Here is a 141497-nt window from a genome sequence, read left to right on the forward strand (position 1 = left end):
ACGGTGATTTGTCACAGCAGCAGGAAGGCCACTGAGCAAGGCTCACCCTAAAGCCCCAAATTTGCACGTTGATCCGTTGGTCCTTTGGAAAACTTACTGTATAGTTATACATAGACATGGGTTCAAAGGAATACGTAAAGTAGTTAGCAAGTGGATATGATAGTTACATATGTATTGATCTGTACCCATTCATATTAGTCATTCCAGTATACAGTCAGTGCATCACCCATGAGTTTTGTCGGTGTATGACTGTCTCAGCAGGAGTACGCACCAACTTTGATGGCAGAGTGAGGTACACTCCCCAGTCCTGTTGTGTAGCTCATTGCCCTCGGGCTACAAACCTGTACAACGTGCTCTTGTACAACCTGTACCACATGCTGCTGTACGGACTGCTGTAGGCAGATCCACACACACAGTGGTGTGTGCGCCTCTAAACACAGGAGAGGCTCGGTCAAGTTGAACGTGATGGTGAACAGTGCAAATCATAGTGCTCGGAAGCCGGAACCAGGAAGACTGCAAAACTGGGGCCAGTCTAGGCCATGGAGCAAGGCCCTGTCACAGAGGGAAGGACACTGCACCACCGAAATGCAGTGTGAGCAGGGCAGTGGTGGCGCACGCCTTTAATGCCAGCACTAGGGAAGCAGAGGCAGGCGGGTCTCTGAGTTTGAGGCCTGCTTGGTCTACTGAGTGAGTTCCAGGAAAGCCAGGGCTACTATACAGAGAAACCCTGTCTCAAAAAAAAAAAAAGGAACAAAACAACAATAAACAAACACATAAGTAAATGCAGGGGCTGGAGAAATGGCTCAGTGGTTAAGAGCACTGACGAGTTCAATTTCCACCACCCACATGGCAGCTCACAACTATGTTGTTCCAGTTCCAGGGGATCTGGAACCCTCACACAGACATACAAGCCTGCAAAACACCAATGTACATAAGATCAAAATAAATCATTAAAAAAAACTTAAAATAATAAGAAAGGAGTGTCGTATGAAAGATAAAAATGAGGGCTGGAGAGATGGCTCAGTGGTTGAGAGCACTGACTGCTCTTCCAGAGGTAATGAGTTCAGTTTCCAGCAACTACATGGTGGCTCACAACCACCTACAATGAGATCTGGTGCCCTCTTCTGGCCTACAGGCAGGATACTGTATAAATAAATAAATCTTAAAAAAAAAAAAAGAAAGATAAAAATGGTACAAGTGGTGACCTACACAGGGCGTCTGCCATGAAGGAAGCTGGCCGGACCAGAAATTGCTTTAGGAGTGAGTGAATTTGAAGCCCCGTCTCCCACATTGCTAACAGGCTGCCCCCGTGATTCAGAATGACCTTGAACTCCTGACCTCTTGCCCTACACCTCCGCAATGCTGGGATTATAGACAAATGCTCCATGTGCACCCTTGGTTGTCTATTTTGTTGTTATCATTTTGTTCTTCTTTAGAAAGGGTCTTATTTTATTGTGCAGATTATTCTGGAACTGTGTAGCCCAGGCTGGCCTCCTTGAAGTCTTAAGATATCCCCCTGTCTCAGCCTCCAGAGTGCTAAGATTATGGGTGTATATTACCACGCTCAGGTTTTTTAACTTTGGAGGCACAGCCTTGCTGAATTACTCAGGCTAGCCTTGAACTTGTGATCATCCTAGCTCAGTCTCCAGAGTGACCAGAACTAAGGTCTTCACTAAGGTCCATCATGCCTGTTTCTATCTTCTCTTTTTCCTTTCCTCCCTTTAAATCTTCCGTTAAAATCGTACAGAGGGCTGGGAGCACGGCTCAAGGGCCAAGTGATCACCTACTGCGTTCAGCACCCTGAGTTTGATCCCCGGGACCTCACGAACGGAACAAAACCATGATGCAAATACTATCTCTGCCTCGGTCCCACAGGAACGACATGATCACACAGGACACTGTTGCCTCCTGTGATAAAGCCTTCTAGATCCTTCTGAGCACCTGCCAGAGGCCCTTCCAGAGCAGGGGTCATGCTTCATAAATGCCCCCATGTAGCTTGTTCTTGGTTGCTTTCCTCATCAAAGGTTTGCTGTGAGCAGAGGCTACACTGCAGGCATGCTCTCTGTTGGCGAAAAGCTTCCACGCTTTCAGCTTGAAAAACTGAGTTTCCTGAGGTCCGTAAAGCCTGCTCTGCCCTCTTCTATGCATTTTTTTGTGGGGTTATTCTTTTCTCTTCCGTGGTTTCCTTTTCTCTCACCTCTTCAGCCGTGTGTTTCTCTTCCAGTTACACTAGGGTCTTGGGGGACCCTAGTTGCGCGGACCTAGTTGTCACCGACTGAGGCAGTTCCACTGAGCCCACGGCTGCAACCCTTGCACTGTCTAATTTATCAAAACGACATAATGTGTGGCTGCCTGGCAGGTGACGCAGTTGCAGGTGTTAGTGTCTTCGCCCAATTCTCCCGACGCTTTTCAGCTCACACGTTGTTTTTGTAAGTTGTCTGTAACTGGAGGTTTCTTTCCCACCCACCAGTTCCCGAATAACCACTCTGAGGCTTAATATTAATTGCAAACGGTTTGGCCTATTAGCTCAGGCTTATTATTAACTAGCGCTTACAACTTAAATTAACCCATTTCTATTAGTCTATATTTTATCACGAGGCTCGTGGCTTGTTACTTCACATCTTGCTTCCCTGGCAGCTGCTGGCAGCTCTCGGACTCCACCTTCTTTTTCCCTTTCCCTTTACTTGGATTTCCCACCTGGCTCTATTCTGCTATTTTGGCTATTGGTCAAATCAGCTTTTTTGTTAACCAATGGTGATAAAACACAATCACAGCATACAGAAGGGCATTCCACATCAATTGCCACAATATGTCACATCATATTGTTTGGGCAATGGAGGAGTCACCTAAGTGGAAGTGTTGTCTGGGTCATCATTTAAGTCTTCTCATGCTTTCTCCATTAAAATTATCATCCTAGGTGGTGTGTGTTCTTGGTGAGTAGATAACTGTTTCTTAAAAATACACTGTATATCATTTTGAAACTTTTTTAGATTCTGCTGAACTAATAAAAATGTATTAAAAGTTCCTTTTTGTTTTGTTTTGTTTGTTTGTTTTGAGGCAGGGTATCATGTGTCCAGACTGGTCAAGGATGACTTTGAACTCCCGATCCCCCTGCCTCCACTTCCCAAACACTGGGGTTTCAGGAGTGCATGGCCACAGCAGCCAATACCATCCATCTTCCCTTTAGGTTGTTTTTGGTTTTGATTTTCTCAGACAGGGTCTCTCTGTGTGGTCCTGGATGTCCTGGCACTCACTCTGTAGACCAGGCTGCCTTGAACTCACAGAGATTCACCTGCCTCTGCCTCTTGAGTGCTGGGATTAAAGGAGTGTACCACCACTGCCTAGTATCTTTAAATTTTTTGAGTTGATGTTATTGGCAAATATAAGTTTGGAATTATTTTATCTTTCTGGGAGATTGAACATTGACATAAAGCATTAGTCTTTATCTCCAATAATTTTTTTTTGCCTCAAATAAAACTTTCTGGCTGGGTAGTAGTGGTATACACCTTTAATCCCAACACTTGGGAGGCAGAGGCAGGAGAATCTCTGAGTTTGAGGCCAGTCTGGTCTACAAAGTGAATTCCAGGACAGCCAGGGCTGTACAGAAAAACCCTGTCTTGAAAACAAAATCTGATATTAAGATAGTTATAACGTGGTCTAGAGAGGCAGCTCAGTAGTTAAGAGCATTGACTGCTCTTGCAGAGGACCCAGATTCAATTCCAAGAACCCATACATAGTGACTCACAACCAACACTTAACTTCAGTTACAGAGGATTCAATACCCTCTTCTGACCTCTGAGAGCATAGGCACCAAGGTACCTGGAGCACATACATACATGCAGACAAAGCATTCATACATGAAATAAATAAATCTAAAAAAAAAAAGAGAAAGTTATCACTTTTTTCAGTTTGTATACTTTTCATCCATTCACTACAGAAAGCTATGAAATAGTGCAAAGACTATACACATCCTTCACTCAGATCAACCATTTGTCTTATTATTCCATCTGGCTTTTATATACTTATTTATATTATAGATAAATATGTGGCCATATATTATATAAAACTTTCTGAGCCAATCAAGAGTAAATTATAGATATCAAACTCCATCAATATACCTTGGAGCAGGAAACAAGCCAATATTCTGCACAACCCTCCAAGAGTAGAACCAGGAAGTTCACACTGTTACAGTCATACTACTAATTAACCAGGAAGCCAGCCTCATCATGGTGATAAAATAAGGGACAGAAACACCTTGGAAGAGGAAAGAGCCAATTTGGCTCACACTTTCAGAGGTCCAGACCATAGTCACGTGGTCTCATCGCTGTGGGCCTGAGGCAGAGAGAGTGAGACAGGGTCAGAGATACAAATGCATTTCAGAGAACATCCTCATGGAACCAGTAATACTTCCTCCAACCTCGCCCCAAGTGCATTCAGCTATGAACTGACCAATGGGAGAACCCATTGATGAGGCTAGCATCCCCATGATCCAGTCACTGCTCAGAAGCATCACTATTCAGGGGTCAAGCCTCTAACACAAGAGCCTTTTCACTCATTCTTCTGGAATTTGGGGTTTTCAGCCATTTTGTCCTGACTGCATCTCTGTCTTTGTGACTTAGACCTTCTTCCAGACTCTCCTCTCTGATGGGAAAATCTACCTAAGTCTTGGGTAGTCCTGCATGCCCTTGCTAAGAACGGTAAGTCTTGCCAAGCTAGTCATATGGGCAAATAAGTAGATCAGGGCACCCAGTGTGTGATTGCTGGACCATGGCACATTCCCAGGGAAAAAACTGGTGTGTTCACTAAATGCTGAAAGATAAGCCTTTGCCTCTGAGTTCAGCAAGGATGCACCCACTCTTCCTGTACAGCCTGCATATAGGCCAGCTATATCCCCCACAAGGCTTGAAGAGGGGAAAATGGGCCGTGGAATGTCTTTCCATTAGGAAGGAAGGTTCTCATCTGGGTCACTTAAAGTCCTCTGGAATAGTTGATAATTACGCTACCCGTCGGATCATGTTTCCTGTGCTAGGTTCCTGGATAATGATCAGTGCTCTGCCGAAAGTGGTGGGATGTGTCTGTAATCCTAGCGCCCGGGGGGCTGAAGGAGGAGGACTACCTTGACTCTGAAGCCAGCCTGGACTGCAGTGTAAGAGCCTTAATACAGACTGTAACTTCCACTGGCGGCTGTTGTTTTGTTATTTGCTAGTGTCTCTAGCCCAGGCTGGTCTCAGATTCTAAGCGGAATTCTTCAGCTTTCTGAGCACGGGGACTGCAGGTGCGAGCCACCACGCCTGACTTCATGCCTGACTCTAAGTTTGCCTGATCACAGAAGACCCACTCCAGACTTCTAGACTATCCTTTGCATGATGCCTCTTTTCCCTACCCTTTCAATTCCAGTCTGTTTCTTCACATTCATAGTGGTCTCTTATAGACAAGTCGAACTTGCTACACAGTTGACAGTGACCTTAAGCTCCTGATTCTCTGCCTCCACTTCCTGAGAACTGAGATAGATTACAGGTGTGCACCACCACGCTCAGCTTTGTTCTTGCTTTGCTCCCACCCTCTTCCATTAAGACATCTAGGATTCTCTGGCTTTTATTTGGAATTCATCAGCAGGAGCTGAGTTGATCCAATGGCTGATGATATCCCAGGTAGACAAAGTGCTTGTGTGTAGTAATATGGAGTGGCGGCGGGGCTGCATCCCCAATACCCCAGCCGCCTGCCCGGCTCGGCTAGCTTATGCCCCGAAATAATTACACACAAACTGTATTCATTTAAACACTGCTTGGCCCATTCTCTTCTAGGCTAATTCTCACACCTGGACTAGCCCATTTCTAATCATCTGTGTAGCGCCCCTAGGTGCGCTTACCGGGAAGATTCTAGCCTAAGTCCATCCTGGGTCGGAGCTGGGGCATGGTGTGCGTCGTCCCTGGAGCAGGTAGCATGGCGTCTCTCCTGCGTCTGCTCCCGAGAGGAGAGCTGTGGAGTCTGACCTCACTTCCTCTTCCTCCCAGCCTTCCCTTCTGTTTACTCCACCCACCTAAGGGTGGGCCTATCAAATGGGCCTAGCAGTTTCTTTATTGCTTAAACAATGAAATCAACAGATTGATATATGACACTCCCACATCACTTGTGGATTTTTTTTGTTGTTGTTTTTTCGAGACAGGGTTTCTCTGTGGTTTTGGAGCCTGTCCTGGAACTAGCTCTTGTAGACCAGACTGGTCTCGAACTCACAGAGATCCGCCTGCCTCTGCTTCCCAAGTGCTGGGATTAAAGGCGTGTGCCACCACTGCCTGGCCTTATGGATTTTTTTATTTAAATATTATTATTGCTGGGGGTTGAAGCATGAGCCTTGCTGGGTTATTATGTTCATTTGTTCTTTTTTAAAAAATTTATTTATTTATTATGTCCAGCCCTTCATTTGTTCTTTTATGATGCATATCTACATCCTAGGAATATGACAATCTGGATTTTCTCAGCATTTGGGCAAGTGAGGTACCCTTTGGGCCTTCAAGGGTCATTCATCCAGAGTCACTGCAGGGCCTCTGCTCCAGGCAGGCTCTAGGGGCCTGCGAGAGGATAGAGCAGGGCCTTGGGTCATAAAATGCTACCCCAACTTCCTACTGCAACTCAGCGAGCAAGGTCTACGTGCCCTTCAATGGACACAGTGAATACATTGGTAGAGACAGGTCAGGAAGATAGATATGCCCATGTAGGTAGAAAAGGACTCAGGAGAGCTGGAGAGATGGCTCAGAGGGTAAGAGCATTGCCTGCCCTTCCAAAGGTCCTGAGTTCAATTCCCAGCAACCACATGGTGGCTCACAGCCATCTGTAATGAGGTCTGGTGCCCTCTTCTGGCCTGCAGGCATACATGGAAGGAATGCTGTATACATAATAAATAAATAAATATTTTTTTAAAAAAAAAACAGAAAAGGACTCAGGACAGTAGGTGATGTTCTGATGTAGCCTAGACAGCTGTTAGCAAGTGCTGGGCACCTGATCATACTGTGTCTGCCTGGCCCCTAAGACGTAGTCTTTGAAAAAACAAAACCATGGTCCAATGAATTTGGAAGATGCTGAGTCGAAGTTAAACAGTTGTGGACAAGATGGCATGCGAGGCAGAGGCAGGGGGCTCTCTATGAGTTCCTGGCCATATGAACTCCATGAGTTCATAGCCAAAACTGTGTAGTGAGATTCGGTCTCAAAAACACAAAATGAAACAACAATTAATACATACACAAAAGAAACATGTAACAAAATACACCAATAACAAAAATAAATCTAATAGATATTTCTACCCAAACTAAACCTGTCCCTTTCCTCATAGAGCTTAACGCTAGCTGCCAGGTGTGTCTGGACTCTCCCAAGGGGTGTGTGCAGAGGACAGTGGTCCCCAAACTCATCTCATAGCACAACTGAAAAAAATCAAAAGCAAGGAATATCAACATGTAAAATTCTGTTTTAACAGTGAAATCCACAGCTACTGGGTGTGTGTGTGTGTGTGTGCGCGCGCGCGCGTGTGCACGCAAGCACAGACATGTGGAGGTCAGAGGAAAACCTCAGATGTTTGCCCTTACCCACTGCCTCATTCGAGACGGGAATTTGTTGTGCATCACTGCCTATGCCAGACTAGCTGGCCTCCAGTTCCCAGGGATTCTCATGTCTTCCCCCCATCTTGCTATAGGAGCACTGGAATTACAGATGTGTGTGATCGCATCCAGTTCTACATAGGTTCTGGGAATCCAAACTCAGGCCCTCATGCCTACATGGTAATTGCTGAACCCATTGGGTCTTCTCACTGGCCCAATTAGATGTTCACCTAGACATCCATCTAGGGGAAAATGAGGAGAGGCGAATTATGAGCCATTGTGGACAAGGAGATTAGGCCGAAGTTGTAGTCACCCTGGATAGAAGAGAGTCTTCATGGGCTGTTGGGGGGCTCACAGGGCATTAGAGGGAACCTGGAATATTTGTAAGCTCCCTGGGTTTCTGGCTTAAGTCATATCAAATATTTCTTCAACTAAACTGGTATCCAGCTCTGTGCTGTGAACTGTATTTGGCACTGGAAATAATCCTGTGATGGTTCCCAGAGCGAAATTCCAATAGAGAGTAGTATTGCTGAGTTAAGGGTGAGCAGGGAAGAAGGCAAAGCAATCAACTAAGTCTTCTCTTGAACCAGAGGTGGGGTGAATAGAAAGCAATACAGCAAATGTGATCATTTTCTTATGTGGTAACTAATATATAAGGCTGAGAGCTTAGCTCAGTGTTTGAGCATTCACTTAGCATGTACATACAAGGCTCTGGATGCAATCTCCAGCACTAGAACACACACACACACACACACACACACACACACACACACACACACACTTTTACCTGACTCCAACATCAGAACTTAAGGAACCCAAGTCTCTCCTCCTCACTCCAACCCACACTTTTTTTTTTTTTTATTTTCGAGACAGGGTTTCTCCATAGCTTTTTGGTTCCTGTTCTGGAACTAGCTCTTGTAGACCAGGCTGGCCTCGAACTCACAGAGACCCGCCTGCCTCTGCCTCCCGAGTGCTGGGATTAAAGGCGTGTGCCACCACTGCCCGGCTTCCAACCCACACTTTTCTTCAGTATCTTGGCTCTGTCTCACCCAGTCACTTTCAAAGACTACTTGGCATTATCCGTTGTCTTTGTGGGGTTTTGAAGTCCTATGGAAATTGATCTTTCGGTTTAGTTATAAGCCAGACTAGTGTGTGCTTGAGACACAACTGAAAAATTACATCAAGAATCTAATTGATAGTTAAAACTTGAAAAATCACAGCAAGATTATTTTGGTGGCCATCACACATTTATTTGGAATTTTATTTTGAATCCACATTGGAGAATCCTTAATTGGTCAAAACCTTCACGTAGCATACTGCCCATTGGATCCTTCACACCATAAAGGTTCTCAATCTTCCTAACTCTGAGACCCTTTAATACAAATCCTCATGTTGTAGTAACCCCCAACCATAAAATTACTCTTGTTGCTACTTCATAATCGTAATTTTGCTACTGTTGTGAATCCTAATGTAAATATCTGTTATTCTACCTATGTCTGTGGTTGAAAACCACTGTTTTAATGTCTCTCTCCTGGCAGCCCCTCCAGCAGCCACCCTTTGCCAGCAATCTCCAGTTCCACTGTTGTGCGACCCGACGTAAGGTGTTTAAATTCTTGTACCTCAGTTTCCCTCCTCCGGATTGCCTAAGAGTCTGTCCCGGGTTTGTTCAGCAGCTGTGTCCTCAGGGTCTGGCCGGAGCAAGCGGAAAGCCGGTGATCGAGTGCATCAGAGGGAGGCATCCGCGGGCTGCGCTCCCAGGACAGCGGGGAAGGAGCCTGGCAAGCGAGGAACTGGGAAGTCCGGGCCGTGGCTGCTTCTGGCAACGGAATGTGCCCCACCCTCGCGGCATGGCTGGCATCCGCTTGGCCCCGACGGCCAGAACTACGGGCGCGTGCGGAGACGCATGACTCTGGGTCCTACCACAGCTCCCTGACTCAGGATCATCTCCAACGCTGAACGACCCGCCCTACATGGAACTACACGGCCCAGGGCACAGGTGCCTCCTTCAGAGACCCCGAGGTCTCTGCGCAGAGCCCGGCGTGTGCCTCGCGTGGCAGCTGAATGGGAACCCAGGACGCCCCTGATGGTCTCTCCCAGAACCCATCCTCCCGAAACCCACTTCGGGGTCGCACCCGTTGCTCCCACCACCCAGCGCAGCAGTAGCGGTACAGACACCCAGTGGACCTGGGTCCGTCCTCGGGCCCTCCCCCGAATCCCCATTGGGTTGGTCCAGGCAGGGGCGGGGCCGAGGAAGAGCGCCTAGGTCAAGGCACTTGAAGGCAAGTCGTGCTCCCGACTTTCGCGGGTCAGCGTCCCGGGAGCCCACGTTGCTCTGTCGGTCCTTCAGACTCAGCGATCGCCTGCCGAGCGCGTGGTGCTCAGTCATTGCGGAGCTGCCAGCGATAGCTGCGAACTCAGAGGATCCTCTGCGCCATCCGGTCCCCGCCGTCGGGGCGTCTCTGGATGCGAGTCCCCTGAGATGGCTTCGCGCAGCGGGCTCCTCTGGCTGCTGTGCATGGCTCTGTGTGCTTTGGGCGGCTGTCACGGCCCGCGTCCCCCATACGTCTTTCCCCAGCGTCGCCTGGGAGAACATGAGCGCCGAGATCTGCAGCGAGAGATCCTGGCGGTGCTTGGGCTGCCTGAGCCGCCCCGACCCCGTGCGCCACCCGCCGCCTCCCGACAGCCAGGGTCCGCGCCGCTTTTCATGTTGGACCTGTATCACGCCGTGGCTGGTGGCGATGACGACCGTGTGCCCCCGCAGCCCCACCTGGGGCGCTCCAACCTCGTCATGAGCTTCGTCAATATGGGTGAGTGAGAGAGAGGAGGGCCCGGGTGGCTGCAGTCTCCACGTGGAGAGCGCATGGCCACCTGTCTGGGGATAATGTTCCTAGTCACCTGTGTGGTCCTCCAGGAGTGTGAGGCCCTTGAAGCAGGGAAACACGGTGCAGCAGAAACGACCAAGGGGAAAGCAGGGACGACAGGGGTCAGGACTGGAAGGTCTGAGGGCTATCGCGGATTCCCCGGGCCTTTGCCCACCAAGGCGCTCAGGAGTGGGAATCTGGTGATGTCCAGGTCCCCCTAGGCCCAGGTCCTGGAAAACAGTTGGTTCTGGTAAGACTGATGAGTAAACAGAGGGCTATGGTACTGTCCCTGTGATAAACGCAGCCCTCAAGAGAGGGACAAAGTTCAGTGTGGAAACCTGTGGTCATATCATCAAAGTGACCAGGGCTGATCCTCACGCCCTGACAGCAGGTTCTTTCCGTGTAGCAGGAAGTGGGTGGATGAAGTGCACTGTCAGGAGGTGGAGTGGACAGACTCAGACCATGACTTGTCTTGTGGCCTTGGGCCCCACAGCTGGCTCTGGACTTGGCAGAGAGTGAATGTCCAGGCCAATGAATGACCCAAGGGGAGGCTGTGACACTCTTCAATCTCCCAAAGTGTGGCTCCTTTCTCTAGGTATCTCTTAACCTTAGGACCACTTTCTCCTACTAGTCTTCGTGGCATTTTTCCCCAAAGCCTTTTATCTGTAATCACAAGTATTTACTTTTGGTCAGGTCCTGTCTCCCCCTCCCACCCCCACCCCCACCCGTCCTCCCTGTTTCCCCCTCCACCCCGGTTTGCTTCTGTCTGTGACAGGCAGCCTGGGCTGCAGCAGACACTAGGTTGGGAGGCTGGGACTGGTCCCAGGCCTTGACCTTGCCACGAGTCCCTTGCACCCACTCATCCTTCAGGGGCACATGGAACAGGCAAGAGCAGGGAGACCCTGGGAGTCTGGAAACCACCTGAGAGAGGCCCAGGCTACATGGCTGTGCATCCAGTTGTCAGGTTTTGACATACTTTCCAGGGCGAGAAGAACTTTGTCAGCGGGGTGTAAGGGGCAGCAGCAGGCTTATGGTGCCATCAGCTCCTTGTTTCCTACCCGGAGGTAGGAAAAGGGGACACAGTCAAGTAGAGACTCTCCCGTCCATGGTTGCTGGTGGCTAAAGTCGGGGTGAGCACAACGAAGGACAAGACAGTCCTTAGCCAGCTCTGAAAGCCCACAGCCAGGAGAGCACTGCATCCTTCCTGCTTCAAGACCGGGCTTGGGTACTTAAGCCCGACCACGTGTGGCTCTCCAGCCTCAGGAAGGCTGACCGAGGGTGCAGGAATAGTCAAACTGACGAGAGAGTTGTTCAAGAATGTCCCCCCAGGGGAACCTCTGATCAAAATGAGTCACCACCCAGCCCATGCTCTTCTCCCCTCCCCCTCTGGGTCGGCATGAAGAGCCCGGGTGGGAACTGCTGCTGTGAACGGAGCAATAGCCATTACTGCAGTGCTCGCTTCCCCCTGGGTCCCCTAGTAAATCCCTAGAGATGGCAAATGGATGAACAGAGAGCCAGGGGAGGCTGGACCAGGGCCAGTGCCTGCTGATCCTCATCGCTGATCCTCATCCCCGCTACTTGCATCTCAGTTTCGCACAAACAACAGCAAAATTCTCAAGTGAGCTAGGCATGGTGACTTGGGCTTGTAATCCCAGCACTCGGGAGACTGAGACAGGAGGATTGCTACAGCTTCAAGGCCAGTCTGGGCACCGGAGTGAGTCAAAACACGTGTATAAACATAGAAAGAGGGCTTAAGGTAGGCATTTCCATATGTCTGTGTCTTCTGCACATTTAAACCTAGGAATGGATTCTAAAAGCCAAGCCAAAGCTGTGTGTCCTGTGTTTAGGATTTTTTTTCCAGTCCGAAAGATCTTTGGCCTTTTGCATATTCTTCCATCCGTTATTGGCCACTAGCAATAACACATGAACTGTGTGGGAATCCCTGCTTTATGGACTCGGGTTAAATGGCTAGCTCAGGCCCACGCAACGTGTCGAGGCCACATCCATAGTTATGGATTTTGAATTGTGTTTCCTACCATGTCACATTTCCCCCCATGATTGCCCGAGTGTCCCAGTAGGATCTGGATGCAGCAGCATCCCAGGGTGGCAATGGTTGTGACCCTGTGGGGCAGCGTGACAGCAGACTCCTGTCCCTGGTGTTCCTGTGCTCGGAGAAGGGAGAGCCCCAAGCTAAGTTGGTACTCTCAGCACCGGACCCCACCTTGTCCCCTCCCGATCCACCCTCAGCCCCTGCAGGTCTCTGCCATGCATCCTCCCTTCTGTGGGCCTCTGTTTCTGTCCGCTTCTGCTGTGATAACATCAGAAAAACAAGGTGCCTCCCAGCCCTCATCCTTGCTTCTGTTTCTTTTGCACCTGCTAGCCTTACAGCTTCGTTCCTGGGCGGGGTAGCCTCAGGCTCCTGTCCTTCCCAAGGGTGAAAGGTGGCAGGAAGGACGACAGCCCTGCCTGCTCCTGTCTGTGAACAGGCTGGCAGCTCTGTTCTGGATGGGGAAACTGAGGCACAACCATCACCCGCAGGCAGAGCCCAGCAGGACCACATGGAGCCATCTGCACATGCATCAGCCTCTTTCCCAGCCCAGGAGTTTTTCTTCCCAGGGCCTCAGATAGCTGAAGGCAGGGGCAGCAATGAGCTATGGGGACCAGATCTGAGGGCACGAGAGACCGACCTTGGTCCCGCTCTGTCCCTACCAGCCGTGTGACCTTGAGGGTGATACTTCCTCACCACTGACCTCGGGGTCACTTCCTTTGGTCCTTTGCCAGGGAATTCCTTCATTTCTTCACTCCCTCGCTCATTCATTCATCCATCCCTCCTACAAGTAATCGTGCAGTACCTACTATGTGCCAGACTTGGCTCCTGGTTCCAGTTGCTGGGGAAGTCACACTGAACAGGCACTGCCTGTGTCCTTTCAGAGATGACCTTCCAGTGGGGGAGACGATACATGTGTCATGAAGGTGGTTGTCGGGGATGCCGTATACCCGCCACACTCTCAATTTGGAAACAAGAGGACCTGAAAAGGGCTGGGTTGAGGGGCTTCCAACCTGGGACTCACACAGAGAATTCCTATCTTGACGCCACGCCTACTCCCACCGTGATCTGGCCTTTCCTGGCTTCCCTCTCTGAGCCTCAGTTTCCCCTTCTGTGAAATAGAGTTGCTCATCTTTAAGGGGCTTCCGGGGCCGAGTGAGAGGACAGCAGCACCGACCACTTGGCCAGACCGCCACATCTGTCCCTGCATTTGCATGCACAGTGCTGGCTCAGGAGAGCGAGGCTCAGAGAAGGCTGGTGACATTCCCAAGGCCACACAGCAGTTCGTCTGCACCCTGCGCTGATGCCCTCAATGTAGGCTCTATGCCTCCCATCCTTAGCCGGGGGTCTGTCCTGTCCCTAGGCGCTGTAAGAGCTATTGTATTAGTCTAAATGTGAGTTATGCTGTAAGCTGCACTCCTGTTTGTAAAGTGTTCCTGAGTTCACAGAAGTGTCACGTGCTCATCATATAAAATACAAGCCGCTCGAAATCAGGGGCTTCTATGGGATCCCCAGTTTTACTAGCCAGTCCCCCAGTGCTCTGTAATTCCTATTGGCAAAGATTTATTTGACCTGTTTTACTTAAAACATTTTAAAATTGTGTATGCACTGCATGTGTGTGTGCATACACATTCATGTGTAGAGCGTATGTGTGCACACAGGTGCACACGCTTACGGGGGGCAAAGCTGATATTTGGGGCTTTCCTCAATTGCCCTCACTTTATCTATTGAGATAGGCTCTGTCTCAGAGCCCCAAGTACACCGCTTTTACAGAGTTTAGCTGGCCAGCTTGCCCTGCAGATCCCGCCTCTGCTGCCCGAGTGCTGCGATCACAGGCAGCCACCTTGCCTGCCCGGCTCTTCACCTGGGTGTGGGGATCTGAACTTCCATCCTCACGGTTCCACGGCAAATCCTTTACCACCGAGCACATCCCCAGTCTTTGTTTCTGGTCTTATTTTTTGACTTGAATGCTACTGAATGAATTAACCCATAATGTATTCATATTAATTTATTATTAATAGCTATTTGGCTTTTTCTGCCTGTTGGATTTGGGGCCACAGTCAGCCTACATCTTCCCTGGCACTAGAGAAACTGAACAATATAAAAAAGGCCAAATTCGATTCTCCGTGGCTCTCACTGGTCAGGTGCTCAGGGAAGACTGGCAAAGGGGAGGGAGACAGTCCAATGGAGTCAGGGGGCACTAAGAGCTGCGTCAGGCATGACACCAGCCATGCTCCTGACAGCCTGTGTTCCATGGGACCCAGCATGAGGAAGGTGGCTTTAGCTGGCATTCTAGGGTTCTTAGGGACAGGAGATGCTGAAAGTCACCTACACCTCACTAGGCCAGATGTTAAACTTCCAGGTCGACTCATTTTCATGGCTGTAAGTCTGAAAGTCCATGTCAATGGACCTTGAGTTCATGTGAGACTTTGGCATAGAACCCTTTCTCCGCCTCAGTTTCCCCTCTCTGAACCTCAACTCTGAAGACCTCAATTCTGACCCAAACTGTGCTCACCCTACTGATGGGAATTCCTCTAGGGATGAGTCATGGGGTGGAGGGCACACTCAGCCACCCTCTCCCAGAAGCCACCTCCCCTCCCCCCAGGCAAGAAGGGATGTGTCATCAAGGACCACATTCTTACGTTTCTTCTGGAGGAATCGCACACCCTTGCTCACATCTCCTGGGATGTGGTGGCCTGTGGGGGTGTTGTCTTTTAATTTGGGGTCTGGACCAGTAATTATGTGTGCAGAGCTGTTTACGAAAACAGCCTGTGAAGAAAGTCAGTGCAGAGACTCAGCTGAAAATACCCCAGGAGTGAGCCTGGGCCTTGCCACAGTGCTGAGGCTCCTGGTGGGAGAAATTTCCTCAGGTGCAGAATGCACAAGTCACTAACCCCAGGCCCCACCCTCCTCTGAGGTCCTGCAGGAGCCCAGGAGCCCAGGAGCCCAGGAGCCCAGGGTCTTCTAAGTCTGGTGTGGGCCCCTCAGCCTTTGGTACCAACCGCATAGGGCAGTCATGTCCAGCCCCTCCTCCTCGGGGCCTGGAAACCTGTCCCCACCCTTAAAGGTCCCACTAGGAAAGGAAGAAAATCTCACAGCAAGTGCAGACATCAGTGACCTCTGCTGGAAGCTCCCTGTGACATGGTTGTCACTCAGACCAGCGGCAGACCCCGGCCCCAGGAGCTGTGAGTGATGGGCACTGAGCCAGTGTCCTGGGGAAGAACAGAAGTCTGCTCTCTCTGTCCCCTGAACAGGCTGCCATCCATCCACCAGCCATGTGCAGCTCCTGCCCTAAAGAGCTCACTATCTAGAGGGGACACAACCCGCTGGCACAAGGGCAGGGGACAGACCCAGAGCCTGGTCACACTCCATCACTGAGGGAAGTCAGTGAAGCAAATCAAGCAAGGAGGAACCTGTAGCCAGGAACCGCAGTGGAGATCGCAGAGGAGCGCTGCTCACTGGCTTGCTCAGCTTGCTTGCTTTCACAGCTCGGGACTACCCGCCAAGGGGCGGCACCACCCACAGTGGGTTGGCTCCTTCCATATCAATCATTGATCAATACAATACCCTACTGGCTTTCCTACAGCCTGTCTCAGTTGTGGTTCCCTCTTCTCAGATAACTGCAACTTGTATCAAAGTGACGTAAAACTAGCCAGCACAGGGACCCGTGGAACCAAGTATAGCTTTCTGTGTGCCAGGGGCATTGCTTTTTGCAATGTCTTCCCACGGTTTTGCCAAGCATGTGTGGGATTCTTGCACAGAATGGTCAATTCGCTCAGCTTCACAAAATGCTGTGTAGATAGCATTGCTATCTGTACTGCAGGTCCTGTCTGACCTTACCTGTTAGGTTCTCAAAGGTTGTACTGACCCTATGGAAAGCATCCAATCATTCTTAAACCCATGACCCCTTCAATTTCTTAATAACACCTACAAACAAAGGATATTCCCTAATTGGCCTTGGCTTTTTTTTTTTGGTACGGTGGGTAATGATGTGAGATCAAATCCTGCACCTCCCACATTTACAAGGTTTTTTTTTTTATCATCTCATTGTATCTCTCCTCCTCTTCTTCTTGAGACAGGGTCTCACTATGTAGCCCTGGCTGTCCTGAAATTCACTCTGTAGATCAGGCTGACTCGAACTCACAGAGATCCACCTGCCTCTGCTTCCCGAGTGCTGCGATTAGAGGAGTGTGCCACCATCTGGTCCTCTCTTGTTTGTCAAACCTCACTAGGGCTGAGTTTAACTGTCTTGTTCACTTAGATGTTCCCGCCACCTATGGCAGCTGTGCAGAAATGAGCAGAGAACTACATCTGTCAGAGAAAGACACCAAACAAACCTAGCTCTGATTGTAAAACTTCAGAGACACGCTGAGGTGTTGTGGGACTCTATCTTTCCCACCCTGGTCTGGGGCTGCATGCATAGAGGTAAACCTGTCACCCAGCCCACCCCAGCCCTGCTGTGTGTCAGCCACTGCAGGCTTGGGTCCTCACAGAAAGACAGGAAGTTGTCCTCAGATTTGCTCTGATAGTTCAACCTGGTGCTTTGTAGAACCTGGTTTGCGGTCAGCAAGCCTGTGGGTCACAGAGTTAATGACTTGGAAATGCATAATTAAAATCTGTTAGGTTTGGGTAATACTCTGGGCTGCTTCAACCCCTGCTTACTGGAAACACAGGTTTTTGGCATTTGGCAGTGAAAGGAGGGGCCAGATGGTGGCACACTTTTTCAATCCCAGCACTTGGGAGGCAGAGGCAGGTGGATCTCTGTGAGTTCTAGGCCAGCCTGGTCTACAGAGGGAGTTCCAGTATAGAAAGGGTTACACGGAGAAACCCTATCCTGAAAAACAAGAGAAAGAAAGAAAGAAAAAAAGAAAGAAAGAAAGGAAGGAAGAAAGAAAGGAGGAAGGAAGGAAGAAAGAAAGAGAAAAAAGGAAGGGAGAAAGAAAGAAAGGGAGGGAGGGAGGGAGGGAGAGAGGGAGGGAGGGAGGGAGGGAGGGAGGAAGGAAGGAAGGAAGGAAGAAAGGAAGGATGTGAAAGGAGACTCCCCTGAATATTCTTCCCTGGGCATCTCTGTGCTGCTGGGCAAATGTGGTATATGTTCTTCAGATTTGGTCTCTGCCCTGTTGGCTGTACCCACCCTGGACCTCACCTCAACTGTCACCCCCATCCTATCCTCCCCTCGCATTCGTGGGGACTTGTAGTTGGTCTCAGACTATGTGGCTCCCACTGGTCAGACACCAGAATTGTTCCTAGCCCCGAGTTCCAGCTTACTGCAGACGTGCCCTGCTTAACTCGTGGCTTCACTCCACAATAAATCTGCGGGCAGTAGCCCCTCCCCAGTGCGCCCCATTTCTCCTCTGCGCCACCTGTTTCCCATCCTCTGAGGCCTGTTTATAGCTCAGGCCTTCCAAGAAGCCTGTTGAGATCTCAAAACGCAGTGGGGCAGACGTCTCCAGCAGTCGAGGGCCTGTCCAGGAGTTTCTCATCCTATTTTTGATTTTTATTACTTTCTACTTCTCTTCTTCCACTTTCCTTCTGTACCCTAGAAGGGACGTGGGTCCTTTGTCCCCTAGTTGCTGGCACTGGGTGTCCCTCCCTTTCCTAAGGTCCTTCTGCTGATGACCTTGTAATGTGGCGTGCACTCTGCACATCCCTCTCCCAGGACACCCAGGAAATTCAAACACAGAACTAACAGCTCAGCTCAGCTGTCAGATCTGAGCTCCCCCATCCCACCTTCTCCTCAAGGGCAGGCGCTGGGAGTCCTCTGTCCCACTGAAATTCAGCCAATTATGTCCCTGTAGACAAAGTTTTCCCCTGGAACTGTGCTAATTTTCTGCCTTGGGACCAATGTCCATCTCGCTGTTGGCCTAGCAGCTCTAAAAGGAGGCATCGTGATTCATCAATGGGACCAGGACCCTGCTGAACACTTGCTGAGTTTCCCACTACACCACCTCCTGGGGCCAGGTGTGTTCCCAGAGGAGACCACAAGCTGTGTGTATAGCAGCAGCGGGCCCCCAACCCCAGGCACCACAGGGAGCCCTACGCTGAGCACAAGCCATCCTGGCTCCCAATAATGACCCCACTCCCACTTTCTCTTCCAGTGGAGCGCGACCGTACCCTGGACTACCAGGAGCCACACTGGAAGGAATTCCGCTTTGACCTAACCCAGATCCCTGCTGGGGAGGTCGTCACAGCTGCTGAGTTCCGGATATATAAAGAGCCCAGCACCCACCCGCTCAACACAACCCTCCATGTCAGTATGTTCGAGGTGGTCCAGGAGCACTCCAACAGGTATCTTCCCTCTGCCCAGGTACCCACCCCACTCATGGTCTCATGGTCTAGGCTCTGGCAGGGCCTGACCGAGGATGCATTTCCCAAAAAGGAAAGGGGAGCCTCCTGGGAGAGGCACCTCAGATGCGAGAAAGGGGCTTGGCCTGGAACCTTCTGCGCTGCCACGATGACTGTGGAGCCCTAATAGGCCATAGCGGAGCCAGTGTCCCATCAGCACATGGAGACAGTAAAATGTCCAGGGTTGGCCGGGCTGTGGTGGCACATGCCTTTAATCCCAGCAATCGGGAGGCAGAGGCGGGCGGATCTCCGTGAGTTCGAGACCAGCCTGGTCTACAAGAGCTAGTTCCAGGACAGGCTCAAAAACCACAGAGAAACCCTGTCTCGAAAAACAAAAACAAAAAAACAAAAAAAAAATGTCCAGGGTTGGTTATCAGCGAATTGTGGTACCAGAGGAGGCCAGTTCATTGCCGAGCGGGGAAGAGGCTCTGAAAGTGGTCCCCCAGGCAGGCACAAGATACAGGCAGGCGTGCGACCTCGGCCCTTGGTTAATTGTTCTTTCATGTCCACAGGGAGTCTGACTTGTTCTTTTTGGATCTTCAGACGCTCCGATCTGGGGACGAGGGCTGGCTGGTGCTGGACATCACGGCAGCCAGTGACCGCTGGTTGCTGAACCACAAGAAGGACCTGGGACTCCGCCTCTATGTGGAAACCGAGGATGGTGAGGCTCCCAGGCTTAGCAGGGAGCTGCCCTGGGGGTCCTGGGAGGGGGTTCCAGCCCAGGCTGCCAGCCTAATATACAGAGCCCTCTCACTGGGCCACACTTGGCCTTTCTTGAGGACTCAGTGGGTAGTGGTGAGGTCCTGGACACAGGGAGGCCCCAGCCAGGGGGCATCCAATGGGCGGGTACTTCTTCATGGGCAGCAGACCTCCACTCTGAGAGGTTATGTACTAGGAAGGAGGGGTGGGGGACCCGCACCCCAGGTTTTTAGTGCAGAGCCTGGGTTATCCCTGCTCTGCAGTGTTGTAGCTCAGTACCCGAGCCTCAGTTTCCCCGTCTACACAGGTTTACAGCCGCTGCTTCACTCTCAGGGTTTTCATGCCCTTTATGTGGGGCAGTGAGGCAGAAAGGACAGCAGGGCAGGAGGCTGGCCTGTCTGGGGTCCAGCAAAAGGCTGGAGGGATAGCTTGGAAGGAGAGGGGCAGAGCGGTGGCAGGGGTCACTCTGAGTTAGGGAAAGCTGGCAAGGTCCTTGGAAAGTTTCTAGCAGCTTAACAGCAGCGGGGGGGACAGATGTGATTGTGGCTTTAAAAGACCCAGCTAACTTCAGCCCCTCGAGGAATCCTAACCCCGCCCCCAGGTGAGCTTTCCAGGGTAGGGGGGGGGGTGGCGGCGGACTGGACCCAGCACTGGCAGTCAGTTGTCAACAGCATTATTTCGAGTGTCTATCCAAGATGTCGTGAGACAGGTCAGGCGACAGGGATGGCCAAGGGTGTTCTCAGGCAAAGTGTGACCATGGAGATCCCAGTGAGTGTCCTCCCTGCTTTGTGACGCAGCACGGAGGTGGCATGGGGCAGCTCACAGGCCTTTCCCGCTCTGTCCGGGTCTTGGGAGCCTCGTGGCCTGTGGGCGATGGCGGCACTGAGGCTTTTGGCGTGGGCACTCCCGCGCGGGGTCTCCATCTGCCGCCCACCGCCCGCGCTGCCCCACCGCCTTGTCCTCCGCTTTGCTAGCGACCGCTACGGACGGGTCCACTTCTACACGGACCCTGTGAAGGCGGTGGAGGGCGTCAAGGATGGGTCGACCGTCATGCTAGGAGGCTTCGGACTCTGTGGCATCCCCGAGAACCTGATCGGCGCGCTGAAGACAAAGGGCGTGAAGGACCTGAAGATCGTCAGCAGCAACGTGGGCGTGGAGGACTTCGGCCTGGGCATCTTGCTGGCCTCCAAGCAGGTCAGGCGCGTGGTGTGTTCGTACCTGGGGGAGAACGCACTGTGCGAGAAGTTGTACCTGGCAGGCGAGCTGGACCTGGAGATGACGCCGCAGGGCACCCTGGCCGAGCGCATCCGCGCAGGAGGCGCGGGCGTGCCCGCTTTCTACACGCCTACGGGCTACGGTACGCTGGTGCAGGAAGGGGGCGCCCCGATCCGGTACGCGCCAGATGGCCACCTGGTCACCCTGAGCCAGCCGCGGGAGGTGCGCGAGTTCAATGGACGCCACTACCTGCTGGAGCATGCCATCCGCGCCGACTTCGCCCTGGTCAAGGGCTGGAAAGCCGACCGTTCTGGCAACGTGATCTTCCGGGGCAGCGCGCGTAACTTCAACGTGCCCATGTGCAAGGCCGCGGACATCTCTGTGGTGGAGGTGGAGGAGATCGTGGACGTGGGCACTTTCCGCCCAGAGGACATCCACATCCCCAACATCTACGTGGACCGTGTGATCAAGGGACCGAAGTACGAGAAGCGCATCGAGCGTGTGATCACGCGCGACAGCCAGCCCGCAGCCCCGAGCAAGCAACAGGACTCCATCAGGACACGCATTATCAAGCGCGCGGCTCTCGAGTTCGAGGATGGCATGTATGCCAATCTGGGCATCGGGATCCCTGTCTTGGCCAGCAACTTCATCAGCCCCAAGATGAAAGTCTACCTTCATAGTGAAAACGGGATCCTGGGCTTGGGCCAGTATCCCTTGAAAAATGAAGTGGATGCCGACATCATCAACGCGGGCAAGCAGACGGTGACCGTGATCCCCGAGGGCTGTTTCTTCGCCAGCGATGACTCTTTTGCCATGATCCGCGGAGGACACATCCAACTGACCATGCTCGGTGCCATGCAGGTTTCCAAATACGGTGACCTGGCCAACTGGATGGTGCCAGGCAAGAAAGTGAAGGGCATGGGCGGAGCCATGGACTTGGTGTCAGGTAACACCAAAGTGGTGGTCACCATGGAACACTGCACCAAGACAAAGGAACCCAAGATCTTGGACAAATGCACCATGCCGCTGACGGGCAAACGCTGCGTGGACCTCATCATCACCGAGAAGGCCGTGTTTAAGGTGGACCCAAAGAAGGGGCTGACACTGGTGGAGCTGTGGGAGGGCACGTCAATGGATGACCTCAAGGCCACCACAGCCTGCTCCTTTAAGGTGTGCCCCAACCTCAAGCCCATGCAGCAGATCAAACCTGATGCTTGAGGAGCCCTGACCCCTCCCTCCAGGGCTGGTTTGCGAAGGAGTTAGCGTCCACGGGGACATCTGACCTGTGTGCCACTGGCTCCTCAGTCTTCCTGCTGCCAGATGGTATCTTCTCAAGAGCCGAGTGATTTTAATTAAAACTCCTAAGCTGAGCCTGTGTGTCCGGTGCCTTACTAAAGCCCTTCGCCAAAAACATCGAGGAGACTGGTCCGCCTCTCCCAGTTTCTGTGACTTTCGCATACAAGGCTCCAGAGCATCCCCCGACAGGTCTCAAGACCAGTGCTGCTCCTCATAACTGAATCATGAACCGCAGAGAAAGCAAAGGGCGGGAAGGAATCCAGAGTTCACCTGGTGCCACGAAATGCCGAACTAGGGGTCTGTGAGCAGGAGGAGCTCTGGCTTCTCTTCCTGGGCCCTTGTTTCTACTCCTAATTTTGTTACCCCGAATATGGCCTTCAACCTCCTTCCTCCTGGGAGCAGCTTATGTGTCCCTAGAAGGGAGGCAGGCCTGTAGCCTGTGGCCTGTGGGATGAGACAGAGGGAAGCTGGTTGGTGCTGTTTCTCCGCCTGCAAAACCCACTGTGCATAAACAGTGTTCCGCACGTCTCCGAAGAGGCCCAAGCTCAGCACATGGATGAATTCTTACCTAGTGAACTGCAGTGTCTCCTGTTGCCCCTACCACACTGACATTCTGTCCGGGAAGTCCTCTGGCCTCCCTTCCTAACTCCAATATGGCATCTTGGGGTCTGTCATTCTGAATCTGTAATCTCACAGTGAAAGTGAAAAAAGTTACATAGGTGTGTTTGTGTGTGTGTGTGTGTGTGTGTGTGTGCGTGCGCGCGCGCGCTCTGAGAAAGCATCCCCCCACCTGGATTCCTTTCTGTCCAGAGCTGGGAAGCCTGGTGGCCTTTGACCAGATAGAGTTCTGTCTGATGATGGGGATCGAGGAGCAAAGCTGATAGGGAAGGTGCTCTCCGATTCGGGCGAGAAACACCTTCTCTGTGCACATCAAATACAGAACTCTGAAAAGAGCAGCAGCAGTTCCTGTGGGCTTCTGCCCTGCCTCACTCGGTCTGTGCCTTGTGCTGGGCGGGGTAGGAGTTGCTTGGCTCTGCAGCTGCTTGCTCCAGGCCTTGAAGAGTTGATGCCCTCTCTGGGTCTTAGTTTGTGTGCCTCTAAAATGGGAACCTTGGCTTAGCTGCATCCATGGGCTCCCAGTACAGCTAACCTTGCCTTGGGAGCCCCCAGAGGTCCCCAGCACCCATCCAAGCTAGCTTTGAGGAGTTCAGCCAAAGTCTGCTCTGTGTCCAGCAGAGCCTAGAAAACCAGTTACGTAAGAGAAAAGCAAACGTGGCTGAGTCTGGAACATTGATGGCCTCTGAGTTCCGTAGAAACCAGGCCTCAGGGACTCCACAGTAAGAAGCAGGGACACAGACCCTGTCCTGGGCCCAAGCCTGCCCTTTCTGTCATTCACAGGGCCTGACACTGTGGGTCCTTCCAGCTCCCAGCTGCTCTGCCGTCCCCATGTGTGGCCCCGGGGCCCTGGCTATCTTTCCGTCTGCCTGAGGCTCTGCCTTCTCACACCACCTGCTTCCCACCAGCCTCACTCTAGACCCCATTCCTCCTGCCTGACCTCACCTGAGTCTCTTCCGGGCCATGCCTGCAGCCCACGCCCCTTGTCCCCTTGTCCCATAGCCCTCAGTCATGGTCCTGCGATGGAGTCTCAGGCCTCGCACTTTTGTTAGTAGCAGGTGAAGTCATAGGTCAAAGGTTGCATTGATGAGCTTTCCTTCAAGTGGCAGGTGGACATCTGGAGTCCGGTCAGGATGTGGAGTGTGGAGTCCAGCTTTCTGAAGGGCTGACCTTTGAGTGGACTGTCCACCACAGTGGACAGTGGCCTTGACTCAGTGTGTGACGAAGAGCCTGGTAGAGTGCAAACGGAGCACACAGACCTGAGTGTGCATGCATGTATGAGTGTGTTCTGTTTCGTTACAGTTTGTGTTGGGATTATACCTAAGGTTTCATGCTTACCAGACAAGGCTGCACTCCTGAGCTGTGGCCTCAGCCCTTTGGGCTCTTTTACCTTCTTCCAGGGTTGGGGTAGAACCCAGGACCCTGCGTACACTAAGTGAGAACACTGAGTCACATTAGTGTCTGTAAATATACATGCATGTACATGTGTGCATCAGTGCTTGTGACTTGTCAACTGAACAATGGAGCTGTGTTTAGTGATGGATAACATGAGCATTGTCGGGCTTTGGTGTAGGAATCTCACAGGGCACCAAAGGGAATGGTTCTGAGCCCTGTCATGGCACCAGAAGTGATCCCGACTGACTGCTGCTGGGAGGTGAACCCACCCGAGCTGCTGCGTGGGGGCCATTACTACTGTGCAGAATGATTGTTGGTTGTTATACTGTTAGAGTTATTGATTGGCTTCTCAGGACTTTCTATCATTCTTGTTTTGTTTTTGAAGATTATTTTATTTTATGGGAATGGGCATTTTGCCTGCATTCACAGATACGTGCATCCCATACATGCCTGGTGCGATGGACCCCCTGGAACCAGATCCATCTGCACAGTTGCGAGCTGCCTGCCATGTGGGTGCTGGGAATTGAACCCAAGTCCTCTAGATGAGCAGCCAGTGCTCTTAACCACTGAGCCGTCTCTCCAACCCTTTGTAATTTATTCTTTGAAAAGTTCATACATGTATACAATTTGTTTTGATCATATCCTCCCATCACGACCTACTTTTTGGTTTTTCAAGACAGGGTTTCTCTCTATAACAGCTCTATCATGGAACTCGCTTTGTCGACCAGGCTGGCCTCTAAGTCACAGAGATCCACCTGCCTCTGTCTACCAAGTGCTGGATTAAAGGTGTGCACCTTTACCCAGCCACTATCTAGTTCTAATTTCTCGAGTGCCTCCCTGTCTGTTCCCCAACCTCATGGTCTCCTCTTTCTGTTGCTATGGACAACCCAGGTTCTGTTGCTGCTGCCCACTCACCCATGGGTGTGGGGCCATCCTCTGCAGTGCAGGCAGCCTACCAGGAGTCACGGCTGTTTGGTTTTTTGTTTTGAAAAACAGGCTTTCATGTAGCCCACGCTGGCCGCCAGCTCAGTGTATGACAGAGGATAACCTTGGACCCCTCTGCTTCCTGCCTCTCCCTTCTAAGGGTTCACAGACTTCACCATGCCAGCTTACTAGAGTGCTTCTGCAGTTAAAAAGGACAGGGTCACTGTCGGGACCACCTGCAAAGTCTGAGCTGGTGCTGGCGGCTTTGCTCTCCTGGGTTGACTGTACTGTGGAGGCATCTGCAGTCCTTAGTGGCTCAGAGGACCCCCCCCCCATAGGCTCCACTCTTCCCGTGGACAAGCTCCGGTCTGGCTCCCTCAATCCCCCGCTTTCTTTGAAGCCGTCGGCTGGCCTGGTGAACACAACACCAGCACTGGATTGAGCCTGATGTGAACTGGACCCAGGACTTTGTGATTGTTCTGACCTCTGGCCCTGCTTAGTCTGGGATCAGGGTCGTGGGCATCAGGGCAGTGACTGTCCTGCCCTTGGATGATCAAGCGTGCCGGGCTGGGAGGATAAGCCCTAGCAATGTCCTTGCGGAGGCAGCCATGAGCTGGTGGGTCATGAACCCCACGTTCTAGTTCCCAGAAAGTGCAGGATGAAGATGGGACCGGGTGTTAGATCACCGGACCAAGGGAGTCCAGGTCCTGAGCATCACCAGCAGAGGACTCTGCTCATCTCTGAGCGACTGTGACTTGGGGTACAGTGATGACCACCTGAGAAAATGTTTCTCGTCTATATCAGGTTATGTCTGTGGCTGCTGAGGTCCCTGTCCCTGCCACCTGCTGGCCCAAGTGCTTGGGTTGGACTCCAGATGAGAAAATAGGTTCATAGATGCCACACCACCATCCACAAGTCAGTCTCTCTCTCTCTCTCTCTCTCTCTCTCTCTCTCTCTCTCTCTCTCTCTCTCTCCCTCCCTCCCTCCTCTCTCTCATCTCTGTCTCCATCTCCCAGGGCACAGCATGGATCCTGGCCTGGCAGGTCTGCTGGGACAACAGGCACCACGCTCCAGACAGCCTTTTATGGTTGGTTTCTTCAGAGCCAGCCAGAGCCCTGTGCGGACCCCTCGGGTAGTGAGGCCACAGAGGAAGAAGAGGCAGCTAAATAAAACCATCCAGATGCAGCACTTGAATAAACACCTAGGAGTCTTTGGTGAGGACCAGGCTGGGATCTGATTGAAGCTTCCTTTACAGGCTAAGTCCTTCCAGTCTGTCAACTATGTCTTATTAGACTCCCTTGACCTTTGTGGGGTGCCAGGCAGGGAGGGTGGGCTGTGTCAGGCATGGTATAGACTTGGTACCGTTTTGTCCCTGCAGATGATGGCCACGGCTCCCAAGGCAGAGATGTTTGCCGTAGGCATGAGCTCTACGTCAGCTTCCGGGACCTCGGCTGGCTGGTAATGTCTGCTTCTCCTCCCTGAAAGCCACCTGAAGAGCCTGGTGTCTCCAGGGAGGGGTGGAGCTACTGTGCCTTTAACTGTGAAGACGGAGGCCACCTGAGCCCTCTGCCCAGTAAACTGTCAGCGCTAGAATGGGGAAACTGAGGCTGGGTGGGCGGGTCCTTTGCGCTCTTCCTGCCACAGCTGCTGCAGGAGGCATTGGGGCAGTCGTGGGGGACACAGCAGAGGAGGGTGAGGCTGGAGGACAGAGCTGGGGTCGCACCCTGCCTGCTGAGGGGACAAGGGTTCACAGCCTCAGGTCACCCTGCGACAGAAATTGCGCCAGTGGTCTTGGAAGGACACGCTGATGTGACTCAGCTTTCCCCTTCCCACAGGACTGGGTCATCGCCCCCCAAGGCTACTCAGCCTATTACTGCGAGGGGGAGTGTAATTACCCACTGGGCCACCGAATGAACTCCACCAACCACGCCACCATGCAGGCCCTGGTCAGTATCACAGTGACCTTCTTGGGGCCCAAGGGACTGGGACAGGCCTGGGGGAGGGAACTTTCTCTGCAGTCTTCACCATGCAGTTTGGTTTCTGGCCTTCAGTAAATGTTGCTCACATGGGTGTTTCTGGACAGACACCTGAGCACACATGCACTGCCCATGCCTGGGCGGGAACCTGTGGACTGTGTGGGGCCCAGACTAACAGCCTCTGAAGTCAGACTGAGGCATGCACACACACATGGGTGCCCCTGGGGGCCGCCTTGCCCCAAGTGTCCTGCATATCCTGGTAGATCTGATGTTCTGTGGGCTCAACCATCCTGCCTGACGGGGTGACTCACGAACCCTCGGCTCTTTCGGGACTTGGCTCCTCCTGGACCAGCTTCCCACTTCTTTCCTGGCTGTTCTGGGCCATTCAGTGATGGAAGAAGTTGCTAGCAGGAAGGCAGTAACAACTGCCGTCTATTTGTGCTTGTGGAGACTGGTGTTAAGACTTCCTTCCGGAACATTTGTCTAGAATCCTAGCACCCAGTGACCCTGGCCTTGCTTACCTAATAGACAATTGTGGCAAATGATGCTCTGGAGCAGTGGTTCTCAACCTGTGGGTCACACAACCCCTTTAGGGTTAAACATCAGATATCCGGCACACCAGATATTCACAATTCCTAACAGTAAGAAAATTACAGTCACAAAGAGGCAATGAAGTAACTTGTTGGCTGGGGGTTACAAGATTAGGAACTGTATTAAAAGGACCACAAGGGTGAGAACCACTGCTCTGGAGTGGACATCACGGTTAGGAGCCGCTTTGAGCCATTATTAAGGTGTCCGTTCACAAAGGGTCCTGGTATTTGCTGGATGCCTGGAGCCACTGTCCTGAGAGATGCTCAGCCTGGTGGAGAAATGTGTGCCCGTTTCAAGCTCAGTGCCACCATCAGACAGCCATACAGCCTGTTTAACACCTGCAAAGACAGCCTTGCCTCTGAAGTTGAGGTTGAGCTACAGCAAGCAGGGGAAAGAGTCTTTGAACTTACCCATTTGTACCAGCAATGCTTCTAGTTCAGGCTGCAAACGGAGGCTGCCCCTTCCATAGCCGACACCACCCTGGTGGAGATGTAGTAAAGCAGAGAGCTATTCGGAGCAGTGAGGCCCCAGAAGGTGACCCATGGCACCCAGTACTGGGGACCAGTAAGCCTGAGTATCGGCAGAAGTGGAGGTGACAGTGGACCAGGGGCTGAGAGTGCCAAAGGGCTCATGTATCCGTCCTCCAAGACAGGTGCCTGGCTGTCTGGAGGAGAGTGGGCAGGGCAGTGCAGGGAGGGACCCCTCTAGCTGCAGGGGAACATGACCTTGGACTGTAGTGGGTGGGAGCTGGGACCACCAGGCTCACGTTCCTATCTGCATCCCCTCCCTACCAGATACACCTGATGAAGCCAGAAGTCGTCCCCAAGGTGTGCTGTGTTCCCACCAAGCTGAGTGCCATTTCTGTGCTCTACTATGACAGAAGCAATAACGTCATCCTGCGCAAGGAGCACAACATGGTGGTCCAGGCCTGCGGCTGCCACTGAGTCTGCAGCCTGCTGCCATCACCCTGTTTATCTGGTTAGCCCCTCTGACCAGGAAATGAAATGAATAGATCCTGTCAGATCCAAGGCCAAGGTGGAAGGTGGGGGCTTTCAACTCAGGTCCATGTTCGGCCCTCTCCTGGCCCCTTTGTTCCCTTCCTCTGCCCGAGGGTGGGAAGATGGTCCTGGTTATAATCCTGGTGACCTACCTGAGTCCACAAGCAACAGCCCGTCTCCGCCCCTCCCTCAGGAGCATCTATTAAGTGTCCTTTGGGATTGGCACAGAAGTCTAATTTACCCACCTATTCATGATGACTACTGACTCAGCCTGATTTGAATACAGAGCACTAAATGGACCTCGGGCTCTTTAGTATCCACCAGAGGCCTTAGGTGTGTGCAGACATGAACAACTCCCTCCATTACTCCATAGCCTGTGCCCTGGAGGTATAAAACCAGATTTCTGTAGAAGGGTTATTAAAAAAACATGGGAAAGGCAAGGATAGTGATATACGTTTAGTACTTGGGAGACTGGGGCAGAATTACTATGAGTTCAAGGGCAGCCTAAAATATATTTCAAGATCTTTCAAAAAAACAAAGACAGCAACCAAGCAAAACCCTAGTGTATTTATGGATGTCAGTAACTAAACCTCTGGCCACAGACAGGCATAGGAGACCAGCTGATGAAGAATCTGTTGTAGATTTGACATCTGAATTCAACCATTGCCATTAAAGGAAATGCCAGCAGTTTCCTGATCCATAGTCCTCATTTCTGCCTTTGTGCAGTCATCACAGGCAGGCACACAACTCGGCAATAGCCAGAAAAATAAAACTGTGCTGTCTTGGAGCTGGAGCAGAAGTGTCATAGGCAAGATTACCCCAGAAGAGAAGCCAGGGAGCCTCAAGGAAAGAGGCCCCTTCAGGTGCTCAGGGTCCACGCAGCGGCGGGCGGCAGGGCAGGGGTTGCATGGTGAGGATGGGAAACAGCACAGCTATGCTGCGGGGCGATCTCACCCAGGCCCCAGAGCCACACTGAACTCCTGCCTGGCAGAGGACCATGATTTCAGCCCCAGCTATCCTTCCAGAGCTGTCTTCCCTGAAAACCCCAGCTCGCTGAGGCTTGGTACGCTACTGCCGACAGCCAAGGCAAGACAAGCTCCATTCCGACTTCCGTTTTGCCAGTTGGATGATCTTTGGCAGAGGTTTGGTTTATCTGTGCAGGGTTTCTGACAGCTAATCTTAGTTGTCAAGTTGACACCTGGGAAGAGGGACCCTCCAATGAGGAATTTCCTCCATCAGACTGGCACATGGGCACACCCGTGGGACATTTTCTTTCTTTTTTTTTTAAATATTTATTTATTTATTATGTATACAATATTCTGTCTGTATGCCTGAAGGCCAGAAGAGGGTGTCAGACCTCTTTACAGATGGTTGTGAGCCACCATGTGGTTGCTGGGAATTGAACTCAGGACCTTTGGAAGAACAGGCAATGCTCTTAACCACTGAGCCATCTCTCCAGCCCCGTGGGACATTTTCTTAATGGAGGAAAGCCCAAACCAATGTGGGCAGTACCATTCCTGAGCAGGTTGTATAAGAAAACTGTGTTCCTCCATGGTTTCTGTTTCAGTTTCTGCCCTGACTTCCCTCAATGATAAACTATTTGATGTAGAAGTATAAGCCAAATAGGGGCTGGAGAGATGGCTCAGTGGTTAAGAGCACTGGCTGCCTTTCCAGAGGACCTGGGTTCAATTCCCAGTACCCACATGGCAGCTCACACCTGCCTGTAACTCAGTTTCAGGGAATCTGACACGCTTACACCAATGCACATAAAAAAAAAAATGAAGTATAAGCCAAATAAGCAAAACCTTTCCTCAAGGGTTCCAGTATGTCTCTGTCCTCAGCTGCCTCCAGGCCTCAACTCTCCCGGCTATCAGTGAAAAAGGTCACTGTGACAGCAACTCCCCATCTCTTGGCATTCTTTGCTAAGCTCTTTACACATGGCTGCTCCTGGTTCTAGAACAAGTCCTAAGTACTGTTGTTTCCTCACTTCAAATGCCTATCCTAAGATGGTTCCTGCTCACTGAGGCTGACCTCTGACTGGAGAACACAGCAGGGTCAATTACAGCCTGGGCCAAGTCTAGCTGTTCCTGTGCAGGTATGTTCCAGGTAGATTAGTATTTAGTTCACTGGATCAGGTTAGCGCCCTGGGAGGAAAAGACTAATGTCCTCGAGGAACTCTGCACTCAGGCTACCCAAAGACTTGGAGTGTGAGCATTGCTTTTCTCATGGGCCTCCAGTCCACTGCCTGCTGTGCACACATGACCTGCTACTCCTCATAAACACGAGCCAATTCCCTAGTCAGTGCCGGTGTGTTCACACACATACATGTGTGTATATCCACCCCCATCCACCCCAAGAACACACAAATACATGGTAAGGCACCAACTATTTGGTTCCAGTGCTGTAATGAGAAAGAAGTCACAGGCCGTGCTCGCACAACAATAAAATCTCATTCACAGAAACAGACAGCAGGCTGCCCAAGGCCCAGGTAGTATGCCAACCTCCTGTCTCCTGACAAGAAGCCCAGTATCTGGCAGAGTTGGCTTTTGAGTCATAAGATACCATTTTAAACACCTGAGAATGCAACATAATGTTGGACACTGGAGTCACTAAGGCTGGCACCAGGCAGGCAGCATGAGTTCGGGGCACAGGCAACAGAGACAAGCAGCTCTGATTCCTGAGAGGATCTGACAAGGACATCTGGCATAAAGATACATTCCTGGCATGTAAGGGAATTAGCCCCAGGAAGGCTACAAACACCACAGGAAGGCATTACACCTCACAAACTTGCCGTCCCATCCAGGGCACAGTTCAGCTATGGAGAACTCCGAGCGAGGAACTTGCAAGAGGCAACAGTACAAAAAATAGTTTATTTTAGCAAATAAAATGGCTCTAGTCAGCCCAGGACACACTGGTCGCGCACTGTCTAGGCCCCGGCGGCCTGGCAGCCCCGTCCCTGTGTGCAGAGTGGGGACGCGCAAGCGCAGGCCGCCCCGTCCCTGGGTGCAGAGTGGGGATGCGCAAGCGCAGGCCGCCCCGTCCCTGTGTGCAGAGTGGGGACGTGCAAGCGCAGGCCGCCCCGTCCCTGTGTGCAGAGTGGGGACGCGCAAGCGCAGGCCGCCCCGTCCCTGCGTGCAGAGTGGGGACGCGCAAGCGCAGCGTCACATGTACTCTCCGCAGTCAGCGATGATCACCTTCTGCTTCGGCTTCCCGTCCTTGCTGCCCTGAGCCTTTGTGAGCACAACAGAGAAATCACGAGAAGCACAGGGCTGAGAGCTATGCAGGGATTACCCTCTCCCCCAATAGGGACCTCTTCCAAGTGCCCCCTTCCACAGCCATTGAGAACTCCTCCAGCTCTCCCACGGTCCCGGCAGGCAGCCATTTCCAACCACTCACCTCAATCTGCCGTAAGACATCCAGGCCTTCAGTGATCTCCCCGAATACCACATGCTTGCCATCCAGCCAATCTGTCTTATCACAGGTCAGGAAGAACTGGGAGCCATTGGTGTTTGGGCCAGAATTGGCCATGGAGAGAAGGCCTGGGAAAAAATAGACTTCTCAGCTCCCCCCACACTGCTCCGAGCCCACGGCATAAGCCTGTGCAGACCGTGACAGTGCTTCCGCATACGGGCTCAGGCTCCAGGACAGGGACCCTGAGATGTGGCACCTGTCTTTCCTCACCACAGAAAAAGGACAAATGGGCTGTTTTAATTTTGTTCATGTTCATTTGTCTTTTCATTTATAACAATGACTTGCTGTTATTGCTGTAACCAGGCCCATTAAATCCTGGAACACTGACAGCAGAACATTCATTTCAAATGGAACTGTACGGTCTGGGAGATGGTTCTGCAGATAGCCGCCTGACAGTCTGGGTTTCATCCCCACAACCTGCAGGCTGCCCTCTGATCGCTACACAAAAACTGTACTACATGTACCGGCACTCCAACACATGCATCACACAACTCACACAAATGATAAATACACACATCTTAAAGAATATTGTGCTATGACAACTAAGACACAGGGGAAGGAAGGAAGCTGGGCCAGGAGAGGAGCTGGAGAACATTTATGGATGATGGGAGATAAACCCTAGATGGATCTCTCTCTCTCTCTCTCTCTCTCTCTCTCTCTCTCTCTCTCTCTCTCTCTCTCTCCCTCCCTCCCTCCCTCCCTCCCTCCCTCCCTCCCTCCCGCCCTCTCCCTCCGCCCCCCCTCTTGTATTTTTGAGACATGGTTTCTCTGTAGCTTTGGTGCCTGTCCTGGAACTAGCTCTTATAGACCAGGTTGGGCTCGAATTCACAAAGATCCTCCTGCCTTTGCCTCCCGAGTGCTGGGATTAAAGGGGTGCACCACCACCACCTGGCTCTCTCTCTCTCTCTTTTGGTTTTTTGAGACAGGGTTGCTCGGTAGTTTTGGAGACTGTCCTGGAACTCTTTTGTAGACCAAGCTGGCCTTGAAGTCACAGAGATCTGCATGTCTCTGCCTCCCAGTGCTGGATTAATGGCGTGCATCACCACTGCCCAATTAAAGGTATACACCACCATTTCTTTGTGTGTGTGTGTGTGTGTTTTAAATTATGTCTGTGTGTTTGCCTGCATGTTTGTCTATGGCCCACATGCCTGCCTGGTACCCAGAGGAGGTCATAAGAAGCTCCCTGAGACTGGAGTTAGACAGTTATGAGCTACCATGCAGGTGCTAGGAACTGAACCTAGGTCCTCAGGAAAACCAGCCAGTGCTCTTAACCACTGAGTCATCTCTCTAGTCCCTTAAGAACTAAGTCTATTATATTACAGAAACCCCAAGTTTTAAGGGCTTTCCCCAACAATGGAATCTTCTAGGGAGTTCGATGTGGCAGTACATGTCTATAAACCTAGCACTCAAGAGGATCCAGAGGTCAGTGCTAGTTTGAGCTACATACTAAGTAAGACCCTATCTCAACAAAAATCAAACCAGGCACAGTGGTTGTGTGCCTTTAATCCCAGGACTTGGGAGCCTGACGCAGGTGGATCTCTGTGATTTCCAGGCCAACCTGGTCTAGATGGCATATTCCACGTCAGCCAGGGCTACACAGTATGAGAAACAACCCAGGAATTACAACTACAATATAAATCAAAGGGTCTCATTCATCACTTCACAAAATAGAGTTGGCACCAGCAATACTGTCTGCGGTGTTCGGATTGCCAGTAGATACATCTCTCTACTTCTAACTGCTGCATCTGAGTGTGACACACAGCGGAAGAACTTTTGTGTCTTCTGGTGTACCTGTACCTATTAGGACATTCTTACTTTTAAAATAATGTAGGCAGGAAGAATTTATTGTCCATGCACTTCCTTCTAGCACAAACTTTCAGGAAGAAAACAAAGGCACAGGGAAGAGGTTTCTATGGAGAAAGCACTGATCTCTGAGCCACCGTCGTGTTTAGGAATCAAGGAGGGGGAAGCACGGGATAAAAAGGTAGCGAAGCAGGCAAAGCAACTGGAAGATGGAGGAGTGGCCACCGGAGCAAGGCGAGAAAGAGGAGCACAGGGCCAACAGTACGGGATGCTGCTGGGGTGGAACAGGGGGAGGCAGATAACTGGCTACAGGCAGGAAAGATAGTTGGCATTCTTAGCAAGAGAAGTCTGAGTGGCCATCTGGGGCTAAAAGTCTAGATAGAAGGACTTAGAAGAAAAGGGCAGTGAGTCTATAAATTTTTTTTCCAAAAGTTTTGCTAAAAAGTAGAGTCAAGATGACAGCTGGTGAGAAGAACAAGAGTCCAAAGATAATTTTTTTTTTAAAAGATTGAGATTATATACCTGGACACGGATGAACCAAACTGGCTAAGCAAGGGAAACACATTCTATAGGTCAAAGGGAGCCAGCAGAAGATGCCAACTTCCTAAGAAGAACAGAGGGACAGACTTCCTCATAGGGAGGGGTGGCCTCTATAACAGGAGGGAAGTCAGAGCATGCATCTGTGGTTGGCAGAAGACAAGACCTCAGATCAATATGGAGGTCTCTGGAAGAAAAGCAGGCATGGACTGTGATCTTTGATTGGGACTGAGGGGACACAGGGAGGCTGAAGGCACAAGGGCGCTTGCAAGGATAAACACACACTTTAGCTAGCAGGGAACACTGACTGGTGGACTGAAAGAGGGATGTGAAGAGTACAATACTGGAGGCCAGCAGCTCACCCCAGCATGCCTTTCTTCAGTGGCTGGCCAACCACAGCCCGTCCTGGCCGTCACAGCCCGTCCTGGCCCCGCCTTCCCTCACCACACCAGAATTTGCACTTACCTGGTCCTGTGTGTTTGAGAATGAAGTTTTCATCATCAAACTTCTTTCCATAGATGGACTTGCCTCCTGTGCCATTGTGGTTTGTGAAATCACCACCCTGGCACATGAACTGGGGGATGATGCGGTGGAAGCTGCTTCCCTTGAAGCCAAAGCCCTTTTCATGGGTGCAAAGGCAACGGAAATTCTCTGATATTGAGAAAGGAAAAGGTGCTGAGGTTGAAGACAGCCCCGCTTCCTGACCAAGATTAACCCAGCAAGGTGAGTGGGTATGAAAAGGGGAGGGGAATAAAACATGTTTTACTTGTTTACTCTCGTATAGCTGCTCCTGGGCATCTATATGGAGATGGTTCCCAGGACTCTCCTGGATCCTCTATCTTTTCTACCATCTCTATATCATGTATGATACATAATACAATAGAAACACTCCATAAATGGTTGCTATACTATATTATCTAGGGTGTATAATACGGGAAAATACAAGCATTCTTCGTAGAGATGCAGGGCTCCCCTCAAATATATTTAAATTTTTTATTACATTTATTTATTGCACATGTGTGTATATGTGTACATGTGTGTATAAGTCTGAGGACAACTTGCAGGGTTTGGTTCTCTCCTTCTATCAAGTGGGTCCTGGGCTTGAACTCAGGTTCTAGACTTGGCAGCAGGTACTTTAACCTGCTGAGCCATCTGACTGGCTCATCACATATTTCTGCTGTGGTTGGTTAAATTCAGATATTTTTCCCATGGATGGAGAGGGTTAACTGTATTCTCATTTTATTCCTTAGACGCCATTATGACACTGACTACCAAACAGCCACATGCTACCCCAATAAGCAGGACAGAATATATGCATTCTATCTCTGCTGTATCCCCAAACCACACAAAAAAAAGTGATAATGAAGTGATTTTTTTCAATAATTTATTTGTATTTTATGTACATTTATGTTTTGCCTGTATGTATGTCTGTGTGAGGGTGTTAAATCCCCTGGGACAGGAGTTACAGACAGATGTGTGCTGCCATGTGGGTGCTGGGAATCGAACTCAGGTCCTCTGGAAGAGCAACCAATGCTCTTAACCACTGAGCCATCTCTCCAGTCTGATTTTTTTTTAAAGATTTATTTATTTTATGTATATGGTGCTCTATCTGCATATAGACCTGCTTGGTAGAAGAGGGCACCACATCTCATTATAGATAGTCGCAAACCACCATGTGGTTGCTGGGAATTATTAGGACCTCTGGAAGAGCTATCAATTCTCTCTAACTGTTAAGCCACCTCTCCAGCCCCATTAAGTGATTTTTTTTGTTGTTGTTTTAAAAAAGAAAAGGATGGGGCCAGGCAGTGCTGGCGCATGCCTTTAATCCCAGCACTCGGGAGGCAGAGGCAGGCGGATCTTTGTGAGTTCGAGGCAGCCTGGTCTACAAGAGCTAGTCCCAGGACAGGCTCCAAAGCTACAGAGAAACCCTGTCTCAAAAAACCAAACCAAATAAAACAAAGTAAAATAAAAGGATGGGGAGAAAAAATAAAGATGTTCCAAAGGAAGTGAAATAGTCTATCCGACAAGCTCCTTGTCAACTCAGGAAGTAAATAACTCAATAGCATCAAGAAGTCCCCAAACTGACCGGATTCAATAGGATCCTTTCTTCTCTAAGCAGAAAGGACCAGTGGGAGACACTGTCAGACAACTGGAGTGCCCTGCTGTCACCTCACACCCATCAAACTGTCTGAAGCTGTGCAGTTAGCCCCAGGTTCCCAGCTCTCACGAGTCATTATGGGCCTTTGGCGATGCGCTGACTTTGGGTCAATTTCTGCTCCTCTAGCTACCTACCTACTTTACTCCCATAAGGAACCACAATAAAGTCGTGGGCTCAGCATGATGAACTTTACGGTGTTTTCCCTCTGTTGTGTTCAGCTCCCTGTCTGGAGTGAGCAGATATTTGTTCATGTCTCTCCTGGAACTGTAAACACTTCTTCTAACTGCCACATGTGTCATGCTCATGCATGTACACACACACAACACAGGTCTCACTATGTAGCTCTGGCTATTTTGAAACTCTATGTAGACCAGGCTAGCCTGGAACTCAGGAGATCTGCCTGCCTCTGCCTCGCAAATGCTGGGAATAAAGCGGTGTGCCACTTTTTTTCTAATATTTTTTTTTTTTTAAATCATATTCATGTAATGTGCCTGTATGGTAACATGTGCAAGTCAAAGTCGTTCCCAGAAGAGGCATCAGATTCCTTGGAGCTAGAGTTACAGGTAACAGGTACCTATGAGCTGCCTGACCAAAATTACAGCAACTACCCAGATAGATAAGGAGGTGTAAAAGGAGGAAAATGCTAATTCCTTTTCAGAGTCAGTTAATCAAAAGATAACGCCTAAACTAAAAACATATATAATATATATTATATATATAATATGTATTCAGAAAGGGAAGGGTGAATATATAGCTATTATTTTCCAATATGGAAGTCAAAACCAAAATAATTAGCTAAGAGATGAAACTGGCTGCCTCTGAGGAATAGCAATGGTGCTAATGGCAGGGTAGTGAATGGGGTTTGTTGGTCCCTATTATTACAAAGGGACTAGTGATTTTTCAAACCAACTTTTGTGATAACTCCTTAAATTATATGTGTAAAAGAAAAATTTACATTAAAAAATAAGTCAATATTTTAATAAACTAGAAATAGTACTAGTTACCTCTAGAGTACAGAGCTGAATGTAATATTGTTAGTATATGTGAATATTTCTTTCAAACAATGAATACATTATTCACAACGTATTCATAATAATATATTACTCGTGCTATGAAAAAAACCTCTCTATTATTAAAAAATAGTGAACTAGCACTTATGAAGCTTCAATGTCTGTTCTGATCTGTTACTAGGTCCTAGGACCTTAGATGCCATGAAACAACGCTAAGGGTATAAGAGCTGAGGCAGTGAGAACCTTGGGAAGAATGCTCAGCCACCAGCTTCCTGCCAATCTGACCATAGGGGTCTGCTTACCTGCTGTCATGGGAACAACGTCAGAACGTAGGAGCATTTGGATTCGGCCGGCTGGCTTGTTTCCAATCTTGATGTCCATGTAAACCTGAGGATTTGACCGCGCTTTTTTTGTAGCGGGTTCTCCCTAGGTGCAGGAAAAAAAAATACTAATCAGAAATGCTAGTGGAGGGTGGTGGTGGCACATGTCTTTAATCCCAGCACCCAGGAGGCAGAGTTAGGTGGATCTCTGTGAGTTCAAGGTTAGCCTGCTCTACAGAGTGAGTTCTACAGAGAAACCTTGTCTCAGAAAAAAAAAAAAGAAAAAGAAAAAGAAAGAAAAAAGAAAAAAGAAAGAAAAAAGAAAAGAAATGCTAGTGCCAGTGTTCCTTAAGTAGATACACAAGTAATCTCTGGAACACAGCACCACAACTGCAGTGCACAGCCCGAACACAGCACCACAACTGCAGTGCACAGCCTGAACACAGAACCACAACTGCAGTGCACAGCCTGAACACAGCACCACAACTGCAGTGCACAGCTGGAACATAGCACCACAACTGCAGTGCACAGCCGGAACACAGCACCACAACTGCAGTGCACAGCTGGAACACAGAACCACAACTGCAGTGCACAGCTGGAACACAGAACCACAACTGCAGTGCACAGCCTGAACACAGAACCACAACTGCAGTGCACAGCCGGAACACAGAACCACAACTGCAGTGCACAGCCGGAACACAGAACCACAACTGCAGTACACAGCTGGAACACAGCACCACAACTGCAGTGCACAGCCCGAACACAGCACCACAACTGCAGTGCACAGCTGGAACACAGCACCACAACTGCAGTGCACAGCTGGAACACAGCACCACAACTGCAGTGCACAGCCTGAACACAGCACCACAACTGCAGTGCACAGCCTGAACACAGAACCACAACTGCAGTGCACAGCCGGAACACAGAACCACAACTGCAGTGCACAGCCTGAACACAGAACCACAACTGCAGTACACAGCTGGAACACAGCACCACAACTGCAGTGCACAGCTGGAACACAGCACCACAACTGCAGTGCACAGCTGGAACACAGCACCACAACTGCAGTGCACAGCTGGAACACAGCACCACAACTGCAGTGCACAGCTGGAACACAGCACCACAACTGCAGTACACAGCTGGAACACAGCACCACAACTGCAGTGCACAGCCCGAACACAGCACCACAACTGCAGTGCACAGCTGGAACACAGCACCACAACTGCAGTGCACAGCTGGAACACAGCACCACAACTGCAGTGCACAGCCTGAACACAGCACCACAACTGCAGTGCACAGCCGGAACACAGCACCACAACTGCAGTGCACAGCCTGAACACAGCACCACAACTGCAGTGCACAGCTGGAACACAGAACCACAACTGCAGTGCACAGCTGGAACACAGAACCACAACTGCAGTGCACAGCTGGAACACAGCACCACAACTGCAGTACACAGCTGGAACACAGCACCACAACTGCAGTGCACAGCTGGAACACAGCACCACAACTGCAGTGCACAGCTGGAACACAGCACCACAACTGCAGTACACAGCTGGAACACAGCACCACAACTGCAGTGCACAGCCTGAACACAGCACCACAACTGCAGTGCACAGCCGGAACACAGCACCACAACTGCAGTGCACAGCCCGAACACAGGTGCTGACAGGGAAGGTCTTGGGCACTAATAGGGCTGTAGGAGGCAGGAACTACGGCCACAGCACCTAACTGGACATCCAGTGACAGGAACCCTCACTCAGCATTATAAAATGGGGCTGCTACCTGTAGGCATATCTCCCCATGCTCACTCTTAGACATGCCAGCTCACCTCTCCTTGTCCTGCAGCTAACTGGGTCAGAACACTCAACCCTCCTCAGTGCCTTAGTCAAGTCACATACCTTACTATAGTAGTGAACACTCATACACTGACACTTCTTTCCGCCATGCCCAATCATCACTGTCAAATTCACCCTGGATGCACTTCTGACTGGAATGCTCAAAGGACAAGAGGCTGAGGCTTGCTTTGTACTGAAGTAGGGGAGACTACGCAGAGGAGATTACATTTGTTTTGGTTCAGCTGATCAAGCACATGCCAAGGCACCATGCAGATGCAGAGGCTCTGGCTACTGCTGGCTACACTGGTGCAAGCAATACCACAGCAGCAATACAGCACTTGCTGTATAATTTGCACCAAGTCACAAAGTAGTAAGTGATGAGTAGGAACTGAGAAATAAGCCACCTTCTTCCCTCAAGTCCAGGCTCTCAGTCCGGTGTTCCACCCCACAGTACAAGGCTCATCAACTGCACAGCCTAGAAAAGGCAGCCAGCACAGGCACAGCCTGTGCGAAAGCAAACACGTGCATAGAAACTCTATTTACTAAGTATCAGGCAGGGACTGTACCACAGAGAAGCAGAGAATGACACCTGCAAGATGGGCAGGATGGAGACCTGCAAGCCCGTGCCCTGAGACAGATGACGGAAGTGAAAAGTTCCGAGTCTGAGAGAAATGACAGGATCTGTGCTCTGTAAAGATTAGTCTAGCTTCCGTGGGAAAGCATGGAGGAGAGCAAGACTGTAATCAGAAACAACGGCAATTTCCAAGCCAGAGACTTGAGGTTAGTCAGGGACCGTAGCACAAAGGAAGTACAAAGCAAGGGAGGTTTCAGAGAGACGCCTGAGGAGGGCAATGATGTACTGTTCTGTTATAAAGAAGGGGCTAGGATGTCCTAGGGGACCCCTCTGTGACTGCTACTTTAAGTGTTTGCCTTGCATACAAATTTCTGGCTTAGGCAGATGTGTGTTAGACATTCACCCAGATTAAGAGCACAGAGGACAAGATAAGGGAAAGCGTCCATCTCAGGCGATAGGAGCCCCTATGAGATTGGAGTTGGAGAAACAGAGACCATCAAAGTCGACAGTGCAGCACAGGAGGGCTGCAGACAGCCAAGAGTGATGCTACCGTTTCAGCTGAAAAGGACAGAAAAGCCATGTGCCATGAACACAGCACAGAAGAATGCCAACCTTACAGGGAGCATTGAGGAAGTAAAGTCCTACAGCACTGGTCACAGGGATATGCTGAGAACCAGGAAATGTGCCAGGGCAGAATTGCCTTAGCACACCCAGAAACCACGCACGAGCTAAAGGGAAAACACTACCTGTCCTGTCACCTTGTATGAGGCCAAGGACCTGAGCACAGAAGGGCTGCCCAGCAGGGTGTGGAGCAGCACGAACGCGATCCCCAAAGCCGTGCCCTTTCATTCCTCAGCACCGCCTTCACCAAGGTCTAAGTTCACCACCCCCCTGCATTTTGTGAACACATGCGTCTGAGTCCCCATAAAGACGGAAAGCTCAGCCTGTCTTCTTGGGGAGGCACCACCTTCCTTCTCACCTCCTGGGTTTCTGCTTTGGGAGGCTCGGGTCCTTCTTCTTCTTTATTCTCTTCAAGAGTCTTCCCAGAAAACTTCTTTAACCAGTCATCATCTGACCAAACTAGAAGGAAAAGACACACAGGTGAAGAAATCAGACTGTCCCTTAACTGCCAGGTAGATGCTTTGGTCATCTCTGTGGTCCTCTTGGCCAGGAAGTCCCCTTTGACAATGCTCAAGACTAAGCTCTCCCTGGGACTCCCCAGAGGTCCAGCACTTAGTAGGACTAAGGAGAAAAGCTACGCCAAAGGCAAAGAGAGGCTTTGCTGGCTTTCCTTTCCCAGGAATGGGATACCAAGAAAACTGGGAGGTGAGAGATCAGGCTGGGTCCTCTCAAGAGGAACAATGACTTTGGCTTTGCTGCTGTTCACCAATAAAGGTAATGCACTCCCTTGGCCGGTGTGAACCACTCGCTTGTCCCCACTCCACTCCTGTCCACCACAAGCACTGAGCACCCATGTGAAGGAGACCAAACCCTAGGACCTGACAAGCACTCCATGAGATGCCCACTCACCTGGTCTGGAAGAGCCCTCTTTAATTCTCATGGGTTTGGCCAAATTGACACGGATTGTCCGTCCAAAGAGCTCAGATTCATTCTGAAAGATTGTAAATCCAGCTACTTAAATTTTCAGATTATGCACTGATTTATAAAGAAACTTATAAACAGAGATGATTAGTTTTAAAGACTTTTTCCAACAAAATTCTAGCAACAGGATATGATCCTTTGCATTTCATATCTGACATAAAGTGACACATTAGTGTCTTGTGCCAGCCACAGAGCTGAGCGTCGTCATTTCCAAGCACTTTTCCAGGCTGTGTGAATCTGCATCAGTAGCACAGCCTTCAGCTATTCTTACCGGATTTCTCTTCTCAGTTGCTAACTGATCTAACATATCATGACGCCCTCCCCCTTGTGCAAATACACAGTTTCAGTGGGCAGTCAGTGGGCAATGGGTTTGCTATTCACCATCACGTGCGGTGGCCAATGAGAGGTCAGTTGAGAAGGTCGGGCAGGAAGCACACTATTAAAGTGGAGAGGTGTCTGAGCAGGAACCGACTCTACCAGCGATCAGTTCACAATGATGAACTTTTTTACTTGATGGCAAATTTACCTCCCCACCCAATCATGACACTTCAGAGATTCAGAATGCCAACATTTGAACAAGGGCTGTATACCAGCAAAAGGCAACTTCAGTTAGAATGAGGATCCCAGCCGTACCATGTTGTCGATAGCTGCTGCAGCATCCTGCCAAGGAAATGCAAGATCCAAGTTTAGGCTTGTATCTGAGTGCTTTTTGTGTGTCTAAATACACACTTGGTAACAAAACAAACAGGAAAAAGTCTTTTAAAAGTTGTTAGTGTGACTAACATCATTTCGTGGGCAATTCTCTAGTTTGTAGGGCCATGATCTGCTTCTAGCTGAAGGCACAAGAGATGAGCGCCAGCACTGCCAGGCAAGAATGCTCAGTGAACAGTTGTAAGCGCTCTACACAGCATGACGGCCAGGGTCTGACAGGCCGAGCTGTTACCCACAGAACAGTCTGACAGGACGCTCTCCTTCATACAGCACTTCCAAAAGCACCAGCCTAAGACCCAAAACCCAAGTAAGCGGAAACAGCTTCCTCCACAGCAGTGCTTCTCAACCACCATGTAACTGCGACCCTTGATGCAGTTCCTCATGTTGTAGTGACCCCAACTATAAAATTATTTCATTGCTACTTCATAAGGTAATTCTGCTACTGTTATGAACAGTAATGTAAATATCTGATACGTGACCCCAAAGGGGCGAGAACCATTGCTCTAGAGGAAGCACAGACTAAACAAGGGTAGTAGTACAGAAGACTCACCTCTGCCAACTCAAATTCAACAAAAGCAAATCCTCGGTGCTTTTCTGCAAAAAGGAAAAACACAGTATAAGTAATTACCATGTGAGGCAATGGAAGAAAAGAACAGTCACAAATCGGTCACAAGACACAACCAGACACCAGAAATCCCACTCACTCACTACTTAGAAAGTGAGAATTCCACTCTGTGATCCCTTTTACATAATTTAAGGCAATTAATAAACATTTTCTATGGATAAAGCTAAGTAATTTAAAATTTTTATGTGTATGGGTGTTTTTCCTGCAGGCATGTCTACAGACCATGTGTATACAGTACCAGAGGAGGCCAGAAGAGGACACTGGATTCCCCACTGGACTAGAATTACAGATGGTTGGGAGCTACAATGTGGGTGCTGGGAATTTAATCTTGAATCTGGGTCTTCTGGGAAGAACAGCCAGTGCTCTTACCACTGAACCATCCCTCCAGCCCTGAACTGATCCTTCCTTCCTTCCTTTCCTTCATTTTGACACAGGGTTTCTCTATGTAACCTTTGCTGTTCTGGAGCTCACTTTGTAGAGGATGGCCCTGAACTCTTAGAGAGTCAGCTGCCCCTGCCTCTTGCGTGCTGAGATTAAAGGTGTGCGCCAACACAGCCTGGTTCTAAAGTTTGTTTGTAAACTTTAGAATGAGCACTGAGGACAGGTGAGATGACTCAGTGGGTAATGGAGCTTGCCATCAAGCCTGACGACCTGAGTTCAATCCCAGGAGCCACATGGTAGAAGGACCAATTCCTGCAAACTGTCCTCTGACTGCCACACCACACAGAAATGAATAAAGAAAAAGCATTTTTTAAAGGGCATTCCATTCATCTATGAAAGTTAAGCATACAACTTAACCTTTCATGCAGTACAACAAGCAAGGTAGGTTATTTAGTTTATCAACTGTTTATCCAAATATACAACTTGAATCCATAGTATGTACCTCGGGTACCAATTACTTGGGAAGGTAAAGCAAAAGGATCACAGTTAAAAGTCCAGCCTGGACAAAACTGTGAGATTGTTTTAAAACAGGCAAAAAGCCACCAACCAAATATACAGTTTGATCATCAACTACACATAAAGCATAAATTCTAAAATCTGGAAAGCCCACACAATAATGTCAACTTAGTTATACAATCCATTAGGAAGTCAGCCAGTGGTGGTGGCGCATGCCTATAAACCCAGCACTCAGGAGGCAGAGGCAGGCAGATCTCTGTGAGTTCAAGTCTAGCCTGGTCTACGGAGTGAGTTCCAGAACAGTGAGGGCTACACAGAAAAACCCTATCTCAACCGCCACCCCAAAAATCAATAGAACTGGTTTTTTTGCATGTATTTTTGTAGACAGTGTCCCACCATGCAGACTGTCCTTAAACTCTATCCTCCTGCCTCAGCCTCTGAAATACTGGGATTACAGGCATGTGCCACCATGCCTAGCAACTACTGGCAAAAAAGATTCCCTAGGCTCAGAGAGTTTAAGGATCTTGCTATTTTTTCTTCTCTCTCTCTCTCTCTCTCTCTCTGTGTGTGTGTGTATGTGGTTAGTGCTGGGAATAAAGTCCATGGCCTCACATGCTCACATATTGGGCAAGAATTCTGAGCTATACCTCCAGTCTAAGAATGTAACTTTTGAGTTGAAATGTGACTTTTTTCATTTGTTTATTTGCTTGTTTTGGTGGTTTTTCGAGGAGATGTTTCTCTATGTAACTCTGGCTATTTTGGAACTCACAGAGATCCAATTGCCTCTGCCTCCTGAGTGCTGGGATCTAAGGTGTGGGCCACCACGGCCCATGTGACTTTAATCTTTCAAAATTCTTTTCCTACAGGAGGGTAATGAACACTAGAGACGCCCAAAGGACCCACCTGTTTCATAGTCCAGAGGAATCTGAATATCTGTGATGTCTCCAAACGGGATGAAAGCAGCATGAAGAACCTTGTCGTCCACCTCTTCTGCCAGCCCACCTGCAAACAAGCCAAGGGCATTCTGCACTCTGAGCCTCTGTTCTCCGCACTCAGAGGCCGCCACAGCCCATTGACATGCTAGGGAAGGGGAGGGAACTCCACCCAGGCCTTCATCAACACAAACACCGCTCTTCTCCTGCCCACCCACGTTAGCTTCCTTTCGCCAACCTTTTTTCAAACAGATCCGAATCAATCTCCAAGATTCCACAACAGCTTCCTATGTGACCTCCCTGCCTCCATTCCCTGTGTCAACCGCCCCCAACCCAGTAGGAATGTTTTTGTGAGCATGGAAACGCATCCATCAGTTATCTTAGACTTCAGAGTCTTAAACGTCACCGACCTCAAGGTAACGGAGAGCTCTGTAAATAGCAGAGCACACAGGGCTATCACCCGAGCCTCACTTCCACTTTGCTTCCTCAGTTTCCCCGGTTTCGCGAAAAATGACCACGTGTTCCCAGGGGTCAGACTACTTTACATCTTTGAGCTTCGGCTCCAGTACAGCTAACAGTTTTGCCTCTACTCTGACTTGCCCCATGCCCAACTCCTGCTCAACTCCTGCGTCCCGGCAACAGAAAGCTGGCACTCACCAAGTTCCTGCCATCACTGTTCGTCCTTACTACCGCGCTTAACCAAGTTTGGTGTTTAGGTTAATCCCCACTTTCTTCTGCCTAGTCTGGTAACTCCTTCCATAAAGGCAGAGACCCAGACATTCCCACATTGAATGTTTGTAAAAACTAATGGGCGGGAGGATTTGAAAGCCCATAATTCCTGTCACTATTTCCTGTCACTGGTTGGGGGTTCCTGTGCGTTTAGCGGACTAGGAAGGTCGCCGGAACGGTTCCTCCCATCTCGGCTCACACCCTCACGTCCAGCAAGCCCCTCGACAGAGCCGGCTGCTGATCGCCTTCCTCACATTCCCCAGACTCCGCCTAGCACCCGCGCCTGCTCACCCACGTACAACACACGCTTGGTGGTAGCCATCTTCCTCACTCTCGTTTCCGCCGGAAGTCGCCGCTAGATACGGCCCCTTTCCGTCGCCCTTTCCCCTTAGGTCGGCCTCTGGGCGTCGCGGCTGCAGGCTCCGCCCCTTCCCGCCCACTGCGGCGATCCGCGCGCTCAGGTGCTGGTGGTGCTGGAGGAAGGAAACAAGCCTTGGTCCAATCTACCGGGGGAATTATCCACAGTTATGACCCACTGCTAACACACTACCGTCCGGGATGCCCAGCCACTTGTTTTTGGCCAATTCGGAAGCTAAGAATGGTTTTCACATTTTGAAGGGGCGGGGAGGAGCAAGACAATATTTCATAACATGGAAATTCTATGAAATTAAAATTTCAATATCAAGAAGTGTTATTAGGTACAGAAACAATTGTTCCTGTTACAAAGGAAAGAGACCTGTTTCTCCTAAAGCCTATGATATTTTACTATCTGACCCCTTGGGAATTCTTGTTCTAAATTAAAACATATTTAAATTATAGGTTCTCATTAGCAGCAGAAAATAGTAAGATCACGTTTGTTTACTTGTTAGAGTATCTCACTTTCGGTCATGCGGCACCAAACTACCTCAAACAGAAATTTAACTAGTTTAATCTTGTTTGTTTGTTTATGTAGACAGGATCTCCCTATATACTTACATGCCTATGGCTGTCCTGGCACTCACTGTGTAGACCTGGCTAGCTTGAACAGAGATCTGCCTGCCTCTGCCTCCCAAGTGCTGGGACTAGCGAGTGAGCCCCCACACCAGGCTTTCTTTTTTTTTTTTTAAATATTTATTTATTATGTATACAATATTTTGTCTGTCTGTATGCCTGCAGGCCAGCAGAGGGCACCAGACCTCATCACAGATGGTTGTGAGCCACCATGTGGTTGCTGGGAATTGAACTCAGTACCTTTGGAAGAGCAGGCAATGCTCTTAACCTCTGAGCCATCTCTCCAGCCCCCCCAGGCTTTCTTTATTATGATGCTGGAAGTCAAACCCAGAGCCAAGGCCCATTGCTAGGCAAATGCTCTACCACTGGTCCACCCTCGTCTGTTTTAGACAGAGCACTTAGACTTTCCTGCGGTAACTTTTGCATCTGTATGTCTGTGAACACCCAGACATGGGGGGGGGTGACCATTTGGCACTGGGGACAACCCACTGTTGCGCTCTACCCTGAGGAAGAACATCTCTCCTGCTTCCAGCTCTACTCAGTTGCATGTAATTCTTTGTGTAGGATTAAGGCCTTGTGGGCTTTTTCCTGTGCGTTGTGGTGTGTTCATTGGTGTTCTTGCTCGGCTCACGTCTGGGTGGTCGTGTTGCTGGGACTTTATGTGTATAGCGTCTGAGGTTCTTAGGAGACAATCTAGAGCAAAATCCCTGATCCTAGGCCTCGTACAACCTTTCCACCCCCACTTCTGCCATGTTTCCTGGGCCAAAGGTATGGGAGCATTTTGTAGATGTATCCACTGGGACTGGACTCCCCAACTCTGCCTACTGATTGGTTGTGGTTTCGGTAATGGTCTCCGTGTGTTGCAAATAGAAGTTTCCCTGATGAGGGATGAAGACTACACTTATTTGTGGATATATATATTAGATTTTTTTGCATGTATGAATGTTTTGCCTGCATGCATGTATATGCACCATGTGCATACCCAGTGCCCACAGAGGTCAGAAGAGAATGTCACATCCCCTGTAACTGATGGCTGTGAGCCACCATCTGGGTGCTGGGACTTGAACCTGGGTCCTTTGCAAGAGCAGCAAATGATCTTACCCACTTAAACACCTCTCCAGCTGCGACCCCTCCCCATCTACATTTTAAAACAGTACCTTGAATGCTATGTCTAGACTGGATTGAGTGGAGCTCGGGAGCACAAGACGTTAATGCAGCAGACAGGGAGAGCCGCGAGTAGTGACTTTCTCCCTCCAGCCCATCTACTTGCTATCTCTGGAGAGATCGTCCTTGGAAATAAACCTAAACCATCCCATGCTCCCTGCTCACATCCCTGATGCCAACAACGCATCCCCTGACAAGGGAGCTGTGCCTGCTCCATGTTAGGCCTGATCTCTACGCCAGCCCTTCACCCCCTTAGCACACACCATTTTCCTTGTCTCTTCCTTTGTTTATCGGGTTGTCTCTTTACCTGTGGAGGCACACGCCAGTTCTTGTAGGAGGTTTTGTGTACTCTGCATTCACCTGTGACCCCACAGAGTCCATGGAAGTTGATTGGCAGCCTCCTGTAACTGTAGTTAGAGGTGTGCCTGTCTTCCATGAGATCCAGGTCTTTGACACCAAGGCCCACTGTGTTCCTAGAGCTAAGCACATTCTCGACCTCACCTGTCCATGCCTCGCTAAAACATCATGCTTATAGGAATAAGACACTGGAGTCTGGTTAGGAGAGTGCTTTGTGTACTCAGCAGTTGCTCGGGAGAATTTATTCAGGTGTTCTTTATATGGGTTTGGTGTACTAACAATATATATGTATAGTTGGTCTTTGCCTAAAGCTTCTACAGAGCTCTTAAAAACCCTAGAATTTTTCCAAATAACGTGGCTGAGTCTTGCTATTCATGATTAGTCCATTTTGATCATATCTGAGTTTATGCTCAGAAGTTGTCTCATGGTGGGGTCCTTCATAGTTTCCAGATGGAAACTGGTTACCATGGGGATCAACATCTTCAGCAGAAACTGAATTTTTTTTAATTTTATTGAGCTCTACATTTTTCTCTGCTCCCCTCCCTGCCTCTCCCCTCCCCTTCAACCCTCCCTCAAGGTCCCCATGCTCCCAATTGACTCACGAGATCTTGTCTTTTTCTACTTCCCATGTAGATTAGATCTATGTAAGTCTCTCTTAATGTCCTCATCATTGTCTGAGTTCTCTGGGATTGTGGTTTGTAGACTGGTTTGCTTTGCTTTATGTTTAAAAACCACCTATGAGTGAGTACATGTGATAATTGTCATTCTGGGTCTGGGTTACCTCACTCAAAATAATGTTTTCTAGCTCCATCCATTTTCCTGCAAAATTCAAGATGTCGTTATTGTTTTCTGCTGTGTAGTACTCCATTGTGTAAATGTACCACATTTTCCTTATCCATTCTTCAGTCGAGGGGCATTTAGGTTGTTTCCAGGTTCTGGCTATGACAAACAAAGCTGTTATGAACATAGTTGAGCACATATCCTTGTGGCACGATTGAGCATCCTTTGGATATATACCCAAAAGTGGTATTACTGGGACTTAAGGAAGGTTGTTTCCTAATTTTCTGAGAAATCACCACACTGACATCCAAAGGGGCTGTACCAGTTTGCATTCTCACCAGCAATGCAGAAGTGTTCCCTTTCCCCCACAACTTCTCCAGCATAAGTTGTCATCACTGTTTTTGATCTTGGCCATTCTTTCAGGTGTAAGATGGAATCTCAGAGTTGTTTTGATTTGCATTTCTCTGATGACTAAGGATATTGAACATTTCCTTAAGTGTCTTCCAGCCATTTTAGATTCTTCTGTTGAGAGCTCTCTGTTTAGGTCTGTACTCCATTTTTTTATTAGATTATGTGATCTTTTGGTGTCCAATTTCTTGAGTTCTTTGTATATTTTGGAGATCAGACCTCTGTCTGATGTGGGGTTGGTGAAGATCTTTTCCCATTCTGTAGGCTGTCGTTTTGTCTTGTTGACCATGTCCTTTGCTTTACAGAAGCTTTTCAGTTTCAGGAAATCCCATTTACTAATTGTTTCTCTCACTGTCTGTGCTACTGGGGTTAAATTTAGGAGTGGTCTCCTGTGCCAATGTGTTCAAGTGTACTTCCCACTTTCTCTTCTATAAGGTTCAGTGTGGCTGGCTTTATGTTAATGTCTTTGATCCATTTGGACTTGAGTTTTGTGCATGGTGATAGATATGGATCTATTTTCATTCTTCTACATGTTGATATCCAGTTATGCCAGCACCATTTGTTAAATATCATGAGTTACTCTCCTGTCTTCCCTTGATGATGAACTGTAGTGTGGATGTGTAAGCCAAATAAACCCTTTCTTCCCTAACTTGCTTTTGATCATGGTGTTTCATTGCAGCAATAGACACCCTAAGGTAGACCATGCTGTCCCCTTTAGAAGGAGTCCCAGAAGTGGCTGGGCCAGAGGGTTTAAACACCAGAAGAGGAAATGCTGTGACAAGCCATACCTGTCTCTCTCATTGAATGCTCTGGAAACATCAGCCTGTGATGTCAGTGACAACTCAAGTGAGGACTATCTCTTCAGATGGCATTAAGTTGTGAGATGAGCCATCTACGGTGCTCTGTGTCAGGGCAGTGAGCAGAGGAGTGGGAAGCATCCTTTTCTAGATTACCAAGGGGAGGTTACATATCACAATCACATTTGGTACAAATTGTATTGTGTTCATTCTCTACATCCTTGTCTCTCCTGCCAAAGAAAGTGCACTCTGGCTGCAAGGAGCTTGTCAGGTTGCTCACCACTGCATCCTCAGCCCGCTGCATCCTCAGCCCGCTGCATCCTAATTCTTTGGCATTTAGTCGAGTTTTAATATCTGATGAATGAAGCCAAGAAAAGTGTCTTTTCTATAAAGTTGAAATGGAAAATTCTATTCTTAGTGCATTGGGTGTCTGGGTCTCTGCCACAGAGGCTGAGTCACAGGCCGTGGGTTGCCAACATTGGGGGTGTTTTCATGCAGAGCAGCAGCCCTAGGAGGGGCAGCAAACATGAACGCGGTGGGTCAGGTGCTAAGAGCCACGTGACTGCAGGCTCCCAGAGAATGAACCTGAGGCTGGGTATGTAGCTCCATTGTTGAACGTTTGCTTAGCATGTGCAAGGCCATGGGCTCCATCTTCAGCACTGGAGAGGAAAAAAGAAAGAACAAACCAAACCAAAGCTCACGGCTCTTGGCAACCACGGTCACCAGGCATCCTTTGACTGAATCAGTATTTGTAGCCTGGAGACTGTTGGAGGGACTAGAAGTTAAAACAGCCTATCTGTGAGCCAGGAACACACTCCTGTGTGAGCAGGAGGAAGAAATGTTCAAGTCTGCAATATTCCAGAGCTGGTGGCCACTTTCCTGCCTTACACACTCATCTCCCTGCCCCGGGTTCACCGATACCCTAGGCTTCTATCAGCATATGCAGAAGATTCCGTATCCCCAGACATCAGTGCTAAACCCGAGCGTGCAACAGTTTGTTCAGACTGCTGAGCTCTATTCCCAAAGTGGATCTTATGAAATCAAGAAAGCTCATATCTAACCAAGGTCCCAGGAGTGCAAGCTGTTGGTTTAGAGATATGGTTTCCCCAAGGAGATTCATAATGTATGAAGAGAATGGAGAGAGAAATAGGGTTCATCTGGATGCAAAAGGGGGCGGCACGAATAGAGGCCCGAGGGATCAATCAGCTACGAAGAGCTCTTGCTGCTCTTTGAGAAGGCCTAGGCTTCGTTCCCAGCATCAATATGGCAGCTTATGACAGTCTGTAACTTCAGTTCCAGGGATCCAACGCCTCTTCTGACCTCCCGTTGGCACCAAGCACCCACATGATGCACATGCGCACATTCAGGCAAAGCACTCATACACATGCAACAAAAATAATTCAATATTTTAAAATATGGGATGTTTATAGACAATCTTATTGCATTTTAATTTTTAAATTTATTTATAGATTTAACCAGAGTTATGTATGGTTGTGAGTCATGATGTAGATGCTAGGAATCCTCTGGAATGCCAGGTCCTCTGAAAGAGCAGTAAGTGCTTTTAACCACTGTGCCATCTATCCGGAAACCTTAAAGTTTCTTTTATTTCATTTTATTTTATTGGTGCTGAGGACTGAACCCAGGACCTCTGTCTTATTTATTGTTTATTGCTGTGACAAGACACTATGACCAAAGGAACTTGGAAAAGACAGCATTTACCTGGGCTTACTGTTTCAGAAGAGTCCATCATGGCGGAGCAAACGCACTACAGCAGGAAGAGCCAAGAATTCATGTGTTGATCCTCAAGGAGGAGGCAGAGAGAGCACACTGGAAACAGCATCATTCTTTTAAAACCTCAAAGTCCACCTGAGGAACACACCTTCAACAAGGCCATACCTCCTCATCTTTCCCAAACAGTTCTACATGTTGGGGACTGATTCCAACAACCATGGCCTCATTCACATCGGCATATACCGTTACTGTTCCAGTCCATGAGATATTAAATTTTAAAAATGCCCATGGAGGACCTGGAGAAATGGCTCAGAGCTTAAGAGAACTTAAGCTTTTATAGAAAGCCAGGTTCTAAACGCCAGGCGGTGGTGGCGCATGCCTTTAATCCCAGCACTCAGGAGGCAGAGGCAGGAGAATCTCTGTGAGTTCAAGGCCAGCCTGGTCTACAAGAGCTAGTTCCAGTACAGCTAGAACTGCTACACAGAGAAACCCTGTCTCAAAAAACCAAAAAGAAAAAAAAAGAAAGAAAGAAAGAAAAAAATAAAGAAAAGGAAAGAAAGAAAGAAAGCCAGGTTCTAGTGGTGGTGGTGCACACCTTTAATCAAGTGGTAGAGGCAGATCAGGTGAGTTCAAGGCCAGCCTGGTCTACGGAGCTAGTTCAAGGACAGGCTCCAAAGCTACAGAGAAACCCTGCCTCGAAAAAGAAAGAAAGAAAGAAAGAAAGAAAGAAAGAAAGAAAGAAAGAAAGAAAGAAAGAAAGAAAGCAAGCCAGGTTCATTCCCAGTACTCATATTGGGTGGCTAACAACTGCCTACAACTCCATTCCCAGGGGCTCTGATGCCTTCTTCTGGCCTTCTCTGGCAGGTGCACACACATAATCAGGCACATATACATAAATTAGATAAATTAATAGCATTTTTAAATGCCCATGGAGACCTCGGCAGGTAAAAGGTGCCCTTCCTCCAAGCCAGATGACTTGAGTTCAATTCTTGGGTCCCATATGATAGAAAGAGTCAACTCCCGGAAGTCGTCTCTACCCTCCACGTTTGAACTGTGGCATGTGTGTGCACCCCCCTCCCATATACACATTCACACACTGAATAAATCAATTGATCAATAAAATGTAATCTAAAAATTTTTGAATTGGTAATGATTTCCTATCTAAAATATCAAAAGCACAAAAATAAATAAATTAGATTTGATCAAGATTAAAAACCATTATACACCAATGAACCCTACCAAGAGACAACCTATGCAAAGGCAGAGAACACTTGTAAATAATATCCAATGAGAGTCTACTATCCAAAATATGTAAAGAACTCTTAAAGCTCAATGACAAGAGTTAATCAAATCTAAAAATAATTCAATAAGACATTTTTCTTAGAAGAAGATAGATAGATTGGTCATGATCAACATTATTCACTAGAAAAATATAAATGAAAACCACAGTCAGGTGTGGTGGCGCACTCCTTTAGTTCCAGTGCATGGGAGGTAGAGGTGTGCTAACTCTGTGAGTTTAAAGTCAGCCTGACCTACATAGCCAAGGCTACATAGTGTGAGACCCTGTTCCAAAGAGCCAAATAATAATACTAACAATAAGTACATAAATAAACGCCACTTTGTGCCCTTTGTAAAGGCTGTACCCTACAATGGGCAGTGCCAGGCACTGGTCACTGCTAAGGATGTGAAGAGGTTGGACTCCTTATACATCACTAGCGGGAACTTGAAACCGTGAGTCTCAATGGAAGATAATTTGGTTCTTCTTCACAAAAGTAAGTGTAGACTGACCACATGACCAAGAATTTTCACTCTGGGTTTTTATCTTAAAATATTAAATACAGATGTCTCAGCTTTCACCCATATGTTCATGAATAGTACTCCGATTCATCATAGCTAGATGAAACAAATAAATGGATTTCTAGCATGGTGTGTCCAGGTAATGCCATGGTTCTCAAGCTGTGGGCTGTGACCCCCTTGGAAGCCCTCTATCTCCAAAAATATTTTATATTACAATTCATAACAGTAGCAAAAATTACAGTTATGAAGTAACAACAAAAAGTAATTTTATGGGTAGGGGTCACCACAACATGAGAAACTGTATTGAGGGGCTGCAGCTTTAGGAAGGTTGAGAACCACTGAGATGAGGAATATCATTCTGTCCCCAAAGGATTAAAACACTCATACATATTAAAACATAACAAACTGGGGCTAGAGAGATGGCTCAGTGGTTAAGAGCACCTGCTTTTCTTCTAGAGGACCTGGGTTCAGTCCACAGCACCCATATGGTGGCTCACTATCTTTAATTCTCGTCCCAGGGGATCCAATGCTGTCTTCTAATCTCGAAGGGTACTAGGCACACATTGCTGCACATAAATGCATTCAAGGCAAAGTACGTAGACACAAAAATAAATCTTAAAAACCAGTGCATGATGAACTTTGACAATATTATATGAAACTAAAGAAGACAGATACCAAACACCACACACTTCTATCACAGAAAACATTCCAGATGGGCAAATCTACAGTGAGAAAGAAGTGTAGTGGCCGCCAGGTCTGGGAAGGAGGGGATGGGACTTGACTGTTTATTGAATACAGAATTTTCTTTTAAAGACATGAAGACCTTCTGAAATTACATAGTGATGGTGGATGCAGAATTCTGTGAATATGCCTAATAAGTATAATAAATATACCTAATGGCTCTTTAGAGTTTTTAACAAATTATTATTTTATAGGTATAGGTGTTTTCCCTACTTGTATATCTATACACCATATGTGTGCAGTGCCCTTGGAGGCAAGAAGAGGGCACTAGAACCTGGGACCGGAGTTACAGATGGTTGTGAGTAGCCATGTAGGTGCTAGGAATAGAACTAAGGTTCTCTGAAACCTTAACCACACTGAGCCATCATCTCGCCAGCCCCTGAATCACACACTTTAAAAATGGTTAAAAAATGCGCCAGGTGGTGGTAGCACCTTTAATCCCAGCACTTGGGAGGCAGAAGCAGGCGGATCTCAGTGAGTCTGAGGCCAGCCTGGTCTACAAAGCAAGTACCAGGACAGCCAGGACTGTTACACAGAGAAATGAAGGTATAGGAGCTGGGCATGGTGGCAGATGCCTTTAATTCCAGTATTTGGGAGGCAGAGGCAGGTGGATCTCTGTGAGTTCGAGGCCAGCCTTGTCTACAAAGTAAGTTTCGGAACAACCAGGTTTATACAGAGAAACCTTGTCTTGGAAAAAACAAAAACAAGAAAGAAAGAAAGAAAGAAAGAAAGAAAGAAAGAAAGAAAGAAAGAAGAAAGAAAGGAAGGAAGAAAGAAAAAAGGAAGAAAGGAAGGAAGGAAAAGGTATAGAAGAAAATACAGGTATAGAAGAACAAAATTACTTCATTTTAACCAGCTTGACATCTGTTTTTAATTTAAATTGGGCTGTTCTGTGTTTAACAACCCACCATTTAAGTGATGATCTGGAAAAGTGGCTACAAGCCCTCTTTGTTGGATGCAGCTGGATGGAAGCTCTGGGATAGAAAATGTGTAAGACTGGTAGTTAATCGCCATAAAAATTAAAATATAAATTTTTACACACCTCCCCCCACACCCACACAAAGTCAGGATGGCAGGATGGCTCAGTGGGTAGGGACAATTACCACCTAGCCTGACAACATGAGTTTGATCCCTGGTACCCACAATCATGGCAAAAGAAGAGAACCAACTCCCAAAAGGTGTCCTCTGACTTCCGCATGTTTTCTCCGGGGTTTCTGAATTGTGCAGGGACAGTGCTGTCTCCTTCGCATTCTTTTGTTTTGTCTTTTGAGACAGGGTCTCATCCTGTAGCTCTGGCTGTCCTGGACCTCACTCTGTAGTCCAGGCTGGCCTTGAACTCTACCTAACAAGTGCTGGGATTAAAGGATGTGTGGCCACATCTGGCCCCTCCCTTCCGTTTTGAAGTTGCCATCAATTAAAAAAAATTATTTATTTTATGAGTGTAAGTTTGTTTGCCAGATTGTACGTAATCACACTGTGTGCAAGCAGTGCCCACGGAAGCCAGAAGTGGGCGCCAAACCTGGAGTTACAGGTGGCTGTAAGCTACCACATCGGTGCTGTGACTAACCCTCTGCAAGAGAAGCAAATACGCTTAACCATTGAGCCAGTTCTCCAGTCCCTGCTAACAAGAAAAAAAAATCCATGTTTATTTTTTAATGCTATTTCTGTATCTTTGAAAAACTCATGTCGTTTTTTCCCCTTCACCATTTAACTGGCATCCAGAGTGCCAAATTTCCGATTTCCAAACATTAAATTGTCCATTTGCGAATAAAGGGAAAATTAAATCAATCTGGGACCCATGCAAGCCGAACGGCACTGGCCTTGGCCTCCAGCTCCACCGTTTCCTTGGAAACGGCGGAGTGAAGATAAATGGGGGGTATTGTGTACGCAGCCTTTGTTGTGTGGGTTTGGAGGTGTCGCTGGTGGGCGTGCAGACCATCTGCTCATACAACAGTAACTGTAGGAAACAGCGAGAAAGGCAGGCTAACACCGTGACCAGAGTGATCCCCCCATGCCTCGCTTTCCACAGCAGCTGTGTGGTCCCTGTGGGTGAGTGACAGCAGGACTTGGGTGTTGGTTAGCTGCTGGGCCTCTCGTGAGGTGGAGGTGCACCGTCTCCCATGTCTCATGGGGCCTTGGTCAACTTGAAGCTGTAATCACACTGTCGTGCAGCACATCCATTCCAACTATCAGGATGTGTGTGTGCCCGTGTGGGAGTATTTGCGTATTTGTCTGTGGACACATGATTTGTGTGCACGTGTATGTAGGTGTAAATGCACACGTGTGCATGTGCATGTGGAAGCCAGAGGTTGATGCCAGGTCTGTCACTGAATCTGGAGCTGGCTGACTCAGCTGGGCTAGCAGGCCAGTGAGCTCCAGGGATCCTCCATTCACACCTCCATCAGCTTTGTAGGTGCACAAGGCCACTGCCCCAGGTCTTTACATGGGTGCTGGGAATCCAAACAAAGGTCCTCACACTTGTGTGGCAAGCACTTTATCCACTGAGCCATTTCCCCGGGCCCCAAAGTGTACTGATCTTATACAGTACCAGATTCTATTTTCTGGTGTTTATTGTAGTAGTTCTGCCAATATATTCACAGTTGAACTTGGATTGAATTTTCTTTCTCATACTGTCCCAGATCAGTTTGGGATTGGTTGTGTAGGTCCAAAATCCTTATTTGTAGTTCTAAAATTAAAATTTTATTTTGAAAACTAGAAGTAGATACATTTCTTTGTTTTTGTTTTTTTTTTGGGTTTTGTTTGTTTGTTTGTTTATTGGAGGTAGGAAAAAATTTGAATCAAAACATATCGGGGGCTTCTGGAACACCCTTTAACTTCTATTTATCTTACTTAATACATTTCGTCACTGGGGTATTTGTCTGTGTGAAGTTAGTCCAGCTGTACTAGGATGTTATAAAGTTCAACAAACACACCTTCTAAACTCCCAAACTCATAGGTTTAAGATTTATAACATATGTACACATGTGTGTTTGTATTCGAGCGTGAGTATGAGCATATACGTGCACATACACATGGGTTCAGGTGTCCTTGGAGGTCAGAGGATCCCCTGGAACTGGAGTTACAGGTAGTTGTGAGTCACCAAACATGAGTGCTGAGAACTGAACTTGGATTCTCTGCAAGAGTAGTCTGTGCTCTTAGCTACTGAGCCATCTCTCCATCCTCCCAAACTCATATAAGTTTAAGATAAATGATTGTAGACCTATTTTTAAGACTAATAAGATGAATTGGGTCACATTCTCTTGGCTTTTTGTTTGTTTGTTTGTTTAGTAGGCTCTTTGTTGTAGTTTGCATAATGCAGAGGTAGCTTGTTTCTTTAAAGCATGGTTGTTGCTATTGCTGGTGGGTAAATTTTCATGGGACTTGGTTCTTTGGGGGCCCTTCTGCCTTCTTGTACACACACTGTCCAGTTTAATCACAAGCATGTGTTTGTGCATGTGTGTGTGTATGACCCCCCTTGTGTGTATGTGTGTATGTAAACATGGGTTGTATGATTGGAAGTCAGAAGACAACCTCCGGCATTGAGTTGTTATTCAGCCCGATCTACCCCATTTTGAGAAAGGCTCTCTCCCTGATCTGGAGCTTACCAAACAGGCTAGGCTGGCTGTCCTAGAAGTTCCAGGGATCTGCTTGTCTCTTCCCACTCCTAAACTAGGATTACCACCATACCACTTTTGTTGTGCTGTTTGGTTTTTTTGAGACAGGATTTCTCTGTGTAGCCCTGGATATCCTGGAACGGCCTCTGTTGACCAGGCTGGCCTCGAACTCGGAGATCAGCCAGCCTCTGCCTTTCAATTGCTGGCATTAAAGGCACACACCACCACTGCCCAGCTATAAGATTTGTGTGGGATTATGTTTTTGCATGTTTTTGAGACAGGGTCTTTCTATGTAGCCCTGGCTATCCTGTAACTTGCTGTGTAGAACAGGTTGGCCTCAAACTCACAGAGACTCACCTGCCCCTGTCTGCTAAGTGCTGGGATTAAAGGTTGTGCCGCCATTATCTGGCCCCAAGCACACCTGTTTTTTGTTCGTTGGTTTTAGTTTTGTTTTTTTTGAGACAGGGTTTCTCTGTGTAGCCCTGGCTGTCCTGGAAGTCACTCTGTAGACCAGGCTGGCCTCAAACTCAGAGATCCACCTGTCCCTCTCTTGAGTGCTGGAATTAAAGGTACACCTGTGTTTTGTTTTGTTTTGTGTGTTTGTTTGTTTTAAAGCATGGTTTCTAGGGAGTGCACTCAATCCTTGTGCTTTCGGGACCTGACCCATCTGTACAGCCCTCTGACATTTCTTAGTCCCTATGAAGAAGCATGGATTTGCAATTCAAAGCATTCCAAGTCACTGGTGACTAATTATCAACAGGCTGTTCCTCTTGCAGAGACTACAGGCGTTGGGCAAAGCTGGCCAGTTCTGAGGTTATATTTAATGTAGTTACGGTGGCAGCATTTAAATTTTACCTCTAGGGGGCAGTCATAGACCATAGTTAATGTCATATATATATATATATATATATAAAATTGTCTTGCATGGATATCAGGTGAATAAATAGTCTAACAAAAGCTGAGTGATCTACTTGGTTGATGTAATTTTTAAGAAGTAAAAGGCAATTCTGAGATATTAACCAAGATCTATTTGCCACCAAAGTCCATTGTTGTCTTAACAAGATGCAAATCTCTCCTTTCTCTTTCCCCCTCTCTCCCTTTTTTCCTCCTTTTCTTCGTCCTTTCTTCCTTCCCTATAGAAGCAGGATGCTGCAATGTTAATGCATTGCCTCTGGAACAACCTGCTTGACTAAGGCTTGGTCCATACAGGTACCTGCCAGGGAAGATTGCAAACAGGAAATTGAATCAAATGAAGAATGAGATTACTTATTATGCCTATTAAAGTCTGACTATTGCCAGCTATGCAACCAAAGGAAGGTGACTTAATTGCTCTGTGGGCCAGGTTCTTCATCTGTCTCAATGAAATGATAGAAGTGTTGGCTAAGCCTTGAGCATAGGCAGACAGATATAATTACCCACTGCATGACTTTGAGCCTGGGTAGGAGATAAAATGCAGGCAAGAAAAGGATATCATAGTATCTAGGAAACAGTGATTCCAGGAGCACCCAGTCACCCCTTGGAATGGGAGAACCAAGGGAAAATGTGTAAGTTATCAAAACTCGGCACACGCCTTTAATCCTAGCACATGGGAGGCAGAGGCAAGAGGACCTCCATGAGTTCAAGGCCAGCCTGGCCTACAAAGCTAGTTCCAGAAGAGCCAGGACTGTTACACAGAGAAACCCTGTCTTGAAAATACAAAAACAACAAAACAAAACAAAAAAGCCAAGAAAAACCCTGAACCTTAGCTGAGGGGCCCTGCATAGTTAAGGAGTGTTGTTGCTCAGCCAACCGTTACTATAGCTTTTTTTTAAAAAAAAATATTTGTTTATTTATTTATTTATTATGTATACAATATTCTGTCTGTGTGTATGCTTACAGGCCAGAAGAGGGCACCAGACCTCATTACAGATGGTTGTGAGCCAACATGTGGTTGCTGGGAATTGAACTCAGGACCTTTGGAAGAGCAGGCAATGCTTTTAACCTCTGAGCCATCTCTCCAGCCCCTGTTACTATAGCTTTAAGTGAAGCAGGATGGGGTGGGTGGGGTTGGTCTGCAGGAATGGGATAGCAGCTACCTGTCTTCAGACAGCCCACAGGAAGCAACTGCTGTGGTCAGGGTGAAGAAAGATTGCTGGATGATGTTCACAAACTCAGAAAACCCAAAGGAAAGAGACAGTACCCTCCTACCCACTCGCTAACGGGAACCCGCTTTGACAAAACAAAAGTGTGGCTTGCAGAATCCCTTCCTCAGCAGAGTGGAAAAGGGTGGTTTGAAGCCACTAGGTGACAGCTAATAACTATGAACACGGCCCATTGCTTTGGATGCTCGCACTTCTCTTCACATTGTGTTGCTGCTGTTGTTTTGTTTTGGTTTTTTGAGACAGGGTTTCTCTGTAGCTTTGGAGCCTGTCCTGGAACTAGCTCTTGTAGACCAGGCTGGCCTCGAACTCACAGAGATCCGCCTGTCTCTGCCTCCCTCCTGAGTGCTGGGATTAAAGGCATGCGCCACCACTGCCTGGCTGGCCTCTTCACATATTTAAGTTCTAAAAGTCAATAAAAACCAATGCTGCCCAGTTTCTTGAGTTCTTTGTATATTTTGGAGATCAGACCTCTGTCCAATGGGGCGGGGAGGGGGGTTAGTGAAGATCTTTTCCCATTCTGTAGGCTGCCTTTTTGTGTTATTGACCATGTCCTTTGCTTTACAGAAGTTTCTCAGTTTCAGGAGGTCCTGTTTATTAATTGTTGCTCTCAGTGTCTGTGCTACTGGGGTTATATTTAGGAAGTGGTCTCCTGTGCCAATGCGTTCAAGTGTACTTCCCACTTTCTCTTCTATGAGGTTCAGTGTGGTTGGTTTTATGTTGATGTCTTTGATCCGTTTGAACTTGAGTTTTGTGCGTGGAGATAGATATGGATCTATTTTCATTCTCCTACGTGTTGATATCCAGTTATGCCAGTGTTCTTTTCCATTTTATATTTTTTGCTTCTTTGTTAAAAGCCAGGTGTTCATAGGTGTGTGGATTGATATCTGGGTCTTCGATTCAAAGAAACTGATCATCAAAGAACAAATAATCCAATAAAAACACGGGGTACAGACTTAAACAGAGAACTCTCAACAGATAAATCTAGAATGGCTGAAAGACACTTAAGGGAAATGCTCAACATCCTTAGCCATCAAAGAAATGCAAATCAAAACATCTCTGAAATTCCATCTTACACGTGTCAGAATGACTAAGATCAAAAACACTGATGACATTTTATGCTGGAGAGGATGTGGGGTAAAGGGAACAGTCCTCAGTATGGTGATTTCTCAGAAAATTAGGAAACAACCTACCTCAAGACTCAGCAATACCACTGTTGGGTATATACTCAAAGGATGCTCAATCATACCACAAGGACATGTGCTCAACTATGTTTATAGCAGCATTATTTGTAATAGCTAGAACCTAGAAACAACCTAAATGCCCCTCGACTGAAGAATGGATAGAGAAAATGTGGTACATTTACACAATGGAGTACTACACAGAGGTTAAAAAAATGACATCTTGAGTTTTGCAGGCAAATGGATGGATCTAGAAAACATCATATTGAATGAGGTAACTCAGACCCAGAAAGTCAAATATAGTATGTACTCATTCATAAGTGGCTTTTTAGACATAAAGCAAAGAAAAAACAACCTACAATTCACAACCCCAGAGAATCTAGACAACAAATAGGACCCTAAAAGAGACATACATAGATCTAATCTACATGGGAAGTAGAAAAAGACAAGAGCTGCTGAGTAAATTGGGAGTGGTCATAGGAGAGGGTGGGGGGGGGGAGAAAGGGAAGGGAGTGGAAAAATTATATAGCTCAATAAAAACAATAATAAAAAAAGAAAAAATAATGTTGCAACTTGTCATTTGTCCCCCTAGATAAAGCTCCAAATTTAATTCTTTTTTTTTTTTTGAGACAGGGTTTCTCTACGTAGCCCTGGCTGTCCTGGAGCTCACTATGTAGAACAGGCTGGCCTCAAACTCACAGGGATTTGCCTACCTGTGCCTACCAAGTGCTGGGAGTAAAGGTGTGTGCACAACCCCAGGCTGAAATTCAATTCATTATAATAAAATTTTAGTAGGATTGTCTAGTTAAGAGCACTGGCTACTCCTCTAGAGAACCCAGGTTCAGTTCCCAGCACCCACATGGCAGCTCAAAAACCATCCATAACTCTGGTTCTGATGGATCTGATGCCCTCTCTGGCCTCTGCAGGCATTACATGCATATAGTGCATAGACAAACATGCATGCAGAACACCCATATACATAAAATAAAAATAAAAGTGAATTTAAAAAAACTAAACTTACTAAGGTTTAATACGCAACTCATAGAATCAAAAATTCATAAAAATAGTAAAGACATTGTCCAAGAATATTCAAGATGATTCTGAAAAAAAAAAAGACTAAAGTATCAGTTACAAAAAGTAAAACACAGTGGTAGTTTGTGGCATTCTCTTCTGGGGCTGCTTTTTCTGCTTCTGTTTCTTTAGAGAACGCTAATATGCCCACCTAGATGGCAACCCACCCTAGAGCTTGGCTTTCCCGTGCAAACAAGCTAAACAAAGCAGTGCCTCTCATCCTAACCACCAGCTCTATTCTGCTCCAAGGGGGAGGATTTTCTACCTGCCCTAGTCATGATAGACCAAATTCCAGACACCTAAGGAGAGCGCCAGTACCCCAAACCAACCAAACTCAAGGCTGCTAACTCTGCCTTGCTCGGTTCTTCTAGGGGAAGGCACAACCAAGCGTCAGGCCCATGTTTACCCGGCTCTCCTCTGTCCCCAGCTGATCTCCGTGTGTCTCCACGTCCTCCCATCCCTGCTTTGCAATGTCACGCCTCTCATTTTCGGGCACCCGTGAGACACTTCTCTCTTCCTCACGATTGTTTCTGTGTTTCCCCAGCACCCCTAGTTTAAACAGTCCCACGCAGGATCTTCCATTGACAGAGCCTAAGGTCAGTTAGCAGAGCACAAAGTGGCTTCCAGAGCCCAACCCTAGCCTCACAAAGCAGATTATGGGGGAGGGGGCGGGATGGAGCAGAAGGATAGCAGCTTAATCACCCGCAGAGTGGGCAAGTTAGATGAGGCCCAAACTAGTAAGGAGCTTACAGTGCAGGGCAAACTGTTTATGGCTGAAATGTAGCAGAACAGAAAAAGCATCTCTGAGGCATTGCCACACTTGGGAGCATCATGTGTAGAGGAAGGCTAGCAGACACAACAGGCAAGGAGGAGGGAAGCTAGAGGAGGTTGGCCATGGATGGGGCTGTTAGAGAGAGCTGCCATGCAACTGCGTGAGTGTCTTACAGCTACATGGGTATCAGGGGGCAGAACCTTAGGCTAGGGAAGGGTAAGTAGAAATACCCCGAGATAAGACTTGTATCAACCCTCAAGAATGACCAAGAGACTGGGTGATGCTGATTTTATTAACAATAAATAGCCCGGCTATGGTGCTTAGTTGTTTGGGCAAACGAGAATCTAGCTGTTGTTTTTGTATTACTTGGGATCTGATCAGTATTTAAAGCAGCGAACTTCAGTAAACTTTGAGTAAAGCACATTGACCTCCATACCACAGTTGATGACCCCGAGGAAGGAAGAATTCTACCCCCAGACCCCAGTTTAGAAATCGCCCTTGTCTGCTCAAGAAGGTGGAAGGACAGAGAGGAAGAGAAAGGAAACAGACATCTTGATTGAGGGAGCCATTCAGGGGCTAGTGAGAAACCTGGCCCTAAGAAAAATCCAGGAAACTACAAAAATGTTCCCAGCTAAGACTCCTAGCAATAGTGGACAGATAGCCCAAACTGGCCTTCTCCTGTAATCAGATCGATGACCACCGTAATTGTCATCAAAGAACCTTCATCTAGTAACTGATGGAAGCAGATACAGAGATCCATAGCTAAGCCCTGGGCCCAGCTTCCGGAGACCAGTCCAAGAGAGGGAGGAACGATAACATGGGCAAAGGGGTCAAGACCATGATGGTGACACCCACAGAAACAGCTGGCCTGAGCTAGTGGGAGCTCAGACTCTGGACTGATAGCGGGGGAACCTGCATAGGACCCAACTAGGCCCACGGAGTGTGGGGAACAGTTGTGAGGCTTGGGCAGTCTGTGGAGCCACTGGTAATGGGACCAGAATTTATCCCTAGTGCTTGATCTGGCATCTTGGAGCACATTCTCTTTGGAGGGATCCCTCCTACGCTCCGCCTAGATACAGGGCTGAGGGCCTTGGTCCTGCCTCAGAGTGATGGGCCAGATGTTGTTGACTCCCCGTGAGGAAGACTTACCCTTGCTGTGGAGCAGATGGGGTGTTGGGCTGGGGGGGAAGTTTGAGTGGGAGGAGAGGAGGAAGTGGGAGCGGGATAGTTACATAACATAAGAAAAGATTGTATTAAAAATAAATAAATAAAATGATTAATAGAAATAAAAATCAAAAAAGAATTGTCCTTGTCTCTCCAGCCTTCTCACTCCACAAGAAAGCAAACCAACTCCTGCTGAACCACCAGCCAGCCTGTTTCACAGACTGTCCTGACTCCGGATCACATGAGCCAGGTCCCCTAAGGCTGTGCCTCCATGCGCCTCACACGTCCCATTGGTTCCGTTTCTCTGGAGTACATTAAATACAGGCCTGCGATATATATGAAATGGGCCCAGGCAAAGGAGGAGGGAAGGCTTCGAGGACAGGTTTTGCTTTTGAAAGATCAATGTCTGTTTAGAGAACAATTCGACTGTAGGGATGGAGAGATGTCTCAGAGGTTAAGAGCACAGTCTGCTCTTCTAGAGGTCCCGAGTTCAAGTCTCAGCAACCACACACAAGCACAGTCTGCTCTTCTAGAGGTCCTGAGTTCAATTCCTAGCAACCACATGGTGAGTCACAACCAATCTGGTGCCCTCTTCTGTCATACAGTCTGTCTTCAGGCATACATGAAGGCAGAACACTGTATAATAAATAAATAAGTAGAAATAAATAAAAAAGCAGATAAAAATTAAACTATAGGTAAAGGAAGGTAAACCACTTCCAAGGCTGTTCTGGCTCCCCAGGCAAGTGTCAGCAGCTGTCCCCAGAGATGTGAAAGCTGGACCCCCTCTCCACCTCTCTCTCTGAGACAGGCTCTCACTATGTAGCCTTAGCTGGTCTGGACCTCACTGTGTAGGTCAGGTTGGCTTTGAACACATGGAGATGTGCTTGCCTCTGCCTCCTGAGTGCTAGGATTAAAGGGGTGCCCTACCATAGCCAACTCTTTCCTTTTAGGTTTTATTTTTCTGAAGATGGATGCTTGTGTGTGTATTTGTGACCCATCTGAATGCCTGTCACCAGCAGAGACCTTCTGGCCTCTGGTAACAGTGTTGAGCCACCATGTGGGTACTGTAAATTGAACCCTTAGGTCCTTAGGAAGAGCAGCCAGAGCTCTTAACCACTGAGCCATCTCTCCAGCCCCAGCTGCTGTCTTCTTACCCCAGGCCATTTGTCTTGAGGTTCTGGGTCTTTTAAGAGAAGCATCTCTCTACACACCACAAATATTACGCTGCGCAAGCAATGGAGCTAACTCGGGCACGGAGGACTCGTTACAGCCCCGTTTCAGCATGCTCCACAAACGGTTCTTCCTAAATAAGAGAGACTAGAAAGCCAAAGCGAAGCCTGGCTGGTTAGGGCTCTAGCAAGTGAGTAATTTGGGATAAAGATAAACCGACGATGTCTCTGCAGCAATGAGCAATGCGCTGCGCGCTGTCAGCTGCGACGTGGGCGAGGCTGCAGAGGCTGCTGATGTTTCTCAGGGGTGGCTATTTTGGGAGGCTCATTTATCAATGGTCACGATGGTGCCCTAACGAGTTTATAACTTGTAAAGAGTTTGCTTGCTCTTCACCGCAGTGTCTGTATGCACTGGCCAGGGAGCGCGTCAGTGGTTGGATGCTTCCTCGCTCCCACACGCTTCCAGCCCTGCTTTGCACGGTGCCTGTCACTGTGGGGTTACGGCGGAGCTTGTCAGAACCGGGATTTTTCTTTTCTTGCTTTAAAATTCGTATTACATTTACTCATTTCTCTGTGTGTATGCGCCACAGAATACATGCGGAGGCCAGAGAACAGCTTGAAGGAGTCGGTTCGCTCCTTCTGCCGTGAGGTCAGGAACTTGGGGCCACCAGGTTTGGTGACAGTAGCCTTTCTGTTGAGCCATGTCACCAAGCCCACACTGACAGGTTTCTCCTTGCCTGCAAATTCTCCTTTCAGAATGCAAGTTTAACTGACTTTTAAAAATGTTTTATTTATTATTATTAGTGGATATTTTTGTTTGGTTTGGTGCTTGTTCGTTTGACACAAAGAGTCACTTGTAGCCCTGACTGTCCTTGGAGTTGCTTTGTAGACCAAGTGTCCTCTAACTCCCAGGGATCTGTCTGCCTCTGCCCCAGAAGTCCTGGGACCCGGCCTTTTTAGTGTAGCTTTTGTTTGTTTGGTTTTGTTTTAGATTTACTTTTTCTATCATATGTATGAGTATTTTGCCTGTATGTATGTATGTGTATCACATGCCTGTCTGGTGCCCTGGAGACCAAAAGAGGGGGGTCAAGATTCCCTGGAACTGGAGTTACAGATGACTGTGAGCCACTTGTTATGGATTCTAGTCTTGGTTACTTTTCTGTTGCTGTGACAGAATACGGTGACCGAGGCAACTTACTAAAGAAAACTCTTCATTGGACGTATGGTTTCAGAGGGAGAGAGTCTACGATGGCAGAGCAAAGGCGTGATGACAGGGACAGCTGAGGGCTCACATCTTGACCCACAGTCTAGGGGTCTTGATTGGGTTTGTTTTCTCTGCCATTTAAAGAATGAAAAGGCAAGAAAAAACTAAACTAAATTAAATTAAAAAAATAAAAAGCCTCCAATGCAGCAGGTAGCAGGGGAGAAGCCTCGGACACCACAGACAGCAGCCGACACAACCAACAGCTGAAGGCGTTTACTGGGGGTGAGGAGACACACGCGCAGCTGACACTCAGAGAAAAACACCTTCTGCAAAGCAGAGGGGGGTTTAGGTAGCAAAACATATCCAGTCTCTACTCAAGGGCTGGGATTTTCTTTAAGTCTCTAAAGAATTTTCCTCCCCTAACTTACGGCTGGTCAGTTTAAAAACAGGATGGTTGGTTGGCCAACAACTGGGGCTACAACGTCCTGATCTGGAACTTGAACCAGTTCATCAGCCAGCAGCTTGATGGTGGGAGACAAAAACATTCAAGACCTTTGTTTTAAGCTGTCAGGCTTTGGTGTCAAGTCAGGAAAGCGAGGAAGAAGTCGGCCATCTTGGAAATTTGCCACCTTTATTACCTCGGCATGGCCCCCTTCGCTAGCTGTCTGCCTCCCAGGGAAGTCTCTCTATTGGTTAGTCTCTCAGTGGGAGGCACAGTCTGAACAACGTAGGTCTTTTGAAACCTCAGAGCCCTAATAACACACCTCCTCCAAGGCTACACCTCCTAGCCCTTACCAAACTCCACCAACTGGGGACCAGGCGTTCAAACACCCAGCCAAAGGAGGCAATTCTCATTCAAACCACCACACCGCACTCTCTAGTCCCCACAGGCTTTTATTTTTATTTTTATTAAAGATTTATTTATTTATTATGTATACAACTTTCTGCCTCCATGTATACCCACACGCCAGAGGAGGGCGCCAGATCTCATTACAGATGGTTGTGAGCCACCATGTGGTTGTTGGGAATTGAACTCAGGACCTCTGAAAGAACAGCCAGTGCTCTTAACCTCTGAGCCATCTCTCCAGCCCCTCTCTTTTCTTTTCTCTCTCTTTCTCTTTTTTTTTCATTTAATTTACTTAATCATTCTTTAATCTTTTTTGTTGGTAGTGGAGACAGGTCTCATTATGAAGTATAAACTTGTTTCAGATTTGTAATCCTCCTGCCTCACTCTCCAAATGCTACAATTACAGGAATGTACTCCCACACTTGCATCATGAATTAAACTTGTAACTAAGAAACACAGAAAGAAATCTGGACATTGTGTCTCATGCTTATAATCCCAGCATTCAGAAGACTGAGTTTGGAGTCAGTGTGGAATAAATCATGTGTGTTCTAGAATAGCCTAGAGTAGGGGCCCTCTCTCAAAAACAAAAGAAAGGGCTGGAGAGATGTTCAAGAGCACATGCTGTTTTTGCAGAGATCCGGGCATCAGTTTCCAGACCCCAAACGGAGCTCACAACAATCTGTAATTCCAATTCCAGGGAATTTGACGCCCCCTTCTGACGTCTCTGGGCATTACATGCATGTAGTGCACACACATTGGTGCAAAACACTCAAACACAAATACATAAATCTCTTTAAAAGACAGAAAAAGAAAGGACTGACCTATAAAATTTTAATAAACATTTACATTTTTAAAAAATTGATGGGATGATGGTGGCAAACACTTTTAATCCCAGCACTTAGCAAGCAGAGGCAGGCAGATCTCTGTGAGTTCAAGGCCAGTCTGCTCTACAGAGTAAGTTCCAGGACAGCCAGAGCTATACAGAGAAACCCTGCACCCAAAAATCCAATAAATAACAAATAAATATAAAATTACTAAGCTGGGGGTCGCGAGGATGGTTTAGGAGTAGCTAAAGAGCTTGCTGAGCAAACATGAGGGCCTGAGTTTGGGTCCCCAGACCAGGTAAAATACCAGGTTTATAGTTCTGTGCCTGTAATCTCAGCACTGAGAGGCATGACAAGAGGAACCCTTGGGTGATGGGATGCTCCCTGGTTGGACAGCCTAGCCAATTCATGAGCTCCAGGTCCAGGGAAAGACCTTGAAGAGAGATCAAGGAAGACACTTGGTTTGACTTCTGACCTCTACATATCTATGTATGGGCATGCTCACATGCACACTGTACAGTCATGTACACACACACACTGTACAGGCATGCACACACGCACACTCACCCCAAAATACTAAACTATAATAAAACTGTTGTGAGACCTGGAGCCTCGGAGGCTTTGGAGAGCAATTTGGTGTCTTCTATTCCTAGGAATTGACTAGAGGGCAGGGGAAGCTGGAACTTGTCCAGGGGAGCAAATATGTCACTCTTTACCCCTTCTTGAATACTGAATTTTAACCATGAGGATATATTTCATAGAAATATTTTATATTTCTAGACTTTGTCCTGGTGGTAAATCATAGACACTAGTCATAAGGAATATAAAGAACTTCACACCATGATTTATAATACTGGAAAGCTGTAAGCAGTATTTCAATATCTAACAAGAGCAAACTGCCCAAATGAACTATGGTGCACAGAAGATGAAGGTAGGAGGGGATGGCTCTGTCAGCAAGGTGCCTTCTGCGCAAGCCTGAAGAGCTAAGCCGGGTCCCCAGATAGTGGTGCAGGACTGGAGCCATAGCGCGGGGGGAGTGGAGAGCAGAGTCCTGGCACTCATGAACCACCAAGCCTAGCGGAATCAGTTAGTTCCGGGTTGAGTATGAGATCTTGATTCAAAAACTAAGGTTTGAGGAGGCAGAGGTAGGCAAATCTCTGTGAGTTTGAGGCCAACCTGGTCGACATAGAGAGTTCCAGGACAGCCTGGGCTACATAGTGAGACCCCGTTTCAAAAAACAAAACAGACAAATAACCAAGGCAGAGATCAACTGAGGAGTACACCAACCACCCATCATCTGAGGAGTACACCCATCACTATCAACTGAGGAGTACACCCATCACCATCAACTGAGGAGTACACCCACCACCCATCAACTGAGGAGTACACCCACCACCATCAACTGAGTACACCTATCACCATCAACTGAGGCGTACACCCATCACCATCAACTGAGGCGTACACCCATCACCATCAACTGAGGAGTACACCATCACCATCAACTGAGGAGTACACCCATCACCATCAACTGAGGAGTACATCCATCACCATCAACTGAGGAGTACACCCATCACCATCAACTGAGGAGTACACCCATCACCATCAACTGAGGAGTACACCCATCACCATCAACTGAGGAGTACACCCATCACCATCAACTGAGGAGTACACCCATCACCATCAACTGAGGAGTACACCCATCACCATCAACTGAGGAGTACACCAATCACCATCAACTGAGGAGTACACCATCACCATCAACTGAGTACACCAATCACCCATCAACTGAGGAGTACACCCATCACCATCAACTGAGGAGTACACCAATCACCATCAACTGAGGAGTACACCATCACCATCAACTGAGTACACCAATCACCCATCAACTGAGGAGTACACCCATCACCATCAACTGAGGAGTACACCAATCACCATCAACTGAGGAGTACACCATCACCATCAACTGAGTACACCAATCACCCATCAACTGAGGAGTACACCATCACCATCAACTGAGGAGTACACCATCACCATCAACTGAGGAGTACACCCATCACCATCAACTGAGGCGTACACCAATCACCATCAACTGAGGAGTACACCATCACCATCAACTGAGGAGTACACCCATCACCATCAACTGAGGAGTACACCAATCACCATCAACTGAGGAGTACACCCATCACCATCAACTGAGGAGTACACCCATCACCATCAACTGAGGAGTACACCCATCACCATCAACTGAGGAGTACACCCATCACCATCAACTGAGGCGTACACCAGTTACCCAGCAACTGAGGAGTACACCCATCACCATCAACTGAGGAGTACACCTATCACTCATCAACTGAGTACACCAATCACCATCAACTGACAAGTACACCCATCACCATCAACTGAGGAGTACACCAGTTACCCAGCAACTGAGGAGTACACCTATCACCATCAACTGAGGAGTACACCCATCACCATCAACTGAGGAGTACACCAGTTACCTAGCAACTGAGGAGTACACACAATCAGCCAATATCTACCTGTAGCCTCTGAACGTATGCACACATACACAAACACCTGCACCCCCAATTACAACCCCCCACATGAACACACACAGAATAGGAATATTGGGATTTAAAAGGACTGTAGAAAAATGAGTACTCTTTTGAAAAATTGTCAAAATACGTAAGAAGATAAAATTTAAAATATATAACAGGATCAGTGAGATGGCTCAGCAGGGAAAAGCACTTGCCTTTAAGACCGGTGACTCAGGACCCACCTATTAAAGGGAGTGAACTGACTTCCACACAAACATTGTGGCATTCATGAATCCACTCCCTACAACCAAATAAACAAATGTACTAATAAAAAGGTGTGTGTGTGTGTGTAATGTACAACCAGCACACCAAGATGGTAGCGCAGACTTGTAATCTCAACACTAGGAGACTGAGGCAGGAGGATCATTAGTTTGAGGCTAGCCTGGACTGCTGAACGAGTTCAGTGGTGGATTACTGCCTCCAAAAAGAGAAAAAAACTATCAACTCTCGATTTGTCTATGAGCTTCTAACATTATTGACTTAAGACATCACATTACTCTCCAAAGTCTTGCAATAAGTTTGCTACAGTTTAGTTTTTTTACACGTTTAAACTTTGATTGAAATTTTAAAAATTAATGCCGCTTTTTAAAAATTGTCCTCCTCTCCCTTCTTCATTCTTTGTCTTTTAATTGCAATAACAATTCATGAGCTATGTATTTTTCTAGTTACAGTTTTGTTCCATGTTATTATATATTTTCTATATGTACACGTATATGCATGCACTAGTGCCATGGTGCCTACATGAATACCAGTACACGACTTGTTCTCTCCTTCCGTTCTCTGTCCATTCTCCCCTTCCACCAACTGTGGGACTGACCCAGGGATTGAACTCAGGTCCTCAAGCTTGACAGCAAACATCTTTACCCCACTGAGCTGTGTGCAGTTTTAGATAGGCAGGCAGATAAACAGACAGATACACAATCTAAGGCAATAGATACCAAGAGCCCCAGGGAACATAGAACTTGTTAAAACAATAAAGAATTTCAAAATGGCAACAGCCCAACACTGAATCAAAGATGGGTTCCTGTGTGGCCATAATCTACATTTCCAAAGCCCTGTCCAGGGGTCTGACTGGACTGTGAACAGCTGTTGGAAATCTCAGCTCTGGTCCAGTCTGATCGGAAAGAACGAAGCTGACAGCTGAAATCTGAGCCCCACCCGGTGTCCCGTGGACCAAATCTCCATCTTGACAGTTGAAGGAATCCTACCTGCAGTCATACAGAGCTAATAGTGGTGAGCGGTGTGACAGCGACTGTTTGTTGACTGTTGATGATGTGTCAAGTTTTAACCATTTTGTGTGGTTAATGCTTTGAAGATGCAGAGGCAGGCAGAACTCTGAGTTCGAGACCAGCTTGGTCTACAGAGTTCCAGGACAGCCAGGGATACATAACAAGACTTACCTAGGATATGTGAGGCCCTGGGTTCCAGCCCCACAAAAGGAGAAAGAAAAGTGTATTGTCAAATATATGCTGGACAATATTCTCGGCAGTACTTAAGATGCATTGTTACTTTCGATCCTTGCAGTGTTCTCTACAGGAGGTTGTCATCATAAATAAACAACATAGAAGGTGAGATGACTTGCCCAAAGAAGGTCACACGGTGGGAGGGGTCAGTGATGTAGCTGTGAGGGGATTTATCTCTCTGTGTGCCTTCCCTGCCCTTGCTGGCCTTGCTGGGATATAATACCGCAAGGGAGAATCTTCTTGTCCCCGCCTGGCTCTTCTACCCACCTTTCCTTTTAAAGCCCTTTAGGGTCACTCAGAACCCTTCAAAGTGAACCCACAGTCCCCTCTGCTGGCAGCTGCTTTTCACTGCAGGCCTTCTCTGACCTTGAATGACCTCTATTAGTTGAGATGCCTCTGGCTACAAGCCCTAACAACCAGCTCCGGTTATCAGGTTGGGGAAAGGGTGGAGGCTAAAGGACGAAGACTGGGGAGGGGAGGTGGGGTCAGCCAGGGATGACAGCTTAGAAGGGTGATGTGGTACCTCAGGGTCACTGAGAAAGGGTTGAACAACCGAGAAATTGTCACAGAAGGGAAGGGTGGGTCCCAGTCCCCACAGCTAGAGTTCGTGTGACTATCTTCATACCACGTCCTTATCCAGGTGACCCACCTGGATCCCCGTGTCTCTCCATTCACAGTTCCAGACTACCAGGACACAGCAGTTAACTGAGCTAGCTTGAGCCAGACTGGGCCCCATGTATCTGGCCGTGGACTCCCAGAGGGCCATGGAAGCATCTGAGACCAAGGATGCTGTTCCCAACACTGAACTGCCAGAATGGCACTGGCAAGAACCCATCAGAAGTCATTGACCAATCTCTAAACAGTGTGCTAACAGTTCTATTCTGTGCCGAGCTGGAGGGAAGGGGAAATAGAGACGCCAGGAGATAGCTTACGTGACATCTTGTAGGAAGTGGCTCCACACGTACCAAGGGGTACTGAAGTGCTTCTGTGTGCCGACCATCAGTGTGGCTGTTCTGATGTGGATTCAGCCTCTCTGCCCTATGCTCACCTAATTTGCCATCTCTATTCTCAGAGCCACCAGGGAAGCCCTGGGTGAGGGATACCATCCTAAGCCATTCTCTCAGGTATTGCTGGTCTGTGAAACACAGCTACATTGTTTGTAGAGGACCAGTTAGCAGCGTGACGTGATTCTTAGCAAGGGTCCCAGTAAGCTCATTACTCTTCATCTTTAGTCTGTACCCCTAGACTTAAAGTTCCATTTATTGAAAGATTGATTGATTGTGCGTGCGTGCGTGCGTGCGTGTGTGTGTGTGTGTGTGTGTACAGGTCAGAGGACCATGTATGGAAGTAGGTTATCTCCCACCTCAGGGTTCTAGGGATGGAAGTCAGGTTATTAGGCTTGGTGGGAGGGTTCCTTACCCATGGAATCATCTCACAAGCCTAAATTCCATTTTTTGTTTTGTTTTTTGAGACAGGATTTCTCTGTGTGTATCCCTGGCTGTCCTGGAATTCTGTAGACCAAGCTGGCCTCAAACTCAGAGTTCCTCCTGCCTCTGCGTCTCAAGTGCTAGGATTAAAGGCATGTGCCATCACCACTGGCTAACAAGCCTAAAATTAAGGTTTATAAACATGCTGTCCAACCTACTGACAGTGGCTTATATAAGACTAATCAAATTTAAATTAAATGGAGTTTAAAATTCAGTTGCTTTCTGGGGATGGTGGTGCACACCTTTAGCTCAGTACTTAGGAGGCAGAGGCAGGTGGGTTCAAGCTAGCCTGATCTGCAATTTATGTGCCAGGGTGTTCAGGGCTGTTACACAGAGGAACTCTGTCTCAAAAATCCATAAATAAATAAATAAGATTCAGTCACTTTTGCACTAGCCATAGTTCAAGCACTCACTAATCACTCACGCCCTGTGATTACCTTTCTGGGTGGGGTGGGCATAGACTATTTCAGTGCTTGGGCTACAGAGTCTATCTTCTGTAACTCTCAGGAATTGACTGCATTAATTCTTGTTCTCCTTGCTATGACAAAATACTCAACAAAAATCAAGATTTATTCTATCTAGCTCATACTTCAAGGGTACTGCCTGTCGCAATGAGGACAACACCATAGTAGGGGCACAAGGGTGCTGGTTCCCATTCCCTCTGCAGTCAGGAAGCAGAGACAGATGCTGCAGCTCAGCCTCCCTTGTCCTTTGTGCTCAGTGGTCCAGGATCCCAGACCATGAAATGATGCCACTCACATTCAGGGTGAGTCTTCCCTGCCCAATTAAACCTTTCTGGAAACATCCTTGTTGAAGAACCTAGATGTGTGTTTCCATGGTGATTCCAGGGGCCAACATTCACATTAGAACAGCCACATTGCTTGTTAAGACGCTAAAGACTTCTGGACCTACTAGGTAAGTCACTGCTTCCCCCAGGCTCCTCCACAAGGACAGGGGTGGGGTGCGGTATGAAGAAGAGTTGGAGACAAAAGATGATAGTGTAAGTATCAACTAGAGAGAGGATAAAGGCTGTGTCCTTGAATGGCCCGTGTGATGGGTACTCCGGATTGTCAATATGTCTGGATTTAGAATCGCCGTGGCAAATCCACACACCCTGTGGGGTCAGCTGACATACAACTGGGAAGGGAGTTACTCTGCTCTTTTTGAAGATAGGTCAAAACATCATGAGCTAATCCATTGATGTCTCTCATTTTAGACTTTTCCCTGCTCTGATGAATATCTGAGAGAAACCACTAAAGGAAAGATTTATTTTGCATCATGATCTCAAAGGTCCATGATTGCCTGAACCCACCGCTTTGACCCTAAGGCCAGGCAGAACATTACGACAGTAGAAGCACGTGATAGAGGCTGCTCACCTTATGGTGACCAAGAAGCAGATGGTAGCCTGTGTTAGCTAGTTTCTTCCTTTCTCCCCTTTTATTCCATCCAGACCTCCAGCCTGATAGATGACAGTTTCACACTCAACACAGGTTTTCCCCCTTAAATGGATGGAGCCTTTATCTTCTGATTTAGATTATAGTAATGGGCGGTGCTGGTAGGCTCTGGATGGCAGGAGAGGTACTCCTTTATTTCTTTGCACAGCGACGGAAGGAGAAACAGCCACCACAGCGTCAAAAACATCAAGGCAGACACAGGCTACTCCAGCTCTTCCAGCTGTGAGGGGGACCTCAGGCACACCAGGAGCCTCAGCAGCAAGGCATTCTTGGACTCCAGCTCTAGCTGCAACAGAAGCCTTCAGACATCTCTGCTGCAACCTCAGCGAGAGTGTGAACTCCTGGGTTCCTGCGGGGCAGTAGCGATGCTGCTCCTAAGGGTGGCAGTAGCCAGAGCTACTCTTGCTCTGGAGAACATTGTTTCATTGTTGGTTGGTTTTGTTTCTGTTTTTGCCCTCCCAGCCTTGGAGTGGTGGCAGCTTCCTGTACTTAGACATCTTTGGGTAACCTCATGATCTGTGTTTCTTCCCCCAGCTCTTCCAACACTTGTATCCAGTCCCTAGTACTGCGTTCCTCCTCCGAAATTCTAGAATGGATTTTGTTTTCCTTGGAATGAGAGCGGAAGGGATGGTGCCGCTTCCCGGCAAAGCCTTTACAGAGGTATGCTTATTCCACTCTGTTTTCACGGACGACAGAGCAGTGTTCAACCTGTGGGTGGTGACCCCTTTGGGGGTCAAATGACCCTTTCACAGGGGTCGCATATCAGATATTTACATTACGATTCATAACAGTAGCAACGAAAATAATTTCATGGTTGGGAGAGCACCACAACAAGAGGAACGCTATTAGAGGGTCACAGAGCTGGGAAGGCTGAGAATCGCTGCCCTAGGGAACAGTCCAACTACAAGAGCACAAGATTCAAGGTCTGTAAATCTCCCCAAAGGGTGGGGAGCCATTTATCAACCTGGTACGGACCGTAGACTGCACACAAATCAGAATTAACGATAACCTACTGCCTCTGAGTCACACTGACGGTGGCTCTGTTTGTTACAGCAGCTCAGCCTCTGCTGGATGACAGCCAGGATTAATACAGCATGGGAATGTAGCGCTTACTGACGGCAGGCACTCTGCTAGGCACTCCGTCCTCGCTGGATCTTCACTCCCAAGTGCTTCCTGTTATCCCCGTATAGGCGAGGACACCCAGTTGCAGAGAGATTAAGTACATTGTCCAAGGTTTGTCTGGTTTGAAAGCATGGGTGCTTAGAGATGGTTTCTGTTTGTCTCCTCCTGATTTCCTCTGCTCTGCAGGAAGCTGTCTGGGTTGCATTACTCTGGCTTTTCCTTAGGGTTGACCAGTGGGAGACACAAGTAGGAGACAGGTACACGGAACAGAGGAGACAGAGGTTTTGTTCCACCCACTCTGAGCTCTCTCCCAGACTACCTGACAGAACCGGCTGTGTTCCTTTGCCAAAGGCCACAGCTCCAGTCGGAAAACCATCCGGGTCGTGGGAGATCACTGGTAGTGGCTCTCCACTGTCTTAGTTCTAGGGGTGCTTGACAGCATTTTGTTAGTTTCTCTCAACCCAATGCTCCTGTGTAGAGTACCCCCACTGACTTATCTTCAATTGGTGATAAATGTGATCGGTGATGAGAAGTGACGAGCCCTGTGATGGCCAGTGTTAACTATCAGCTTGACAGGGTCTACACCAGTGCTTCTCAACCTATGGGTCACGACCCCCTTGGGAGCTTAAGTGACCCTTTCACGGGGGTTGCCTAAGACCATCGGAAAACTCAGATATTTACATTATGATTCATAGCAGGAGCAAAATTACAGTTATGAAGTAGTAACAAAAATAATTTTATGTGGGGGTCACCACAACATGAGGAACTGTATTAAAGAGTCTCAGCATCAGGAAGGTGGAGAGTCACTGTTCTAGGGTTACCTAGGAGACCAGTCTCCGGGCACACCTAGGCCTGGACTATTAAGATCAGGTTAGCCTTTGGGCACGTCTGTGGAAGTTTATCTTGATTAAACTAATTGAGGTGGGGTAGCGCCATTCCCTGGGCAGAGGTCCTGGACTACAGCAAGGCTAGCTGAGCACAATCTGCATCACTGTCTGCTCTCCGCCTCCATGTGCAATGTGACCGATGCTCCGAGCCCCAGCCATCCCCTGCCACGTACTGTGGACCACAATAAGCCTTTTCTCTTTTCATTTATTTTTATTTTATTTTATTTATATTATTTAGTCTCTTGGAACTAGAGTTATAGATAGTTGTGAGCTGCCATGTGGGTGCTGGGAATTGAACCCAAGTCCTCTGGAAAAGCAGTCAGTGCTCTTAATCTCTGGGCCATCTCTCCATTCCTGCCCTCTCTCCCTCTCTCTCTCTCTCTCTCTCTCTCTCTCTCTCTCTCTCTCTCTCTCTCTCTCTCTCGGTTTTTTGAGACAAGGTTTCTCTGTGTAGCCCTGGCTGTCCTGGAACTCGCTCTATAGACCACACTGGCCTTGAACTCACCAAGATCCACCTGTCTCTGCTTCCTGAGTGCTGGAATTAAAGGCATGCTCCCGGTTTTGCCTTTTCTCTTTTAAGTTGTCCCCCCCACCCCCGCCAGGGTGTTAAATCACAGCAGTGTGACAAGCCACTAGCGGGATAGCTTTGAGTGCTGTCTGCAGTCAGCACCCGGACTGCCCAGCACACCTGCAGCTTTAGAGCCCGCAGTCAGCACCAGGACTGCACAGCACACCTGCAGCTTTAGAGACAGCAGTCAGCACCAGGACTGCACAGCACACCTGCAGCTTTAGAGACAGCAGTCAGCACCCGGACTGCCCAGCACACCTGCAGCTTTAGAGACTTCAGACACCCAGACTGCACAGCACACCTGCAGCTTTAGAGACTTCAGACACCCAGACTGCACAGCACACCTGCAGCTTTAGAGACCGCAGTCAGCACCTGGACTGCACAGCACACCTGCAGCTTTAGAGACCGCAGTCAGCACCCGGACTGCACAGCACACCTGCAGCTTTAGAGACTTCAGACACCCAGACTGCACAGCACACCTGCAGCTTTAGAGACTTCAGACACCCGGACTGCACAGCACACCTGCAGCTTTAGAGACAGCAGTCAGCACCAGGACTGCACCGCATACTGCACCTGGGCTGCACTCCCTTCCTCCTTGGAAAGAGCACCTTTCTGACTCGGGATGCCTGCTGTGGGAAGCATTGGCTTTGCTTCAGGTTGTAGATTATGCAAGTGCTTCAGCCTGGCCAATCAGAGGGATGCATCCACGGCCTTCAGTGATGGACTGGGAGATTAGCATGGGTTATAGTCAGGATGCTGGTGACAACACCAGGAAAGAGAAGCACTCTTGCTTTCTGTAGAACTCCAGCCTGAGATGCTGGAGGAGATTGTATCCTTATGTTGATTTAAAGAAAGAAGGCAAAACTAAGGAGACAAGACTGGGTCCCAGTTAAATATTATCCATATTGAGTAAGCCCCTAGGTCCAGCTATCCCTAAAGTCCAGTCTATTAGATTTTTCTCTCCCTGAGCTATTGCTTTCTCTTTTCTACCTAACCCACTATGCTCTGGTTTTTCTGCCACTTGCAATCAAACATGATAACAGACAGAGAAATATTTAAAAGTCATACATGTCCTGTGCAAGAAAACAGCAACCACCTCTATCTAAGAAATGGAAAGAAAAAGAAATGTTTTTGCAAGTGATGTGCATTAGCCTTAAAGGGCAGGCTTGGGAAAGGACATGTGCCACACACAGTGGCTCCTGGGGATTGAGATAACAAGAACGAATAGACAATGGCATTACGGCATTTGCTCTGGAATAGGCCAATACTAACGAACTGCCTCCCAGAGATGCTTTGCTCAAGATTCACGTTAGCATGGACGCAGGGAGGAATGAAGCTGGCAGAGAGGGGTGGGGCCACAGTGAGGGAGGAACAGAGACCCAAAAATGATTGATTTGCACTTGAGAAACTAAAAACAAAGTCATGCTTAGAAAATATGGGGGAAGGAAGGAACTGGGCTCTAGTGACCTCATTCTCTCCCAGACACGAAGAGACAGTGAAATATCTAGGGCCCAAGGGAATTCCAGCTGTCACCAGGTTGCACTCGCCACAGTGGAGAAAAGCCAGGGAATCGGAGAGGTATTATCCATCACATGGGCACTGTTCAGGACCCAGAGGGAGAAGAAGGATAGCTTTTTAGGGGAGCAGATTGAAGTGGCTCGTGCTCTCACCTCCCCGGAACCTTATGGGGCACCACAGCCCATTGAAGGGCTTTCTATACAGCCGGTCACACTGTCCTTCCACGCAGCTTTTTCTGCCCCCCCCCATTCTCCACAGAATAGGTATTTGCCAAAGTGCAAGGCTAAGAACAGCAGACAAAAGCCCAGAGTTTTTGACTGTGTGTGTGTAGTGTGAGTGTTTATGTGGATTCTTGTTTGTGTATGTGTACAGGCGTGTATACACATGTAAGCTTTTGCATGTGGAGGCCCAAAGTGCTGGATGCCTTCTCCAGATAATCTCGACCATATTTTTTAAAAGATTTTATATCATTATTGTTGCTGTTGTTATCATTGACAGGGTCTCATGATCCAGCTCTAGCTGGCTTAGAACTTGCTGTGTAGACCAGGCTAGCAATGAACTCACAGAGATGGTCTGCCCTGTTTCCTGAGTGCTAGGATTGCAGATGTGCTCTACCAAACTCGGCAATTTTTATTATAATTAGGTATGGGGATGTGTGTAAGTATGTGCCCAGAAGTGCAGGTTCCTGCAGAGCAAGGATCTAGGATTACAGGCAATTGTGAGCCCCCTGACATGGACACTGGGACTCTAACGCAGGTCCTTTAGATGAGAATGAGCAAGCTCTTAATCGCTGAGCTATCTCTCTGTCCCCACCATCATCATCATCGTCAAAAACAACATCATCACTGAAATAGTGTCTCTCCCTGGCCTAGCGCTAGCCAAGTAGGCTAGACTAACTGGCTAGTGACCTTCAGGGAGCCATTGTCTCTGCCTCCCCAGTACTGAGACTAGACACCTGCCGCCCATCTGGGTTTTTGCGGTTTACTGGCTGGTGCATCTTCCCAGTCCTAAGTTCCAGAATTTAAATCAAAATACTCTCTGGTTTGTCTGCTGCTGCTTCACAGAAGACCCCAACCCAGCAGAAGACTTCACTCCTTCTAGGTACACAGGATGGGCAAGTGAGGAATCTGAACTGAAACCAAGGTTGGAATCCAAATGTTGTTGCTGCTGACCTCTGTGATAAGGGACCTTTGGGCCTCTATTCACTGCCGAGAAGTCATGATACCCAGCTGAAACTCTGTTGCCTGTGCACCAGTATGGCTTAAGTGGTTCTGGAAAGCATCAAGAGACTTCCAAACCAAATGGTAAAAAGACAACCATAGCCTCGGACTGCCCATCACTTTTACACTACCCTGTCCCCACCTTATCCAAGAAGTTAGTTCTTGGCTGAACAGAGATGAGACTTTCATCTAACCCTACACCCAGCATCCACCGCTGCTGGCTGTCTTAGGGTTTTTATTGCTGTGATAAGACTAGTCATGGTTATTGGTTATGGTTAACGGTAAACAAATGCTCTTGCCTACTAGTTCAGGGCCTAGAGCATGGAAGGTGCCTGGGAAGTCACCCATCATGAGTCACCAACCAAAGGAGCCAGGGATGTCTCCTATCTGGCACTGTAGAGCCTCCAGCCCTTTGCTACAGCCCCAGAGAGGAGGCATACCCAGTTGCTAGGGGAACAGGACAGAGCAACTGGATTAAGAGAAAATGGGACGGTTCATATGGAAGACAAGAGGTCCCACTGGTTTTCCCCCAGGGTGCTTGGTTTGGGGATTTATAAGACCAGTCCCCAAAGCAGGGCCTTTGCTGGTGGCAGGCCTGTCCCCATCTCTTAGCATACTACCCATCTCTATATTTGCTGCTTGGTCAGAAACCCTGCCTCTTTGCCGTGGCTCTCCAGCATCTGCAATCCTATTTAACCAATCCCCACGCGTCCCGCCCCCAGTTTTGATAGATCCCTTGAAGTCCCTCCTCCGCACGTGGCCCAGCCCAGGGATCTCTGCTCCCCTTTCGCCCTGAGTTTGGCATTAAAGAGCTTCTTACCACCACCTTGGGTTGTGAACTCTCAGACACCAGTACATCCCTGGCGGCGGGGCAAGTTGTGGGGAGACCCTCAAGCACGGGAAAGAGGCGTTTCGCTGCCCTGAAACCTTCCAGACCCGCTCAGTGTAAACCGCCTCCGGTTTGTGTCAACATCCGAGGCCGGAGACTGGCGGCGGCTGGGAACCGGCTCCATCTAAGCAACGGGAATGCGGGAGGGTGGGGAATGGAGCAGTTCCTGGGGGTACGTAGAAGGGTCCTTCTGCAGAAGAACTAAAGAGTCCGTTTGGGGGTTCTCGAGAAGTATGGATAGAGCTTAAGAATGGATCTGAATTAAGGTTGTAGGGGTGACTGGCGGGAGCCCACGCCCTCATGTGTCTAGGTAGAGGGTACTACCTCATCCACCCAGCTCTTGCTGTACCCACCCTCCCCTCTGCTTCATGGATTGAGGGGGGACACTGGTGCAAAGACCCGAGGTCCTGACCACCCTATCTCCTCTCCCCTCCACCCTGCCACTCTGTAGCTCCTCATTGATTCCCTCCAGGTTGGGGCAGGACATGGGATGGGGTCGCACCTTGTGAATCACCCCCTCTCCTATCCCCACCCCCGCTGGGGCCCAGGAAGAGAAGGCTTAGAGATTCAACTGTGGTTCTTCTGTTACCATAGCAACGGTGCGGTTGTTTTTGCGAATCCACTTTAATCATCTGTACTTTTCGCTCCAAACTGTGACCCAGGCTCTGTGCCTCAGGGTTGAGGGACAGATGGGGGTACAGTCCTCTACAATCCTGGCGACTCGGGGAAGGTCAGCGCGGGCGGGAGGGCGGGGCGCTCTCCTGTGGCCCAGACTCACAGGCCACCCCATCCCCACCTGAAACTCCGGCTGTCACTCGGTGCCAGCTGAGCCTATCGATGTCCAAGGTTCTTGAGAGGGGGCGGGCCTTATGCAAATCGTGTCGTCTTCGAGAAGCACATAGTGATACAAGAGCTGGGGAGGCGGCTCCGATGCGGACCTTACAGAGCACGGCGTCCGCCTGCTAGCCAGCCTTGTCCCAGCGGCCGCCCAGGCTCGGAGCCATCCGACGAGTCAGCGAGCAGCCTCAGGTAATGCGGGTGGGGCCGGGACCTCGGAGTAACCCCACGGGGCGGAGGCCCTGAGCCCCTCCTCCTCCGCGTTCCCCTCCCATCCTCAGCTGCTCAGATCCATCTTCCTGACCCTGGGTCTATCCATAGGTGGACAGCCATCTGGAGGGCCCGCCTTGGGCAAGGGACCTCCACTTCAAGCCGGGTCCCCAGTTCGAGGAAGGCGTACAGCTGCCTTCTTAACCCCAGCTCAGGTAAGAACAACCATTCCTCAGGCCCCAGTGCAAACACACACACACACACACACACACACACACACACACACACGGGGGTGTGGTGTCGCTGGTGCTGGAGGAGGCTTCAGTCACTCTATCTCCTGTTGCCTCTAGAGATGGTGGTTTGCCAGCCCCAGGGAAACCTCTACCTGGAGGTAGCCCACACCCACACCAACAGTTCACTGTCGTTTGCACCTCAGGGTCCTGTTCCCAAAGATACCTCCATAGCAAACTCATTCTCTGAGCACTTTACCTCTGCCCCTGATGCTGACAGCTCACAGGGTACCCAAGGGAAGGATGAAGATCCCCCATCCCCAGTGTCCTACCCCAGGCACACTCAGCAGCTCCCCACTAGTCGCCCCCAGGCTAGACAGAGATCTCTGCCTCTTTTGTCCTGTATGGAGCATGAAGCAGGGGTGCTCCTTCCAGGAGACCCCCCCCCATAGCTCCAGTCTGCACACCTCGCACCTCTCCTCTCTTTGTAATCCGTTCTTCTCTGCCCTTCCTTGCGCCTAGTTGCTCGCTTTCCACTTCCTGTTGTTTGTGGAGATGGAGCTCTGCTTCCTCCCTGCTTTCTCCTTTGAGCCTGATTGTGGAAGCAGTGCAGTCTGCTGTGACCCTCGCCTTCGCCTTGCTGCTGCTTGACTTCAGCCAAGTCTTTTCCCTCTCAGACTTCGTGCGATGGGGGAGAGAGCGGGGCAGAGGACGATTAGATGAGGTGGTCTTGAACAGCCTTCCAACTCTGATAAACTCTGGTTCCACAGCTGATTATAGGAAAACAAAGCATAAACCATTAGGATATTGCTCAGAGGAGACCCGAGAGGCCCCAGTCCTCCCTGTACGGATATCCTTTTTCCTTAGGCCTTCTATACATCCTGCAGGGCCATTCTCTTAGGGGTCTTTCCAGACCACCCAGGCATGAAAACTCCAAATTGGAGGTGGTCAACCCAGCTCATCTAGCAGGTGTCACTTTGGCCTCTTATTATGAAGGGGGAAGAACCTGGCTGTTACTGCTATTGCTGTTGCTTGGAGAAGAGCAAAGGGAAGAGAGGGAAAGAGAAAATCTCCTGACCAGGGAGCTGTCGTCACCATGGCAACTGCCTCAGCACCAGCTCCTCTGAAGCTAGGCGAGGATGTGGGATTATTGCCTCCTTCAGTCCCTCCCTACCTTCACCGCCACCTCTCCACTTAAACCTTCTAACCCTGAGCCTTCTAGAAGGAACCTCTGAGCACAGAGGGTCAGGTTTAGAGCGAGAGGTGCCTCCTCAACTGGAGGACAGTCCTCCAGAAGCCACCACTCCACAGAATATACCCCCAACTAGGCTCTGGTCTTTGTTTTGCAGCTGATGGGCTCCAGCTAGTTGACCTTGGGTGAACCTTTCCTTTTCCTGACTCTGGGTTCCATTGTCTCTGATGGTAGGAGATCCCAGATAAACAATGTGACATAGTACCAAGGAAGGGAGGACATGTTGCTCTTCTCTCATAATCTAAGTGCCATTCACTGAACATGACTGCATCCTAGGCTTTGCTTTCAAGCTTCTCCAGGGTGCTCTCGTGCAGACACAGAGGGAAAGCAGGAAGACAGACAGGAACAATAGAAAAAAAGGCACCTTTCCCCCTACCCAAGATTCTCAGAAAGAGTCAAAGTTCTGTTGGAAGGGGAAAAACTTATTGTTGGTTAGAAAGACCTGGGGACTTCCCTTGTTTCAGGCAATTCAAAGGCTTCCCTTAGAATCCTGGATTATTAGATAAGTCAGGAGGTGGTATATGTGTGAGGATTCCACCCCATAGCTTCTGCCTGTGCCCAGAGGGCTGAGCCTACGCTGTTGCCTGACCACTGCCCGGCTTGGAAAGGGTTGATTGCAAGGAAGAAGGTGGCAGTGAAGAGGTGAAGGCAGCTTGTGTCTGCCCAGAGAAGAAAGGGTTAAGGGAGAGACACTATTTACGCACATTGATAAGGTGGGTTCTGGCTTCAAGATACCTGAGTCAGGGAGAGTGTGTGGTTATGGGGAGAGCAGTGGAGGGTGAAGATCAACAGGTGAGCAGTTTGAGACAAGATTCTAGATGATTCTGGAGTTTCAGAGGGTCTGGTGGTGTGTGTGTGTGTGCCTACCCTAACCTTGAGATGAGATTCTAGAAGATTCTGGCACATACTGTAACTAGGAGAGATCATGTCTTGGAACAGATGTGCCAGAAGGAAGGCCCTTCTGTGGGGCAGGTAAGCCCTGTTGACCATGGGCTTGACTTGGCAAAGAGCTTGGCTGGTCTTCAGCACTGTGAGCTCACGGACATAGCAAATGTTCCAGGAACATTTCAAAAGGAAAAAACACAAGACCTAATGGCAAGCAGGACCTGGAGAAAGGGGAATATCAGAAAAGTCCATAGGATCTGTTTTTTTCTCCTTATACTGCACACCCAGAGGTGGCGGAGAGAGAAGGGAGGAAGGGAAGGAGAGAGGGAGGAAGAGAGAGAGAGAGAGAAAGAGAGAGAGAGAGGGAGAGAGAGGGAGAGGGAGAGAGAGAGAGAGAGAGAGAGAGAGAGAGAGAAGGAGGTGGGGCACGGAAGAAATTCGAGTTGAGGCTGAACCTGGCTGCGGCTGCATTGGCTCAAGATTGCTTGTGGGCATCCACTAGGATGGACAGGTAGTTTCTCCTATCAGAGACTGTGGGCTGCAGCTCAGGCAAAATGGTCTCTCGCAGACCACAGATTAGAGCTATTTTTCCAAGAAGGCAGGAAGGGGTAGAGAAGGTTTGTGCTGAGAAGGAACAGTCATGATGTAGAGAGGAAAATCAGACAGGTGGTAAGGACTCAGCCTGGATGCTCAGCGGACTCCTCCACTGACTGCCACTCCCGTCTAAGCCACTGCCCTCTCTCAATTTTGTCTTTCACTAAAACAAGGGGATGATATCAAATGGTGCTACCTACTTTAGCTTTCTGACAATCTAAAAGAGATGAGGGGTGCTTTCTGGTCCTCACTGGGTCTAGGGCCAAGGAGGGGCAGGGCACAGGTAAGGACCCCGAAGGCGGAAGGGTGGGAAGGTAGCACAGGAGAGAGAAGAAAGGGAGCAGAAGGTGAGGACCACACAGACACCATGACGCATAGAGACGTGCGCGCTCTGACAGATTTGCAGCCTCATGCGTTGACATCCTCCTACACATAGACCCAGCCCCTCATGCAGACACTCAGGCACATCCTACAAGAGCCCCGGGAGAGGTTCTGCCTCCCCCACCAGACACCTTTGCTTCCGGGGTTTCCAACTTCCTTATGCCTTGAGCTTACACAATTTTTGGGGGAGGATGCAGCTGAGATGGTCCCTCACTTTTGCCCACGGGAGGTCTAGAGGCACCCTTGAATCTGGCCCTGATGCAGTTCTAAACTCCTGAAGACAGCATGAGTCCCCCTCCTTGGCTTCTCCTGTGGAATTTATCTTCTGGTGATGGTAGGCTAGTAGCTAGAGAAGGATCTGCTCCTTGATCTCATGACCCAGAGGAGGATCCTGAGATCCGGAGATAGACTGTAAGGAGCTTGGGAACCATTTGCCTTGTTTTCTATGTTCATCTCACTCCTTAATCCAGTCAGCAAGGGCTACCAGTGCCCCCTTTCAGCACCTTTCAGTCTGTCCACATCTCTCCATTTGAACTGTATGCCCAGCCCTTCCTTGTACAGCACATCACTCTCCACCTCAAGCCGTCTTGTACTCGAGATCTGTTTTCATTATTTTCAATGATGCGTAGGCATGTGTTTGTGGGTATGTGCACAAGAGTTCAGGTGCCCTCGGAAACCAGAGGTGGCAGTTGCCCTGGATCTGGTATTACAGCCGGTTGTGAGCCACTTGACATACCCAGGGTGCTGGGAACCAAACTTAGATCGTCTGGAAGAGCAGCAAGTGCCCTTAGCCACTAAGGCATCTTTTCAGCTCGACCCTCAAATCATCTTGCACATTGCAGCCAAAAGAAATTTCCTCCCAAAATGCCTGGATTTCCAGGACATAGACCAGGACCTGGCATATTGTGAGCATCCTATGCTGTGGGATGAATGTTGGCTTCCAAACTCTTGCTTTAAAATGTTCAGGTTGGAGGCTGGAGAGATGGCTCAGAGGTTAAGAGCACTGATTGCTCTTCCAGAGGTCCTGAGTTCAATTCCCCACAACCACATGGTGGCTCACAGCCATCTGTAATGAGATCTGGTGCCCTCTTCTGGCCAGCGAGCGTACAGACAGACAGAATACTGTCTTCATAATAAATAAATAAATCTAAGGGGAAAAAAAAGTCTAGGTTGGCATGGATTGAAGGCTCTTTGTCGTCTATCTCTGGAAACATTGTATGAGCTGCTGAAGGCTGGCTCATCTTAGTTTTATCCTCATACTGAGTCCAGGCCTCCAACAAATGCTCAGGGAGTGAATGGGTTAATGAAAAACAAACTGTAATCAGGGCCATCCCTGCTCCAGGCGAGGATTTCTCCTTATACACAGGAAGGAAGAAGAGATGCTTCCTGTGTGGGGTCCCCAGGAAGGCCTGGAGGAAGAACTTGGGAAATGGTTCCTGAGGGACACTGGGAGACGAGGAGTCTACCCAGGAGGGAGGGTGCGGAATGCAGACAGTCCTTGCTAGCAGGGAAATTAGTTGAGGCTTTAACGCTAGGGACCTAGGGAATGATGGGTAATGGGAGAGGTGGGGATGAAGATTGTACCACAAGTCACTGAGGGGGTCATTTGTCCTCAGGAAAGGCTGGAAATGTCCTTCCAGGAGGGGTCTGCTCTGGGGTGCAGGGTGTTTTGAGGGGAGAGGGGTCCTGCTCTGGGAAGAGGGAGACCCAGTGAAAATAGGCTTCCTATGAGAAGGGGGTGAGTGAAGGCTGAGTATGTTGAGGAAGGTGGGGCTTGCTGAAGTGGGTGGCCAGGGAAAGGGGCGGGGGGGGGGGGGGCTGTTGTGGAAAGAGGAATATTGACTTTAGGAAAAGGGCCCCCTTGTGGACGGGCGAAGAAAGGTCCAAGTTGGGCGAGGGTGGAGAATCACTTTGCAGAGGTGAGGTTCTAGCCTGGGCCGTGTTGAGGGAGCTCTCTGCCCTGCAGGCACACCATGGGGAAGAACAACAGCAAGCTGGCCCCCGAGGTGCTGGAAGACCTGGTGCAGAACACAGAGTTCAGCGAGCAGGAGCTAAAGCAGTGGTATAAGGGGTTTCTGAAGGACTGTCCCAGCGGCATCCTCAACCTGGAGGAGTTTCAGCAACTCTACATCAAGGTGCAGGGTGGGGCGTGGCATGGCGGGGTGGGCGAGTACTGGGGACCTGAAAGCTGGCGGAACTCGAAAGGATGGGGTAGACAGGGAGGGTGGGACTGTCGCTGCGCCCCAATAACGCGTACCCCTCCCTCAGTTCTTCCCTTACGGAGACGCCTCCAAGTTTGCACAGCATGCTTTCCGCACATTCGACAAGAACGGCGACGGCACCATAGACTTCCGGGAGTTCATCTGCGCCCTTTCTGTCACCTCCCGTGGAAGCTTCGAGCAGAAGCTCAACTGGGCCTTTGAGATGTACGACCTGGACGGCGACGGGCGCATCACGCGCCTGGAGATGCTGGAGATCATCGAGGTGCGGGGGCCAGGGTGGGCGTTTAGTGTCCTTGATCCTCAGGAGTCTCCTAGCTGCTCCCCAGCATTCTCCCACCACAGTTCTGCAGGCCCCTTGTTCAGTGCTTAACCCCTGGGGTGGGTGGTACCAGGTACCTGTATATTCCCAGATGAACAAAAGGCAGCATGTGGCAGCCATCCGTGAATCAAATCTAGGGAAGCCAAGTGGTTAGCCATTTGGTTTTTCAAGAAGTCAGTATTGAGGTCTGAAGAGACCGCTCAGCATGTAAAGGTACTTGCTACCAGGTCTAACTACCTAAGTTTGTGCCTGGGACCCCACGTGGTAGGAGAGAACCAATTCCCACACATTTGGCTTCTGACCTTAGATAGGCTGCACTCTTGCTGACTCTCTATCTCCCTTCCTCCCTCCCCACCCCTCTCTTTTTTTTTTAAGTTTTGTCTCTTTTTTAAAAAAATATTGTGTCTGCCATGTGTTTTCATAGGAGACTCCTTCTAGTAAATCAGTAAGTAAATTTGGGTCTTGCCAGGCAAAAATGGTATGAAAAAAAAATAAGCAAAGCAAGGGAGAGTGATGGAGGAAGATCAGAGGGTGCTGATGCTGACGTCTGCAGAGTGAACCACCCGCGTCGGTGAAGCTGTGTTTGCACGGCTCGAAGTGTGTTAGTTGGAGGTGTGAGTTGGGGGAGAGGGGCACGGAGAATGACAGGAAGATGGACCCACAGGGAGCCAGGAGTCCCATCAGTGGCTCTGGCTAGAGTAGAAGCTTTAAGCATATCCTGAGTGTGGGGAGCAGATGACAGAGGAGACTGGGAGCTGCAGAGGCAGGGAGACCAGTTAGGAGAAACTCAGTCAGGAGCTAGGGGAGGCTGCCTTCATGCATGAGCTGTGGAAATGGTGGCGAGAAGCTGCCATAGGGCCCATGACAGAATTAGAATTGGCGTGTTTTGCTGAAGGAGTGGACGTGTGTGTGTAGAGGAGGGGAGAGAAGATGACATGAAAACTAAGCATGGTGTCCCACCTCTGTCATCCCAGCACTCAGGAGGCTGAGGCCGAAGGGTGGTGAGTTCAAGACTAGACTGAGCACGTAATGAGTTCGAAACCAACATGGGCTACAGGGGAAGCATTGTCTCAACTTGAGGGTTTTTTTGTTTTTGTTTTTGTTGTTTTAAATCTGGCAGAATGAAGTCGATACTTGTTGAGACAGAGAATTCTAGAGGCCCAACAGGTGAGACGTGGGTTAAAGAGTTGTTAAGACAGTGATTCGTTTAAGGTGCTCATCAGGGAGACAGTCTTTTTGTCTTTTTAATTGATTGGGTGTGTTGGAGCACGCCTTTAATCCCAGAACTCAGTAGGCAGAGGGAGATGAGTCTCTGTGAATTCAAAGCCAGCCTTGTCTACATAGCAAGCTCCAGGTCATTCAGAATTCCATAATGATTAAAGAAACGTGTGTGTGTGTGTGTGTGTGTGTGTGTGTGTGTGTGTGTGTGTGTGTGCACTATGGAGAGGGGTGTATTACCACAGTGTCTGTGTGAGGTCAGAGAACAACTTTGTGGGGTTAGTTCTTTCCTTCCACATTTATGTGGGTTCAGGTCATCAAGCTTGTGCTGCCAGCTCCTTACCAGCCGAGCCACCTAGCCAGCCCTACAGAGCCAGTCTTAACAAGCATGTGTCTCTTTCTAGTGCTTTCTCCTCCCCTAGTGTCCCCTCAGTCCACCCTCAGATCCCTTCATCCTCAGTCCTCCCTGCCGGTCAGGTGTTCACACCTCCGTCTCTGCTCCATCAGGCTATCTATAAGATGGTCGGCACCGTGATCATGATGCGCATGAACCAGGATGGGCTCACACCCCAGCAGCGCGTGGACAAGATCTTCAAGAAGATGGACCAGGATAAGGACGACCAGATTACACTGGAGGAGTTCAAGGAGGCAGCCAAGAGCGACCCATCCATTGTGTTGCTGTTGCAGTGTGACATGCAGAAGTAGAGACTGGTGAGGGGCGGGGTCCCTGGCCAGGACAGGCATGGCACCACCCAACCTGATATCCTCTCTGCTGGCCCATTCCCAGGGGGAGGGGCCTTCCAGCCTCACTCTCTCTCGGTCACCCACTCCTCTGCCCAAGCCTTTCTCTTCTCAGTCAGGTTCCATGAGGGACCACCTCATCCTGCAAAAGAGACGGGTCCTCTCAAGTAGCCTGTCCTCAGATAGTCTGTCACTAGCTCCACCTCTAGCCTTGGCCTAGGACCAACATCCTTTGGGCTTAGGGGAGTTGGCTTTTGACCCAAGAGGCGAGGTTAAGGAGGGGGCTGAGGGCAATCCTGTTGTTCCCAGGATTCGGCTCTAAATAAGCAGTGTGGTCCCACAGGCCCCCAGTCAAAGGACCAAACTAGGTCTATCCTTTGCAGATTCCTTGAGAGGTGGTCTCTGCCCCGCCCCCCTTGACTCTACCTGGCCCCTCTGGCCCCACCCTTGGGAATGTTCATTGAGTCCTTTTCTTCAGCTAATGCTTGTTGAGTCCTTGTTCAATGCCAGGCACCTGAAGGTGCTAAGAATACGGTTGTTTACAAAAACACATTCCATGCCCTCTGAAAGCTCACAGGGTAATGAGACTACTTCCAAGGGTTGAGGCCTTAGTGGGACACAGCGGAGATGAGGGTGTAAGGCAGCTGGCAAGTTGTTGGAACAAGTGTGCCCTCCAGCTGCGCCACCCAGGGCTGCAGAAAGACCAGATGAAAAGCCTGTGGGAGTTTAGCTGCCACGTGGGTAGAAATTTTAAGAAAAATAAAAATTTATGTAATATTTATTTTTTTAGGGCCCTTTCAAAGAGCTAAAATCATTTTACTAGACTATTAAGATATACTCTATATTACTTGGTTTCTTATAAAAAATTACTTAAATGGATATAAAAATGCTAATTTTCAAGGGGGGAAGTGTTTAGGCAAAAGGGGTGGGGGCACCAGCAGACTTTGAGAACCTGCACTCGCCCATCAGCAGACCCTGCTGCTTCTGCTACTTCCTTTTCTCGCCCCTTTTCAATTCCACAAGTGACTTTCTGTCGCACGGTTTGGGTGCTGGCGTCAGAGGTAGAGATGAGGTTTGCCTTGAGCCAGAGCAGTTCATGTCCCACATCTCAGCGGCTTGTTTCTGAGTTGGGCTGGTTTCAGGGACTGGCTTGTTCCTTCACAGCCTCAGCTAGAAGGAGCCGGAAGAAAAGGATCATCTGGCCACTGTTCGGGCTTCTGGGTGGCATGTATGGACCAAATGCCTAAAAAATATGCTGGGCGTACTCCATGAGAAAGGCTTTTTCTGACCCCTCCACCCTATATCTGCCAGGAGAACAAATCCGTCACCTTCCAGACTCAACAGCTGGGCTTTCTGAACTTTGGGGTCTAGGAGCTAACTATTGTGTTGCATGCTTTCCAGAGAAACCTATCTTGCTTCTTCCAGTCCTTCACGTTCATCTCGCCTGTGCTTGTGATCAGGAGTTAGCTTTGACGTGCAGTGACAGTTGACTTCCTCCTGAACTGCTGGGAAAACTGCCTCATGCTCTCAGTCAGGGTGGGAGTAGAGAAAGCCTGTGAAGCTGGGGCGTGCTGTGGTGGAGATTGCCCTGCAGGAAGGATGCTGTTTGCCTCTCTCTCTCTCCTGAGTGCTCACCTCCCTGCTGCTAGAAACTTTTGGAGATGCTGACCCATGGTCCAAAACTCTGTCAGACCTTCCTTGTGGCATTTGGAGGTAGCAAGCCACCTTCTTCCTGTCCTGCCTATCCAGGCTATGTGGTGAGGCTGAGGAATTCATAGCCTCAAATGATGCTAGCAGGTGTTTATCTGGTGATGCTTCTTGGGGCTGTTCTATAGCATTCATGAGCTGCCTGTTAAGTACATCTGTGCTGTTGTCAGCACCGCTGACAGCCTGGCTCAGCTGGGACCTGAGTTTCCTAGTGACAAGCTTTTCCTTCCCCCCAAGTGTCTCACGGTGACCAGAATTCCTCGGCTTTCAGAGGCTCATATCTACTTGCATCTCATTTTGTCCAGAGAGATGGCGGGTTTCGGGACCTTTAGCCAGGCTTGGAAGCTAAGGTTAAGGGTTGAAGGTGGGGATGTCTCTTGTGTGAGAGCAATCAGTCAGGAGATGACACAATGCTGAGACTTGAGCAAAAGGTTCTCTAAGAGACTTTTCTCTGCCCCGTTCATTTCTGTATCTGTTTGTTCAGATGTTGACTGCAGGACAAATTGACTTTTGTCTTTTGGAAACTTCCTGCCAAGAAGTTTCTGAGGCTATAGTCTTCCAAAAAAAAAAAAAAAAAAAAAGAGGAGGAACTTGAAGTCTCTCCATTTTCAAGCATCTTCTTTTCTGCTTCTGGGCGGCCTTGCATAGACCAATGCAATTCTTGGAGGCTGCTAACCAAATTCCAGAAGCATCTTACATTGTCTTCCCCACTCTCTTCCTCCCTGAGAGAATCGCTCTTGTTTTTCCAAGCTAGTAGGCAAGTTCTTCCCATGTGACTGATCACTCCAGACTTCAGGCTGCCTATTCATGGGCAGTATTTGTTACTGCCAAGGGTTTCAAGACAGCTCAGCAGGCCCAAAACTGTCCCTGCCTTCCTGCTGACGGGAGGAGCCACAGGCAGGTTAGACCTTGCTCCCACACTCTCTTGGGTGTCTAGAGCACTGCGTGCCCAGGACACCATATGGTAGAGCACCCGTCCCTGTCTTGAGAAGAGCGATAGGTCCCCCATCTCTGCTCCAGCTTAAGAAGAAGCACTTAGCACGAAGCACAAGGTTAGCAGAGATCTAGGCGTGACTTGCACAGACATGAAAACACACAGGCAGTCAAAGCGTTGATAGACCCAAGTTCTCCTTTGAGGTTCTGTATCCTCTTCCGGGATTCTGTGAATCGCGTTGGTTCCAGATTCAGCCTCCTCATACCTGCTATCCTCATTCATCCTCTCTGGCTAAGCGATGAGTCCCTTATTTCTCATCTCGAAGACTCATCCGCGTAGGCTGCTTAGCTCAGGTGCCACTCCAACCCGGGCAGCTGCGTAATTACCGACTTCCTTTTAAGAAGAAGAAAACAAAAACAAGCCCCGTTAGCAAAGGCACTAATTCTTCTCTGCCCTGGCAATGGCGGAAGCTCAGCAGCAGAAATTCATTTCACATGGGAGGTCGTGGGAGCAAGGAAAGAGAGGAAAGAGAGCCAGTCCTCCCAGGCAGGGCAGGAGTAAGCTAACACTGTTGATATTTTTACACAAAAGCTTAGGCAAGCAAAAGTCATCTCCTGAGGATCCACCCAGGATCTTTGAGGAAAGATCAGTGAGGCTTTGTGTTGACTTTGGAAATCACCGTAGGGTTACGAATACATTTCTTACATAGCTCCTTCATTGTTCTTAGCAAAAGAAATAATTCATGTGCTCAATTTGAAAGTCTTAGAAAGATATGGACTTTTTTTTTCTAGACTTTCCATGGTTTTCTCTTCTTAGCTTTGTCAGAGTGTGGGGTCAGGGCAGGGCCTCCCAGGATGCGTGAGTCTCTCTGCTTAGTGGAGGCTGACCAGGTCCAGGGCCTTCCAGTAACAGCAGGGAGGAAGCAGACCCCCGCTAACCTCCAGATGTGCTGCTTCTAGCTGTGCCCACAGCAACCATCTTCACTGACTAATCCTGTGCCGTGTGGTGTGTGTTTTCCCCACTGACAATGAATAAAAGGCGTGACTGTGTAATGTCTCCTCTTCTTTCCTTAACTGGCTGGGCAGGGCTAGGGTGGGGCCACGGGAAAGAGGCCCACGGAGTTCACAGAGCACCTTGGAGCCTCCTCAAGGTCAAGCTAGATCTTTGGTCTGGTGGGGAATCTAGTCATATAGCACGGCGACCCACTTCAGCTACTTCAAAGGAAAAGGGACACAGATCGCAAAGGATCCCAATGGCAGGCAATTCAGGACACGGGGACCAGGCTGGGGATGTAGCTCAGTTAGTAGACTCAGCACACACAAAGCCATGGGTTCAATCCTCCGCACTGCTTAAAATGGGTATGGTGGTACATGTCTGTAATCTCCGCATTTGAGAGGTGGGAACAAGAGGATTCAGAGCTTAATGTCATCCTAGGCTATTTTGCTGAGTTCAAGCCCAGCCTGGGATACATAAGTTCTTGTCTAAGAAGCAAAAATGAAAAAATCTGGGCTTAGAACGGGGAGAGATGACTCAGTGATTGAGCACTGGCTGCTCTTCCAGAGGTCCTGGGTTTAATTCCCAGCAACCACACGGTGGCTCACAATCATCTATAGTGTGGTATCTGTTGCCCTCTTCTGTCTGATGTCCTCCTCTGTCATGCAAACATACATGCAAAAGATCACTCATATACATAAAATACATAAAAAAACGGTTTAAGCTTCCAAACTAGAACTGGCAAATGTGGCAACTGGGCCTCTCCCTTTCCAACTTTGGGCTTTGAGTCTCTGGGTAATGGTTACTTTGTATTTTGTTTGTTTAAAACAGGGTCTACTACTTAGTAGCTCAACCTGGCCTTATGCTCCTAATCCTCCTTTAGCCTTCTGAGCCCTGGGATTGTAGGAGTGTTCCACCATTCCTGGGAGGGTGTTAATGGCAGGAGACGTTGGTAGAAGGCATCCCAAGAATCCAAACGAGTGGATAGTAACTGATGGCTAAGAGCCAGATGATGGCTGTATGCTGCCTTTGTGTGAATGGAGAAGAGACACTCTTCTGAGTGGAAGGAAGTGTGTAACTGAGCAGCGAACAGCACCTTTGGATTCCTTAGAAACATATGGCCAGGCACAGGGATGCATGCCTTTAATCCCAGTACTTGGGAAGCAGCGGTAGGTGGATCTCTGTGAGTTCCTGGACAGTCAAGGCTACACAGGGGAACCCAGTCTCAAAAGGAAGAAGGAGGGCTGGAGAGATGGCTCAGCGGTTGGGAGCATTGCCTGCTCTTCCAGAGGTCCTGAGTTCAATTCCCAGCAACCACATGGTGGCTCATAACCACCTGTAGTGAGATCTGGCGCCCTCTTCAGGCCTGCAAGGACACATGCAAGCAGAACACTATACATATAAAAAATGAAATCTTAGAAAAAAAAAAAAAAGGAAGAAGGAAGGAAGGAGGGAGGGAGGGAGGGAGGGAGGGAAGGAGGGAGGGAGGGAGGGAGGGAGGAAGGGAGGAAGGGAGGAAGGGAGGAAGGGAGGAAGGAAAAGACAGAGACAGAGAGAGAAGCAAAAGCCAGCCTAGTTTACATAGTGAGCTCACACAGTGAGACCCAAGAGAGAAAGCCTAATTCCCCTTTTGCACAAATGTCATCCCAGTGTTCTCAGTTTAACAAGCAGAATGTGTGATGAATTTCAGCCCTCACCTGCCCTGCTTGCAGAATCACTGTCGTACAAACCTGTCCCACCATCCTCAGGAACTCAGTCTAACCCTGGAGAGTTCCTACACTGACCCAGCGTGGAAGGAAGCGGTGAAATGCTCTTTTCAGAATACCCCCTCGACAGCCAGAGGGGTTTAGGGGCAGTGGCAGGGTGGAGGGACCAGCTTCTTTCTGAGCCGCTCCATTGCTTTTACAAGGGTTGCATCAAGGACACCTGGAGAAGGCAGCTTTCTTGGCAGGAAGCAATTAGGACAGAGGAAGGCGGCTAACCTGCCTCGGGGTAACCATGAGCCAGCGGAGGCAGCTCCGGAGCCTGACTCAGAAGCTGGAAAACCTAGAGTTGACGCAGGACAGGAAGTCCAGTCCTGCCTCCCTGGAGATGCACAGGTCCCTGGTTGCCTTCTTGGCAAATCACTCAATCTCTCACCAGGCAGGTGGATTTACCTCCTACTTTCCTTCCTGCCTTCCACCTCGCCTCCAAGCCAGGACAGCATTTTTAAAGCGCACCTCCTATTAAGTCATCTTTTCAAGGGCCCCTCCCCTGCATTACGATCGGTTCCTTAAATATTCCTCAAGGCCCTGCATGATCTGCCACCTTCTGACCTCATAATCCTTGAGGTTTTCCTCCTGCTCCCTGTGTTGGAGCCACCCAGGGTCCCTTCCCTGGGGCATTGTAGGTCTATGTACTCCCATAAGCCATTGCTCCTTTCTGGGCCACTGGCCCTCCCCCCAATCTTCATAAAGCCTTGCAGTCCTCCAATAAGAGCCCCTCATGTTTACAGGGTCCATTGCAGTCAGAAGACCTTCCTGCGTGGTTCCCAGGTAGCCAGGCTGAGCACATTTAAGTCACTCATGGTTTGGATATGAAGTAGGAACCTAGTTGGAGAACGTAGGCCACTAGGTGTGGATCCTTGTGTATATAGTGCCCCCAGTCACCTTCCCTGCCCCTCTGGTCCACATGAGGAGTGTCCCACTGCCAGGACACTCTGCCAGAAGCAACAGGTGCTTGCTCCAACTTTGCTAGATTGAACCCTCTAAAACTACAAACCAAAGTAAACTCTTAAGTCCTTTAACTTGTTTCCACCAGGTAGTTTGTCACAGCCACACCAAAGTGGCAAATATGATCTGCCTCAAAAAAAATATGATTTTCCTCAAAAGATGGAGCTGCAGGCTCACAGAGTTGCTGTTCGGCCTCGGGGGCTTGAACTCAAATATGCTGACATTGAGGCCACTGATTTCTCAGTTATGGGAGTAAACCCAATCCAGACTATGAATGGGGCTGGCAAGCCAAGGGTCTTGCCTGGTGAAGATAGTAAGAGGTAAAGAGCCAAGCGGAGCGATGGTTACGTGAAGATGTGGTACATGCCATGGGCCTCACTAAATACCAGCCATTGGTACCAGGCCTTCTGAGGCAGGATGCCCTTGGAAACAGCTCAGGTATGTTGACGTCCTAGGACCTAGAGGGTCTGTTCACGGTTTATCATCTGAAGAGGTGCTAAGCATCAAGAGAAATTGTTAGCAGGAATGCAGGAAGGCAAAGCCAGGGAATCCCTACAGCAGCCAGCTCTCAGGGAGGACCATGCAAGCCAAGAGGACAGCCAGAAACCAGAGGGTCAAAAGAACAGTTGAAGGTTAATTCGCTAACCCTTCATACAGGGTCTAGGCAAAGCTCTGCCATCTGTCATGGCAGCATCCTTTGATGGCAAGGAACAGACACCTAGTCCTGTCAGCATAAGGAGGCACAGGCTAGGCTGGGCTCTTGTTTACAGGTGGACACAAGCTCAGGACACGAGTAGGTACCCTACAGTTTCCGTCCTCGGGAGACCGAGGCAGAGGATTGTCTTGAGTTTGAGGCTAGCTTTGGTTACATAGTGAGTTCTAGGACAGCTTCAGCTATGATGTAAGACTCTGTCTAAAAACAAACAACAGAAGCAAAACATGAGCAAAATTATAAGCTAAACAAGCTCAAGCAAACGGGGCTTCTTGACTCACACAATTAGAAGCTCAGGTCCCACCGGATCCGGAAGCTCAACGTTCCACCCATTCCCACTGCCTGCTCCCTCTCTCCCCACTCCTCCCCGCTCCCTTCTCTCTTCAACGTCACTGACCTAGACTGGATTCTCTGTATCCTTTCATCTGCTCAGTTATTCCCAATCAAAACCCCAATGAGATAACCCAGCATGGTGTCGCACGCCTTTAATCCCAGCACTTAGAAGGCAGAGGCAGGAGAATGTCTGTGAGTTTGAGGCCAGCCTCGTGTACGTAGGGACTTCCAGAACAGTCAGGACTACATAAGCAGATGCTATCTCAAAAACAAGTAAACAAACAAAAACCACCAACAACAAAAAACCAACAAAACCCAAGGAGATTAAAAACAAACAACAACAGCAAAAACCAACAGTCTCAGAACATCCCTATGACTGCCCAGAAGAGGGCAACACAGCCACTCCTATATCAGTCAGTAAGTTCAGCAAATGGTCAACCCAGTCTCAGAACGTGCTGGTCCCTGAGTATTGGGGAGAGACGGGCAGCTTGTTTCTCTCATGGGGTCCTCTGTCTGTCTTTGCCCATATCCGCCCACAGAGACTTCTCTGACCACATACGCTCTGTTTTAGAAGGACTCTAACACTCTGCAGAGGCTCGTCCAGGCCTTTTGGGTGATGCTGGAGGCTGACCACCTAACTCCACATTCTAAAGAAAAAGAAATTTGACTGGCCCAGGTCATCTTTTCAAGCCAATCACATAAATCAGAATTGCTGGGGATGGATTACTTTTATGTAAATAAAACACTCATCCCCATCCATTCCAGTCTGAAAAAGGATACATCAGAAACTACTTCCCCAAATTTACTTTTATTTTTTAATTTCCCCTCTCCTCTCACCCAAATCTATGTTACTGTTTTTCTAGAGAGATATCTCTATTCACTCCAGATACAAGGCAACACCCAAAGTGATGTAATCCAAGTCCAGCCTACGGGTGAGCTCACTGGGGTTACATACAGGTGTGTGGGTGACGGTTCTTTAAAGAATCTGGGCAACTGGGGGAAACAGCCTCACCAAAAAAACTCAGCACAATGATGACTCAGAAAAGCTATAAGGTTGGGGTTCCCATTCAGCTTGCAGGCTGCTACACCACCAAAGGTGCTCACCTCTTCTGGTTTACTTTGCCCTTTATATCATTGGGAGGGAACCTCAAATCTTTAAAACCTCCCGGGCTTCCTGATCCTTGTAAGTTTCTTGGGCCTCTGAACCTCCCAGGAAGGAATGTTTCGGCAGGAGGAAGCAGCTACAGAACAAGATTTACGTGGTTCCTCCCAGGGCACGGCGGAAGCTAGACACTGCTCCACTCGTTCCCAGGTCCCAGGCAAAGGATGCCCCCAGTTAGGCCAATATTTTTCAGGGTATCCTATTCACTTCTGAGAGATGGCTGTGTCCTGGACCCGATAACACAAGGCTCTTTGCCAGCGTGGACAATACCCTGATCTTCTAAAATGCTAAGCTATAATTCTTTGGGTCCCAGACCCCATTCCTCCCTTCCCTTCCTCCAACCACCGCACAACTATCACTAACCACTCAAGTTCAGCACCCGGGACCTGGAAATTCACGCCCTCTGCTGGTGTACAGGGGAGCCGACATGAATCCGGTTTCAGAGTCCCTTGGAATCTTAACAGCGCCCTGGATTCAAGAGCCCCTTCGCCTGTGTGTGGAAGTCCCACACTTACCTCCACCTGCAATAAGGCACCCTGTTCATAAACGGAGTTGTCTGCCCACCACTTCCCTGGGTCCAAGCATGGGCCGGGGTTTGAGAAAAGGCGGCCGATTGAGCAGGGTCCCAGGACACTGGCATCCAAGGGACAAGGGGCCTGTTAGCTTAGAGGAGTTCTTACCTATTTATTTTCTGCTTTGGGAATCACTGTGTTAGGGAGAAGTTGTTAGGCTTCCTCCTTTCTCGATGCCCTTGAACTTTCATCCCTACAACCCTGAATCCGCAGCACCCTACAAGTCCGGCTCCAACTGGCCTTCTCCAGAAAGCAGGCGGCACCTGCCCCGACTTGCTTCAGACACGGGTCAGCCGAAGAACCAGAGCTCAGCGGTCCCCTAAACGCCAGCGGCTCCTTGAACCCACTTGTCCCCCCCCACCACAACCCGCGGCGGGCGGGCGGGCGGGCGGGCGGGCGGGGCGGGCTCACTCGCACTCCCTCCTGGCCCTGCCCGCCTGCTTCTCCTGCCCGGGACGCGCCTCCCTCCCGCAATCCAGTTCTGTGAGCTCCGTGTCTCTGCCGCCACCTGCTCCCGCCTGGCCGGATCGGATCCGAGCCGAACGATGGAACCTGGACAACCCCGGGAGGTCCGTGAACCCGGACCAGGGGCAGAAACCTCTGCGGCGCCGCGCTGGGAGGAGGCCAAGACTTTCTATGACAATCTCTCGCCCAAGAAGAAACCCAAATCGGTAAAACACGGGGCTTGGGTTTGGGGGGGACACTGGACGAGCAACTTCCAAGGAGGGGTCTCAAGCCCTCTGGAAAGGGACTCGTGGAGCCCCTCCCGGAGGGGACACAGCTCCTTCGCCCCAGAATGTGCCCGGCAGTTGGCTCGGGCTCCAGTTTATTTTGGGAGCTCTGCTCTGGTGGCGGTGGTTTATTCCCCCATCCCGGGCTCAGGTTCCACGCCAGAACCCCCCTCCCCCATGCTGTCATCAGGGACCTGTCCCCTCCCCAGCAGCGCTGGCAGCCTCTGAAGCGCTCGCGGACTGCACTTGTTGACAGAGCTGGTCAGCAACCCCGGCAGCAGCACCCGGGCTCAGTGGGAAGTGGAAGCCCCGCTGCTCGCAGTGTTTTCGGGTCTCCAGCTTCTGTGGAGTCAGCTGGGCTTCCCAACTCAAGCCTCGGCGCTTGGGCTCTAACTGGAGACCCATGCCCTAGGGAATCGGAGGGATCGCTTTCCCTGCATTTTAAAGAAACTGTTACTTGCTCCAGGCTCAGGGCCTCGTTCCCAGGCTCTGAGTTCCCAACGCTAGGCCTTGCATCCTAGACAATGCTTCTGATTCGTGGTGGGCATTTATAATACAGAAATCACAATGGTCGCATCAGCCCTTTGCAACTTCACGCAGAGGCAAGAATTCCTCTTCCTCTATTGGACAAGCTCGTGATACATTGGTCTTGTTCACGCCACTACCTTAGATCCAGTAACTGATCTTAAAGCATCCCACCGCTTCACTCCAGTGACTTTACCCAGAAGGCCACGCTATCCACCGTCACCTCAGGGGGGCCTTCACTCACCCTTTCTCAGGATGTTAAGCTGCCTGTCTCAGGAGTTTGCAGTGTGCCCACGGAGGCAACAGAGATGGTGGATGTTCAGGTATAGATCTCACAGTACTGTGGAATCATAGGGGAGGGGGCCACTGCCACCGGGAAGGCTTTGATCTTCAGTGGGTGTAGCCTCCTGGACCGAGGGGAACAGAATGGTTGAAAAGCAAGGAGCTGTCTCTGGAGCCAAGGGCCTTGTTCAGAATCTGTACTGTGTGGGATTGTTGGGAGAAGTCTTACAAGAACCCAAAAAGGCTCCCAGCCCAGGGACAGCCCTGACGGATGGATCTTATTTAGTGGGTTGAGGCTTTCCTACTGGGTTCTGTGGAATCCCCTGTCTCAGGCAGTCTTCAGACCCGTGAATCCAATTTATCTTCTTTAAAAAAAATACTTTAAGTAACTGCAAAAAGCAGCTCTTCCCATTTTAAAGTGTTTAGTGGTGTGACTCAGGGCTTTCTTGGGGCTGTGCAGAAACATAAGAATAAATGGCTGGAAACCAAAGTTTAAGTCTATGGCAGTGCCCTGACTCCTGCTTTCAAATGCATTGTTACCCAAAAGTTGTATCCATTGGTTAGTTTTGTAACAAATACATTCATGTAGATAGGTTGGTAGGTAGGTAGCTATCACATCTAAGGTCTAAGATAGAACTAAAGCAATTATATTGTTGGCTCATATTACATATTGAGGTTCTGCCTAAGGATTCACTTGACTATAAAGAAAAGGTCATTCTACCTTTTAAAAGTATGAAAATCATAATGGGACCGCTGCAGGATCTTGCTTATTTTTTTAAGCAGAGATTAACTTGGTTCCACTTTTGTTTTATTTTTTTTTTTTTTTTTTTTTTTTTTTTTTTTTTTTTTTTTTTTGGTTTTTCGAGACAGGGTTTCTCTGTAGCTTTGGTGCCTGTCCTGGAACTAGCTCTTGTAGACCAGGCTGGCCTCGAACTCCCAGAGATCCGCCTGCCTCTGCCTCCCGAGTGCTGGGATTAAACCACTTTTGTTTTATAAAGACAACACTGGCCTGTTATTCGGGTGGATTGCGGTTGGGTCTGGTGGCAGTCGGGCCAGTGAGATGCAAACCTGGGCCAATGTCCTGGCCTGAGGGATGGGGAGGGAAGAACGCTGGAAAACAGGAATGAGTCCTCAGTGTTCCAAAACCCATTTCTGAGAACCAGGCCTTCCTCTGCCCTTGAACCCTCGTCTGATTAGGTGGCGTTCTCAGCTCCTGTTCCTTCCTGTCATAGCCCCTCTTCCCACAGGCTATTTTGGGGGTTGCAAGCCTCATGGGTCCCATCAGGGCCTTGTCTGGGCTCATTTTAATTCCCAGGAGTTTGAGTGAAATATTTAACCTAGTGAAGGCCACCAGAGGCCTTCACCCAGAGCTGTCCTGTTCTCCCGAGCATCCCTCCTATGTCCTTCCAGAAATAGCGGTTTGCTTGGCTATGTTCCTATCTCGAGTGCAAGAGACAGATTGCTGGTCTAAGTGGAAGCTCCTTGGACAGGCCAGTGGCACTGGGCTACCCACTGTTAATTCTTCACCTTCACCCCGAAGCCACAGCGATCAGCTGAGTCTCAGAGCTGACAAGATCATGGCTCCCTAAAGCTCAGCCCAGGCTGAGCCCCTAGGTTGTTCTGACCCAGTTCCTAGCCTGAAGTGGATGTTCAGATTTTGGCATACATCACAACATATGGCTTGGGTGTTAAGTGACCTGGTCAGGCATAAAAGAGTCAGTCTACAGGGGCTCAGCTTTTCCGGGCTCTGCACAGACCCTGTCACCTGTTCCTTCAGACCCACTTGGAGGCTGGACAATCTATAGCACTTGGATTCCCACACTCGCTTATGCTGTATCAGAGACCACTTGTTCTTCAGGAGAAGAGTACCACACCATGAAACGTCCCAGGATGAGTACACGAAGCTTCTCATCATTCCTCCAAAATATGGGAAGGGAAGCTGGGTTGTGTCCAGGGAAGTTGCTAAAAGAAGGGAATGACAGTTCTGTCTCTAAGACTCCCAAGTGCTGATGACGTTGAGAAATTCCCAACCCCATATGGACAAACGGACACACAGATGGTCAGAAACTGGCAAGATTGGGTTGAACCTCAGAGGGGAGGGGCACCTTTGCACTATTGTCTTTCATCGGCCCCGCTGGCCACCTACACCATCTTGGCAGAAGTTAAGAAGTTCAACACAAGCTGTAGTCAGCTACATGACGTTGCAGAAATCTTTGGGTTTTCCATTCCTATTTTGAGGCTCTGAGGCTTCACTGGCCATTAATGTAAGCAGCTTAAATTCATTAAAAATTAAGTGAATTTAGGACCGAGAATATGGGTCAGTCGGTAAAGTGCCTGGCGCACAATCACAAGGAGCCTGAGTTTGGATCTCCAGCAGGTCCATGTGTGATTATGAGTCAGCGAGTGGAGAGAGATCCCTGGAGCGCAGGGCTCACTGACCAGTCAGTGTAGCCAGTCAGTGAGCTCCAGCCTTAGTGAGGGAGCGATCCTGTCTCAAAACATTCAGTGGCGAGCAATAGAGGAAGACACTGCTTCTGGGCTCCGCACGCACATATACACTGTATGTGTGTGTGTGTGTGTGTGTGTGTGTGTGTGTTTGTTTATAAAGTAAGCGATGTTAGATTTCAAATCTTCAGCATCACCTGTCGCTTTTGAAGTCACTGCACAGCCACACAGCACAGTTTATAGAGCATTTCCATAAAGGCCCAGCTTCTAGAGCTGCCCAGATCACAGAAAAGTGGCGTCCTACAGTTCCCACACACCTACAGTCTGTTTCTGCAGCCGCTGTCCATGGTGGCAGCCTCCTCGCCCCATCTTCTAAAAGAATCTCTGCATGGAGAATGGGTCAGAAGCTCCTTGGGAACAGAGACCACACCTGTCTTGCCTCCTGATATGGCCCCAGCCTAGCATCACTCAATGCTGCCAATCATTTTGGAGCCTACCAGTGGGTGGAATACATCATCCCCAAGATTATCATAAACGAGCTATGTCTTCTCAACTGTAAAGGATCATGACCCTAGGACTGTCACAGAGCAGTGGTGTCCATGAGCTTCCTACATGCTCATGTTCTGGTCTTCTCCACAAATCAGTCAGGGTCCAGCTGCTGTCCATGGTGACATTCCCCTCACCCCATTCTACCCAAGTCAGATGTCTTGGTCCTTTTGGGTTACTGTATCAAAGTGACACAGACTGAATGACTTACACTGTAAACAATAGAAATTTCTCTCTTGCAGTTTTGGAGGCTGGGTGTCCAAAATTAAGGAACCAGAAGACTGGGGTTCTTTTTCTCGTTTAAAGATGCTAACTTCTAGCTACATCCACACATGGTGGAATAGTCAAGGCAAACTCTGGTGACTTTTTTTCTAAGAAAAGTTCTAACCACTCTCTAAAGCTCTACCCCTTAATATGACCACATTCAGGATTATAGTTCAACGTGAGATTTGGGGGATTCATTCAGATACAGCATTTGGGAAGGAGTGCTGAGACCCACTTGTGAGGAGGCCCCTATGAAATCCGGCCCCCACCTATCCTTCTGGACGTGTTTCCACTCTCCTTCATCCTGGCCTCTGCTCACTTTTGTGAAGGCTGTGTCTGTGCTCACCAATTCTTGCGGCCTCTTCCTTCAGGGTCTTCCTCAAAGGCCTCCAACCCCCCAATGACTTCCCTGAAGCCATCATCGAGACCTTGCTTCCCCCGTTTGTTATACACTCCCATCCCATTGCCTCCGGATTCTGTCCTCCTGTCCCCCACCCCCAGACGCCATAGAGGAATCAACTGAAGAGGAGCTCCAGAGCAAGGGCACAAGTCAACTAGACAGAGGATGCAGGGAATAGTGTATTCACCACAGTGAACAATAGTGAAGATAGTGAGCAAGGGAACACCAGGTTCAAGGGTCAGTGGACAAGGGGAAGGTGCACGGAGACACGAGAAAGGTGAGGTTGAGCAAAGATGGATAAGGGGAAGCTGAGAGCAGAAAGGAAGTAGAGGTCTCTGGCAAAGGACTTCTTGCTCTGTGGGAAAGGCTGTCTGCTTGACTTTGTAACCGCTGACTAGGTGTGACCAGGTGAGCTGTGATTATCTCTGCACTTTAGACAGACCCTCTGAAAATGTGGGAAGGGGAGAGGTGATGGTGGCCTGGGCTATGGGTGACTTGGACACTTAATCAACGCAGAAAGGAGTGGGGAAAGGCGGGGTGAAGGCTTACTTCCTGGCTTCGGTTGTCTGTTCGTCAAGTGGTCATCTGGATGAGTACATGGGGCGTTGAGCACAAGATGCAACAAAGGGGGGATTTGGGTTTGGCTTTGGGGGTAAGGGTGGGGAACTCAGCCTCAGGAGCTGTAAATTGGGGTGTCTGTGGGTCTGTTGGTTGACTGGGGGCAGTTAGATACATGAATCTGCAGCTCAGGAAACAGATTTCTCAGGAAATAGATCCAAGCTGAGATTTTAAAAATTCTTATATTATTACTGTGTTCCTGGGCACTAATTTCTTCCTGGCGACATGCTGCCCTTCTTTCATGATGGAAACCGTTTGGGAGTCATCTCAGTGTGGCCTGACTTTGTCTATAGCATTGTACTCATTGTCCGTGGTGTCCAGATGGCCGGCAGTATTACACGTTCCCTAAGGGCCTGCCCTCCTTCTTGTCACACCCGTAATAAGGAGCCGGTCTCCAGCAGGGTCCAACCCAGAGTGACCTCTGCCCAAGACTGACTTGCTCTGGAGCAGAGCCTTGGCCTTCTCCACGTCCCCGGATCCAGGAACGGCTTGCAGTACACCTGCCTCAGAGTGAGTCTGAGTAACAGCCTGTCCCACTGTCTCTCTCGTAGCCAAAGCCTCAGAATGCGGTCACCATCGCCGTGTCCTCCAGGGCCTTGTTTCGCATGGACGAGGAGCAGAGGATCTACACGGAGCAGGGGGTGGAGGAGTACGTGAGGTACCAGCTGGAACACGAGAATGAGCCCTTCAGCCCCGGGCCAGCCTTCCCCTTTGTGAAGGTGAGGGGCCGGTTCCTGAAGCAGCCCACAGGAGGCAAACCCCACAGCTAGAGGACTGAGACTTGGTGGGAAGAGGAGGCCACCATCCTTGGGACTGATGGAGCTCCAGAATGGGTAACCAGATTGAGGATGGATCCCCCTTCATCTGCCTTTAGTGAATTGCCTCTGAGCAGCTGAGTAGTGAACAACCCCCACAATGGTGGAATTGTGGCATTAAAGGGTGGTGGTGTGCACAGATCTCATTCGAAATCATGCCTGTCCCTGGCCTCCCCTCTCCTTCCTCAATGGATCCCTAGCCGCCAACTCTACTCAATCCCTGGGACTCTAACCTGGTCTTTGCTCTCTCCCTCCCAGGCCCTGGAGGCTGTGAACAAGCGGCTTCGGGAGCTGTATCCCGATAGCGAAGATGTTTTTGACATTGTCCTCATGACCAACAACCATGCTCAAGTGGGAGTCCGTCTCATCAACAGTATCAACCACTATGGTAGGCATGGGGGCTGACCATGGGATGCCCCTACCACACACGCCCCCTAGGGGAAGGCCACACCTCTGCAGGGTCAGGCTGGGTTAGACTTTACAGACTACCTTCCTAAGCCCAGGGATGGCCTACTAACATGGCATCATATTGTATTTTTAACCTGGTCTTTTAAAACATGTAAGGCTGAGGCTGCGATCCAGCTGGTAGGGTATTTGCTTAGCAGGCAGAAAGTCCTGGGCTCAATCTCTGACACTGCTTAAAAGCTAGGTATAGCAACGCACGCATCTAATGCCATCACTCAGGAGGTGGGGGCAGGAATTCCAAGTCTCCCTTGGCTACGTGGTGAGTTCAAGGCCAGTCTGGAATACATGAGACCCTGTTTTAAAACAAACAACAAACAAGGAGCTGGGGATGTGGCTTAATTGTGTTTGCCGGGCATGTGTGAAGTCCTTGGTTAGACCCCCCCCCCCAATACCACACTAAAAAGCAAACAACTAAGACATGGTGGCATATGAAGCGGTAACCCCAGCAGCTGTGCAGTCAGTGAAACGGAGGCAGAAGAAGGAGTAGCGCATTTTCAGATACACAGTGAGGCCAGCCTAGGCTACACGTGACCCTGCCTCAAAAAAATTAAAAAAAAAATAATAAGACTGTAATGCTGTGTACAGTGGCACACACCATTAATCCCAGTTCCTGGGAGGAAGAGGTAGGTTGATCTCTGAGATGAAAGCCAGCCTGATCTATAGAGGTAGATCAGGACAGCCAACAGCTACAGGGAGAAAAACCTTGTTTAGAAAAACAAACACTGGTGAAAACCTGTAAAGATAAACAAAACTGATTTGAAAATGCTGACCGCCTACAGGATGTTGTCCATGGCCGATTTCTGGCTACCCATGGTTGATCAACATAACTGGCTCATAAAATCCCTGGATATTTAATAGCTGAGTCTTGCAAGCTGGCACAAGCCAGTTACAGCCCACACGAGACAGGCCCTGCTCCTGACGGTGTTTACTGCCTCTGTGCCTCGGTTTCTCGAGCTGGAGGAGACTAGCAAGCCTCATGAGACTGATGGGAGATCAGGGGCTGTTCAGGATGAAAGGGTGCGTCTTCTTTTGCTACAGTTTTGATTGAAAGTTCTCAGTTTCTTGGAGCAAGCTTCCAGCGAAGGGGACCATTGTCGGTTCCAGGATGACTCAGAACCACAGATCAGAAAGGAAAAATGGACCCAGAGAGGCCAGAATCCAAGTCTTGGCGATCTCTCTTGGGCTTGTATTCTCTCCGGGCCAAATGGACCCTTGTGCTTATTTAGCAAGCTTATTCCTTAGTTTTCATCTGTAGCTACAGTTCCAGGAAATCTGCATACTTCCAGCCCCTCTTCTGGCCTCCACAGGCAAACAGGCACGCACAGGGTCCATACACACACATGCAGGCGAAACACCCAAACACATGACGTTTTTTAAAACAGGGTCTGGAGAGATGGCTCAGTGGTTAAGAGTACTGGCTCCTCTTCCAGAAGACCCAGGTTCAGATTACATGGCAGCTCACAGCTGTCTGTAACTCCAGTTTGGGGAGATCCAACACTCTCACACAGACACACATGCAGGCAAAACACCAATGCACATAAAATAAAACATAAAGAAATCATAAAGAAAAAAACACCAACACTAACTCATCCATATTTATAGCTTTACAAGCTCTTGTTTCAAGCAGCCAACAACCCAGTTAGGTGTTCATTTTATTTTAACTTACTTAATTTTGATACAGGATCTTACTGTGTATTCCAGGCTGGCCTTAGACTTGAGAGTCTCTTGTCTTAACCTTCCTAGTACTGGAATTTCAGACATTGTAGACATGTGCCACCATTTCCTTTCTTCCTTCCTTCCTTCCTTCCTTCCTTCCTTCCTTCCTTCCTTCCTTTCTTTTTTGATAGGGCATTTCCGACTCTAGCTGTCCTAGAACTTGTGGAGTTCTGTCTGTCTTTGCCTCCTGAGTACTGGGATTAAAAACATGTGCTTTACTACCTTTGTAAAACAAAGCAAAACAAAAAAACTTTTATGTATGTGTCTGTTAGTGAATGCCATACCACCTGTGTGAGGGGCCTTTGAAGGTCAGAAGAGGCATCAGGAGCCTTGGAGCTGGAGTTATAGACAGTTGTGAACTGATACATGGATGCTGGGAACTGAACTCGGGTCCTCTGGAAGAACAGCCAGGGCTCTTAACCACCAAGTCATCTATCTCTCCAGCCCCATTCACTTCTTCAAACTGTAGTTTTGTATTTTCTATTTTGGGTGCTGGAGAATGAAACTGGGCCTCTGTGTGTGTTCAGTCATTAAACCACACCTTTAGTCTCCAGCTGGCATTTTATAATACTGATTTCAAATTTCTGAGTGTGAGGGCGAAGTTAGCGCTATTTAACCACAGGTGCTGAGCAGTCAAAATCGGCAGCACTCCGTGCTTGCGTAGGGCCCTGGGGGAACCTCTGTGGGGTGGTATTAACCTTGCCTGTTGTGGGCTGTGAGGAAGACAGCAGTCCTCGGGTAGTGGCTGAGGCTAGCGGCCACTCGTCAGTCAGCTACTACACAGCTTTTGCCACCATGGGAGCAAGCTCCCCAGGTTGGACTCTGATCGGCTCGGCTGGGTCCAGACTCTGCCAATTAGTACAATCAGCTGTGACCAGGAAGCCCGGGTCTGAGCAGGAGGGAGGCTGTAAACCAGGAGCTTTCTCCAGATGTGTGACCATTCTGTTTCCTCGATGAAAGATGCAGGGGGAATGCCAGGCGGAAATAGAGAGGCACTCTGCTGACCACGCCCCCTCTCAGATCCCAGGCAGCTCACACTAGGCAGAGAGAGACCATTCTGGGGCCTCACCTGGGCTCTCTCTACCTCCACAGACCTGTTCATTGAGCGATTCTGCATGACAGGTGGGAACAGCCCCATCTGCTACCTCAAGGCCTATCACACCAACCTCTACCTGTCAGCTGATGCGGAAAAAGTGCGAGAAGCCATTGATGAGGGTAAGTCAGAACGGGAAGGGAGACTATGGGGACTCTTGCGCATACATAAAGGGGTCCCAGTGGGGAGAAGCCTGGTCCTGAAGCTCTGAACAAGCGCTGGGGTTGTCAAGGTAACTGCAAGGGGAACTGTGCATACGTCCCATGATCTGTCTTGTAAAGTGAAAACAAAGCCCTCCCTAATCCTCCTTCCCTTCTCCTGCTCTACTGTGTACATCCATCAACATCACCTAGCCTTCTGTTTCCATAGAAACTTTCCTTACAGCCCAGAAAGCTACTGCTTCCTAAGATTCCTCAGGACTGATGGGAGTTCTGATTCCTGTGTGATCAGGAAGCTTCCATCTATCACTGGGCCAGTGAAAAAGAGGGAAGATTCATATTTAACCTGGCCTGAGTGATTGGCTTTCATCTCCCACAGCTGAACTGTCTCATGTTGAGTGAGATTAGGGGACTCAGCTACAAGTATTGATAATGAGAAGCTCATTCCCTGTGCCCCTTTCAAGGGGTGATAGGCATGGTCTCAGTCCTCCCAACAGGAGCCCGCGGAGGAGGAAAGACTGATTGCCCATCTGCCCGGATGCGTACTCAGGCTGGTTTCTTTGTCAACTGCTCCCTTCCGTACTGGCCTTTCTTTGGTGAGGCTTTCTTTAGCCAGGACCCATAGGCATTTCCCTAGGTACGTCACACCTTTTGTTTGGGGTCTGGGAACTAACCTGTATGTGTGTCTCTGTGCATGTGGAATTTGGCTTTTAGTCTAGGGGGTGTGGTTAGATAAATTTCCTGCTCAGAGTAGGGGGGTTCTGGGCCATCTTGGCATTTGACTGACAGAGCTGAGAAGGTAGGTAGCCTGATACTCAGGACCTTGTCTTACCCTGGGCATCTTTAGGCTAATGAAGCCGCTGTGAGACCTGTACTGCTAGCTTTTGCCAGAGCTCTGCGGAAGCCTACCTCCATGACCCTAGATTCCCAAGGGGTAGGGTAGAAGGGGCCTTTAGAGAGATGACAACCATGGGAGGAGGATTCAGTTGATTCAAACCTGGAGCCTTGGTCTCTGACAGGCCTCCTTGCACCCAGAGGAGCCCTGGTTGCAGGAAGTCTCTATACACGATCACAAGGAGTTTACGCTGCTTCCCAGGACCAAGCACATTATTCCACAGTCTGAACCAAAGTGACGTCAGTATACCTGGGTGCTTGGCGGCTGTAGACAGGGTGTCCACACCCACCCATCTCTCCTGCAGCCTGAGAGCTCAGCCTCAAATGGACCTGAAAGAACCTGAATTTTATCTTGGTCCAAAGAAAGTATGTAACTTGGCATCACTAGTGAAGGAGTGTCTGCACCCCCCAAGGCATGCTTCCCTGTCTGCTGGAGGTTCATATAGGGTATAGAATTCCAAACAGAACAGGGAGGTAGGAGTCCTGTGCTCCCAGCCAAGACTGGTATTTGACTAGTCCACACCAGCCTGATCTTCCTCAGTGTTAAAGTATTCGAATTTCTTCAAGCTGGCTGATAAATAGCTCTTCAGTGCCCTCCTGCCCAAGGTCACCTCTGGAGCTCTCCCCGCAGATAGTATTAATGAGGCAGCCTCTAGACCTTGGTGGGGACCCTCAGAGTGACAACTCTACACTGCAGCTGCTGCATACTCATAGTCAGGATCTGCAGACTCCCAAATTAAACTGTTTTTAATAGGAGTCCCTGTTACACTTGCCTTTAGTTCTGGGGAAGCTGGTGGAACAAGGACAGCGTGAGACACCCTCTCCTGTGCCCAGGCAGACAACACTTACCTCTCTCTGTGCAGGGATTGCCGCTGCCACCATCTTCAGCCCCAGCAGGGATGTGGTTGTGTCCCAGAGTCAGCTCCGCGTGGCCTTCGATGGGGATGCTGTGCTCTTTTCTGACGAGTCAGAGCGCATTGTCAAGGCCCATGGACTGGACAGATTCTTCGAGCATGAGAAGGCCCATGAGAACAAACCTTTGGCGCAGGTGCTCCACACTCCCAGGACCCCCGAATAGCCCCTTATTCCCCAGAACCCAGCCTGGCCTGGACTCCCAGCTCAGGGCCAAACCCAGGCTAAGCCCACATCCCCACCAGGTTCTCTTACCAAGACTCAAGACTCCTCTCTCTCTCTCTCTCTCTCTCTCTCTCTCTCTCTCTCTCTCTCTCTCTCTCCCTCTCTCTCCCTCTCTCTCCCTCTCTCTGTGTGTCTCTTTCTGTCTGTGTCTCTCTCCCTCCCTCTCTGTCTCTATCTCTGTCTCTCTCTGTCTGTCTCTCTCTTTCTCTCTCATTTCTCAAGGCAGGGTTTCTCTGTGTATATCTGCCTGCCTCTGTCTCCCAAGTTCTAACCCTCTCTCACACTTGGCCCCTGGCTCCCTTCAGTGAGACTCCACCCCTTCCCTGAGTCCCACCTCCTCACTCAAGTCCCATCCCCCACCTCTTGGGGCCTCTAGCATCTCTCTGAAGACGCCTTTGCCTCCCTGCTTTGTTCCTCCAAACCCCTTTCTAAGGTCTCCGTCTCCTCTGAGAAGCACCCACCCCCATTCTGAGTCTTCAATCCTTCTCTGAAGTCCCCAGCCCTCCATAAAATCTGAGCCACCCCCCCCCCACAATCCACTGGCCTTACCCTGTAAACCTCAACTCCCCTTTTTAAATCCCCTTCTGAGTAAGCAGCTACCCCTCCAGAAGCCCCTGCTCCCATCACCAGGAGACAGGAAGAACTCTATTGCCCTAGTGTGGGTAGCTGAGGCTGTGGTGACCTGGGACCACCTCTTACTGTTCCCTTGATTAATTGACACAGAGAGCCTCACCTTCCCTCACTCTTCTCAATGGCTCTCTGAGAACAGAAAGTGTCTTGGAGCTTGTTAGAAATTCCCTAGGGGTGGAGCAATGGGATTCTCCAGCCTTGCTGGGAGCTTCAACTTAAGCTTTTATAGAAATCTAGGTGCCCAGGGCAGGACACTTTCCCCACTAAGTGGTTGACAGAGACCCAGAAGAACACTACTTACCCCAGATTACCAAGCTAGGGAAATCCCCAGAACTAGCAGCCCACCTTCCTTGGCTCCAACGGGCAACATTCTACACCAGTTGGTTCTTTATTCATAGACCTGCGGTAGCTTTGTTGCTGTGGTCATATCCCCTGACCCCAAAGAGCTTGAGACCAACACCCTGAGCCACACGTGTGTCTGTCCACAGACAGGCTCATAGTCGGTAGCTACACACTGAGCCATCTGGCGCAGATGTTCAGATAGAGAGTCCACTCTGGTTGGCAGCTGCCCATGCCATCATTACTAGTTCGTTTTAATTCCTTCTTTGCTAATAAACACAGACAACCACACTTACAGAGCTTCAGGATAGATTGCTGCAAGAGACACGGATGGATATGCCTAGCAACAGTTGCCCTGACACCGCCCTGATCACAGTAAGATAGATCCCAGACTACAGGTACCTACAGCCCCAGCAGGTACACAGTAGCCAGAAGAGGAAGAGCAAAACAACAAAAAGATTACGGATTTCCCACCCCAACAGCCTGGCGCTTTAGGATAAAAGGGCGGATGTTTAGCAGGGGGATCTTACAGTGTCTCCTTAACTCCATAGGGCCCCCTAAAAGGCTTTCTGGAAGCACTCGGTAGACTGCAGAAGAAATTCTATTCCAAAGGCCTGCGGTTGGAGTGCCCGATTCGTACTTACTTGGTGACAGCGCGCAGTGCAGCCAGTTCTGGGGCTCGGGCCCTCAAGACCCTGCGAAGCTGGGGCCTGGAGACGGATGAGGCCTTATTCCTAGCTGGAGCGCCCAAGGGCCCCCTTCTTGAGAAGATCCGCCCACACATCTTCTTTGATGACCAGATGTTTCATGTGGCTGGGGCACAGGAAATGGGCACAGTGGCTGCCCATGTGCCTTACGGCGTGGCCCAGACACCCCGGCGGGCAGCTGCGGCTAAGCAGACTCTGGGTTCACAGTAGTAGGGTCACCTCGCTGTAGGCTCCCTGACATACTTCCGAACCTCACCTGGTGACCTTTCCTGGCACCTCACTGTCCACCATCCTGCCTGTTGCCCTCTTCCCTCTGCTCAGATACTCCAAGGAATTTAGGAAGTCGGGGCCAGCATTCTCACAGTCCCTGCTGGGCAAACACCGCCATGATCCTGGCAAGGAAAGCAGGACTCGGCAGGGTAGTTTAGATGTCGTGGAGAAATTGGTAGGACCGAGAGCGGCACAGTCAGAGAAGCCAGGATGCCAAAGGGCTTGGGATGAAAACTGTCACATGTAGTGTGAAGAGCAGGAGAGGGTGGATTAAGGCGTGGACTGCATGACTTAAGTCCCTCTTTCTTGTAAGCCTCAGTTTACCCCCCTTTTAGGTGATTTCCAAGTTGTCCTTTAGTCAAAGCTTGGATGATGCCCTAAATGGATCCTCCTGTGCCAGAGCTGCTGGTTCCTATGGCACCTGTGTAGATTACAAGATAACACTCTGTCTAGGTGAATGGATGACAAAAATGATGGCCCTTCCTCTGGCCCAAGCCTGGCCATAAGCTAGATTCCAGACCTTCGCTCCTCAGCCCTTTAGCCCATCAGATGGAAAATACGCACAGCCCTGTCTATATCTCGCCATGTTTGGGAACTACTGCACAGGGTGACCTGTTGTTTCCTGTGACTTGCTAACCTGAGCTAACCCGACTGTCGGTTGCCAGCTGAAAGAAATGATGGGAGTGGAAAGTAATGATGGGAGGAATGTACCCTACGTGCAAATTCTCCTCTAGCCAGCAGGGGGCACTGCAGGCTCCTTCTGGATTGTGCTTTAGTGGCTTAACAACTCTGTGGGGGGGGGGAGTTCTTTGCTTTCAGTTTTTAGGCAAAGTTCAGCAGTTCTGTCTGCCAAGCTCCTCACCTCAGTCCTGGGTCTACCAGTCACTACCACCTACCATGCTGTAAGGAAGGTTTCCCAGCAACAAAAGAGCACTCCAGCCCCAAATATGGAGAAACCACAGGCTCTGAGTGAGTGATTGTCCAGGCTGAGTCTGAGGGCAAGCTGCTGCAGGGAGACCGAGAAGTGTCAGGTCTGATCTTATCTGAACACAAAGACACTAAGGACGTGAGGCTTAGAGAGAGATGCGCTGAACGTGTACCAGCCTGATGCTGCTGTGGAGAAGGAAAAGCCAGTCAGAGATACCCTGGGGGTGATGAGCTGTCCCTGGGGTGCGGTACAAAGGACTCTGGGATGAACCAGCCCCCTGAGAGGTACCAGTGATGACTCCACCTTTGCATGAAACCAGGCAGCCCTGTCTTCTCCACATGATGAGCGATGGTCACCTCCTCCTTTGCTAAGCAGCCCTGGCACTCAGAGGAAGGGTGGAAGAGTGGATGCTTGGTCCCCTAAGAAGATGAGAAGGGAGGGGCAAGCAGACATGTATTTGTGCACTGATTGCCTGGCTCCCACAAAGATTTCAGCAATGGGGAAACCCAAAGCATCATCAGAGGGCCAGGAGAGGGCCTGGAAATGGGGAGAAGGGCAACCGGAGACTCTAACCTCTGCCTTTCTAGGCATTTGACTCAGGATCTGAACGAGAACATGTCCTGGGCAGTGTGTCTCAGGGTAGCAGCTGCAGGAAGAAGCATGAAGAAGGCTCAGGAGCTCCTGGAAATGAGAACAAGCTTGGGCCAAACGAGAAACACGGAGTTGAGTGTGCATCTGTGTCTGCAGCATGTGGACACGGTTCCTGTCTGTGTCTGCAGCGTGCGGACGCGGTTCCCATCTATGTCCGCAGCATATAGACACAGTTCCTGTCTGTATCTGTAGCATGTCTGTGCAGCATGCAGACACAGTTCCCATCTGTGCAGCATGCAGATGCAGTTCCCGTCTGTGCAGCATGCAGACGCAGTTCCCGTCTGTGCAGCATACAGACATGGTTCCAGTCTGGGTCTGCAGCATGCGGACGCAGTTCCCGTCTGTGCAGCATGCAGACATGGTTCCTGTCTGTGTCTGCAGCATGCGGAAGCAGTTCCTGTCTGTGCAGCATGCAGATGTGGTTCCTGTCTGTGCAGCATGTAGACGTGGTTCCCGTCTGTGTTACATGCAGACATTGTTCCTGGAAAGTGGTGATGCACGTGAGATAGACAGAGCTGCTTTATGGAGCCACTGGCATTACCGCACCCGGGAGGGCACAAAGCAAAGGTGTTTTTGCACAGGGTCATTTTCATCATTATAGTCAGGACTCTTCCTGCCAGCAGAGGAGGCCTGGGGTAGAACAAAGTCTGTAAGGGGCTTCCTCCCCTAGTGGGTCTCCACGACAGACCAGAGATGCTGTGCAACCTAAGAACAGCTGCAAGGGAATGAAAGAGGGGGGTGAGAGAGGAAGCTCAGCCACGGGGCACTTTCCGCCTTCCTTAGATCATACAGTAGCCTTCTGCCGTGAGGCCATCGTCACCCTCTTGAAGGGTCCCTTCCTCAAGGCTCGGTCAGTGGCCACAAGAAGCTTGTAGAGGTGTGCAGAATGCAGGCTCACAGAGTGTCCTTAGGGTGCCCAGTCAGAAAGACTGGGCTGAAGACAGCATCAGATGTGCTGGGATGCAGGAGACTTAGTAGCCAGGGCCTGGTTATGAATACGGCAAACCCTTCCAGGTTTCTCAGGAAACAGGAATAGTACCATCCCAGAAGCAAGGAGATAAGGTGCAGTAAAAAGCTGCGGATTTCACTGGAGACACCATGAATACAGACAGCCCTGGGCAGCGCAGAAAGGTCCAAATTCTATTACCGAAACCAAGATTGAGCATCTCAAGCCTGGACAAAAGCTTCTGGAGCTGGACTAAAAGGCCAGAAGTCCTGGGGGCAGGCTCCAGCTGCAGCCGCACAGTCCTCCTGATGGACTCGAGGGCTGAAGAGGAGCCTGGCAGCATGAAGCATTGTTTATTGTGTTACCAGGAGATTTAAAAACCAGCTGAGCATCAAAGCTCCAGGCCCAACCTCAGACAGCAGCGCTGGGGCAGAAGAGCCAACTGCCCCCAGAATCCTGGACATCTTTAGCTGGAAGCACCACATCCCTAGGCCTAGCAGAACTCTCCTCCTAAGGGGTGCTTGCCAGCCGAGTCCCAGGCCCCGTGGAACTGCCACTCAGCAGAACAGTAGCTCTGTTTGTTATTACTCATGGAGATGGCTAAGATTACTACAGAATGCCCTTCGGGGGACGGAGATGTAGCTGGGCATCGGGCTCAGCTAGCAGAGTGCTTGCCTACTGAATACAAAAGCCTGGGTTCAGCCCACAGCACTGCACAAGCTAGATATGACGGTGCACACCTTTAACTCCAACACTGGAGGGGTGGAAGCAGAAGGAGTCAGAAAGTCAAGGTGCTTCTCAGCTGCATAGCCAGTCCAAGTCCAGCCTGGGCAGCATGAGACCCCATCGCGAAAAGAAAAAAGCAAACCCTCCCATATGTGACGGCCTGGCTACATTAGTGGGAATGCAGTAGAAGCTAGCAAGAAGTTCAAGTCCCTGACAGACTCGGTGCTACTACACTTCTGTTCGATTGGCGTGCAGTAAAGCAATGATCAGAATATCAAAGCCCCTCCACAGCACGTGGTAAATAGCCCTGCCCCAAATGTGTCCCTGGGTGTCCCTTGGTAACCTCAGAAGCCCTGGCCCCTCCACTGGGAATCCTGTATCTTCCTGTGATCCAGGAGGAGATACCAGCGCTGTGGCCATTTCTACCCTCTTGAGGTGTCCAGGACGCAGTGATTTGGGGACCTATGGTAACTTGCTCAAAGTCGCCGAGCTCGTAGGTGGCAGTGCTGGGACTATCTGATGCTGGGACCTAGGTATCCATCATTTTCCATACAGTGGCCAGAGAAGCTCCATTCTGGAAGAACTCACCCGAAGCTGACCTGTTGAAAAGCTGGGACACATTTGAGCAGGTGAATTCTGGTTCGAGCCGCCTCGCTGACAGTGATGGAAATTAGGGCAGTCCTTCCAAACCGCTTTTGAACAACTTCAAGCTATGTGAAACTCAGTTTGCAGATCACTGAGTTGAGCTAAAAAGGGTTGAGGCCAAATTGGATCCATTTCCTGTTGTCATGAGGAAGCTTCTGTCGTTTTAAACTCCGCGTCCACTGGGCTTATAGATACACTACAGTATCAGAATTCGATGGAACCAACGGAAACCCCAAAGCCAAAAGAATACTTATTATCCGACCCTCTTACAGAGAAGTCTGCTGACCCTTGCATCAAGATAAACACCCTGGCCACTGGGACAACAAGGTTACATCCTCCTAAGCATTTAAGGACAGAAATCGACTTTCTAGCTAAAGGAGGCAGGGAGAGATGGGGACTTAACGACTATCTAACCCTTTCCTGACACTCAAGGGTTTAAAATTCTAAGTACTGTAAATAGCAAGTTGGTTGATGCATACATTTGACACAAGTCAGACTGAATTCACCCTCTCAAGCTGACAGGTGAGGGACCAGGAACATGACCTTGGCTACAGGTGGCCTTGCTGGTTCCCCAGCACCCATCTCTACAGCTGTCATCTCAGCTCCTCATTGGCCCCCTGGGGTCTCTTGAGCCCTAATGAGTGCTGGTGAGTGAATGGCTATGAAACGCGGGCTTTGAATAAAGGGGAGTGCCCAGTGTTGACTCCAGCAGCTCCCAATCTAGCAAGCCATCCTCACTCGGTCTCTGAAAACAAGTTCTCGAGGGTCTCCGGAAGGCTTTGGCTCAGAAGGATGCAGAGGGAGTGAGAAGCCAGATTCCACTAAAAGGTAGACGTTTTCTTCAAGTACGAGGTGCAAGCAACCAAGCCACCCTTACAATGGAAATTTCTGAATTCACTGCAAACATGTCAAGCTGTCTCACCTGCCACAACAGCTGGTGTCACCCATCATGGTAGTCTCCCTTACAAAGCCTCGGCTTCTTCATGCAGCTCTTCAGACAGCCTGTCCCAGACGGAGGTGGCATGAAAGATGGAACCTGGTTTACTACCTTACTGCCTTTGTGAACTGGACCTTTGCTTTCCAGCCGGCAGGCATGGTCCTTAATATTCCTTCTCTGATGCTGTGGTATGGCTCCAAGGATGCCAGATTCTCACCTATCTCCAGCAGAATCGGAGGAGGAGAAGGAAGAGGAGGAGGAGGAGGAGGAGGAGGAGGAGGAGGAGGAGGAGGAGGAGGAGGAGGAGGAGGAGGAGGAGGAGGAGGAGGAGGAGAAGGAGGAGGAGGAAGAGGAGGAGGAGGAGGAGGAGGAGGAGGAGGAGGAGGCAACAACGATGACCCTTGGCCCAGTGGTTGGTAGCTTCACTGCACAGGTGTCCTGTGTTCTGCCCTGAAGGCAATGTGCAGAAACCTCTCTTGCCAGTAGGTGGCACTGCAGGCTGGCATTCCATTGTGCCTGTGGGTTACGTTTCTCTCCTTCCATGCTACAGATTACTGTCCTGGACTCTAGGAGCCAAAAAGGACTTCAGGTGCTCTGACCATGTTTCTGGAACATCTCTATATGACGAGCCGGCAGCTCTCACCGAAAACCACTGTGATGGTGTGTCTGGAGAAACACCTGTGACCATAACCTGCAGTATAGACTGAATATGTGTTTATAGGTGTGATGGACACACTTCTCTGCTGAGGACTGTGTGTGCATACTTGTATGTGTGTCTGTGTCTTGTGTATCATACACACCTGTAAGCTTGGAGTGTGTACGGATGGCTGTCTCGGTAATTTGAGGATCCTGGGCCCCACTGATTGATGACCAGCCTTACTCCTTGGTCCTGGCTGCCCCCCATCATCTCACGGGCACTGCATGTGCCTCACTCAAGGGCCATGGAGGCCAGGCCGCTCAGTCTTTCTCTTTAGTTTCCTGTGTCTGTTTCACTTCTGTTGCCTCTGACTTCTCCACCTCCTTTCCCTGTGGCTCTGCAGCTTTGGGGAGGGAGTGACAGAACCAGATGCCACCTGACTCAGTCTCCCCACATCTCTTCCCTCCTCCAACAGAGCCAGGGCTAATATGGTCAGATTAGGAGCTACCCTACGGCCACTGTGAGGCAAGCTGACTTCCTTCCTGGCCTTCTGTTCTTGCCAGCCCTGGTTTACCTTTGACCTTGACTGGGAAGTGTCTTCCTGAAGGGCCATACCACCACAAACTGACACTGATCAAAAGGTTGCCAAGGTCATTGCAAACATACTGTGTGAGTGGGGTCACAAACCCTATGTGTAAGGAGCCACTCAGGAAGCAGATAGAAGTAAAGGGCATTGGGCTAGGTCTTGAGGACAATGGCATCCAGGGTCCTGTACCTCTCTGCCATGTAGAAATTTGAGCTGGTAGGACCTGATGTTCCACTGTGTTTTGTTTTGTTCTGAGAAGTTAGAATCTGAACTTTCAAATATTGGCAACTATTTCAAGTTTAGAAAACACTGCACAGGCCAAAGGAAGCTTACCTTGTCTGCTAAATCTATCCCTCCGATCTCCAGTTTGCTCCTACTGGCCCTAGCCAGCTGAATGGGGCTGTTAGACTCAAGTAACTGAGAACGGAAGGACATTGCTCTCAGAACCACAGCTTGGGGTCTTTATGAGACCTTGGGGATGGTGTAGAACATCCCCTGTGTGTTTAAAGGCTTGGGTACAAGCTGGGCATGGAAGTGCATACCTGTTATCCCAGCACCGGAAGCTGAGGTTAGAGGATGCTAAATTCAAGGCCAGCCTGGCCTACCATCAAGACCCTATTAAAAAGCAAACAAGACAAAACAAGAACCTGAATGTCCTTCTGTACTGTGGCACACGCCTTTAATCCCAGCACTAGGGGACAGAGGTAGGTGGATCTCTGTGAGTCCAAGGCCAGTCTGGTCTACAGCGTGAGTTCCAGAACAGGCTCCAAAGCTACACAATGACATCCTGTTTCAAAACAAAAAACTGAACAAATGGGCACAAACCTCGTTCTTAAATCAACACACCTATAATCTTAACTTCCAATTTCCTGTCAATAGTGTTCCAGTATCCCCTACTGAGAGCAAGGTCAAGAACGAAACCCTCACTGTAGCAAACCCTGCGCTGGCCCACCTAGCAGTAGCCCCCTGTTTACCTCTGTCTCCGCTGCCCTGGGCTCCTTCACCTGGCCTCGCTGGCTTGCTGCTTGGCGTGAACCCCCAAGTGCCTCCTTGGAGAGCGGGAGCATGTCCAAGGGGGTCTGTGACCCCCTTACCTGGGACAAGAGTGGGCAAGCACCGTTTTTAGCCCCTCCCCGTTGCCGACTTTCAGCATATCAGTGGCTCCTGGTCTGTCCACCCATTTCCTGGTCAGATGATAAAGGTGCTACACGCTTATTGCTGTGAGTGCTTCCCCTCATGTTCGTCCTATGCCTTCATTCCACAAGGGTTCTGCTTCCTAAAAGCCATACAAATAAACAGCCATTCAAATGTATTTATATTGTCTTCTTTTCTGCCTTCCTCTAAAAAAAAAATACTTGCAAATGAATCCAGAAGCTGGTATAAACCCTAAGAAATCTGGCTCTGTTGTTATTTTAAAACAAGCTAGGTGGTGGTGACACACGCCTTTAATCCCAGCACTCGGCAGACGGATCTCTGTGTGCTGGGGGCCAGCCTGGCCTACAGAGTAAGTTCTGGGATAGCCAGGACTATACAGAGAAACTTCACCTCAAAAAAAAGAAACAAAGAGAGAGAGAGAGGGAGGAAGGAAGGACAAAAGGAAGAAGGAAAGAAGAAGGGAAGGGGAAGGGAAGGAAAAGAAGGAGGGAAGAAAGAAAGGAAGGAAGGTACGAAGGAACGAAGGAAGGAAGGAAGAAACCAGTCTTGCAGTTGTTTGCCGAGTTTCTGCCACAGAAATGCTTCTAGGACCTGGAATTGGAGATACAAGTAGTTGTGAGCCGCATGTGGGTGCTGAGAATTGAACCTGGGTTGTCTGGAAGAGTGTGCTTAACTGCTGAGCCATCTCCCTGTCCCCTCTGTTTTCATCTGTCTTTTTCTTTCTATTCTTTTCCCCAAAGCCTGGTCTTAGGCTGGGCCACTGTGGCTTGAATCCTTGCAGAGGCAGGTGGACCTTTGTGAGTCTGAGGCCAGTCTAGTCTGCATGGCATAGTCAGGGTCAGTCAGGGCTACACAGCGAGGCCCTGGGCATGTTTTTCTGATGTTCTGAGCTTCTTCACTCTTTTTTTTTTTAAAAAAAAATACTTATTTATTATGTATACAATATTCTGTCTGCATGTATGCCTGCAGGTCAGAAGAGGTCACCAGACCCCATTACAGATGGTTGTGAGCCACCATGTGGTTGCTGGGAATTGAACTCAGGACCTCTGGAAGAGCAGTCAGTGCTCTTAACCACTGAGCCATCTCTCCAACCCCAAGCTTCCTCACTCTTACTGAAGCCCCCACTGCCCTTCTACCATGAAGCTCTTACAAATGACATGGTTTTCAGTTTTCTCTCTTCCTCTTCTACCTTCTCCTGGCAGCTGCCTGGATTTGCAGCTTTTCTTTCCCTACTGTTTTAATCTTAGATCCCTAGTAAAATTGTCCTCAAGCTTCAGAGAGAGAGAGGGAGAGAGGGAGAGAGAGAAGGTCTTGCCATTTAGCTCAGAAAAGCCTCAAACTCAAAATCCTCCTGCGTCAAATCTCCTAAATTCTGGAATTTCAGAAATGTGTCCCCAAACCTGCCTGGCTCGAAATCCGGTGATGCTCAGGTCTCTCCGTAGGCCTCTCTTTCATGAGGGGGAGATGCTGAGGCGGATGGAAGATTGAGCCCCTGAAAGGAGGCTTCTCCACATCCACTGACCGGATCTGGACCACCTAGGAGGCAAGCCGCTAGACAGCTGTGAGGGATCAGCTAGTCTCTGGGCAGACTTGTGAGGAATTCGTTCTTACGCTGAGGTGGGAAGATCCTCACTAAACGTGGGCAGCACCATTCCCTGGGCTTGGGTCTCAGACTGTATAAGAAGAAAGGAAGCTGGACACGAGCATCCATCACTGCTTTCTGTGGATTTGATGTGGCCAGCTGCTTAAAGCCCTGCGGCCTTGGCTTTCTTGCTAAGATGGACTGTACCCTTGAACTGTAACCTTGAGCTAAGGTAAGACCTTTCCCCTTAAGTGGCTTTGGTCGGGTGTTTGTCACGTAACAGGAGAAGAAACAAACACCCCAGCGGAGCTGCAGCTGTGGACTCTATTTCCTCTAGAGCTATCAGCGTGAGGGAGAAGTGGGAGAGAAAGGATATGAGATTGGGAAGGTCACCTGACACTCATCCCAACCACACAGTCCTTCCTCTGTACCCCAACATCTCCCTGCATCTCAACAGGGTGGCAGAACAGCTGTGGTCAACTGTCAGGTGGGGCTAGAGTTATCTGAAGCTCCACTAGGGCTATGGCGCGGGGGGGGGGGGGGGGTGTCCTGCTTCCAAGGTAAGGCGGCTGTGGCAGGTAGTCTGCAGCTGGTCAGTTTGCCTGAATGTCCTCAAGAGACAGCGGTTGTGAAAGGAGAAAGAAGACATTGGTTGTTGATGACCCAGCCTCAGGAGCAACACTTCAGGAGCCATTGTCTATGGGCCACAACCCTGATTCAGGATGAGACAGTCTTACCCAAGGGTGTGACTACCAGGAGGGAAGCAATCTGGGCCAATCGGGGGTTGGCTACCACAGCTCATACCTCCTAAGGCCTGGTATAGCCAGAAGCCCCCAAGGTTGTACTAGCCCTTCCTGTGACTTCTAAGACTAGAAGGAAAGATGCTTCCTTGATTCTCCAACCATAAGTCTTCTTTCTCTCATTCCCACATCCTGGTCACCAGGGGAGGGGAGGTGCGTGGTCTTTCACTTCCTCCCTCCAAGCTCCCGCCCAGCAGGTTCCTAAGTTCAGGAGCCCTAGAGCCTCCATCTTGGGGGATGTCACAGCAGTTGTGTTTGCAGATGTCTTGATGGCACCAAGACATTTTTATAATGTCCATTGACAGGTGATCCTGGAGCTACTCACAGTGGTTAGCAGCGGGGGGTCACATCTAAGGCAGGGGAAGCGGCTGAATGGAGGACGGCTGCCGGGACTGAATCCTCTACTTTCTGACATGCTCCCAAAACTGGATTTGAGGACAAAAACACCATGACACGAATGTGCCTTGGCGCTGAAACACAGGAACAACAGAATAGAAGGCGCCTGGGCACCATTCCTTCTTTCTGTGTGCCCTTTCCTTCCTACTTGCTGAGCTCAGGGATGGCCCAAGAGTTACATATTTTTCTCCTTTTATTTTGCTCATTGGCCACACTCCCCAGTAGGTCACTTTAAAAACAAACAGTCTTGACAACTATGACCATAGTTCATGAGGGTACACTGTGTTCTCTAAAAGATGTATTTAGGGGCCAGGCGATGGTGGCGCACACCTTTAATCCCAGCACTTGGGAGGCAGAGGTAGGTGAATCTCTGTGAGTTCAAGACAAGCCTGGTCTACAGAGCTAGTTCTAAGACAGGCTTCAAAGCTACAGAGAAACCCTGTCTTGAAAAAAAAAAGATATATTTAGGGCTGGACAGATGGTTCTGTGGTTAAGAGCACTCGCTGTTCTTGCAGAGGACCCAGGTTCAGGTCCTAGCACTTACTTGGTGACTCGCAACCATCGGTAAGGCTGGATGTCAGCTTGTCACCTGGATCCAGAGTGGTGCTGTACTCCTGTAGCCCTGGTACTTCGAGGCTGCAGCAGGAAGAACCAGGATTTCAAACCAGCCTAAGTTACACGGAGAGTCCCCATCTCAAAGAAAAGAGGGCAGAAGGGGAAGAGGAAGGTAGGAGGAGAGGGAAGAAAAAGGAAGGGAAGTAGACCCTTCAGACCAAACAAAACACATACACAAAACCAACTTATCAATGGACTGCAGGTGTCTCTTACGGGCTACACTGTCCTGACGCGCTTACACGGCTTCTAAAAACAGAATAAACAAACAACCGCATTTTTGTTAGTTGTTTTGTTTTGTTGTTTTTGAGACAAGGTCTGACTATAGATCATGGGCTGACCTGGAACTTTCCGTGTAGATCATAGGTCAAGCTGTGCTGCCACACCTGGGTCTTGAGAACATGTGTTTATTTATTATTTTGTTTTGTTTCGTGTGTATGGGTGTTTTGCCTGCATGTGTGTCTGTGCACCACTTGCATGCAGTGTCCAAAGAGGACAGAAGCGAGCACTGAATCTCCTAGGATTGGAATTACAGTGTGAGCCACTATGTGGTTACTGGGAATTGAACTGGGGTCCTCTAGAAAAGCCATCTCTCTAGTCCCTTATAAGATGTTAAAAGATAAAACTCAAGAATTGCACATGTGGTGGAGAACGCCCTTACTCCCTGAACTGGAGAGGCTGAGAAAGGGAGTTTCAAAATTTGACATCAGCCTGGGGTACATCTGAAGGCTTTCCCAGAAAATAAACAACTAAGAACAGGTTTCTTCCTTCCTTCCTTCTTTCGTTATTTCCTTTCTTCATTCCTTCTTTCCTTCCTTCTTTTCTTCCTTCCTTCCTCCCTCCTTTCCTTCATTTCTTTCTTTCCTTCCTTCCTTCCCCCCTTCCTTTCTTCCTCCCTCCCTCTCCCTCTCCCTCCCCCATTTCTTTCTTTCAAGACAGATTCTTGCTACATAGCCCTGGCTGGCCTGAAACCACCTACACAGAGCAAGCTGGTCTTCCGGGATTAAAGGTGTGGGTCACTATACTTGGCTTCAAAAATAATTTCTAAAACCTAGAGAAATGTTGAGCCATCATTAAGTTAGTTTGAACTATGTGTCTCCAAGCCTCAGGAGTGAACCGGCCTCTTCATTTGAGTGACTCTGAGCAGAAGTGCGTGAAGTGGTTTCCTATGGGGACTTTGGAGAGAAGCAGTTCCCTCTGTATGGAGGCAAAAATATTGGTTGCCTTCACCCTGCTCTTTTTTCTTTTTCCTGAGTTGGAAATACAAGTAAAGTTTTTTATTTACATCTTGCAGAGAAAAGGAAAACATTTGTCGGGTATAGAAAGGAAACTGAACGCCAAACTGTCACTGCAGATTTAGAGCCATCCCCCGTGAAACGACATGTGTTGGGCTGTTCCAGCTGCTCTACCAAACTCCCAGAAACTTGGAGCTTAGAGACAATGGAAACCGAATTCTCAGGCGAGACGTGGACGTCTTTAATTCCAGCACTTGGGAGGCAGAAGCAAGATGATCTCTGTGAGTTTAAGGACAGCCTGTCTACTCGCAAGTTCCAAGATGGCCGGGACTAAACAGAGAGACCCCCATCTCAAAAACAAACAAACGATTGAACAAACAACGAAAAGAAAACCACCTTTCTCAAAACCCTGGAGGCTGAAATTGAAGATCAGGCATCTGGCCAATGGAGTTTCTGTCTCATAGATGGCCACCTCACTGTGTGGTAGAAGGGACAAAGGCTGCCCCGGTCTCTTCCCCACAGACACTGACCGCATTCATGAGGGCAGACCCTCATGAGCTAATTTCCTCCCCTGGCCACACATCCTAATATTATCTACTGCTGACTGTCACCACAGCAATCAGGGGCGAGGAGAGCCCAACAGGCAGACTACAGCTGTCTTAATCTTCATTTGGAAGTCTTGGAAGTTCCGCTGTGTGCTACAAAGCACCTCCGACAGATAGTGTAGTCAGGGGTGTGAACTTGTCACGTGCCTGCTGGCTGACCTTGTAAAGCCCACCCCCCCACACAGCGGCCTGGAGGGCATGCCCCTGGGGTCTCCCTTTCAGGACACCTGCTTTAGAAATGTCACTGCTCACAGACTGCAGGGGTCACACCTTCAGCCCGCAGCTTCCAGGGGCAGCTGGATTCTTTTTCGGATTCTTTCTCCTTCAATACTGCGGGAATGACTGGGCATAGTGGGGCACAAATACCAGGCATTTCTTTCTAGTTTTTTTCTTTTAAAAACAACTGTGTGAGCTGGGCAGTGGTGGCACATGCCTTTAATCCCAATACTCAGGAGGCAGAGGCAGACAGATCTCTGTGAGTTTGGGACCGGCCTGGTCTACAGAGCGAGTTCCAGGACAGGCTCCAAAGCTACACAGAGAAACCCTGTCTTAAAAAAACAAAAACAAAACAACAACAACAACAATAACAACAAAATAAAGAAAGAAAGAAAAGAAAAGAAACTCGGAACCTCATACACACACCACAAGAATACTTACCCCCTCAGCCATCTCCCCAGGCATCATGTTTGGCTCTTTCTGAACTAAGATTCTCCTGTCTACTCTGGACCTGCTCATGGCTCCCTCACAACCAAAAGATTGCCGGTGGCTCTTACTCTGCAAGCTTCCTTTGTTGTGGAATAGTCTTTTTGTACACTGTGAAGATGTGTCACTGATTGGCTTAATAAAAAACTTAATGGCCAATAGCTAGGCAGGATTTTGGGGGCAGAGAGGGCACTGGGAAGAAGGGAGCCACCAAGATATGAAGAGCAAGCAGGATGGGCAATACAGAGATGAGGTAATAAAGCCCCGAGGCAGACAGTTAATGAATAAAAAATGGGTTAATTTAAGTTATAAGAGCTAGTTAGAAATAAGCCTAAGCTATTGGCTGAACTTTCATAATTAATAATAAGTCTCCATGTCATGATTTGGGAACTGGCTGGCTGAACAGAAAAAGACTTGTAACACTCCTTCCTCTTTCCTCTCCCTTCTCCTTCATAGGACAGAGCCCCATGTCATGTCCCACAATTCCCAGGGAGATGGGAACGAACATCTACTCACTCCAGATTGGGAACCAGTGGCAGGTCAAACAGTTCAGATACCAGCCAGAGTCCAGCTCGGTGAACTAGTGAGCTTTCCTGGGGGTACTTACAGGAGTAGGGGTTAGGGGGTAGTTACAGGAGTAGGGGTGAGCTGTACTTACCGGAGTAGGAATGAGGGGTGATTTACAGGCACAGAAATGACTCAGGACATTCCCCAAAAGCCCCCCAGCCTGGTGACTGTTCACTAAAGCTGGGAACCCAGAGCTCACTGCACAGCTTGCAGGCAGCTCAGCAGGGGGACTGTCCTCTCCAGGCAGCTGGTCTATTCCAGGCAGCTGGGCTAGACTCCTTTCTCCAGACAGCTCAGGCGGTGTCTGTCTCTTCCAGGTGGCTCAGCTGGTCTTGGTCTTTTCTCGGCTGCTCAGCTTGTCTAAGGACTTCCCTTTGGAAAGTCCTGTGTCTTTATGTGCTTCCCTCTGAGACCGAAGGTTTAATCTCCAGGCACTGCTCCACAGCACGCCACCATGGTCTCAGGGCCCCCTCTGCTCCCTCCCACCTATCCTTCCAAGCTGGTTCTCCAGGAAATCTCTTGTCCCTCCGGCTGGGCTCAGCCTTGGTCTCCGAGAAGAGCTAAAGTGGCATAGCCTTCCTGGGCCATTAACCCATGTCTGTCTACACTCAGGAGAGCACAGCACTGGGCAGTGTATTCTTAAAAGCCTCCATCATCACTAAGAAGTGAAGGAGAAGTGTGGTTTCCCTGACAACACAGAGGACCTAGTAGGCTCCAATTCCAGCCATATCAGCTACTTCCCAAGGCCTTGGATCTCACCACCATTGGGCCTCCATATAAAAACATCAGAGAAAGAGATTGGAGGCAGAGAAAAAGAGCCCTTGACTGGATTCTAACCCAGTTTCTACTACTGACTTTCCTGTTCTGGGCTGTTTTAACTCCGTTTACACAGTGGGACTTTGATTTAATCTTAGTGGGGAAAGGCAGAAATGGCTGCTTTGGGGCTTTAAGCAATGACTTAATTCGGGGCCAGCAAGGTGGGATAACAAGTAAAGGCACCTGCTTCCAAGCCCGATGACCTGAGCTCATCCCTGGAACTTGTACGGTGAAAAGAATCAACTGTGCGCTTTTCTTTGACCTCCAAACATGTGCACACTTGTACATACACACACACACAAACACACACACACACACACACACCCCATAAAATGAAAAATGAAAGGGAGGAAAGAAGGAAGGAAGGAAAGAATCTGGGGATGTAGCTCAGTTTATAGAATACTTAACTAGCAGACATAAAGCCCTGGGTTGTATCACCCACATAAAACAAGGTGTAGTGGCACACACCTATAATCTCATTACTTGAGAGGTGAAGGCAGGAGCATAATAAATTCAAGGTCATCTTCAGCTACACAGTGAGTTAAAGACTGGCCTGGGTGACATGAGTCCCTGCTCCCTTTACCACCACCACCACTATCACTCCCCCTCAAAAGAAAAAGATTTAATTACGGTGGTAGGACTTAATTACTGTGGTGAACACCTGTAATCCCGGCTCTTAGGGATGCTGAGGAGGAAGGATAACAAGTCTGAAGCCAGCCGAGCTACACAGCCAAATACTATCTGAAAAACAAAGAAGGACCAGACGAGAAAGCCCATCGATGGGAACCTACTCTCCTCCCCTGCTACAGAGAAGGCCCGGGTCTAAGAGGAGCTGAGCAGCTTTCTGGGACCAAGTTAGGTCCAAGAGCCAGAAAATGAGCCACCCTGTCCTCATGTATGAGCATAGCAAGGACCAGGGTCTCCCTCTATCCCTGCCCCACACCCATGGCCATCAGACTTCAGGAAGCTCAGCTCTTCCCTGCCTCCCACAGTGTCCTGGTCCTGCTGACATCAGGCACACATGGAAGAGAAATCTGTGAGATTCCAGAGGGGCCTGAGTGTGGGAACCAAGGCAGATGTTGCTGGCACTGCCCCAGGCTGAGTCTAGTCCAGAGCCCCTGGGTGCTGCCAAGGGGGCTCTGGAATGTGTCTGGAGCCTCTGGCTTCCTCTATGGAAGGCTGTCCCTTAGGGCCTGGGAAAGCTGGGAGGTTCTGAAGGTCATCCCAGCTCTGAGCAGCCATTTCAGGACTCGGGCTATTTCAGCATGGGAGTGAGGAGCGGGGGAGTATCCAGCAGCAGGTCTGCAGGTCACTCTCAGGAAGCACCCCACATACAAAGACAATACGACCATCATGACCTCTGTAGTCCAGGGCTAAGAAAAGGGAATCAAGCCAGTATCATCCCCCGCATTATGCAGAAAAGGAACGGAGAGCGTGTGTCTTTGTTCATGTGTGTATGTTATAGACAGACAAATAGACAAAGACAGATGGTCCCACTCTCATCCCCACCGGCCCCAGGGGAAGCTGTGCACCGCCTGTTCCACACATGTGGCTCCCAGCAGCTGCACATTCCGTCAATGACCAGCTGTGGTGGCAGCTGTGGAGGTGGGGGTGAGTGCTGATGGGTCCCAGGAGGGAGGGCGGGGGGGGGGCGGGGGGGCAGGAAGGGCCTGAGATGAGCAGGGGTCATGGGGTGAGACAAGGAAGCTCATAACATTCTCAGGCTGCACCACAGAGCAGAAAAGCAGCCGCTAGGAACCTGGGCCTTGGCATAGAGCGTCTGGGAAGGTCAGGGAAGCCCCAGAAGGCCCTAACTATTGCTTGGCATATGAAGACTATACAGTGAGATACGTGGGCCTGCATCTCAGGCAGGCCTTACAAGAGGCAGGATTTGGGAATGACCATAAGAGGTGAAGCCAAGGGTGTGAGCGAATCACTTAGGGAGAGGATGGGTAGAAAAGGTGCACCCTCCATACACCAGGCACTGTGCTGGGCCGCCCTCATTTCGTGCCCGCACACCTACAGCAATAAGAGCTTCAGCATTAGCCCACTTTATAAATGGGGAAAGTGAAGCATCATTGTGAGCACCAGTAGGTATTCCTGCCCCTCTGTGGATCCTAAGGCCTCAGATGCGAAGGAAGCAGCAAGGCACTGCAAAGGACCATATGGCCCTAAAGCGCTATGGGCAAAGGGACAGTCCTGGTCGCAACTGTGCTGTCTTCCCAGTGGTCACAGCACGGCGTCCTCCACAGAGAAGGTGGAGATCTTCAGGGGCCCTCCTGCTTCTGTCCTATCACTAGACATTTAGCCACCATGTGCCAAACACCCGCTATGTGCCAGACTCGGCTAGACATGGGAGTTGACAGCAACCAAGCCTAGCACAATTGCTGCTTTTATGGGGTTCCAAAGCAGTCCCCAAGGCAGATGTAAATTATTGCACAATTCTTAACTTACCAGCTGCTGTCAAAGCATCTCTTGCTCCTATCCATCCCCCCGCCATGGCGTGAGAGGCCGTGTAGTCAGCCCAGCTGAGGTCTCTGCGAAGCTGGTGTCACGTATGGACACGGGGTGGCTAACCACTAGTAGCCTGGGCCACATCTGTCTGGTGGTCTGAGAGAAGATGGGACTGACCTAGCATGACCTCAGGGATCAGAAAAGTACCGTGAGAGCTGAAGCCCGTCCCTGAATATCTCCAGCTTGCTCAGGGCCAGAGCACAGTCACAAGGGGAAGTGGGGAGAATAGCCGTCCTTTCCCGGTCTCCATCCTCTTAGCCTGAGGCTGCCCGGCACTCCAAGCACCCCCCACCCTTACCCCTGTGCTTGCAGCTGATCTCTTCATCTCCAGCCAACAGGTGGCTCCTGCTGGCCCCAAGGCTGCTTATGGTCCCTCTCCCCCGACCCATTCCCTAGACACACCTATTTCTGCATCCTCAGAACTTCGGGCTGATCAGCAAGACCTAGGGATCCTCAGCACTGGGATTACAGGTATACACCACCACACTCAACTTTTTTGTTTGTTTGTTTGGTTGGTTGGTTGGTTTGGTTTGGTGTTTTAGACAGGGTCTCACTATGCGACCCTGGCTGGCCTGGAACTCAGCTCATAGAGATTCACCACTCCTGGCTATGAAGCCTGTTTGTAATGCCTACCCATCTTAAAACAAAGTAAAAGCAACAGACCCTAGTTAGACTTCACACTTCTCTTCCCCCAGCTTAGGTACCGCCCCAGTCAAGCTTCTCAAACAAGTGTTCTGACAGCGCATAGTTACTGTACACCTATTATCTGCTCTCTTAGGGCTTCTATGGCTGTGAAGACACACCCTGACCATGGCAACTCTCATAAAGGGGAACATTTAACTGAGGTGGTGGCTTACAGTTCCAGAGGTTCAGTTCATTATCATCATAGAAGCACAGCAGCTGGGAGCATGGCAGTGTGCAGGCAGACACAGTGCTGGCTACATCTTGATCAGAAGGCAACAGGAAGTGGACTGAGACACTGAGCAAAGCTTAAGCAAGAGAGACCTCACAGCCCGCCCCTACAGTGACACACTTCCTTCAACAAGGCCACACCTACTTACACAAGGCCACACCTCCCAATAGTGCCACTCCCTATGAGCTTATAGGAGCCAATTCCATTCAAACTACCACACCTGCCCAACATGTCCCAGGTGTACACTTCAGCAGTAAACACAAGGCATATATTTCTGTCGTCACTCAGTTTACCTTCTTATGGGACGTGGACAGTAAATAACTAGACATATATAATATTTTTTTTTTCGAGACAGGGTTTCTCTGTGGCTTTGGAGCCTGTCCTGGAACTAGCTCTGTAGACCAGGCTGGTCTCGAACTCACAGAGATCCGCCTGCCTCTGCCTCCCGAGTGCTGGGATTAAAGGCGTGCGCCACCATCACCCGGCGACATATATAATATTGTGTAAATTATACTGATGGCTACTGTGGGAAAGGGTTCGCAGAGGTAGAAGGCTTAGACCGATGGGAGGTTAGTGGCTACGGGCACAGTCAGGAGAGTTCTCTCTAGCATGTGACGCTTAAGCAAAGACCTGGTTGGAGTGAGAGCTGATAAGAGCTGACACGTGCCAGACTTCAGGAAGAAAACATCAGCATAGTCAGGGGCTCAGATTCATGGACAAGCATGGAGCACCAAGGGGGAGGAAGGCAGGAAGGCTGGAGTTGTTGCGGGAGCAAGTCAGGAACAGGCTGGGACGAAGCTAAGGAGATAGGGGCAAGTACTAATAGGTGGCTGTACCTCTGGTGCTCCCTGGACCATTCTGGAATAAATACTAGTATTGTGTTTCTTCAATCTTAAAGATGCTGAGGGTTAGATGATGAGTTATACACATACCCCCTGTGGCAGCAGGGAAAGCAGCCAGCGTTTGGTTTAAAATGTGATGAGAAGCCTGTGGATAATATTGAGCGGGAGGTGGCATGCTCTGATGAGATTTTAAAGGATCACAACCACCAGGCAGTGGTGGTGCACTTCTTTAATCCCAGCCCTTGGGAGGCAGAGGCAGGAGGATCTCTGAGTTCGAGGCCAGCCTGGTCTACAAAGTGAATTCCAGGCCAGTCAGAGGCACACAGAGAACCCCTGTCACAACCAAGTCCTGGCAGCCCTCTTTGGGCTCCTGCCTTCTGAGTGTCCTCATCTTCCTGGGCTACACCACTCGCTTGCAACCTGCTCGAGTGACTCCGAATTTACCAAAAGTAGCTGGGGTGTGATAGGAAGTAGCTAGGAGATGTCTTAGCCAGAGAAACTTTAGCCCCGTCCACTGGTTAGCCAGCTTTGAATGTTAGTAGTATGAAGGTTGAGCAGGCAGTGTTGAGTTAGCACTAGCCAATAAAAGCATCATGGGAACTACACATATATCTGAAGATATTCTAGCAATCGCAGTGGAGGCAGAAACAAAAGCCAGGTACCATGGCTTACACCTGTAATCTTGGCTCTCAGGAGACTCAGGAGGCAAGAGGCTCTTGAGTTCAACATCAGCCTGGAGTATGGGCTGGCATAAGAAAGAAGACAAAAGAATAGGGAGATGAGGAGGGGAAGGAAAGGAGGAAGTGAGAGAAAATAGTTGGGTTTAAAAAAATCTATGTTTTTTTTTAACTACAAAAAAAATTCTTATCTAGAGAGATGGCTCGTCACGTAAAGATGCTTGCCACCCAATCTGACAAGCTGAGCTGAAACCCTTGGACCTTCACGGTGGAAGGAGACGATGAACTTCGACAGTCTGTCCTCCATTCTCCACAGGCACACCACGCATGCGTGCATGCATATATACATGCACACACTAGAGAAATAGATAGTAGTAATTTTTAAAAATTCTATTGTGTTGCACTCAGGAATCCAAGCCATTCCTGTTTCAAGTTCTTCAAAGCCGTGTGTGGCTCAAGGCCGTTGTGTTGCTGGCCCAGAACTAAGTTTAGTGCCAGGTTGCAGCACTCTATAATAATAAAATATTATTATAGATAATAAAGCCCAGTTACTGGCCTCCGAGATCAAGCTGCCTGTGACATCCTTGCTCTTCTTCCTCTGCCTGTTGGCCATGGGCTGATTTACTCTGCCTCTGTCCTATCATTTGCAAAGGTGAGGAAATAATCACTATTGCTATTTCTTCACTTGGGACCTTTCCTGGTGCTGTGATAAGTACCCACAGCAAAGCAGCAAATAATAGGCTCCGCCTCCACCATTGGTCTACTCCCCTAGCTTTAAATAACTCCAAATTCTAGATCTCTTTTCTGAACCCTATACTCCCTATTTAATTGTGCAGTGGATTTTGAGGACCTGGGACATCTCTTGTGAACATGTCTACCACAGAGTCCTTACCTTCCCCTGTAAATTGATAGGGGATAGCTTCCCTATATTGCTATAAAGATAGCTTCCCCGCCAACCTTTGCTGTCTCGGCCAATTACACGGAACGAGTGTCTGCCTTTCCAGGAAACGCAGAGTGCATGGACTGGGGAACCTCTCTACTGGTTGAGGTTTCCACGGCTTCACTCTGTGCCCCTGGCGAGAGTATTTGGAGCAGCAGAGTTGGTAGGTGCAGCTGGGAAGGCCCGCAGGGCTTCCTGAAACTGGGTGTTTATGCCAGGCGGGGTCTGTACTACCTACTGTCTGTGTGCCTGGTTTCTGTACTCGGCCAGGTGGTTGTGTGGGGGTCTGTACGGCAAGAGACCTGTCTTTCCTGTCAGGAAGTGTCTACAAGTAGACTTACTATTGAGTGAAACTGCAGACATCTTCTGAGGACCGATCCCAGTTCTCTACACCAAAAGCTTGCTTTCTTCTGTGCCCATCCCAGTGAGCAGGACGAAGGGCTGCCCTCTGCACACGGGGGGTGTGTGTGTGTGTGTGTGTGTGTGTGTGTGAGAGAGAGAGAGAGAGAGAGAGAGAGAGAGAGAGAGAGAGAGAGAAGGGGGGCACTTCTCTGAGACAATGACCTAGGACGATGACAGCTGAATCTCCTCTCTAGGGACAGGAACTCTCACTGACCAAACAGCTTTGTCTGTTGTCAGACAAACTCCCCCAGAAAGAGAAGCCCAGGGCTCCTTTCTTCTCTTCCTGAGGCCTGATAGGAAAGCTCTGTCATTAAGTGAACTGGGAACTGACTCCCAGGGACACCCCACCAACCACCGCACCTTCCCTACCTTCTACCTTCCTGCATTCAACAGTACAACAAAGTCAGTACAACAAAGGTCTTGGCCACTGTAACGTACTCGGGATGTGTGGGCAGAAAGATCAGTAGTTCACGATCATCCTCTGTTACACTGCAAGTCCAAGGCCAGTCTGGGCTCTAGCAGACCCTGTCTTCTTCTCTCTAAACAGCATTTGCCTGAGACCAGCCTTCTCAGCTGACCGGCAGCAGCCGTCCCTCTTGGAGTTCATCACAGACCTTTGAAGCGCACTCTGCCTCCCACCCCCACTCACTTTGGTTCTCTGCAGAAGGAATGGCTGAGAAATTACTGTCCAAGAGGTCACAGACACCCCCAGTAACCTTTCAAACCTATCTGTCTGCCCTGGACCCCATGGAGCAGGAAGGTGCAGGTCTGTCCCTCCCAAAGCTGAGGCACTGCAGAGCTAAGCCTGTCGCACATAAACTAGGGACAGATCCGGAGTCTGTCTGGGCTTTCCCCCGGGGCCTCCCAGGGCACCTGCCCAAGGCCACCCAGCGCGCCAGTCCAGGCAGCGCCGGTGGAGCGGAGCCGGACCTCCCAGCGGCCGATGGGGGCGGTGACCGCCCGGGGCCTTCCCACGGTTCGGTGGCGCGTCACCGCGGGGGCGAGGGGGCGCCGGGGCGCTCTGGGCTGCGGTGCAGGAAAGGGCCCTGGGAAAGGGCGGTGTCGGCTCCCGGGCCGGGGCGGGGCTAGGGCGGGGCCCACCGACCAACTCCACGGATCGCAGGGCTGAGACCCCACTGCCAGCTCTCGCCATGAAGCGGCCCAGGGCGCCCAGTGGCTCGGATGGCGAATCTGAAGGAGCCATTGACGTGGGTCGGGAGAGCGACCTCAGGTAAGACAGGGTGGGGCTGAGGCTGTCTAGGGTGAGAGAGAGTCCAGCACACTCAGGTGTGCGCAGCAGCAAGCAGGTGTCAGCCATGGTGCGGGGGTGTGTGCCGTGTCTCCAGTGTGTCTATAGCACCAGGGCGGTAGATTCCGGGATACCCCTGGCCAGCTAGGGTTCAGGACGCTGGGATGGAAGTATGGAAGTAGAGTTCAGCTGGGGATATACTATGCCATTTAGCTACACCAGGGATGGATGCCCCTGGGAAGTTTTCCTGCAGATCTTAGAAAAGCTTAATAGAGTATATTCCACATTCTGTTGCCCGCCCTTCCTTCCTTCCTTCCTTCCTTCCTTCCTTCCTTCCTTCCTTCCTTCCTTCCTTCTTCCTTCCCTTTGGTTTTTTTTTTTTTTTTTTGCTTGCTTCTTTGTTTGGTTTTTTGTTTGTTTGGTTGGTTTTTGAGACAGGGTTTCCCTGTAGCTTTGGAGCAGCCTGTCCTGTAGACCAGGCTGGCCTCGAACTCACAGAGATCCGCCTTTCTCTGCCTCCCGAGTCCCGGCGCCCCTAATTTATTTATTATGAAGACATCTGTACTTTTCCAATTTACCCTTCTTTGGGATCAGTTTTCACATCGTGCACAAAAGAATGGGGGGATATTTTTCCCTTTAAGCACCTTGAACGCGGTAATTTGGGTTTAGGTACAAAAAAAAAAAATCATACCCAATTTGCAAGAGCCTAGACTCCAATCTCAGTGCCCCGTTAACCAAACTACCCAAATTGCCAGTGTTGTTCCACTTTTGTTAAATGATCTGACCTTTAACCTGTGGAACAAACTGAACTTGTATAGTTCTTGCTACTTCCCAGCTCTGTGGCTCCATCAGCTTCAGTTTTCTGATCTGTAAAACGGGAATAAACAACAAAGCCAGCTCCGTAGGTTGGTACAAGGCAAGTGGAAGAAGGAACGCCAAGTCCTTAGCAGCTCATGGTGAACGCTTGGTGTCAGGCTCACACTCGGAGTCTCTAAGCCCCTGCCACCCAGCCCACATGTGCCACCAAGTCACACAGAGCCTGCCTTTCTCTCCTTTCTCCTTTTCTCTCCTCCCCTTCTCCCCACACTTCCTTATTCAATACTAGGGATTGGATCCAGAGTCAGGTGCATGCTACTCAAGTACCCTACCGCCATGCAGCTTTGAGCCTTTGGTTTCCCGGCCTGGGTCTGTGTCCGCTCTGGGGAAAGGATAAGAGTAGGAAGGGACGAGAGAGCTACCGAAGTAGCTTATCTCTCTTGGTCTTCTAAACCTTGCCTCTCCTCACCATGCTTGTGCCCTGGCACACGAAACACACACATAGCTTTTTTTTTTAAAGAGGCTATGACCAGGCATGAAGACACATGCCTTTAATTCTAGCACTTAGGGGACAGAGACAGGCAGATTTCTATGGCTACTTTTCAAGATAGTAAGATGCTATCTCAAAAAAAAAAAAAACAAAAAACAATGGCAATAGATATCTCTCTCATCTCACATGTTAGGGGATTTATAATATAATTCCTTATGTAAACCCTTTAAAATTACGTAGCAGAAATGACTATTTATAGCAGTAATTCTCAAGGCCAGAGCCTGCTATAATAGGGGGGAACCAGGACCCCATAGTGATGGAGAACAGAACAGCTCAAACTCAGGGCCGTTGGGTCTTCAAGGAGCAGCGAACAGAGTTGATGCCAGAGAGCTGAGATGAATCATAGCCGGCCTCTCTCCTTCATGAGTGTACAGCCTGGGCAGGTACTGCCGAGGGCTACAGAGATTCTGGATTGGGTGGAAGAAGAGTGTCAGCTTTGAGGACCCCCAAGTGGGGAGAGGCCACTCACAGCCAGGGACGATGATAATGGCTTCCTGATGACGGTGGCACTGTGGCTGAGGTGTAAAAGGTCACTGCAGGTTCTTTCCCCTTTATATCTTTGTGTCATTTTAGCCAGAGCTCATTGTCAGAGACTGTTCCAGAAGACCAGACCCCTCCAAGGAGGGAAGGCAGCTGGACATCTGGCAGACTGACTTATAACATGCCTCTTTGTAGCACTTTCCAAAGGGCCCTCCCCCCAGCAGACATAAATGCTTCAATTCAGAGACCACTGAACGATGCCTGCTGTGGCCTAGACCCTGGGCTGGGCATCAGAGCCCAGATGTATCCTGCTCAGCCTCTGCCCTCGGGGAACTCTCAGGGAAGAAGAGCTTCATGTACAAAGAAAGCCAGATAAACAGTGGCAGGGGCCACAGGGCTGGGGCAGCCAGACTCTGGGGGTCAGAGGCAGTGCACAAATCCTCCACATTCAGAGCCGTGAGACCACAGGGGCAGGGTGTGTTCTGATGTCACCAAGGACATCTGTCTGGTGGGAGCGACCTGCTCCATCCGTGGGAATCACCCACAGAGCTCTTGTGTGAAGTCGGCCCCCTGAAACAGTCTGGATCCACACAGAATACGGCCTCTCTCTTACCCATCTTCAAATATTTCCTGAGTGCCTCCCACATGTCAGACTCGAAGTCAGGGTCTATGGGCTGTTCCTGTATGATTTAAGGCACATGGTAGTCTTTGAAGTCAAAGAGACCTGAGTTTGACCCTCTCCACCATTTCCTTGTGTAAGTGACTTTACTCTTTCCTGAACTACTGACGTTTTCTTTTTCTTTGTTTTTTTTTTTTTTTGCTTTTTTAACAAAATGAGTGTATAACTATCTGCCTCTGAGGGTTAGCCTTGGATGGGATTGTATCTGCATATGGCACATAGCTTCTTGCTTTGGCAAGCGTAATTTCCAATGAATGTTTTCACATTGTGAGGAGGGTGCCACATTGACAAGGCAGCAAAGTTTAGTGGGAAAACTAGCAATCTAGAGATTGCTTTGTGGGGCCTTCTCAACTCCGTATCTGTTGCACCCCTCCCCCTAAAACTGTTGTTTTTTTCCTAAGGTCTGTTATGCAATGTATGAGACAAATGGCTACGTTCTGCTGTCTAGAGCAGAAAGTGCAGGCTGCAAGGGAGACATGGTGGGAGGGTGCATGTTTGGAAGGCATTGGCAAGAGTTCTGAATTAAAAGCCGGTCGATCTGGGGCTGGAGAGATGGCTCAGTGGGTGAAGAACATAGGCTGCTCTTCCAGGTTTGGGCATCATAATCCAAGTTCCTAGGGATCTGTGCATTTTTACACAGACATACACGCAAGCAAAACACCCACTCTATCTATCTATCTATCTATCTATCTATCTATCTATCTATCTATCTATCTACACATAGAAAATATACATACATATATTTCTTTTTAAAAGGCAGTGGATGTAACTGGGATCCTGGGTTTTCCTCTTACTTGCAGTGTGGCTGGCCAAAGGTCCTTTCCCTCTCTGAGTGGTCTCATTTTTACAAGCGGTCTAAGTTCTGTGCGACTGTCCAGCATTGATTGGAACACTGCCTTTGCTTGATACAAAATGAATGAAGTCATCTCCAAAGGTCGATGTTCCTAGGTGGAGTTGGGACTGGGGGTGTTCAGGACTGGCAGGAAGACCACTTAGAAAACGACATCACCTGAAGAGACTGCCCTAGGATCCTGTCTAGGGGCTGCAGGAAGCCCATGGAAACACTAGCGTTCACCATCTCCTCCCTGGATCCATGAAGATCTGCCTAGACTCTCAGAGGAGAGGCTCCCAGCCCTCCTCCCACCGTCAGGGCCAGATCCCAGGCTGTGGTGAGCTCTGGCTGGGAGCCTTGAGGATAAGGGGATTGGAGGACCAGTCAGACAGACAGGAAATCAGACTTAAGAAGGAAAACAATGCTGAATTGGAAGCCAGCAGATAGGTTCCCAGGCTGCTTTGCTCCTTTAGCAGCTGTGTGGGCTGGCCAAGCCACTTGGGCTCCCTGAGGCTCAGCATCCTCATCTGGAAAATGGACTTTTATAAAACCCAGAGAAGAGATATTCTTGGTGGTGGTGCCAAGCAAACTGTAAGGTGAGATTTGCCTGGGGAATCTGGAGGAAGAGGCAGACCAGCTGACAGAGGGGACTTGACCAGGAGGCTGGGGAAAGGTGGATGGTGCCCTTAGCCCTGAAGCTGGGTGTTGCCTGTCAACCTCTGACAGACGGTCCCTGAGGAGGGATCAGTCTGTGAGGCAGTGACGTGCACAAGGCTAACCCAATACCCAGGGAGATGCTTTATCCTGCCAGGGAAACAAAGGCTGTATTTCTTATGTACCTTGGCTCTTAGAGCTTGTCCCCAGTGAACCAGGGAAGCTTTGTAAACAAACTGCCCTACAGATCTCAGGCCCTGGCTCACAGGGCCGGCCTCCCAGGAGCTTTCGCAGGCCTCTTAGTGCCTCTGTTTGTCCAGATGTGCGGGTGAAAGATACGTCTTTTTCCAGATGTGGTTGGAACAAGCCTGAAGCAATGTGCTATCTGGTCTCTCCTGAAGCTGCTTTTCTGTGAGGCATTGAGAATGACCGAACTTCAGATGCCACCAGGAGAGTCACACGGGCTGAGACCCTCCTGGTGAACTGCCTATGCCCCGTCCACAAAAGTGCAAAAGGCAGATTTCTATGGTGTTCATATTTATGGTCTCTGTGACGCTAAAGATAAGGGTGGGAGTTAAGAAATCCTATGAGATCTGCTGTGTCCCAAGCTTGTTGAGGACCTGAGCTGTAACAGTGAGTGAAATGGATGAGCCTCATAACCTCATGGACCTGTCTGCTGGAGAGATGGACTTTAATTAAATAATCGTGCATGGATAAAACAGTAAAACAGCGTGTGGACACAGGAGTCTGGGAAAGTAAACAGCAGGGACCACGTGACAGACTATCAGTTCAAAAGGGGGGCTCCTAAAGGAGGTGGCAGTTGAGTGGCAATCTGAAGGATGGCTGACGTCGTCAGGCTGTGGTGGGGCGCTGAGGAGATGGACTGGACCAGAGATTTCTAGACTACAGAACACACACACGAACGTAGGAGAGTTAGTGTATTCAGATTAGAGCGTGCAGAGCAAGAGACAGCTGAATCGAAGAGGTGACAGGAACCAGTTGGACCAACCAAAGGATGATGTTTTGGGGTCTTAAAAACATTGAGAAGCCAGGGGGGGCGATTTAAGAAGGTTAAGATCAAGTGTGCATTTAAATGCTCGCTCTGCTGGTAGTGGCAGGAAAAACAAGTGCACTGGGACCAAGGGGAGGCTCTTCTTGTACGCCTGTGGGTGAGAGACAGAGGGCCATGGAGAACAAGAACACACACACATGAAACTAGAAAAGGCTCAATCACAGAAAATGCCAGAGAACTAGAAGCTGGGGGTGACCCTTACTGAGATGGAAAACCTAGGTAGATAAGAAACAGGTGCCAGGCAAGCTCATGGGCTTCTGTTGAGATGTTTGTTGGGGTTCCAAAACAGCAGGGGAGGCACCTTGCTCAAAGGTGTGAAGCGTAGCATCAATAGGGTTGGGTCCTTGGTGCTCTCCAGGGAACCTCTGCCTTCTGCGAGGACAGCTGGAGCAAAAAGCCATTCAGAGGGGAAGCAATTGGGGTCTCTGGCCAAAAATCTGGACAGGAAACCCCTCTGCTGAATCTTTGTAATACAACTATCGGTGTTGGAGCAAACATCCATCATTCAGCCTGGGCTTCAAGAGGGAGCCACAGGCATAGGAGGCAGGGCGAGGATACTCGGCCTCGTGCCTCCTGGGAGGCCAGACCACTGTC

General features: G+C 49.3%; 6 protein-coding genes across 8 annotated transcripts in view; 5 read left to right on the top strand and 1 right to left on the bottom strand.

The window, feature by feature from the left end:
• The first annotated feature begins 10068 nt into the window (after positions 1–10068).
• On the top strand, positions 10069–28497 carry LOC142833661 (bone morphogenetic protein 8A-like). Its single transcript, XM_075945305.1, has 7 exons — positions 10069–10396; positions 18596–18785; positions 19355–19503; positions 26003–26200; positions 26365–26444; positions 26822–26932; positions 28348–28497. Exons 1-7 carry the CDS (start codon positions 10069–10071, stop codon positions 28495–28497), a joined length of 1206 nt encoding a protein of 401 aa, XP_075801420.1.
• Positions 20129–22196, top strand: LOC142833659 (succinyl-CoA:3-ketoacid coenzyme A transferase 2A, mitochondrial). The gene has a single exon (XM_075945302.1). The coding sequence runs from the start codon at positions 20415–20417 to the stop codon at positions 21972–21974; it is 1560 nt and encodes a 519-aa protein (XP_075801417.1). The 5' UTR covers positions 20129–20414; the 3' UTR covers positions 21975–22196.
• Positions 28498–31402: 2905 nt separating the features above from the next.
• Positions 31403–46104, bottom strand: Ppie (peptidylprolyl isomerase E). The gene is made up of 10 exons (XM_075945304.1): positions 46050–46104; positions 45001–45099; positions 43126–43169; positions 42498–42524; positions 41793–41874; positions 41242–41342; positions 37833–37956; positions 34828–35013; positions 31948–32090; positions 31403–31781 (listed from the first exon to the last, which is right to left on the bottom strand). Exons 1-10 carry the CDS (start codon positions 46078–46080, stop codon positions 31713–31715), a joined length of 906 nt encoding a protein of 301 aa, XP_075801419.1. The 5' UTR covers positions 46081–46104; the 3' UTR covers positions 31403–31712.
• Positions 46105–81546: 35442 nt separating this feature from the next.
• On the top strand, positions 81547–94291 carry Hpcal4 (hippocalcin like 4). Of its 2 annotated transcripts, XM_075946730.1 has the most exons (5): positions 81547–82738; positions 82868–82971; positions 88065–88233; positions 88367–88582; positions 90365–94291. In XM_075946730.1, the coding sequence occupies exons 3-5, from the start codon at positions 88072–88074 to the stop codon at positions 90560–90562; spliced, it is 576 nt and encodes a 191-aa protein (XP_075802845.1). In that variant the 5' UTR covers positions 81547–82738; positions 82868–82971; positions 88065–88071; the 3' UTR covers positions 90563–94291. The 2 variants fall into 2 exon arrangements, with proteins under 2 accessions (XP_075802845.1, XP_075802846.1); XM_075946731.1 differs by lacking the exon at positions 82868–82971 and having other exon boundaries at positions 82594–82738.
• Positions 94292–100136: 5845 nt separating this feature from the next.
• Nt5c1a (5'-nucleotidase, cytosolic IA) lies at positions 100137–117132 on the top strand. The gene is made up of 6 exons (XM_075946732.1): positions 100137–100393; positions 106085–106252; positions 106607–106736; positions 109622–109744; positions 111538–111722; positions 113332–117132. The coding sequence occupies exons 1-6, from the start codon at positions 100268–100270 to the stop codon at positions 113695–113697; spliced, it is 1098 nt and encodes a 365-aa protein (XP_075802847.1). The 5' UTR covers positions 100137–100267; the 3' UTR covers positions 113698–117132.
• Positions 117133–135654: 18522 nt separating this feature from the next.
• Heyl (hes related family bHLH transcription factor with YRPW motif like) overlaps positions 135655–141497 on the top strand; it is a 17773-nt gene continuing 11930 nt past the window's right edge. The window contains exon 1 of one of the 2 annotated variants that reach the window (XM_075946107.1): positions 135655–135802. In XM_075946107.1, the coding sequence (XP_075802222.1) occupies positions 135723–135802 (80 nt within the window). In that variant the 5' untranslated portion in view covers positions 135655–135722. Of the gene's footprint in view, positions 135803–139509; positions 139774–141497 lie in introns of those variants that run through there. The other variant, XM_075946108.1, reaches the window with a different exon arrangement.

Source organism: Microtus pennsylvanicus, chromosome 13 (genome assembly GCF_037038515.1).
Source record: "Microtus pennsylvanicus isolate mMicPen1 chromosome 13, mMicPen1.hap1, whole genome shotgun sequence".
Taxonomy (NCBI): domain Eukaryota; kingdom Metazoa; phylum Chordata; class Mammalia; order Rodentia; family Cricetidae; genus Microtus; species Microtus pennsylvanicus.

Coding starts and splice junctions, on each gene's coding strand:
- LOC142833661 (XM_075945305.1), top strand. CDS start 10,069: ATGGCTTCGCGCAGCGGGCTCCTCTGGCTGCTGTGCATGGCTCTGTGT. Junction 10,397..18,595: donor CATGAGCTTCGTCAATATGG/GTGAGTGAGAGA, acceptor TTTCTCTTCCAG/TGGAGCGCGACCGTACCCTG. Junction 26,445..26,821: donor TCCGGGACCTCGGCTGGCTG/GTAATGTCTGCT, acceptor CCCTTCCCACAG/GACTGGGTCATCGCCCCCCA.
- LOC142833659 (XM_075945302.1), top strand. CDS start 20,415: ATGGCGGCACTGAGGCTTTTGGCGTGGGCACTCCCGCGCGGGGTCTCC.
- Ppie (XM_075945304.1), bottom strand. CDS start 46,080: ATGGCTACCACCAAGCGTGTGTTGTACGTGG. Junction 43,170..45,000: donor TCCTCTGGACTATGAAACAG/GTGGGTCCTTTG, acceptor TCCTTTTTGCAG/AAAAGCACCGAGGATTTGCT. Junction 41,875..42,497: donor CAGCAGCTATCGACAACATG/GTACGGCTGGGA, acceptor ACAATCTTTCAG/AATGAATCTGAGCTCTTTGG.
- Hpcal4 (XM_075946730.1), top strand. CDS start 88,072: ATGGGGAAGAACAACAGCAAGCTGGCCCCCGAGGTGCTGGAAGACCTG. Junction 88,234..88,366: donor TTCAGCAACTCTACATCAAG/GTGCAGGGTGGG, acceptor CCCCTCCCTCAG/TTCTTCCCTTACGGAGACGC. Junction 88,583..90,364: donor AGATGCTGGAGATCATCGAG/GTGCGGGGGCCA, acceptor CTGCTCCATCAG/GCTATCTATAAGATGGTCGG.
- Nt5c1a (XM_075946732.1), top strand. CDS start 100,268: ATGGAACCTGGACAACCCCGGGAGGTCCGTGAACCCGGACCAGGGGCA. Junction 106,737..109,621: donor CAACAGTATCAACCACTATG/GTAGGCATGGGG, acceptor CTACCTCCACAG/ACCTGTTCATTGAGCGATTC. Junction 109,745..111,537: donor GCGAGAAGCCATTGATGAGG/GTAAGTCAGAAC, acceptor CTCTCTGTGCAG/GGATTGCCGCTGCCACCATC.